A 137,809-nucleotide genomic window follows, 5' to 3' on the forward strand; every position below is an offset into this window, starting at 1 on the left:
AAGCCAAACTTGCAGCTCCGTTGTAACAGAGCGGAGATCCTGGTGATGGAGCGTTGCTTTGCTGCAGGCTGAGAAGTCTTTGTGTCACCACACAGCAAAATTCCACACGTGATGATGGCACGGAGCCCTCGCCAAGCTGCTGCGGCCATCAGCCCGGCTCAGACAGTGACATCACCCGGTGACAAAACCCTGCACGCCCGGGATGAACTCTGAGCTGTGCACGGTGCAGCTGCTCACCGAGTTTAAATAAATAACTGCAAAAACTACGGCCCTGTTTGCTTTTATCCCAGAATAATTTCTTCAGCTTCGGCACGTGGCAGCTGAACAGCTTTGCATTCATCTGCGCTGCCGTGCTAATTTCCACGCTGCCAAACGCTGACGTCCCAGCTACAGACTACAACAAATTGTTCAAAAATCATTTTGTCCTCTTAAAAGAATTGCTTCCCTTTGTGCGTGCTTGCTGTGCTAAGCAGTCAGCGCGTATGCACAGTTACGTTTCATTAAGAATTTTGCAAGTCTGGTTTTGAACTGAATATGCCTTGCAGCATCATTCTGAGCTGAAGGACAGCTCTTGGCTTCCAGCCTTAGTGTAAGCCCAGGGAGCTGCTCTGATCCTCGCCTTCCCCAGGCACGTGTGGCCTTCCTTCGGCCCAAGGGACGTGCAAATGCTGAGATGGTTTTCTCTCCATTCAGAAAGCAAAGTCTGTTGAGGCTGTGCCCCCACTGGGTGTCCCAGAGCTGAACAGACTGTTAACCTTTCAAAGAACATGGATAGTTTTTGATAAGTGTGTTACTTTCTCCCTCACTAGCAGCACTGTGTTAGATCCTAAAAGCCAGCTATGGTTTGCAGTCTGTTCAGGTTACTGTAAGCTTGTAGGCTTTTAGCAAAGCAGTCTGATGAAATTCTTGTCCAAAGGCAGGAGCACTTCCAGCCACACCACACTCTCCTGCTTCTGAACAACACCACTTCTTTTCTCACTCTTCTTTCCTCAGGATGAATCTCCACATGGACGGCTGGGATCTCCATCCCAAGCCCATCTGCTGAGCGTGCAGCTCACTGCCAGGTAGCGGTGTCACTCAGCCCCTGCATCACGAATTCCTGACGCACTGAATGTCCTGAACCAGCAGCAAAGCACAGAGCTCCACACTCAGCAGCACTTGTGATGTTACCGGTAACCTCGAGCTGTGTGAGCACCTGCAAACCTGTCTGTAATGCTGAGGCAGGAGCACCGCAGGAAGCGCACCCTCGTTGAGGCGAAGCTCAGTGACCTCTGATCCTCTTCGGAAGGGTGATGGAAGCTCAAGCAGAGGGATACAGAGCGGCAGAGAGGGGACAGGAGTTAGGGTTTCCATGGAGGACTGCAACACTGCCGTCACCACGTGGATGGATGCCATCCACCCCAGACCCACGGGCTCATAAGCTGTGTAGCCCAGCTCTGAGAGAGGGGGCCGAAACAGCGCTCACGTGGGGACAGAGAAGGCAAGAAACGGTGGAAAAGTCGGACAGGACCATCCGAGAGAGCGGCTTCGGGGCGCGGAGAGAAGGGCGACCCGCGGGGCGAGGCTCCCGGCCGTGCCCCGGCATCCTCCCGCTCAGCTCCGCGGGATTTAGCCCCCGGCTGGGCCGCCTCAGAGCGGGCAAAGCGGGGCGGGCGCGGCAAGATGGACGCCGGGCCGCCCTGCCCCGGCCCCCGCCCCCGCCCCCGCCCCCGCCCCGAGCCCCCTCCTCCCCTCCTTCCCACAGGCGGGCGGCGGGACTACGAGTCCCAGCGCGCCGCGGGCCGGGAGGGCGGAGCGGGCTTTGTGCGGGCCGCGCGGCGGCATGCGGGGGAGCCGGAGCCGGAGCCGGAGCCGGAGCCGGAGCGAGCCCGCCCCGGGGGGAGGGCGAGGGCGGCGAGCCATGACGGGCGGCGGCGCGGCGTGCTAGAGGGCGAGCGCGGGGCGCGCAGCAGCGCGGAGGGGCCGCCGCCGCCGCCATGGGGAACGCGGGGAGCGTGGACTCGCAGCAGACGGAGTTCAGGGCGCACAGCGTGCCCCTCAAGCTGCCCATGCCCGAGCCCGGGGAGCTGGAGGAGCGCTTCGCCGTCGTCCTGGTGAGTGCCGGCCCCATTGTGTGAGGGGCGGGCGGCCCGGCGGCCTCCGCGGCGGCGCGAGGGGGCTGCGGGGCGGCGTGGAAGCGGATGGAAACGGGGCGAAGTTGCGGGCGGGGCCGCCCCGGGACGCGCCGCGGCCGCAGGTGGGCTCGGGTCGGCGGGGCGGAGCGGGCGGCGGCAGCGGGGCTTTGTCTGCCCGGAGCCGCTCCGCCGGGGGGGGCGGGCACCTGCGGGCGGATCGGGGGCTCCGGCTCCCGCCGCCTTCACCTGCGGAGCACAAAGGGCCGGGCGGGCGGACGGGCGCTCCCGGAGCGCGCGTAGTGCAGCGCGGAACTGCTCGGTGCAACTCTCGGCTCGGAGCCACGCGAGGCGCGGAAGCGGGGCTGCCGCGAGCTCGGCTCCCCGAGTGGGGCACGTTCGGGATTATTGGTGGTTAGACCCAATTAGATTATCGCGTCTAAGAAAAGAATAAGCCTATTCAGCCGGGAACCCCCGCTGGGGAGCCAAATGGCGAGCGAGATGTTATGATTATTAGTGTGCTGGAAAAAGCCTGATCTCATCCTGCTTTGTCGGGGTTATGGTGCTGGGTGGGTTGGAGGCTCGGGTCGTCCTGCGGACCAAAAGGAGCTGGCTTGGTCCGTGCGCGCAGAGAAAAGCGGCGGTTTTGACTTGGGACTGAGTGTCTGGCTTGGTTAAATGAGGAGACGTCATCTGGGGAAGGTTTATGGAAGAGCAGACGCCGAGGCTGTGATTAGTTGGTTTTCTCTGCAGCTCAGAGAGCTGTGCTGCCGGATGAGCCCCGGCACTGGGCAGTCTACGGGAAAGCAGGGATTAATGAGAAAGGAATGGCAGTTGGGGGCAAACCATAAATGAGTACGTTCTGTAGCAAGGGAGCTGAGTGAGGAGGCAGGGAGGCTGAAGTTTGCAGGACTAAAGCTCACCTCTTGGCACTGCGTTGGGGAGTCAGTCTGGCACAGCCGTGCCTCGCACATCCCAGAGGTCCCGAAGGGCTTTGCTGACAGCAGTGATTTTCTTCCTGCTAATGGCGCTCCCAAGACCGTTCTCCATGCTGACAGACGTGCAGTGATGGCTCAGCAGCTGCATGCTCCATTTGTGTATAAACAGTGGGGCCATGCGGGAGAGGTCCTTCCCATGCTGCCTTACTGAAGCACTGTGAACTTCCATTCTTTCCTTCTGCGTGGTGAACCGTAGCCCTCAGAACCACACACACACCACGGAGAGCACAGGATAGCCTCGTGTGTACTGTAAGTGCAGTGACTTTGGCCGTTATCTTACATGTTTCCTGTGGAGCATGCTGCCCTGACCTTGTGCAGGGGCTCTGTGGTCTGTGCAGCCTGCAGTGCCTGGACACGGTGCATATGTGCATGAGCTGGTGTTCACCAAGCTGTTAACAGCGATGAGTTTGTCCACTTGCTTGCACGGTCACCTTGCTGCCTCCTTGTTGGCCTCACGCCTTGGGGTCTGAGGTGCACACGGTGATGGAGAAGTGCTCCATGTTGTTGCTTTTTCAGTGAAGATCCCAAATCTATTGGTGCTGATGTGTTCCTTCACCTGTAACAGTGCCGTTGGCGTTCCTGAGGATGGGCTGTGTGTGTGCAGCATGCAGGTGAAGGACGTGGGTGTCAGCTCCGGCTGCTTCCTGCTGTCCATTCCTTGGCACCTTCCCTCTTCATCTGTGTTGGATTTTTTCTGTCTTTCTGCTATGGATACCTGGGCAAGTGTGCATAAATCAGTAATCGTAGTAACCAGCCCTGGTGTATTGAATAGGAAGCCATTGTGTGGTGTGTGTGTGTAGACTTCATGGCACCTGATGTGGCGAGGGGAGAGCTCAGGGGTGCGGGCGCAAGCAGCTCTGCAGCAGGGTGGTCTCTCTGAGCTGGTAACGGGTTCACATGTTTGCAAATGACACACGGTTCAGAGGAAGCAGCCAGGACAGAGTTGGCAGGGTGAATTGTCGCCTAATGAGCTGTGATTGACATAATTTGACTGCTGGATTACATATCTGCACTGAAGTTAACAGGAAATATCCTCTTACCCCCACCAAGCGGTGCTGCGTCCTACAAAGGAGGATTCTGTGCCCGGTGCTGCAGGATGGAGTGATGTGTGTGCAGGGCTGCTCTCCTCCCAGCTCAGGGGGATGCTCCTGCCTGCAGGGCAGCGTGTTGGCCGTGCTGGCTCAGCTTCCTTGTGCAGGAAAGTGGGTCTGAGCATCACTGTCCAAACCATGCAAGAGTTTCGTAGTGTCTATTTCTAAAGAATTTGAAAGCTCGGTGTGAAAAGTCGGTAACGTTTCCCAGCTGTTCTCCGTTCTTTTCCCTAATCCTCGATCAGCTGTATTATGCATTGTTTTACAATGTGGACAGTTTAGCATCTATGGACCGTTAAGGAGCGTGACATTGTTGCTGGAGATGTCTGCGAGGTGTTGGTGGCATCGGTGGGGCCCTGGGTTCAGTGCTGCAGGACTGTGGGTGGGTCAGTTACCTACTCCTGTCAGGCAGAGTTTGTGCTGGGTGTATGGGGATCAGAAGGCAGTGGTATGGTGCTGGATGAGCCTTAGGATCAGCAGGCTCCTGACACTGAGGTATTGGGAGGACCTGTTGTGTTTTCTTGCTCAGGGGCTCCGATCCTCAGGACTTCATTTGAATCATTTGAGCAGTGACACGCTTCTTTTTTTTTTTTTGGAAGAAGCAAGCTAATAAATCCCATTGCTTAAAAGCAGATATTTCTGATGGGTTACGTGCACGGGGTGAACTGTCACTTCGTGGTAAACAATCTGCCAGGCTGGTGCGTGGCTGAATGACATCTCCAAGTCTTTCTGCCCAGATATGCAGTGGAGTATTTTCACAGAGCTGCACATCCATGTTTGTTTGAGTGGCTGAAACACAAGGGCAGTCAGTGGGTACTGAACTACCCGCAGGAGAGTCACACTGCTAAAACTTCAGTGCCTGGAAACCTGGAAGACTTAAAAAATGGATAAACTGCCACTCTTGATATGTATGTTCTTCAGCGTACTGTGCTTGCACATAAAATAATCGCCTTAATTTGTCGGGCCCGCTGTGATGGAGGTATGAACTCATTCTGTCAGACTGCATGTGTCACTTCCCTGTGACCGTGGTGTGCTGGGGGGGTCCTGGGGGGTGTCTGGGGGGCTGGGCACGGAAACCTGGGTGGGTGAGGCGGCTCTGACTGTGGGGTTTCACTGTTGCAGCGAACGTGTAGGGGATGTGGCCCTGAAGGACGTGGGCAGTGGGCACAGTGGGGTGCTTGGGGTTGGACGTGGGGTTCTCAGAGGGCTCTTCCATCCTTAACAGTGCCATGGTTTCCCTCACACTGCTTGTTCCTCTGAAGAGGAAATCCAGTGCCGGTTCTTAACGCTTCTCCCAGTGCATTCTCAATCAGGAGCTGTCAGGATTGCTCCTTCCCACTCCATAACAGAAAAGTGAAAACGAATCTGTCCTACCTTTCATTTTCAGACACGGGAAAGCCCCTGTGAGTTTGCAGTTTTGCTTTCCCTGGGTGCCCTGGCCGTGCTCTGGGAGCAGGGCTGGCCACGTCCCGTGGGGCAGAGCGGTGTCCTCGGCTTGGCTTCTCCTCAAGCTGCTTTTAAATCCATTTGTGAAGGGCTGCTCCTGAGTACCATCCCTAAACAACCGAAACTGCACATTTTGAACCATTTACCGAGTGGGAAGTCCCATGTGCTGCTCGTCCCTGCCTTCATGTGGAGCTGGCTCCCTGGGCTGGGTTCTGCTAGGCTGCGAGTGCCCCCAAGCACGTGCAGGAGCTGCACCCTGACCTTGCACGAAGCGCCGACTGAAGAGCTCTCCACAGCACAATGAAATCAATTACGCAAAACATGCTAATTCAGCAACACTCTCCAGCACCAGTTTATTTTTCAGCATCTGGGCTGTCTCACGCGTTTGAATGAAGCGCATTATGATCAGGATCAAAATGCTTTCTGATGCGGGAGACCGTGAGCAAGAGCAGTGGTTGTGGTTGCTGGTTCCCTCCGGGCTGTGCTCCCAGAAGCTGTGTGGTGCTGCAGTGCTGCTGCTGCCTTCTGCCTCGTCCCTGGAAGCACTCCTGGCCTCCCGGCAGGCATCTTGGTGGGATGGGTGCGTGGAGATGGAGAGTTCAGCACTGCTGAACTGCAGCCAGCGATGTGGGGCCGCGTTTCAGGCAAAACTGAGTTGAGTTATTGTTTGTTTTCTTCTTTGTTTGTTTGGAAGGGTCCATCTGGGAATTTGGTATGGGAAATAAGTGACACCAACTCGCTTAATTTAATTGATAGTTGTGGCAGGAAAAAAGTCTGGCACAAGCCTTGAGCACTCCAGAGATCCTGCATCCCTGGTGCTGGAGGCCTCAGCCTGCTAGCCAGGTAAAGCCAACTTCAGCCGGTGTTGCTTGGAAAATCCTGGTTTCCACGTATCATACCCTCCCAGTTTCCATTCTGAAGGGTCAGCATGGTGAAATGAGAAGGGTTTTGGCTCTTGGGCTTCATGCGATGGCATCAGGTGCTGCTGAAGGACTGGGCTCCTGGTCACATTGCATGCCCCTGACAGATGTTCAGCCCCAGCCTCGTGCTGCTGCATGGGGCTGTGGGGTGTGCTGACCTGCGCTAACTGGGGTGAGACATGATGCCCTAAAGCTGTGTCATGGGAGACTTAGGGTGGGTATGAGGAACAGTTCCTTCTCCAAAGAGCAGCTGTGCACTGTCACAGCTGCCCAGGGAGTGGAGGGGCACCGTCCCTGGGGGTGTCCCAGTGCCACAGGGATGCAGCACTGCAGGATGTGGGCAGTGGGCACAGTGGGGTGCTTGGGGTTGGATGTGGGGTTCTCAGGGGGCTCTTCCACCCTTAATGGTTCTGTGGTTTCCCTTGCGCTGCTTGTCCTGAGCTCATTCTCTTTCTAGTTTAAATAACTAGATGCACAGCATAATGTGTGGATGTGTTTGAAAATGCAAGCATTAACTGGTCTCAGATGCTGTATCTTCCTAAAATAGTCTTTTTGCCTTTCTCAAGTGTTTCATTGCATAGAGACTCGGATAATGTATCTCAGTTCTGTGAACTTGCCCGTGTTGTGTTGTAACTACCATACTGTAGAAATTAGCGACATGTTGGTTTTCAATCTACCATGGGATCCCTTGTAACAAAACAAGTGCTTGTCTTCTGTTACTGTGCATCTTTAAACATATATTTGGGGAGGATATTCACAAAGCAGCACAATAGTCATATTGTGTTGGAAATGAATGGTCTTCAGATGAGCGCTGTGCGAGGCGTGGACCTCCAGGGCTGTGCCTTGCAGCTCTTGAGAGTGCCTCTGTGTGCTGGGACGTGAGCTGGGAGCGTGCCCGGCCATGCTGGGGACAGGGGGACACCTCTGCATGAGCAGGGCTGGCTGGGGTAGGATGGGGTTCGTCTGGTAGCACCAGCAGCATGCAGTCCTGTAGGGACGTGGCTTAGTGGTGTGGGGACAGCAGGTTGGTGGCTGAACTTGATGACTGTAGTGTTTTTTTCCAACTTAGGGAGTCCATCACGGGATAGAATGTATGACACGGTGCTGTTCTGCACATGGGTGCACTGTCAGCACCCTGCACTTCTGTCTGCAAGCATGCAGAGTCAGGCAGGAGAGGTGCAGAGCGTGCCAGGAGTGCAGCTTGTCCCCCTGCACAGGTAGAAGCAAGGGTCAGGTAGGGCAGTGAGAGGAGCCCTTGGTGCTCCTGTTAGCTGGGGAGAAACAAGTGCTGGTTTCGCTTCTGCAGTGCCTTCCTGCTTTTCTTGGAAGTGAGCACAGGAGGATCTGTGGCAGAGGTGATGAGGGTCAGCACAGCCTGTTCTGCATCCTGGAGAAAGTGAGAAGGAGCCTCAGGCCACAAGATGCTCCCAGACAGAGGTTGCAGAGGCCTCCAGGAGGCAAAGAAGCCTCAGTCTTTATTAGGGTGCATTTGAGTCTTGTGGGAGATATCTTAAAATACAGAAATTAGTGGTGTTTTCTTCTTTTTTTTTAATATACACTTTATCTGGCCAGAAGTTGCTTTACTATAAAAGGACTTGGGGAGAATATAGACTGTACATCTGTTACTTGTTTGCCTCCCAAATGACTGCACGGTTGAGGCCAAAAGCAAAGAATAGAGGGTTGCACAAACTGGCAGAGTTTCTGGAGTCTTTCAGAAGCCAGTAATTGAAATGAGGAAGCAGAACGTTTGCTGCAGACTCTCTGTTTGCTCACCCATCTGCACAGTACCAAGGGTAATGATTGGGGAAATTTAGTGGGGCTGGCACGAGGCAGTTCTCCAACAAACCTTCCCAACAGCTCGCTGTGTTTGGGTGTGCTTCAGAGGGCTCTGCCCATCGCTGGGAGCCTCACATGTAGAGGATCAAATAAATTAACTATCACAAATATTTAACTTAAAGCATGGCTGAGCAGGAGCTTTGATGTGCTGTGTGAGACCCTCTGCGTGGCTGCAGATGCTTTAAATGGCTGGTGTGTTTTCCTTCTCTCAGATGTAGAATCGTAGATTGGCTTGGGTTGGAAGGCACCTTAAAGATCATCTAAGATAATAATAAGGCTAATGCTGTGCGTGCAAGTGGTGCCAAGGGGTTCCCATGTCCATGGGCTGCTGTGATGCCCAGCCCCAGAATGGAACGTGTGCTGGGGGCAGGATCCACCTGGAGCTGCATCAGCCTTCTTGGGAGAGGTTGGCCCTGAACAGGTGGTGCCCACGCAGTTGTATTTCTGAGGGTTGTGGGGTTGGCCAATGTTCCACCCCTATAAGGAGCATTGCCTTGGGGATTCATCATAGAATGGCTGGATTGGAGGAGAACAGACTGCAAAGGTCATAGAACTACAGAATGGTTGGGTTGGAAGGGACCATGAAGATCATAGACCCACGGAATGGTTGGGTTGGAAGGGATCACAGAAATCATAGAGCTACAGAATGGTTGGGTTGGTAGGGACCTCAGAGATCATTCATTGCCCTCACATAAGGTGTTGCTTGATGGTTATGCTAACAGCACTCAAGGTAAAGTGAGTCAAAGTTGCTTTGTGCTTATTAAAAAGATGTGCTGTGGATTGAAGATGAGTTTGGTGCTGACACGAATCCTTTCATGATACAGATAGCTCAGGAATTGTTGCTGATGGAGCTCTCTGAAAATTTGGCTCCTTGAAATAGCCCAGGAGCTGTCACATCTCCTCGTGCTCCTCTCCCACTGCGTGGTGAAGTGGCAGTGTGCCTGTGAAATCACTGTTGTGCTCCATTTCAGAGCTCCAAATGCAATTGCCTGTTTTCCTCTTGACGACTAAATGAATATCTAAGTGTGGTAAATGTGCAATATTCTTTCTGGTAAATAAAACAAGAGCTTCTGCCCTTGACAGCATTTTTCACCTGTGGATCTCTTGCATTCCTCTCCCTGCTGCAGTAGAATGACCAGAAGTGAGTTATGGTTGCTACCTTTCAGAAAGGACCTTTGAATTGCTGTGACCACCCCTGAAAAATGGAGCAGCAGAAGGAGTGTCCCAGCTTGCTGTAACCAGTGGGGAAGGAAAATGGCCATGCTGGCAGCCCCCCCAGGACATGTGTTTGACACATTGGGAAGCCTGCTGTGCCTCCAGCTAGCGTGGTGATGTGGGGCTTGGCAGCTGGCATTTGGCTCTTTGAAGTCACCTTTGCAGATCCATATGAGCTTTTCCTTTCAAGTCTTTCATTTGTCTCGCTCCATTACACAGAAGTTGAAGAGCAGCGTTTGAGTTTATTTTCTGGCATTTTAAGGCATCTTTTCTCTTTGATGTATTTAAAAATCTCATTTTGTCATCTCCTTTGGTCTTGTTTGCTTTTCACCTTCTGTTCCTGTTCTTTGTTTTCTGTTGTACTCCGGAGGTGAGATGTTGTTTTTTGTCCCTCTGTGTGTATGCATGTGTGCTGAACCACGTTTTTCTGGTGACCTCAGGCATATGTTGTATTTCTTGGACCCGTGAGCCCAAATGAAGCTGGGAGAGGCTCCACTGAACAGGACAGGGCTGTCTGGTGCTGTGGCTTCTCTTTGGGAAGCAAAGGCAGCTCCAGAGCTGTGCTGGGTCCCTTTGGGGAAGGGGTGATGGAGCGCAAAGTGAAAACAACCCTGATGTGCTTGGGCAGAGATCAGTGAAGTGCTGCACCACGCTGCCGTTGGGTGCTCCAGCTCTGAGCACCACGGAAAGTCCCGGCGTGGATTTACTTCGCTTCCAGAAGTGGTCAGTTTCAGAATTACGTGCTGGGAAAGTTCCCCTCCCCAGGGCTGCGTGCTGGCGCCTCGCAAGGAGCCGTCTCGAGGCTGTGCTGAGCCGCACGGAAGCGCTCGCTGTTTATTGCAGCAGGAGCTCTTCTCACACACGTTGGTGCAGAACAGGGAGTCCGTGCTGAGCTGTAAAGCAGCGTAGCCAAAACACTGATGGAGGCCTTGAACGTGGCTGTGCTCGTCCTGCTGAGAGTGTGGTGCGGGCACGCCTACAGAAGCTGCTCAGCTCTCACAGATCCCTGCATTTGTCTCTTCAGTTTTCTCAGTCTCTTGGTAGCAGTTTTGGGTTTGATGCGTTGCCTTTCCTTGCAGAAGTGGGGTGGGACCTGCCCAGCATCGCGTATCTGCAGCACTGAGGGCTTTGGGCAGTGCTCAGCACGGGGCAGCTCGGAGGCTGATGGCTTTCCCTGGCCAGGCTCCGTCCTTGGATGTGTCTGTGCAGGTCTGTGAGCAGCTGGCAGTGCCGTTTGGTTCTCTGCAGGCACTGTGTTTGCGTGGCTCTCGCTGCCACAGGACCATAGGGTGGTTTGGGTTGGGAGGGCCTTTTTAAGGCCATCTGGTGCAGTACACCTGCAGCTCATTCAGGCGCTCTGACCCTGGGTGTCTCCAGCATTGGAGCACCACCACTTCCCTGGGCAACCTGTTCAGTGCCTCACAATCCTTACTGTAAAGAACTTTCTTCCTTAAATCCAGTCTAAATATCCCCTCCTTTAGTTTGGAGCCATTTCTCCTTGTCTTGTCACGGCAGACCCTGCTGAAGAGTCTCCCCATCCTTCTTACAGTCCCTTTAGGTGCTGAAGGGCCGCTCTCAGGTCTCCTGGGAGCTTTCTCTTCTCCAGGTGGCACAGCCCCAGCTCAGCTTGTGTTTGTAGGGACTCTTCTGTCCATTGGATCATTGTGGTGGTGCATCCCAGGGTACAGCTGGCTTTCTGCATGGCCCTGCAACTGCCAGCTCAGCACGGGGACTTCCAGAAGAGACCTTGTGAGCTTTGTGTCTGCTTGTGCTCCAGGAGCTGTGCCACGTGGCATCCTGTGGGCACCGAGCAGTGCTTTCTGGCAGCCCTTGGCTCTCGGAGCAGGCATTATTCAGCAGTTGCAGGCATTACTTACTGCCTGGGTGGGTCCTCTGAGTGCATTTTAGTACTACTATGAGTGCTAGCTTAAACACAGGCTAGCCCTCGAGGTGCTGAGCCTAGTTTGTGGATCCTTGCACTGCTGTGGTCTCGTGTGGCAGGGAGGAGCCGTGCTGCAGGCTGGCATACCTCGTGTGCCTGTTGGAGAAGTGAAGGGCACTGCAGGCACAGCTCTGCCATGGGCAGGGCACTGCTGGCTCGGCTGTCCACACCGTCTGCCCCCGGTTATCTTGCAGGCATTTCTGACTTTGTGGGAGGGAATGCGGCTGGGAAAGCATCAACATGCTGTGAGCGAGCACTGCTTGGAGTTCTTGTGCTAGTGGGAGGCTGAACTGTGGTGTTTGTGTCTGGTGGATGGAGCTGGTGGGACACTGGGGGCAGGGCCTGCGTGCTGCACTGCCCAGCAGTGTTAGTGCAGCATCATTCTGATGGGCAAAGCTGGGTGCTGGGAATTCCTCAGCTCAGTGAGCAGTATCCTTGCTGGTGTGTTACCTCCTCAGCACACTGAGCCATGTGTGCTGTGCCACCAGGGCCCTGCAGACCCCACTCAGTGGGCACGGGGCTGTCCCTGCTCCCGCTGCTCGCCCTGCCCGGGCTCCTTGCTGCCGTCATTCTGTCCTTTGTGGCACGGCTGTGTTGCTGGGATGGCACTCAGCGCTCACCAGAACATCAGTGTACAGGTGCCTTGGTGCACTAAGCAGGGGTTTTCTGTTTTGTGCTTTAATTCCTCGGAGGCTGTGTGTGCCAGCACTCCATGTGTAAACGAGATCAGCTGAAACGAGCATTATTCCCGTGCTCTGGTGGCTTTTGTTGTTTAAAATGTGTGGCTTGCTTATAACATCTGGCAGTTATTGCCTTGAATTGGAATGCTGCTGATGTTTCTGAAAGATGCTTTTCATTACGTTCACGGGGCCTGGTTTCAGTGACATTAAAGGCTCTCCCACTCTGAGAGCGATACAAAGGCATCTGGGGGGGTACAAGAATTGGGCTTCGAGTTGATTTAGAGCTGAGCTGTCTGTTGTGCTTGGGGCTAGGCCTGAACTTGAGAGAAATTTTGTGCCTAGGTTGGCCGGGGCGGTCGTGTCTGTAGGGACGAACCCGATCTGTTATCCTGGTTAATGCTTCAGAATACACTAGAGCTCACTACTTTCTATGTAAATGGTGTATAAAAGAGTGAACTTCCAGGAGCTGAACTTACACCCAACCATCTTCCTCACAGGTGACAAGCTGCTGCATGGAGCAGCTGCAGGCAGACAGCCCCCCACGCCCCAGCAGGACGGACAGGATGTTAATTAGCACTGTTAGCCCAGCGAGGATGACTTTCATTCATTGCAAATAGCAATCTAATTGAAAATGTAGAAGCATATCCAACTCCTGGCTGTTTGTGCTATCATCTCCTTAGAGTGTGTATTGATTTCTGAACGCAGCATGTTCTGTGTGAACGGCTGTGAGATGAGAAGATTGTTGATACTAGGAAAAAACATGGCTGTACTAATAAAGCTGAGGGTAGGCATCCCTGGATGGCATTTTACAGTTGGATTCTCTATTTCTATCTTTTTGTTACATGCTCAAGCCGGGTAGCTCCATGTTGCATCTCCAGGTGGTGAGAAACTCCCTTCACCTGGTGAGCTTTCATCCTGCTCTGCCTGAGCGTGGAGGCCCCATGTTTCCTTTCTGGACAGCAAAGAGCAAGCAAACCCACAGCACAGGTTCTCCCTTTTTCTTTCCATGGAAGTAATGTCACTACAAACCAGGCAGAAGCAGTACTGACTCAACCTTCTGCTTTAAAGCTGACATGGAGAGTCAGAGATTTTATGCAAAGCTATGAACATGTTTTCAGCTTGATGCCTGTGGGCTTTTAACACACAGCGAGGTTTCTGGTGGCAGGAATGTCAGTGTCACAGCTTCCAGCCGTGACATCATGGTGAGGTCCACCTGCTGCCGTGCTTGGCTGGTGCTGAATTGGTTGTAGGTGTGAGTATGACCCCCATCATTTTGTATCTGAGCTTTGCCTTTCCTTGGTGCTGTTACACAGCTGAGCATTTTGAGCAGCCGCATTTCAGATGTGGGATCCTGAAACGCTGTTCCGAGTGTCAAGTGATTGTTATTAATTTATGTGTCGAGAAGCCAATAAAACCTCAAATGAGATTTAATCAACTGTTGCTGGTATTTCTGCATAAGATGAATTGAATAATAGGAAAAGCACGGCTTAGTTCACGTATTCCCTTTCTTCTTACTACCCTGAAGATGAGTTAGAAGGGTCGAGTGTAATAGAAACAACACTTGGATGGGAGCAGCATATGCTAATTGGCAGCTAATGGCTTAGCAGCTTTAAAACAAAGACCAAAAGCAGGCAGTGTCACATTCCCTTAGGTCGTGTTTCATAATCGCTTTGGGGAGAAGTCCTAATGAGAAAGGAAGTGCTGTCCCGTTGTGCTGAGCAGCAGAGGCTGTGAGCAGGCGGGCACTGCCCCGGCAGCATCACTTCTCAGCACAGCTCAGGAGGTGCCACTAAATGGGACATGTCCCTCTGTAACGTTGGTGCTTCAGGGAGAGTTTCTACACAAAACTACGCAGTGGTGCATCGTTTGTTCTTCCTCCTAAGCTGCTTCTCAGGATACACTAAGAGTCTGTTAAAGCAAAATCAATTACTTCCAAGCAGTAAATACCTTGTGAATACATTGAACTCCTATGAATTATTAAATGCCCATCGTGTTCCTCACTTGCAGCAACAGCTTTATCGGCTCGTTTTCACCTTTGAGAAGACGGGGAAGAGATTTGCTGTTGTCTGTTCCCTTTGTTGAATTTCTCAGCGCGGCATCACTTCTGCATTCATAGAAGTGGTCAGTGCATGGCTTTGGGTCCAAGCTCGCTGCACTGGTGTGCTGCAGCAGGGCTGGCAATGTGCTCAGGGTGGGACAGAGCGTTCTGAGCTGTCTGATTCTTCCCACTGCCAGGAGCTGGGGCTGCCCATCACTCCCCCTCTGCCAAGAGCCCTGGTTGGGAACCAACCTAAACACGTTACAGCGTAAAGAAGCATGCCTCTGCCTTGCAGATGTTTGGAGTGAATCGTGCTGCTTGTCTTTCTTTCTCAGCTGGGGTTAACTCCTGGACTATGGAAAATGAGAACGGTCTTTTTATTGCTTTGGAGGCTGCGTTGTTGAGCGGGTGCCACGGATGCTTGGTGATGAATACTGGAGCACCAAACAGCTGTCTTTGAGAGCGATACAATTGTGAGGCAATATGCAGTTTACTCGTCCAGCGCCAGGATGTGATCGAATCACGAACAGATAAACAGAGCTTTGTATCTTCCCCATGTTTTCTGAGTGAGGCCTTCTCTTCCCATGATTTCCCAAGGGTCAGAACTTAAAGGAGCGAGCAGTAGTTCACCAGGCTGTGCAGCACAGCCAGCAGTGCTCATCCCTGCCACGTGCCTTGTGACGGATCTTTGTGTGTTTCTTTGAAGGCAGCAGCAATAATAACCTTGCTGGCCGTTAATTTCAGAGGTGGTTTGGGCTGTGCTTTGGCTCTGTCAGCCTCTCTGATGCTGGCTTCTAACAGCACCTGGCCTTTCAGGTAGAGCACTTCAGTGGCAGAGGAATAAAGCACATGCCATTCATTTTAACTTCCCCAGTTTTTAAACTTTCTCAGCAACGTATCCAAGTCCAGGCTTATCTGTGTCAGATGGTCCTGTCCTCATCACCATCCTCGCTGATGGCTTTTGGCAGTCTCTGGCTGGGCTCAGCTGTATGGCATGGGTGGCACAGCTTCCTCAGAGCAGTCATTAGGGAACATGGAAACAAGTGGTTAAGGGCAGCTCAAGGCAAATTGATGCCTGAAGGTGGATGCAGTGAAAAGAGAAGGCGTTATTTCACGTGCTACCCACGTTTTCAGCAGTAAAAGTTATCTGATTTGGCCCAGAAGTTGCCCAGTGATGGAGCTCATGCAGTGGAGCGCTGCAAAAGAGGATTCACTGCAAGGTTCTTACTATTGGGCATGGGAAACATTCATCAGGAAAATGGGATGTTCTCCTGAAGTAAATTAGTGTAATTGCTGTTCAGATTTTCTGAGCAAAGAGGGAATAACCAAAGTAATTTCACTGAAGTAGAGTGCAGCGTGGAGAAACGTGTTTTCGTGCTAGGCAGCGAACGGTTACTGCGAGGGGACCCTATCTGCAAGAGTCCCTGCAGCGTGGTGCTCCTTTTACTGTGCCATTACACTCTGGGACAACACTTCAGCCTAATTAGGCCTCGATTCTCAGCCTGCCATCTGTTCACTGGGCCCTGCTCTGCCTGCCCTGCTTGGCTCTGGGCTGCCTTGTCAACTGAGACAAACTGGGCTGCCCACCCGGACCTGTGAGGAGCTTGCACTGCAGGAGTGGTTTGGGGTGGACTTAATAAATGAGTCTATCTGGACAAGAAAAGACCCAGAAGACACACATGACAGCAAGTTAACAAACAGCTCGAGAAGACAATGGCCCTTTGCTCAGCCTCAGACTGCACGTCTCTCTGGCTCCGTTTCTTTTTGTGAAATGCCAAGGTTCTTTTCTCTCCTTCTCCCCCCCATTTGAACTCCTTTTCTGTCCCAAATCTTCATCTGACTCTCCCAAGCCTGGGCTTTTACCATGCCTACTGCAGTGCAGTTAGCAGGCCGTACATGCACTGGTGATTAGTCCAGCTGATTGGTTTTCCCCAAGCACAGTGGGAAATGTCTTTGCTGTTATTGCTTAACAAAGTGGTGAGCAAGCAGGGAAGGTTTTGCCTTGCTGGTCCACGCTCGTGGCAGCCCTCTGAGCCTGTACTGCTGAGTGGGCAGCCCCAGGTTACTGCAGCTTCAGCAGGAGACCTGCCTGCATCTCAGAAGTGGTCCTGTCCAGCAGCAGCGTTAGCTCCTGTGGATGCCTGCAACCTTCTGGCCTCAGGAACTCGAGATGCGTTTAATAATTATGTGATTTTTTTTGCCCTTTGCTGTTTGGATGCTGTACCAAAGAAGCTTCATGGCTGAGTTGTGCTGGGAGTGCTTGCCTGACTTCATCCTTACTTCCAGGATGTAGCATGGCAAACTCACACGACTTGAATGGTCATAGCATAGCGATTCTTTTTTTTTTCTATCAGATTTCCTTTTCTTTCCTAATTGCTGCAGAGAGGAGAGGACAGACAAACTGAGTAGCAGGAGCACTGCAGGTCATTAGCTGCACAGGCAGTAATAGCTGGCTTTGCTTTTTCTCTTAAAACGCAGCAGAGAGGATATAGAGATCTGACAAGCAGACAAAACCCTGAACAGAGCTTTTCTGACTGGATTAGAAGAGATGTGTGTATGTTGTGTTTGTTTTACAGAATCCTTGTTCATTTGGGGGAAACACAGGAGCACAGCACGAAGCGACGTCCTGAGCACGGAGCAGGGCACGTCGCAGTGCCGTGGCCGCGTGCTGCTGCTGCTCTTCACCCACATTCCTCAAAGGGAAGCTGCCTTCCTGGTGGCCCTGCTGCTGGGCAGCAACCTGGCCTTACCTTGGGGCCAGCTTTGTAATCACCAGTCATCTCTGTGGGCGAAGGCCCACGGGTCCTGGTTCAAGGAAAGGGAAGGGTCGTGTTGCAACAGCAGGGTGTAAGCAGGGCTCCTCGGCATCGCCAGGGAATGAGTTACTTCCTGGTTTCCAGCTCGGTTTGTGGTCTGTAGGTAATAAAGACCCTTATCCCAAATGAGTTGTCTCCTAAAGTAATTAGTCACTTTAGACTGGTGGTGACTTTGCAGTTTGGCAATGCTCAGGAGGTCAGGGTGGAGCTGAGGTGTTGGCCGCTGCCGTTAAGCACACGTGAGCCTGCTCACTGATCCTTGCTCTGGGAATGTTTCTGTGAGGACGTCAGTGATACTTCGATCGCTTTTACTGCGTTGTATTTGTAACACATCATGTAATGCCATGCAGGTGATTCGTGCACACTGATTTTTGTGGTTTTTCCTTTTTTTTCTGCTGTCTTAGTAGTGGTTTGAGGTGAGACTCTTACCCCAAGCTGCTGTGGTGTGCTCAGCCGCTCTTTAGGAAATGACAGATTGTGGCAGAATGAGTGAACTCTTTTTCCTTCATAGCATCACTCCATACCTTAACTGTAGTACAATGTAAGCAGTGTCTTAGGGATACGTATGAGAGGTTTCTATTTTCTGACTGTTGCATTACATTTATACACATAGGTTTTGTGATGTGTTTTCTGGAAGGATGGAAGTTCTGTCCCTCTGGTGGCACCTCCCGAGTAATCAGTTTCATCCTTCATGTTTCCTGTGTTTTCCTCTTTAGCAGAATGCAGCCTCCTTAGAAGAGCTCAGTTCACATTTAATTCACGTTCGGCTCTGTATGTATTTGTGGTCGGATTCTGTTTTCAGTTAACTTATGGACAGCTTCATTGACGTCAGGAGATGCTGGGCGCGCGGAGCAGCGCGGCTCTCCGTGGCTGTACGCGTTTATTGCTTTCTTTTGGCTCACAGAGAGAGATCTCTGGTGTCTGTCATTACAAAGAACAGATGCCCCTCATTTCAGACCCAAATTTATTCCTAACCCACACAGATCTGGTCAGTGTTCCTGCCCTGTTACTGCTGCACGCCGCACAAACGCATGTGGAGTGGGAGGCCGTGAAGCCAAGCATACGAACGGTGATAGATGTTGAAGTTTTGCAGTCTCCCAGCATTAACAGTTTCTCCCTCTGCTCTTTCCACATTCTTAATTTGGCATCGTGACAGCTGGGGGAAGGCTGAGGCCGCGTTGCTGCATGTGTGGGTGCTGGCCTGCTCGCACCGTGCCCGCTGGGTGGCTGTAGGAGCATGGGTTGGCTTCTGCTCCCTGGCTGCAGCTGGATTTGTACATGTGAATGGAGCAGGAATCGCACCTTTCAGCTTGGATGCTTTCCTGCATCTTTGATGTCTTATTTGTGAAGCAGAGTGAGCTGTAAGTGCTGCCCTGGCGCCCCGTGGGCGCTGCATGCTGTCAGACAGCATTGGGCCCTGCTCGTGGTGCTGGGAGGTGGGGGTGAGGCCAGCTTAGGGCAGGTGGGTGCCCACTGGGTGGACCAGCTGGTGGGGCAGGGCCACAGAGCTCATGCCAGGCAGGCTCTGGCTCCTTCCCCTCTCCTCTGTGTTGCAGGGGTGATTTATAGATGCCGATACAAAAGCTCCCTGTTGAAGGCTCATTGAGTTTAATGAAGTCAGTTTGCTGTACTTGGAAATGAAATAAAAACCCCAGCAAGTCAGTAACCTTGAAATAAAGGAAGAGGGTGATTAAAATGCTTTATCCTGAAATGTCTGGGATTCTGAGCTGTTCACTGTTAGGCTTGCTGGTTAAATAGGGTCCTGACTAAAAATTAAGGAGATTGTATTAAAAGGAAATAAATTTATGCTGATACCAGAAGAGGAACATCTCCTGTGACTCACGTCTCCAGAACCACACCGCAGATTTATCCCTGCTTCCAAGCCAGATCACATGTCTGAACATATACTTTTTGCATTTTTGTGCTGGGATAACTGTAAATACCTGCCTCTGTTCACAGAAAGGTGTTTCACAGGAGCTTCTTCCTTCTGTGAAATTACAGCTCAGCACTGGACTTGCTGAAACACATTCTTGCCCTCAAAGCCGCTGCTTTTTCCCTCTGTTGTGGCCCTCCTCCCAGGATGGGTGGCATTGCTCCCTGTGCACCTGAGTGCTGTGGGGACTGGAGGGACAGCAAGGCTTGGGCAGGGGGCTGCTGCTCAGCCCCGGCCTTGTGCCTCTGATCCTGAGATCAGTGCAGCACACACCTTGTCTTGGTGCCCAGAGCCATGGATGGGAGCCCTGGGCAGCCTGAGCTGGTGGGGGCCAAGCACCCTACAGAAGGAGTGGGGCTGGGGACTGTAAGGTCCCTTCCAACCCAACCATTCTGTGCTTCTGTCATCTTTGAGCTCCCTTCCAAGCCATTCTGTAAAAGTAAAAGTTGCTTAGCTTTCCCTGCTTCACCTCATACTCATAAAATGTTGCCCATCCATGTCTCAATGAAAACATGTGGGGATCTGAGGGTGAGAAGCAGAATGTGAGTGCAGTCTTACTGCTGCAGTGTCACACCTGGGCTCGTGTTGGCCTCTCGGTGAGCTGGGGCTGCTGCTGCCTTAATTTAAACTGTGGTAAGACACATCCGAGCTGGGGCTGTTGGTGAGTAGAGACAGAGTTGCTTGGGTTTGACTGAAGGATGAGCTTCTTGCAAAGAAGTGATGTAAGAAAATACAGCGTAACACGTGAAGAAGTGTAAATGGCCTCAAGTTGGAGTGAGCTAAGAACAGCTTTGTGAGTTCTTTTGTTTCCCCGAATGATTCTGTGCTGCTGAGTTTTGGGGTATTTTTAGATTCAAAGAGCTCTGCTGTGTTGCTGAGGGGATGAGGTTCTCAGGCTTTGATGTGGCTGCGGAGCAGGCTCTGGTGTTTCACTCCGAGGTGTTTGGCTTTCTAGGAGTGAGGTTGAAGGAGGGATGCGAGCCTGGTTTTGTTCTGCTCCTTAACGGGAGGGGTGACGTCCAGTTGGTGATGGGCCGACAGCTGGACTTGTGATCTCAGAGGTCTTTCTCAGCCTTAATGATCCTGTGATCATTCATTAATTAGCTGCGTGCCAGGGAAGCTCTGCTACCCATGCAGCTCCCACATGCCAGCAGTGCCAGCACTTCCAGCCCTGCTGCAGGGCTGTGTGCGGCCACAGCACCTCAGCCCCTCATGCCTGCAATGGCAGGAACGCGCCTGGATCTCCTCCTGGTTGCAGAGGTGATGCAGTGTGTGGCTCTGACGAAAACTCTTCTATTTTCTTACTCCCACGTGCGTGTTTACTTCCTTGCCGTACCTCTCGGAGTTGAAAGTGCTCTTTCATTATAAAAAATCCCCCGGCAAATGGGCGCTTTTGTTGTGGTCGGTGTGGGGATGGAGCAGCAGAGCTGCGCTTCCAGGGCTGCACTTCCAGGCAGGGCTGCGCGTGCACAGGGGAGGTATCTAGGGAGATACCTGTCATGGGAGCAGCCAGACCTCACCAGCATCCTGCGCAGTGCATGCCCGGAGGTGCTTGAAAGCTTGCAGTGCAATCATTGTAGTGAGGACTGTGCCGGTGGGTAGCTCCACATACGGTCCTGAGTTGGGTCCAGGGTCGCAGTGAGCCCCGTGTCCCTGTGCCAGTGCTGTTAGGGGGTGTGGGGCTGTGCATCCCAGGGCCTGAGCCCTGTGGCTGCTGGCCTCACGGTGCTGCTCGTGGCCTTTGGGGCAGGTGATGTTGATGCTCCAGGAGCTGTGGCTGCCGGCTTACCCTGCTGTAACCATCAGGAGAGCTTGATTGCAAACGAGCCAGCAAAGGCGTTTCCCTGGGAGCACTGATAATGTATCGGGGTAAACAACTTGAGAACACTACAGAGGCAGAAATGTTTTTCCTCCCATGTCTGCTGGTGTTGTTGCAGTAGCTCTTTTCCAGAAACGTGGGAGCAGCAGCTGCCTCAGCCTCTCCATACATCCTTCTGCTTCACCAGGAAGGCAACCTCTGCCTTCCTTTACAGCTGTGCCACCTCCCTGCTCGTATCCTCATGGCTCCAGGCTGTTCGTGGTCATCGTGTCACTGGGTCAGCAGCACATCTACATCTGTCCCCAGCACCGTGCTGTGCAGCCCTGGTGTTGTTCTGGACACGCCGTGTGGCACTGTGCCATGGCTCCCAGGCTGGCTCTCACTCTCCTGGCTGAGCACCAGCAGCTCCGTGGAGGATGTATATATAAATCTATAAGCTGGTGATGCAGGCAGGGCAACTTGGGCATCCTCAAGATCAGGGCAGGGGAGAAAGCTATATGAGCACTCATGGGGCTCTTCCTCAGGGCTGGAAGCTGCGCTGAGCATCGATGCATGTGCCCTTCAGTGTGCTGGGACAGCCTGCACAGAAAATGGGAGCGAGCCACCTTTGTTCTGCTGCCTCCCATGCCCTCTCAGGTTTGTTTGTAGAGAGAGAGGGCTCTGAGATGTCTGCCTATGAAGTGCTCGGCCCTCGAGGGTATAACAGAAGAACCAAGGGCGTTTGTGGGAGCTGTGTGCCTCTCCTCCCCGCTTGTAAATTGCTGGCGATGCACTTTCTGCTGGGTTTTAAGCCTTTGGGATAAAACGGGAAACAATCAGAGGTCAAGTGAAAAGAAATAGTTTTGCTGAAGAAGTGAAGAATGAGGCTGGGATGTAGGTCAGATGCACACAGCACAGGACTCGAAGGGCTGTTTTCTACAGCTAAATTGTACTTGGAGACTTTTTGAAGTGCACATCTGGTGAGCAGATTGAAGGTACAAGCCTTCAGTGTTTGCATAGTAGTTTCTTTGCTTGCTTTCTAAAAATATGACCTGGAGACCTCCCTTGAGTGAAAAAGTTCACAGCCTTGCTAGGCTCCTCTCCCCTGCACATTGCTTAAGTGACTGCAGGGCTCCAGAAACGCGGCCGTGTGCGGGTTGCCAACCACCTGCTGCTCAGCTTTGCTTAGAATCAGAGGACCACAGAGCCATTAAGGCTGGAGAAGGCCCCCAGGATCCCCACCCCACCGTGCCCACTGCCCACGTCCCTCAGTGTCACATCCCCACGGCTCTGGGACACCCCAGGGATGGTGACCCCCACTCCTTTGGCCGCTATGCCAGTGCCCAACCGCTCTTTAGAGAAGAAATTGTTCCTGACATCCAACCTGAGGTGCAGACAAGGATGGTGTGAGCGAGCAGGAACTGTTTTTAGTCCCTTTGAACCCCAAGCCAGGGCCTTCATCTGCAGGAGTGGGAGAGGAGTCACTGCTTGGGCAGCAAGGAGCAGAGCACGGTGTTGCGCTCAGAGTTTGGTGGCTGTGCTGGTGCCATCCTCTCCGTGGTGCAACCTGGATTAATGGGAGCATCCTCAGGGACTGGGGGTTGGGTTGGATGGCCCTGCAGTACTGCCCAGTGAGGCAGGGGAATTCTGATGGAGTTCAGGAGCAGCGATAAGGGGGGGTGCCAGGAGTGTGCTTGGTTGTTCCTGCTGCTCTGCATCATGGGTCTGGCTGGAGGTGCTCCAGGCTGCGTCAGGCAGTCAGTTCCAGCCTTCTTCTCTCTGACATAAATCTGGAAGAGCTCTGTTAAGGCAGCGGAGCTGCAGAGAAATATTTATAGACAGGAAGGGAATCTGGTCTCCCCCCACCCTTTGGCAGAGTAACTATCAGTTTCCTTAAGATACGCGCTTGGCAGCAGTGAAATGTACTTCATCCCATTGAGTGCATTTCTCCTTAGCATTCATCAGATGTAAAATGTCATGGATTTGTCATGTAACTTAATTTCTTCCATTTGGATGTATGCTAGGAATGAAGTCAGCCGAAGGGATTACAAAAGGAGCATTGATGTTGCGGTCCTTCAGCGCATCTGAAGGATCTGATTTAAATGAAAGCATCTCACTGCTTTATGGGGCACTCGGAAGCTGTCGTGATCCTCTAAGGGGTCAGTAATCCATAGCTGTAGGTTCATGGCCTGCTCTGCCTTCGTGTCTAGGCCTGAACAGGCTGAGACTTGGTGATGTTCACTTGCCACTTGCAACATTTAGGGAGAAGCCCTGTGCTGTTTCCTCACCTTTAAGAGGGTTATCGCTCACCTTGAAGCAACAGAATACAACAGAGCTGAGGTAATGGGAAGAGGTAGAACAGTGAAAACAGCATTTTCTGCTGCTTTTAGAAGGGATGCTGTTGTGATTGTGCATAGAAGCGTCCTTGGTGAGGTGCGTGGTGAGGATGCTCCAAGTGCTCAGTCAGTGCAGTGAGGAACAAGCAGCGTCTCAGAGAGGAGCTGAGAACCAGAGCCCCATGCAGCCTATCTTTGAGGACAGAGGCCAGGCTGCCAGGCCCCTCTGTCCCTTCTCAGGGTGTTTTTCCCTCTATGGCTGCTCTTGGGAAGAGATTTTTACCTGTGCCAGAAGGTGTAGGGATTTTGTGCTTGGGATGGCAGAGAAGCCCTACTACCTCTGTTCTGATCACGCAGTGGTCATGGGGTAGCTGAGCCCCGTGGATGTAATTAGGTGTTCAAGCTGTGGGATACACTCATGGGCTTTCTTCCTGGAGATTGTGTGTTGTTTGAGTAGTGCCACTGTGCGTATCCCTGAAAGTTGGCCTTGCACAATCCTTTCCAGGAAGGGAAATGTAGCCCAGCTTGCCTCCCAGAGCCCAGCGGAGGAGTTTAATATCTTAAATTCCCTTTAATTAAAGGTGAGGAAACTGAGATGTGGAGATTAAGGACCAGTTTTCTTAGGGAGTGCAGCGGCTGCTTAGCATTGGATTTTCCAAAGAGCTCAGCTCCCATTGAAGTGGTGAAGGAGCACGCAGGTCTCAGAGCATCCATCCATCACACTGGGCACTGAGCTGGTGGGAAATGGCCCCAGGGCAAAGCAAGGGCCTTCCTGTCCCTATGTGCTTGGCTATGGGATGGTCACATCCCAGCTGGGCCTGTGTAGTGTACGTACAGACAGGAACTTGGGCTGCTTTAATTGTGCGTGGGGGAGGCAGCCATGGAGTGTCCTTCTCCGCACTGACCACAGCCTTGGAGGTGTGGGTTTATGTCTTAGAGCCGTGGAATCGTTAGGGCTGGAAAAGACCTCTGAGGTGACCAGGTCTGAGTGTCAACTAAAGCAAAGTACATAGCTGTAAGGGAAACACCATCTACAAAAGGAGACTTAAAAATTAGAGAAGGCACCATAATCTAATTTGGAGCTGTTGTTGAATTAATACTGGAATATTTTTTCCCTGAAAGCATTGAATTTTATGAAAAATAAAAGGGCATGAAGAGATCTGTCGAGCACTATGGCACAGTATCGCTGTTATTAAAAATACTCAATATAAAGACTATAAAGCAACACAAGACATCTCAAAAGCAATTCTTCTCCGTGGTTTGTTCTGCGTGGACACCCCGGTGTGGCACAACTCCCCGAGGAAGGAAGGACGAGTGCAGTGATATTTGAGGAAAAAAGAGGTGTAGTAAGTGAGGGAAAGGGTATTTCCGTGTCAAGGTGCTTGGGGTTGTGGCGGGTAGGCATGGCAGGCTGTTCCAGACATCATCCCTGTGCTGGGAGCTCCATGTGCCTTGGGGCTGTGTGACAGCTCCTGGCTGCTGCCAGCAGGATCCGCTCCCCCTTCCTGCTCCCTTCCTTTTGGTGCAGCTTTATGTGGACCCCTGACAGCCTCCGCTTTCCTCCCTTGATGTGGCTCCATTCAGATGGGTCCCAGAAGCTCCAGCAAAGAGTGATGTGGCTTTATGCTGTTAAAAGGCACACACAGACACCCATGGAAGTTGCTGATTCCCCTCACTGGGCCTTTCTACAATCAGAGTGCAATCTCGGATGCGTGTGCAGCTCATCCTCATCCTTCCTGCAGCAGAGTGGCTCCTGCTTCTGAGATCACTGGGACTGTCCTCAATTCCAGCAAACCCTCTCTTCTCGGGTGGTCGTGCAGCGCTCTGGGCTCGGAGGATAGACAAGGTGAACTGGAACAAGGAGCTGCTGTGTTCCAGCATAGCTCTCACCCTCCATTGTCAGAACAAGGTGCAGCTGTGCAAAGCTGCATTGCCAACCCCAACTGGTTTACAACCAAGAAGTGAAAGTACACAGTGCCGTACAGTAATGGTTTTGGGGTTTTCCTGGGAAATGCTCTGACTGGAGCTAAGAGAGGAAGGTGTCTGGGCAGTCGTGTTTCTCTGGGCTGTTTCCAGCCAGCCTGAAGCTCCTGAATCTGACTGGCTTGAAGGCGAGGGAAGAGCCCACCATTACTCTTTGCTGCTTTGCCTCTCCTTTTTCTTTCTTTTTTAACAAGACCTATTTTTTTCCCTGCTCTGTGTGCATACCTTCTGTCTCAGACCAGAAACCTTCGTTACAATTGCACAAACGATGCAGCCTGCGGCCCAGCCCTGCATGCAGCTACCAGGGCAGAATTCTGCTCTGTTGCTGGAAGCCACATCCCTCGTGCATTCCTGAAGGAGCCCTTCAGTTTTAGACTGGTGGGAGAGACCAGCCAACGTACGGCCGACTAGGTTGAGGTAAGGCCGCATTGTTTGCCAGATGTTTCCAATCAGTGGATTTTTTTGGCCGCCTCCAGGAACTGAGTCGTCTGATTTCACTGTTGGGCGCAGGAAACAGAGCTGCCTGCACCTCGGCCCGGGCTGTGCTGCATCTGCTGCACTCCCAGCTGGCACCCACCAGCCCTACAGCACTCCTCGCAGAGATTACCTTTAACATTTCCATTTTCCTGCCCTGTATTCCCCCAGGGCTGTGCCCTGGAGCAGGGAGTGCTGATGTGCAGCTCACTGCTGCTGCAGATGCCGGTGCATGCAAGGCACAGCCAGTCCTGCGAGAGGTATGGGCTGCTCCACAGCTGCACTGTCACGTAAGGAAGTCTTCCACAGAGGGGAGGGAGCAAGGAGAAGGGAAACCAATAAATCACAAGTTGATAGAAAGTTATGGCAAATCTGCAGCAAGATCAGGAAGGAAGGCCTTCATTGTGTATTTCTTTCCTTTCTGAAAGTCACGTGTACCAACCTCTTGTTTTAAACAGGTGCACAACCAGCACAAGCCAAGCATGAACGAGTAACAGAACCCCATTCTCCCGTAGAATCTTGTCATTGTTAAGGTTGGAAAAGACCAGGATCCCCTCACCCACCCCCTCCGTGTCCACTGCCCACGTCCCTCAGTGCCACATCCCCACGACTCTGGGGCACCCCCAGAGACAGTGACCCTCACTCCCTGTGCAGCTGTGCCGGTGCCTGGCTGCTCTTTGGAGATGGAATTGTTCTTCATACCCACGCTGACCATTCCCTGGTGCACCTTACAGCCGTGACCTCTCATCTTTTTGCTGTCACCTGGGAGCAGAGTCTGGCCCCCACCTCACTCCATCCTCCTCTCAGGAGTTGTAGGGAGCGATGAGTTCTGCCCTGAGCTCCTCTGCACCGAACTGTATGATCCCATCTCCCTCAGCTGCTCCCATAAGACTTCCAAATAATTCCTTTGTCCTCTGTTGCAGGCGGCTGGGGCCTCTCGGGGCATGGATGGCCCTTCTGAAGAGGGCTGTGTGTGCAGATGGGGACAAGATCTGTGCTGGTGAACAGCGAGGCTGCAGAGTACGTTGTGTTTGCTCTTTGCAGTGGGTGTGCTGGCAGAGCGAGGGGGTCAGAAGCGTCACTGCAACTGAGCTTGTGCTCTAATTATTTATGCAACAGGAATTAAGGACAGGGCCTAGCTGTGGGAAGGCGATGCAGAGGGATATGCCTTTCTTGGGTGGTTTCAGGCACTGTAAGTGCATCCTGTTTTCAGTCTGCGACGCAGGGCTGTCCGGGATGTCCTGCTGAATTCCTGTAATCTCGAAGCATACGCTCCAGAGGAGGTCCAGGATGATGCAGGTCCTGGGCAGGGCACTGCTGAGGAAGCATCCGTAAAGTACTATGGGATGCACGCTGGCTTTGCTAACCCTGACCCATTTATCAAGAGCTGTGACCCAAGAACAGGGGACACGCAGCAGGCACGAACAATTCCAGGTGGCTGCACCTTTGTGTGCCAGCTCCCGACTTTGCTGTGCTCAGTTGGTGCTCTGGGCAGGCAGGCAGAGCTGGGGATGGCTTTCCCTGGCCCCGGCTGTGGCTGCACCGCTCCCTACACCCACACTGTCTGCTCGCAGAGCGTGTTAAAGCTTGACATCACCGCTCAGCCCCGTTCTGGTTTCGCAATAATAAAAAGCAGAGTCTGGAGAGAGGGCTGCCAGTTTTAATAAGCGGGGAACACACCCAGCCAAGTTTACTTTATTGTTCTTGGGATACGAGAAAAAAAAAATTGTTTGTACAATAGCATTTTGGAGGGTTTGGCCGATTCCAGCCTTTCCTGCCTCCTCCTTTGTTTTCCGGATACATCAGCAGATGTCCATGGAAGTGCTAAATCTGCACCCTGCCTGACCTCTGCTATTGAGGAAGGTAAATCAGTTCTGGCAGGAGGCTGCCCAGAATATCTGTATTGCCTCTGTAAACAAGTCTAATTAAAGAAGAGTCTTAACGAGGGTTTTTTTTTTTCCCCTCCCTGCTAATGTTTTAATCGGTAGCCTATATCAGCACAGTGCCTTGGTGAATTTTGGTGCTTCCTTGGGAGGTGACAGCCCCATCCTGAGGCAGTGTCTGTAGGATCTGGTCACGGACCTGGGCAGCTCCCAGTGCTCAGAGCTGGCGTCGTACCTCACGTGTCCTGCAGTAACCAATTCACTGCACTAATTAATTCTGCAGAAGGTGAGGGTAGGAAGCCGTGCTTATCTGCAGCACTGGCAGTGGAAGCTCTTGGCTCGAGCTGTTTGCAAGATAGCTCTTGCTCTCATGACATGCAGTAAAATTATTATATTGATTAAAAAAATAAATAAATCAAACCGCGACTTCGACGTATTAGCAAAATAAACACCGACAGAAATATCAGGCTTTGTACTTTGGCTTAAAACAACTCAGACAGGAAGCTCATACCAACGCCCATTTCAGCAGGAGTCGTGTGCCAGGAAATCAATATGAGGCATTTCCAAATGAGAGCCACGCTCTGTGCAGGCAGGGAGCCACGGCAGCACGGTGCTGTGCGGGGCTGCAGCGGGCACGGGGCCGGGAGGGAGTGAGCAGGGCAGAGATGGTTCTCTGGGGGAAGCCAGGGCAACTTCTGACATGGAGGCAGAAGGTGGTGGAGGTGAAGTGTTGGTGTGATGCGGTGGCTGGAAATGAGCTGGGTGCTTCTGTGGGCTCGTGGGCTGCTTTTAGGGGATGGGGGTAAATGCACCTGCAGGCATCTGGTTTGGGATTCTCGTGCCCTTAAGGGCAGTTCAGGTGGAGGAGGCCCTTCACTGTGCTGCACACTTCCTCGACACCTGTCCCTGGGCCACTTTCCTCTGACCTTGTAGGATGATGCTGAGCTATTAGGAGCGATTTCTTCTCTCAAAGAGCAGTCGGGCACTGGCACAGCTGCCCAGGGAATGGGGTGTCACTGTCCCAGAGCTGTGGGGATGCAGCAGTGGGGGACGTGGGCAGTGTTGGGGCTGCGCCATCACCCTGCTGTCACCTGCCTGTGCTGTGACATAGCTCTGCATCAGTGCCCGCTGGCTTTGTGGGTAGGAGTTTGTCTGACCAATTGGTTCTTTAAGGCCCTGGCCGATGTGCTTCCATCAGGAAATCAGAAGAGCAATGTGCTGAAAGGCTGTGCTGTTTTTAAAGTCCTTGCTTTGGGTTGTGGGATGGGTTGGGTGGCTGCCACATGTGTACGAGCATTGAGGGCAGAAGTTCAGCATGGGTTGGACTTCCGTAAGAACAAAACTAAGCTGAGCATGGGGAAGGATGTCTCCCTTAGGACTGTGTGGAAACCAGGTGGCAACTAGTTCTGCAATCTGCTTGGTAACATCAGCACAAGTTTCTTCGGGCACTGGGAAAAATCAGGATCCTACTGCATCCTAATCCATGCATGCCCTGCAGAGCTATGCTCTGAGCACTGTGCCTATGGCGTAGCATGGGGTGGGAGGGAGCGTAGTGCTGGGCAGTGAAGCTTTAAGTACACCCAAAGAGGGAAATGGGTAACTCTGTGCTTAATTAAACTCACTGAAACAGACTTCAAGGGGTTCTGAAGGCTGCCGTGCAGCCTTAGAACAAAGCACCTGCAGCTTCACATGGTGCCTGTGAAACTCCAGGATGTGCACGGAGTTTTATTAGTGGCTTCCCTGCTCTGTGTTAGATGTTTTGGTGGATATCACAAGGTCCTAATTGGTAAAACATGTTCTGTTTAAGCAGCCCTCTGCCCTCATGCTTGGCTGGCCATCCAGACACTGTTTGTCAGGGAACATAGGAGGTGCAGGAAGGCTGACATCTCTGAGCAGCTACGCCCTGATGGTGCTGGAGCAGGGTTTGTTGGGCGTAGCTGCAGGAAGATGTGGCCCACTGCCCATGGGGTCCTGCAATGGGCTGAGAGCTCCCTTGGGCCTCTGGTGGGTGGGCTGGAGGGGTGCTGGGACAGTGGATGCCAGCATCTGCCTCCAAACATCAAACCCCCCTCTGCTTCCACTTGGCTGGGGCACCAAGCATCTCCTGGTACCCCTGTGACCACTGGGCTGGGCACTGAGCATCTCCTGGTACCCACTGTGACTGCCCAGCTGAGCACTGGGCATCTCCTGGTATCCCTGTGACTTCCCAGCTGGGTACTGAGCATCTCCTGGCCACTCCCTGTGACAGCTATGATGTTAGGTTTATATTTGTGGCTGCTGGGTGGGGTGTTCCCAGCCCACTTAGCACACAGTGATTTGGGATGGTCCATGGGACATGCCTGGGTCCATGGCTGCTGCAGCCCGGAGCGACGCCGTGCCAGGTTTGGCTCCATGTGCTGGCTGCTTTACGGATGAGCTCTGTCTCTGGGAGGGCTGGAAGCGAATTTGGTTTATTCTTTCTCCTTTCTGAGCAATTGAGTGATGTTCAGTTTTGGGTGGTTCTGTTTTTCTTCTGACAAATGCTTTTGGAAGAGGATGGCCGCAGCAGTGGATTGCACAAGAGGTGCTGGCCGTCAGCAGCGGGGACGTGGGGGCTGATACCTCCCAGCCAAGGGGAGAGGCCCGGCATGTACTGCTGTGCACTGCTGAGCTGATCCCAGTGTTGATGGTAGAACCACAGAATGGTTGGGTTGGAAGGGATATCACAGCCCCCAGCCCCGCTGTGAGCTGGCTGCTCCCACAGTCCTTGTCCTCAGACACCTCCAGGGATGAGTAGCCACAGTTCTGGGCAGCAGTGCCAGGGCCACGCTACCTTTGGGTAAAAAATATCCTCCTAACATCTCCCCTCTTTTAGTTCAAACCTGTTCCCCTTCGTCCTGTGACTGTCAGCCCGCTCGCTGCGTGATGCTCTGCTGCTCTCGTAGAGGACATCACTGCAGAAGTGATGGCACGGAGAGCACAGAAGGGTTTCCTGAAGGGGAGCACGTTGCTGAGGAGCCCCTGCTATTGCTCCCAGCCATTTGCTGCAGGCTGTTGGCCATCAGCTGTCAGAGCCTGGTGCCTTGGGAGTAAACGTGTGTGCCTGGAAGGAGCATTAATTACCGCTTTTTGAGCTGCGTGGTTCGGGAATTGATCATCTTTCCTAGTCCTGCAGTGCTGGGAAGGATCTGGTTGCTTTGTGTTTTTCTTGGCACGGTGTTAGGATGGGCATTAGCCAGCCGGGTCTGCACTGGCTTCTGCAGAGGGGAATTAAGATGGATGTGGTGCCCTGGGAGTTTCACACCAGCCTTACAATGCTCTCGTTCTGTCTCATTTTGAACTAACAGCGCGTCGTTTGGGCTGGTATGAGCTGTGTAGCCGAGGAGCAAAGGTGCCCATTTTAATGGTACCAGTTGCAGTCAATGGGGAATCCTGGCTGTGAAATAATAATGCTTACCTCTGAAGGCACCTCTCTTTTCCAGCCACCCGACTGATGAGTACTGGCTGGCCTTGCCCCAGGGTGTTCAGTGCTAGCTGGAATTTTCCCTCGGGGGGAAGGCATGGGGAAGATGCCACTGGTTTTTGCAGAGATGGAAAGACTTTAAGGAAAGAGGTCTTGATGTTGTTCCTTTCAGCATTCTCCAGGACGGCCTCCAGTCTCCTCGCCCTTAGGGTGCTGTCCCTGTACTGGGTGTCGAAGCCTGAGCTGGGAGCCCAGCCCTGCTGGGCCGGGAGGGGCCTTCTGGCATGCAGGAGAGGAGCACAGTGATCTCATCTCCCACTCCTGAAGTGGCCTGTGGACTGAATTACCCGCTCCATAGAAGGGCCCTGAGGATTAAGCCCTGCCTCTGTGTGTGCCACTCCCTGTGCAGGGCTGGGGCAGAGCCAAGGGATGGATGGAGCAGAGCCAAGGGATGGATGGGGAAGAGCCAGGGGATGGATGGGGCACAGCCCTGAGGATGGATGGGGAAGAGCTCTGAGGATGGATGGGGCAGAACCAGGAGATAGATGGGGCAGAGCCAGGGGATGGATGGGACAGCTCTCTGTGCTCAGCCCTGTTGGCCCTCTGGAAACCCACAGGGTAGGATGAAGGTGAGCTGAGGAGCAGAGCGTCTCCCAGCATCTCTGGTGCTTCAAACCTTCAGAACAGAACTTCACGCTGCTTCCAAGGAAGGAAAAATCTTCTGGATGTTTCTGTTGTTATCAGGCTCGGTAAAGATTTATACAGTAATGTTGTGAAAGCTCCCAACTCCAGTTCGGAGATGCAGTCGAACTTCCCCAGCTTTTATGTGACTTCGAGCCTGAGGTTTTGAGCTGAATCCCCTGATCTCTGACCAGAGGTGAAGTGCAGGTTTGGACCATCCCTCGACACCCCATCCTCAGCACCGGTGCTGCATGTCATACCTGTTTATTCCAAGGAAGTACAGCAGGAGCTGCTGCTGTTTGTGCAGAAGATGCTGGCTGCGGAGGGCTGCCTTGCCACCTCTGTGCTTCGTTCTGACCAGGACTCAACTGTGTAGGTTGGGTAAATCTTAGAAAAGTAAATCTTAGAAAGCTTTCACCCAGTCTGTCTGTGCCTTTTTGAGCAGGGTGTGAGGGTGCTGTGGTGTGGTGCCATGCAGCACTGTCAGCACCTTTAGTCCAACCCAGTATTCCCCTTTGGTGTGAAACAGCACCTGTGGGACTGCTGCTGCACCTTGTCCTGCTTCTGCTTTCAGAGCCTGATGGCATTCAGGCTGAGCATATATCAGGAGGGGCTTCTCTAAGAGCAGTTGGCAGCACGGGGGCAGTGCAGGGAGGATCCTGCCTTTAGTGACTGCAGAGACCTGGCTAGTAGTGTCTCTGACCTCTGTGGATGGGGGCACTGAGATGTGGGCATGCAGTGGTGCGTGGGTGCGGGGAGGGGTATTTTCCCCCTTGCCATCTCCAGGAGTGGATGCAGGCTGCTTGCTGCTGGAGTACAGCTCTGGCTCTGGGATCTCCCTGCTGGGGTGCAGGGGCTGCAACCACCCTCACAGTACAGAAGTGTCCTTTTTTCTTCCCTTTTTTATCCCTTTTTGTACTGGATTCTCCTCCACCTCTTGGAGTCTGGGCCCCGTCCTGTGCAAGCCTGCACTCCTCCCCACACACAGCAAAAGGCTTTGCAGATTCGAGCAGCAATTTGCATGTGCTGCTTGCTCGTACTAATACTTCCTGGTGAGTTGTTGCTTTAAGGAGGAAAAAATAGATGTAACTAGATCCCCTGAATCCCTCTAATAAATACCAGATGTGCTTCCATGAGAAATTCAGGTTTCCTGCTCAGCGGCCGGTCCCTCCTTTTGCTCTGTGGTCCCAGGCAGGATTCATCCTGCTCGCAGCTCAGTGATGCTGCCCGAGAGCCTCGGCTCATCCTCATGCAGTGCCATGCCTGGTGTCTGTGTGAGTGTTTAACCCAGTTCCCATCCAGCGTGGGAAGCTGCGGGGAGTCAGGGCTCAAGTGCACGGTGGCCCAAAGGGCTCTGGCTCTGGCTGCATGCAACTTGGACATTAAAAGGACAGAATGTCACTCGTGCTTGGCGATGCCTTTTCGTGTAGGTGCCTCTTGGTGTGTGCAGCAGGCTGTGTGTGTGGGAAATAAACGTGCCTCCAGGTGAGTGCGTGATGCAGCATGCAACAGGGGCTAAAACGTGCTCATTAGCTGAAGAGAGCCCCTTGGTAAATCCTGTTCTTGGGCATCCCTGTGCCCGCAGCCTGTGACTCCAGGCTCATCTGAGACACCTCTGCTAATGGTGCTGGCGTTAATGGGGGTTAATCAAAAGAGCATTACTGCTTAATTTGGGGCTCTTAATGAACGGCAGAGCCTTTGGAGAGGAATTAGGTAGCTTAGCCTTCTTTTCTTCTTCTTTTGTTGATATTTACAGTGTCAAGGTCGTAACAGGAGGACTAGAGCAGCGGCAGGGGAGGGGTGAGCTGTTTGCTGTTGGCCTGAGACAGTGCTTCCTAGGAAAGCCAATCTCATTCCTCCCGTATGTCCTGTCTGGATCTGATGGTGCAGGCACTAAACAAAGCCATCCAGCATCTCTCCAGTCACAGTGGGTAACCTGCCTTCCAGCACCGGCTCCACAAGTGCCCCGTGTGCCCTGGTCGGTGCAGCCAGCCCTGCTCTGCCCCATACCTGTGGGGGTTGCTCCAGGCAGAGGTGCTGCTGGCAGGCTCTTGCACATTTATGGATGCTCCAATTCAAGTTTATCAACATACATCAAAGGGATTTTTGATGAAAGACAAGGTTCTTCTGTTTACTGAGCTGTGAAAATCACGAGGCGGATATCTTGGTGAAAGATCTCTGAGATGAGAAGATTAAATTAGAAGTGTATTTGTGGATAAACAAAGGCCATTGTAGTATGTGTGTTATCATCAGGTGAGAAAACCTGCGGGAACCAGGAATAAAGACGACCCTGGAAGTGTGACTGGAGCCAGAGAGAAATTACTCCTCAGACCCAGTGTGAACCTCCCCTGGTGCAACCTGGGGCCATCACCTCTCGTCTCATCGCTACACCCACTGGAGTGGGTGTGCCACGACCTACCCTGTGTACAGCACAGTGCCTTCCCAGGGAGAGCTCCCTACTGAGCACACAACACACGCTTAACTACTCGTGCATGGCATGTGCAGCTTCAGTGACTCTGGTGTGTGCTGGAAACGTCAGCGTGCTGATCATAAGCAGAAGCCCAGGAAGTGTGGTTAGGGCTTTATTTGGAAAAAGCAACCTGGTAGAAGCTTTTATGGAGAAGCTTTTATGGGTCTGACATTGAACTTTAGGGCTGGTTTTGGGATGGCCGCAGTAAAAGTGTTTAAAGAATAACCAAACCTGTGCAGTCGCTCAGTTGCTGCATGTCTCCCAAGGGGGTTTTGTCCCATGTTTCAAAGCTTGGAAGAGTTTCTGAATTGCTGTGAGGATTTTGGTGCCTGGCTCCAACTCTCTGCGTCCAGATTTTGGGAGGAAAACCAAACAGAGTGCTGCTGGGCCAAGGGATGTGGCTGTACACACAGGGATGCACAGCAGGGAGACTGATAGTGCTGCCCGTGCTGAGAAGAGCATCCTGGGGCTGCAGGGGTGATGCTCATGTGGGATAAGTGGGGAAGGTTCACACTTGGGAAATCTCCATTTCCTTGGCCCAAAGCTGGGGACAGTGCAGTGCCTTCAGTCACCAGCTGAGCTCTGTTTGCTATGGGAGCTATTCATGTAGCAGTAAAGCATAGAGCTGTGGAATCATTCAGATTGGAGAAGCCCTCTCAGATCCCCAGTCCAACCCCCACCCACCCCACCGTGCCCACTGCCCACATCCCTCAGTGCCACATCCCCATGGCTCTGGGACACCCCTGGGGACAGTGACCCCCACTCCCTGTGCAGCTGTGCTGGTGCCTGACCACTCTTTGAGGAGGAAATATTTCCTGATATCCAACCCCAAAGCTCAAAACAGTGTTTGAGACATGTGTAGTACACGGAGACAACTCATGATGGTGAGTGAGCTGGGAGGCAGATGGGGAGGACAGTGGGAGCTTTTCAGTGAAGGTTACCTGGCTGTGGTCGTGGGGGAGGACAGCCTGTGGCTATCAGGAAGGTAATGGGCTTTGTTCACGGTGCTGTCTTTTTGCAGTCAATTATATTTCCCAAATTAGGACAAAATAATGCGAGTGAAAATGAGTCCAACCCCCTCCCAAGCAGCTCCCCAGCCAGGGTTGCACAGATAGGTGTCCAGGTGGGTCTCATCCACCAGCACCCTCAGCTCCCTCTCCTCAGAGCTCCTCTCCAGCAGCTCATCCCCAACCTGTACCTGTGCATGCAGTTATTCCTCCCTAGGTGGAGCAGGAGATGGAGCAGCCTGACTGCGTGAGGAGGTTCTGGTTATGGCTGGAAAGTCACACGTCTGTGGTTTGCTTTGGCTGTACGCCTCTCCTGTTGGGCGCAGTGGTGCTGGCAGTAGTTAGACCTGTAAATATTTTCAGTATAAACCGGAGTTTATAGCACGCCTGTAAAAATTCACATGGGTTTGGAGCCTGGCATATGGGAGCCTTCTCTTGTGTTTACATTTTTCAGCGTAACAAACTTTCAGATAAATTGCTCTCACAGTTCGTCAAGTACTTGAATGCAGAAAAGAGGAGGTAAATAGTTTGCAGTGTTTAAGAGGTGCTCATCACTTCTGGTTGTTTTGCTGTTCGTAGAGCTTTGTTTGCTTAGTCTAAAGCACCAAGCACACCTCGTGGAGTTGCTGATCCTCCTGAGCTCTGGCTTTCTGACGCTGAGATCTTGTGTACAAACGGAGTTATTTAAGTGCCAGAACACATGCCTTGGCCCAGCACACACAGTGGTTTGTTGGTGAGCATCTCCTGTAGCTGATGGGCACAGGTCACAGGCCCTGGGAGCCCTGGGGTGGGTCCTGCACCTGAAGGAGCAGCCCAGGTAGTCCCAGATGGGTCACTTGTGTGCTTTAAACTGTGGCAGCTAATCAGGCTGTTTTTTGATGATGTTAATTAACTGATGAGCCCAGCTCACAGCTCCCCATGCTTTGTTCTGGAGTCTGGCAGCTTTCACACGTGTTGGTGATCGGATTCTGTCCTGGGCTTTGTGTCACCTATGTGTCGTGCTGCTGCGTGTGTCCTGCTGTCACTGCTGCACCCCTCCTGCTTTCTGCGTGGGGTTGTGGTGACCTGGCTGCAGTGGTGGGTTTTGTGTGGAGCAAACGGTGAAGTGGGAAATGAATTGACCCTAGTTAGGTCCTCGCATGTGTTATTATGTAAATAAGTGAAAATCCAGAGCAGTGACACGGATCCCTGCTGGGGCTGGCCTGGCTCTGGCCTTGGTTAGGAAAGGCACCCCAGGTGCTTTTTGCTCGAGCAGATAAGCAGGAGCAGCCCTGGCCACTGCTGCTCACCCTGTGCATTTGTGTTGGGAAGACACTTCAGCTGCCTTCAAAATTCCAGTTAGGGGAAATTTCTTTAACTGCTCTTTTATATTACTGTGGTGATAAAAGTTGACCTCGCAGCTTGGCTTGGGCAGGAGCTTTGTTGGTGGCGAGGTCGGAGGTGATGCACGACAGTTATCCTCTGCAGACCTCCTCTCATCCTTAGCACCGTGGCACGGAGCAGTGCTCCAGCACTGTGGGGCATGGGGAGCATCACTCTCACTTCATCATGCTGCCTGGGTCAGCGTGGTTAATTCCTGCCCTGCACTGAGTGGTGTCGGGGCAGGGATGTGGGGCTGGGGCAGCGTGTATGGGATGGGGAGTGGTGCAGGTGCCAGCACAGAGGGGCTGCCTCAGTCCTCTCATCTGCTCCTGTGAGCCCAGTGGTCTGTTACACAGCACAGGGGTGCTTGGGAGATGAGATTTACACCTCTGGATAGAATGTGGCCTTTGAGCCGGCTGTTCTTTACAGCTGCTTTTGTGCTGAGATTGTGCAGTCCTCACGCACAGATGGCTTTTGACAGTCACTGATAGGTGCTGCTGTCCGTGATGATAATTTCTCCTTTTCAGCAGAGTAGTTGATAGGCAGCTGTTCAGTTCCACAGCTGGGTCTGCAGCGTGTGCTCCGGGGCTTTGTAGTGAGCAACGTCAGGCAGGACAGGAATCCTCTGGTTAGAGTAAAGCTTTTCTTTTCAGTGGAATCTTCATAGAGCTGATAAAAAACAATACACTGTAAGAGGAAAAGCCCGTCAGTAATTGGGAGCAGACTGTGATTGTCACACTGCTCAGCCTTCACCTTCTGTTTCGCACTGCTGTGTGCTGGCAGGGGATCAGGAAGGTGTAAACCTGCATACAGAAGGAGGTGGGTTGCTGCGGACAGTGTGTTCATCATTTCATGGCAGTGATAGAAGTAAAATAAATGTTCAACACATCTCCTCTGTGCACCTCCCAGCACATCCCAGTATACCGTGCCCAGCAGCTGGGTGCATGCTGCTGCATCCTGGCTTCTGAGATTGCTCCCAGCTCCTGGCAGATCTGAGCATAGGCTGGAGCTGGAATGTGCTTTCCCAGGCATTTCACTAAAAGCTCTTCAAATTTTGGATGATGTGGTGTGCCTTATCAGTGGTGAGTGCATTTGAATGAATGAGTAAAGTGGTGAGGCAGTAATCTGCCGGGATGGGTGAGTCAGCTGTGAGCTGGGCTCTGGAGCTTTTGCAGCGTGAAACAGTTTCTCAGTGTCGAATTAATGAGGTTTCAGCTTTTCCAAAAGCTGAAAAGTATTAGTCTGGGTCTGAATTTCTGAATGGTATAAACAGCCCTGTGGTGAGAGCAGCCGTCGCTGGCCACCAGGACGTTCGAGATGCTTCTCAGATGGAATTTCAGCAGCGAATGTCAGCAGGACCCTGCTTGGCTCACACCTCTGCTTCTGCCCCAGGGCTGCAGCTGCAGCTTCCAGTGCTTGCTGGGAGCACTGGGAAGGAGCTGGGCTCCCCAGAATGCACACAGGCTGTCTGTATGGGATCCCCATGTGTGCATCGTGAAACACATCCTGACCCTGCTCTTGTTCGTGCAGTGCTGATGCTGGTGGGAGTCTCAGTGGAGTGGTTTGAGATTCACATCTTGAAGAGCTCTCAGGATAATGTGTAATCAATATGCATGTGTTACTGCTGATAAAGCAAAGAAGCGATCTGCAGAGCAGCACAGCAGCTTCAATTGGGACCACGGAGGAGGGAGAAATGAACATCAGGTGCAGATATTTGGGGCCAGTGAGAAGTCCTGGGATGCACACAGGTGTGTAAATGAGAGTTGTGCACCGAGTGCCAGCCCTGCACGCCGATGTCTGCAGGATCAGATGCCTTGCTGGGAGCGTCTGGGTGCTGTGTGCAGGGCTTTTAGATCAAAGAATGGCTTAATAAGGAAAAAAAAAAAAGGTGGAATGAGGATCAGAACAATAAGTAGGTTTAATTTTAGCCTTGCATGGATTCCTCATAAAGTCAGCACACCCAGAATTGCCTCACTGGCCTCTAGCTTTCCTAAATAAACACACCACAGCGGGGCTGGAAAGTGAAGCCACGCAGAGTTACAGAAAGCTGTATTTTAATATTACACAGGAAAGCTAAGGGCTCCTTTACTAGCTGGATCCTGGAGTTAAATTGTAATGCTGGACCAAAGTATACAGGGCTGCCTCAGTGGGCAGGTGCTGAAGTTAGCAGCAGAGCTTCACCGACCCGCAGGGCTGCAAGGATGCCTGCTCTTTCTCAGCTGTACAGGTTGGGAGGTATGGATTTGACTTACGGCCCAATTTTGGATTTACACTGTGAGAACTCAGTGGACATTAAGAAAGCTTGAAATAGTTCAGACAGTGCCATAAAACAGTCAGTAACACAGAAAAAATGAAGGTTGCAGCTCATCGTCGTGGAGGCAGTGGAGATAAAGTTGGGAGAGCTGGAGGTGGAAGGCCACAGCCAGGGCAGTTCCCAGGTGCTGTGCTCAATGTCTGCGGGCAGTTCTGCTGCTGAGCTGGAGGGTGACCCCGAGCTGGGATGTTCCAGGTGAGGGTGGGGGGGCTTGAAGTCAAGGCTTTGATGGCGGTGGGTTAATCCACATCTAATAAGAGCAGGGATATTGCTTTAAGCCCCGCGTTGTTCTGTCAGTACTACGGTGAAGCCAAAAACGTACAAAGGTTTGCTTTCCTCTCTCTTGTGGTTGTGCAGATTGGAAATGATCCCACTCAGAGGAAAGGCAGGAGAAAGTGAGCTGGGAATTAAGCTGTGATGCCACGTCTCAGAGAGGAGCTGGTGTTAACCTGCACCATGGAGCCACTGGAGCTACACTTAAGGTTTCCTAGTGTTGAGGGTTATTTAGCAGGACTGAGGTTCAATTCTGCTGCTGCAGCTGTGGGAAGCTACCTGGATCTGTGCCTGCCCCAGGCTGCTGCTGGAAGTGCAGGGGATGCATTGCTTGCTCTGATAGATGGCAGCTCTCCCTCTGCTGCCCCTGTCCTGCTGTCCCCCAGGGTACTTGTTGAACACAAGGATGTGCTCTCTGCAATGGATGGCCATGTCCTCGGGCTTCTGGGCACGGCTGCGAGTGGGAAATGGTTTCCTGTGCTCGGAGGCTGGTGGAAAACCCTCGTGCTTTGGGATGGATGTGCTCTAATTGGCTTACTAACACACGCGGGGCCTTTGCTGGGAGCGGATGGATTAGGAGGAGCCTGTCCTGTTTGATGCTGGCACTTTAATGTCACGATTCATAAATAAAAAGGATTTAGACTTCAAGATCATAAGATTAGCAAGAAAGAGCAACAGCCTAATGCCATTAATTAGGAGCACTTATGCTTTTAAGTCACTCAAGATGCTGCCACATTTGTTTTCCTGAACAGAAAGCCTGTAAACTGTCATTACAATGAGGAATAAGTTAGAAGAAGACGAGTTCTGTCCACGCGTGGCAGCTGGAAGCACTCGGGGGACAGCAGCCGTGTGTGGGGTTGGGGTGGGCTGGGGGTACAGTGCTGCTCTGTGGCTCAGGGATGCTGCTGGGGGGACAAATTGGCTGGAGCTGGGCTTTGTCCAGTAGGTTGAATATGTATATTTCCTTGATGCGCTGCTAGTTTTATTTTTAACTCTTAGGCAATTCAATATTTTGTGGGCCTGCTAGTATTTCCCCCTGGTTTTCCATCTGCTACTGTGATTAAATGAAGTTGTAGCTTTATAGTGCCAGTCCAGAGCAAACGAAATGGAAACCTTACCTATATTACTTGGCACGTGGACAGTAGACATGAATAACTTAGGAATTTGCGGGGAAAAAGAGAAGTTATGTGTGCTTGGAGCCAGAATGCAGTCGGGAACTGGCCCCTGCAGACAGGATTGAGCTGTGGCTGCCGAGCAGAATGCCAAAGGCTTCTGAGCCAGAGCTGCGTGGAGGGGGAGGGCGGGAGGAGAAGTGGCAGTCCTGGGACTGCAGGTAGCCACGAAGTGCCACTGTGTGTGATGCCCCCAACCAGAGGAGCTGGAAGTGGTCAGGATACGCCTGAGAGTTGCTTCACTGGGTTCCAGGGAGCAGGAAATACAGATCCTGAATATGTGTGGCTAATTGTGACCAGAGCCAAAGCTGTGCAAGGAGCAGGGTCGAGCCAAGGCAGTGGAGCAGCCCACTGTGCCATAGCTGCTGGTGCAAGAGGTGCGGAGCAGAGGATGCTTAAGGCTGGAGAAGACCTCTGATATTCCCACTCCCACCATGCCCACTGCCCACATTCCTCAGGGCCACATCCCCATGGCACACCCCCAGGGATGGTGGCCCCCCACTCTATGGGCAGCTGAGACAGTGCTTGACCACTCTTTGGAGAAGGAATTCTTCCTCACATCCACCCTGACCCTCCCCTGATGCAGTGTGAGGCCATCACCTCTTCTATCACTGTTACCAGGGAGCAGAGATGACCCACACCTTGCTCCAACCTCCTTTCAAGGAGCTGGAGAGAGCAACAGGGTTCTGCAGAGCTCTCCAGGGCAGCTCCTGGTCCCAGCACCAGCTTGGGTCTGTGAGCTGATGAGGTGGGAAAGGATCACAGTGTGACAGGGCGTGCATTGCAGGTACACATTGCTTCCCCTGCAGCTTAGGCTTGGTGGGGCTCTGAAATATGTTTGCATCGTCACAGGTAAGGAATGACACTTGAAAAAGCCTCCGGAAAAATACCAAGGAGTGCGTTGAAATGATAAGCAGAATTGATAAGGTGTATGGTGAGAGACTGAGAGGGGAAGCAAGGGCAGATAGCATCACAGCCTGTAAATACTAGTGACATGACAGTGCAGATGAGCAAAGAGAAGAGTATTTCTTATCTGATAGAAAGCAGGCTTCAGGAAGAGCAACAGCAGAGTGGTGGAAAGGCTCTGTGGGAGCAGGCAGCACTCGTCCATTGGTGGAGGGGGATGAGGTCTGGTGGGAGGGCAGGTGCCTTCGTCCCAGAGTGAGGAGTGTGGGATACAGCTGGAGAGATGCTTTGTGCTCTGGCATGTGGCCTTCCTGCTGATAGGAGGCTCTGGAGACATGGTGCTTGCAGAGCTCACCCTGTGCTGTGCAGACAGCTTGGGGGAGCTGCCCAGGGGTGGGCACCACGGCTGAGCTGCACTGTGTCATGATGGACAGCAGTGCTCCCAGCTCCAGCATCACCATTAGCCAAATAGAGCTGCATGCGGTGACGTTTGAAAACCTGAACTGCTTTTGAACAGCATCCTGCTGTTAAAATAGAACAAAATGGCATTCCAGGACCCTGCCTGGGAAAAGCAGCCTTGTGCAGTGCCTCCTGTCGGCGTGCTCAGGGCTGGAAGGCTCCCACTGCATCCCAGTGCATCCCACTGCACGAAGGGCAGTGCTGGCACTTCTGGGGCCAAATGCAATGCTGAGAGGGAATGTTCCTGAGCAATGCTGTCAATGGGAATTCACATTGAACAGTGAGGCTGACTGCGGCCCTGCTGCCTCTTTTCCCCCACATCTTCCATCTCCCAAACCTGAGCCTGCTTCCTGATGCTCCTTTTTCTCTCCTCACAGAATGCCATGAACTTGCCTCCCGACAAAGCCCGGCTGCTGCGGCAGTACGACAACGAGAAGAAGTGGGAGCTCATCTGTGACCAGGTGAGGTGGTCAGGGGCTGTTGGTACACACCTCGTTACGAGCACACGCAGGGTTTGGCAGTGCAGGACCCTAGAAGGGCACCGTGCAGGAGAAGAGCATTTAGGTGGTTTCTGACACCCCAGTCTTTGGCCTCGTGCTCTGTTATTGGTAATGCACTCATGGAATCTGTGTGCAGTGGATGAGTACTCTGTAATTAAGCTGTGTGATGTCAATGAGTGATTTTGATCTGGTTGGGTGGTGGCTTTCCCCATCCTGAGCCACTGCCCCACATGGCTGTAGCTGTCACCTTCAGTGAAAGACAAATGGCGATGCAGCCTGAACTCTCCTTCACCTCCAGAGCCCAAGCAGCAGCCTGGGATTAAGCAGCACCATATGCTGAGGCATCCCTCGTGCACAGCTCTGTGTGTAGCAATTAACAGGTTGGTCTGCTGTGACAAGTGGGCAGAAACTGCATTCTTTAGAGGGAGTGAAGCATGTGAGGGGTGGGGGTGTGCGTCTGTGAGCCAGCAGCAGAATCTGCCTTAAACTTCTGAGTGATAGCTGATGAAAATGATTGATCCAGGACTCGAAGAGTGGGATGCTGCCTTGAGATGGGAGAACTGGTACCAGGATGGCAGTTTGTCAGAAAGCACAGTCGTGCTGCGAGGTTAGGAGTGTCACAATAAATAGGTTTGTGGGACACTTCCTTCATGCCATTACAGTGGCAGAGCCTGCGATGAAATCCAATTGTCAAATCCACCCTTCCCAGGGTCCCACTGTCCCAGGGGATGTGCTTAGGGCTGCAGATCTGCAATCTGCTGCAGCTGCCCCGTGTCCCTGCTGGGTGCTTGCCAGCCACTGAGGATTGGAGCAGCGTGGAGCAGGTGTCTGTAACAGCACTACAGCACAGCATATGGTGTGTGAAATATTTATATCTGTCCATGTAATTACGGTACGTGGCTGCAAACACTTCTAGAAATAGATTCTTCCTTTGTCCTTGTAAATCATCCACACTTTGCTGTGACTTCCCTGTAAGCTTGCTGCCCGCCTCTCTGGATCAGTGAACAAGAAGTACATCTAAGGAGGAGCAGAAGAATGAAACCAAGTCTGGAGGATGTGATGTGAGCAGCTGGCTTCCAGGCAGGGAGAGGAGATGATGTGCCCTGCTCTATGAGCCTAGCTGCTCCCATGGAGTTTGGTGGCCCCGCCAGCACTTTGGTCCAGCTGTGTGCATTGAAGTGTTGGGGGGCATGGATGTTGAGGGGAGAGGTTGAGAGCATCTTAGGAAGTTCTTCATTGCCCTCTAATGGCAAGCTGTGGCAGGGTGGAGATCTTGTCCTGTCCCTTGGAGGTACTGGAGGTGCGTGGAGAGAAACTAATGAAGATCTCCAAGTATGGATGAGGCATGATGGCACCTGAACTTCCTGCCCTGAGCTGCTGCTGGAGCCCTCTCCCTGCCATGCTGGGACTCCAGAGGAAGGAAGGGGCTGTTTGGCAGGCTGGTGGCCGGCGTGGAGTCACGGGGATAGTGGTGACTTCTCCTGAACTTGTGGTGCCCAAGGCATCCAGGCTGAAGGTCAGGCTGTGGGTGACTCTGAGCCCAGAAATGCTCTGTCTTGAGGTTTTGCCATCAGAAACAAACAGTGCTCCAAATAACCCTTGGAAGAAACCGCAGAGGGACCCTGAGACATGTGTTCATTGACACTGAGCTGAAATGAGCTTTAGCTGTGGTTGCTGGAGCATGTTTTTAGGAGGAGAGAAACGTTTGTGGCTGAGCCCTCCATCCTGCCAGAAGCTGCACAGTGACAGAGCGATTTGCACCAGCTTGTGCTGCCCAGCCTGGCCCAGGCATGCTTTTACACCTTTCCAAAGGGCAAATGGCACGCAGCTTTCCCAGCAGTGCCAAATTGACCCACTGAATGTTTACCTGCCCTCTGTGAGCCCTGAGCGTGGAACGAGCAGGGCTAACAATAGTAACAGATGTCACTAACACAGAAAGTGTCCTGAATGTTTTTGGAAGCAGAACATCTCTGGAAAAGCCACAATTTCCTGGTTTCAGGATAAATACATTTCCCAGATTGAGGTGAACAAGGGATGTATTGAGTTCTTAGGATTGCGTGGAAGTGGAAATGCAGGAATCCAGCAGTTCCTCCTCACTGCTGAAGTGAAGCCCCCCAGCTGTCCTTTCCATACCCACCAGAAGTGCTGAGGAAGCAGAGGAAAGGGACCGGCATCCCCCTGCATGGGGCCTGGTGATGGCTATGGGCTTCAGTCCTCCAGCCCAAATAATTCCGCTATGAGATAGTGAGCAGTGTTTATTTAATGACCTTGCTGTAGAGATTACTACACAGTAAGTACATAATTATGGCTGGTTTTAAGAAAACAAACAAACAGAAGTGTGTGCTGTCTGTGTCACAGACTGCTGGGCTTGCTTGCTGGGTCTCTTCAAGTGGTTCGTGCTGAAGACTTCAGTTATTAACCCGGTGGCTGGGAAAGCTGGTGCCACTTAGCAGATGATGCCCCGCTCCTGAATGAGAGAAGTGACTCTGAAAGAGTGTGAATTTTCCTGAGGTTTAAAGAGTGTGAAGGGGCTGAACCCTGAGGGCACAGCTCTGTGGATCCTGAGCTGTTCTGGAGATAGAAAGGCAGTGCTGAGTTCCAGGACTTGCAGCTTGGCCTATCCACCAGTGAAGGTGCATGGGAAGCAGTGCTGTTATAATGCAGGGCAGAAACGTCTGCTTTCTGTCTTAAGGAGCCATGCCCCGGGGCTCCTGGACCCTGGGATGGATTTGTGAGTCAGTTTTTTCTCTCTGAATGTGATAAATGGCTTTTTTTTACAGTGAGTAGCAAGATAATAACAGGAACAAATTTGGTGTTCAGACAGTGCGCTCTGGTGCTGGCAGCAGCATGCTCCTTGGTAGGAAACAACGTCCAGATAATACAGGCAGAATTGAATCCTGACCTCGTATGTGGGGGTTTCAAGTATCAGTTACAGAGCACAAAGCTGCAGCACCAGGAGGAAATTGTTATGAGGCCTTTCCTCAAGGGAAAGGGCAGAACAGTTTATAATTCTTCCAGAATGCAAATAGTATCAGAAGCTTTGGTAATGCTCTTACCAGGTCTGGACACAGCGTGCTCCTTGCAGACTAACTCGTGTTTCACTGCAGCTCCACAGAGCTGGGGAGATGAGGGAGAGCAGTGGGTGGTGTGCACTTGAAGGGCAGGGAGATGGGACTGGGCTCTGTTTGGTGATGCCTTTCCATCCAGCATGGGCAAGCATTCGTTCCTCCAGCACTTCTCTTGCCCTCCATGCTCCTGCTGAACAGAGGCTTTGCAGTCCCAGGTGTGTTTGTTTGTGTCTGTAACTGGAATTCAAAACTGTAATCTAATATGTAAGCCATATTTTTATGCATCCAATGTGAATATCAAATGTCAGACAATCAAGATACATGTAAATACCGTTTATTTGCATGATTATGGTATATGTGTAGATTATATGTGAGTACAGGGTATGTACATATATATTTATAGTGTGTCTGCTGTTTAAATATGTACATGTATGCATGCACTTCATACATATCATGAGTAAATACTGAAAAAGTTATAAGATGGTTGATGTTTATTCTTATATCCTTTTCAGGAAAGGTTCCAAGTGAAGAATCCCCCGCACACGTACATCCAGAAGCTGAAGGGCTATCTGGACCCAGCTGTCACCAGGAAGGTGAGGAGCATCCTGTTTCCCCCTGGCTGTCCCTTGTTCCTGCACGAGGAGCTCCTGGGGTCCTGATTCCTTCCTGCCTTTGTGTGCAGGGCCCCCATGGTGCCCTCAGAAAAGTCCTGGAGTTGTAACAAAATGCTGAGGCAGAGGGAGGTTGGAAAGACACTGTGGCTTTTGTGGCTTAGAAAGCAGAGCAGATGTTGCAAAGAAGAGGGCCATCTGACAACATGAAGCTAATTGTTTTAAGATCTTTAGCTCCAACGAACAGTCTGACAAATTGTCACTGAGCTGTGCTCCAGGTCTGGCTTCCCATGTGGGCAGTGCTGGTGGCAGATAAATCCCGTGTCAGTGGCACTGCTCTCACCCTGTGGTGAGGATGCTGCAGCTCTGTGTCTTGTTCTGTGGGCATGCACATGAAAGGACTGCACGCAGAGCTCACCTGCAGCTGCCACAGCCATCAGAGAGCTCCATCTGTACCTCTGTGTAACGTATCTCCAGAGCTGGCTGCTTCTGACACTTTTGCACCACTCCTCTGGGCTTACTAATAGACTCCAGGGTTTCAGAAGAGCATAAATTCACATGCAGTTCAGAGGACCATCACTGAACCTTTGGTATTCGCTCCCGTGTCAGCTCATATCCTGTGCTGTGTTACAACAGCCCAAAGAGAAAGCAGTAGGGCAAGCAGTTCCTGCCGTGGGCAGGCTCTGTGTGCTGCCCCGACAATCACTGCTCTGTGTGGCTGTGCAATTAGCTGAGCTGGGTGCCCTGTGGTAAGATGTGCATCCTGGCACGCCGCTGGGGCCAGGGCTGGCTGGAAGGGCAGCAGTGCACCCTGCTCTGCAGGCACAGGAGGTGGGCACCCTGCCCCCGCTGCCCGCACCCTCCTTGTGCCTGTCCTGGGAGCTGTGCTAATGTCTTCCGACAGTGCTCCTCTTGTTGCAGGCTGCCACAAGGAGCAGGAAACCATTTAGGAGGAAACCTTGAAATGTGCCCGCAGCTGGTTATGTGGGGTTTGTTTTGTTTTGGTTTTTAATCAGAACAGGGGGCTTTGTGTTTTTCTCCTGCAGGGTTTTTGAAATTCGTTTAGTGTTTGGCTTTGCTCTGTGGTGAGTCCCTGAGCACACATTGAAGCCTTTCTTATCCTAATGCTGCTCTGAGAGTCCCATGACAAATGAAAAAACTGAAGGAGCCTAAAAATAACTGCATTGAGTGTCTCCCTTTTGTTGTGTTGTTCCGTACCAGCAGCAGCCTTTCCTCAGCTGGGGCCACGAGTCGGAAAGGTTTCTGAGAGAAGCTGTGGGCACACTCTGGCTGTGGTGGGGAGGGCTCAGGTTACCCCGTTATTGCTGTCTTATTGCTGTCGTTGGGGCTGGGTCAGTGCTCTTGCTGATAACTCCCAGCATGGCCAAGAGAAGGTCGCTCCTGGCACTGCCGTTATGTGCACGCTTGGGGTGGTCTTCGGGACCCTGACGACTTGCCAGGAAAGCAGTGGCTTTCCATCTGAGCTGAGGTTGGAAGCAGAAAACTTGAAGTGTGGAGATAGAGATGTTAGAAGAAATGGCAATTTGGCAGCTTCTAGGGGACAGTAAGGAGCTGAGGCACTTAACTGCTCTGTTGTGGCTGCAGAATGCATGGCATTGAGCTGCCTGTTTCTGCTGTGCCTTCCTACCTCGGCTCCTATCTGTGTCTCCTCCTACGTTGCTATTTTACCCTTAATGCCAGAGATGTCAGGTTTTACTGCCTGTGGTTGCGTTGTATCAGCTCTCTGCAAGAGGAGGCATTGGGTTTTTGTACTCTGAGCTTATTACCTGAGGTGCAGAGAAACCTGAGGTCTGATCTCAACCATCTGTTTCAGAGTGAAAATGAACAGTGCCCCATGTCCACCAGGGCCTCACAGCGGCACACTCATTTTGGGCTGCCCATGGTTTTCTAAGCCCAGTAAGCCACTAAACCCAGTAGGCCAAAGCCCTCGTGAAAGGAGCTGCTGGTAACCTTCATAAGCTATCAAGGCAAGGCAGGTCCTGGCCCTTCACCATTCCCACCTCAGTCCATCTACTCCTGAAGACAATTCAGGGCATGGTCTGTGGAGCATCACTGTGTCCTGAGAGCTGATAAAACTGCCAGCCTTTCCCAGCACATCGCATCTGTGTGAGCACTAATGATGGCCAGGTCGGTTTGTAAACGCTGCAGTTCCAAGGTGATGCCCATCATCCGTCCGCTTCAATTCTTGCTCACTTCTGCTATTCACATGAAAGGGAATTCAGCAGAACAACTGTTCTGGGTTAATGTATATGGACGGGTCAGGGTAAGTCAGAGAAAGGCCCTGTCATCATGGGGCTTGTTTTGGTACGCTCCCGAGTGCAGGGAGCACAAAGCAGGAAGAAGAACACAGGTATTCCCCAGCTGGGAGAAGAGCAGGACTGCCGTGCACTGAGTCAGCCCTGCTGCAACCCTTCAGAGATTAGGGAGCCCACTTGGCTTGGGATGAGGCATTTAAATGTGTTTAGAGGTCCTCTGCCTCCCCAGTGCCTGCTGTGAACCTAGGGCTCCTTCTGCATCGCTGCTCCCACGTGGAGGTGACACCGAGCATCTTTGTGCTGTGTTGCTGCCCAGCATTTCACTGCTGCCATTTGGAGGCCTCCTTCCAGCTTCTGACTTTGCAGATGCTATTTTGTGTGCACGAATTATTACAGTGTGCAGATGGGAGCTGTGTGTGTTTTGTTAGTTTGCTAATGATCCAGAAATTGTGGCATTTTTTTTTGGGTATAGGTGCAGAGCTGCAGCAACAAGATTAGAGCACAGGGCTGAGAGCGAAGTCCAGGCACTGCAGTTCTCAGTGGATATTGAAACAAAGCTTGTACTGTAAAGAAATGTGTATTTTTTCTGCAGGGTTTCCATTTTCTTAATCCTGGAAACTCAAAAGTGTGCACAGGACCAGAAGTTATTTCTCTGAATTTGTTTTTGTTGACTGCCTGGCTATTGTTGTTGCATTCCTGAGGATTTAGAGGGTTCTCGGCTTACCCCAATGTTTTATTTGTTCAATCTGTGCCGTATGAGATGCTGATATTTTTAACAGCGTCGTGGGAGTCTTAAGAGCTATTTTTGCCTCCTTGCTCTGTTACAGAAATTCAGGAGACGAGTCCAAGAGTCTACTCAAGTACTCCGAGAACTGGAAATTTCTTTGCGGACAAACCACATTGGGTAAGAATGACGCCCTGTGCTCTCGTTGGGTTTACATCTGCTAGTGGATGTCCTCCAGAGAGATCTCTCTGCATGCTGAGCAGAGAGAGCACGCGTTAGTCGGTGGGCCCTGGGATGGGATAGCTGCTCGGGGGGGGGAATTCAGCCCTGATCCTTTTGTGCTGGGGTTAATGCACATCTCTGTTAGGCCATGAAAAGATTGCAGCCAACTTCTGCTCACCCTTGGTAACTCAGAGCAGGAGAGTGAGAGTAACTGGGTCTAGAATAGTAATAGCATTGCAGCTATATGTAATATACATGTACACATACATATAAAACGTGCTGGTTTATGGCTTTGAAACAATGCAGTTTGTGAAGCCTGGCCATAAGTAATGCTGCCAGTATTTTGCTTTCCCAAAGCAGAAAATTCTTCTCAAATAGCAGAAGTGAAAGAATCACGGGGTCGCCAGACTTTATCGAGAGGTCATCTCAGTAGCATTTCTCCTGGCTGGTTGCATCCAGGCTCAGGGTCTCACCACAAGAAGCCTCAGTGTGTCAGCTGTATGGTTTATTTGATTTCTGTGCTGTGATCCCAGTGTGTTCCCAGCCAACTTACACCCATTTTACAGGATGCTGCCCTCACCGCAAGGCACGAGGGCATTTGTGGCACCCCGGGTTGGCTTCTGCTTTGCTTCCCTCCTTCTCCAGCACAGTGGGTTCCTCACCAGAGATGTGCAGATCCCAAGTGAGACAATGTGAGGCTTTGTGGTGGCTCCCTGGCATGCAGGAGGAGCCCACGTGGTGCACCAGCTCAGTGACGGGGACTGGCAAGAGCAACATTTATTCATCTTGCTCACCTGGCTGGAGGATATGTTGCAAAACATGTGTTAAAGAGCTGCCAGGTTGTTTATTTTAGCACATAAAAAGCCAAAGATTGGAAGCCTGAAGACTGGAAGTAACAAGCCCATATTGTGTTGGGCTGCAGGAGCCAACCCAGCTACAGCTTAGTCCCCCCAGGCTCCCTTCCTGCTGCTGGGGCTCACAGCTCCTGCACAGCCTGGGTTTGCCCTCAGGTGGGTGGGATTTCAAACCTACCTTGACATGTTCACGTTTCTGAAAGCTTTGGAAAGGAATCTTTTTTTTTTCCTGAATTTCAGATTCATTTGTATAGTTGGCACACTTAAATTTACAGCCATAGGTCACAACTTTTTAAAAAGAGAAGGCAAAATTAGTGTTAAAATCTGACCCTGTCTGCCACTGCTCCTCCGTGGCTGTCTTTGCTGCAATGGACGTGTCTCCACTTTCCCTGAGAAGAATTGCAGTAATTGCACCACCCCAGTGAAGTGCTCTGATGTGTCCTGATTTTTCTAACAGGTGGGTCAGGGAGTTCTTGAATGAAGAAAACAAAGGCCTGGATGTACTGGTGGAGTACTTGTCATTTGCACAGTATGCAGTCACGTAAGTAAGGCTTGCCCCTGCTGGGGTTTTAAGGTCCCTTCCAAACCAAGCCATCCCATGGTTCTGTGAGCTTTAAGCTCCTTCCAGCCCAATCACTCTATGGTCTGTGGTCTTTAAGGTCCCATCCAACACAAGCCATTCCATGGTTCTGTGATGATATTTAAGGTCATTTAAGTTCAACGTGGATCTTAGCTTTGGAGCCACATCCCCACCCCAACCACTTCCCACTTTGCCATTCTGACACCCAGCCAGCTAGCAGTTGGATTTAGTTGTTTAGGTAATAGATGATTAAATATACTCTGCTAAAACAAATCAGGAGAAAATCTGTTTTTGTTAGTCATTAGATCACATGGTTTGAAGTAGATGCTTACATGAGGAGCGTGTGCAACCTGGGCTGGGGAGCTGCTTTGGCAGGGGGTTGGACTCAGTGATCTCTAGAGGTCCCTTCCAACCCCTACAATCCTGTGATCTGTTCTTTGTGTGCGCACACATTTTCCTTTCAATGAGTTGGAGCAACATATATTATTAAAAAATAGTATAAAAATAAGTGATGAATAAAAGATACTGTTGTAATTGGGAACTTGAGCAGAGTGGTGGTTAATTTATAAAACGATGCCACCACACAGAAATGAGATTTTTGGTGGAGCTGCAGTAAAATTATGGGGAAAATTATATGTTTTAAAATGTCTCTAACACTGGAAAATACTGCACAGCAAGAAGATGTGTTCCTAACATTATACGAACGTGCACAAGTTAGCCTGCTGGGTTTTTTCCCTCTCTAACACGGTAAACATGAGTAATAACCCCAAGAACTGGAAAGGGAATGAGCAGTTGTTCCTTGCAATAGCAGTACAGTGGGCACTGAGTCAGAAACCAGGGACAGTGTGCAGTGATGATGGTAATGCATCGCGTATGCTGGGATGCTGGCAGGGGCCGACGGGCTGCTGTGAGTGCTCCCTTACACAGCAGGGGAGGAAACTGCTTTGAAGACGTATCCATTTATCAGAATAGAATGGAGACAACTCAGAGCATTCTTCCTCTCTCCTTCAAGGCAAGGCTGTTCAGCTGCAGAGTTTATTTGACTCTGAAGTACAGTAACGCATGGCTGTTTGGTCCTTCTGAGCTGTGCTTAGCTTCCCCCTTTGGCTGAATTTGCTGCAGTGTGGATTTGAAGCTCGCTCTGAACTGCAGCTGGAAGGAAATCAGTCGGCATCGCTTTCTTCCTTTCTTTTCATCATCTTTTGGGACCTGCAAAATCCGCAGATGTTGAACAGGAAGGAAAACGCTATGTGCATCTTTGCTGTCTAACCCAGCTCCAAACGTTTCCACTTCCTTTAGGTTTGACTTTGAAAGCTTGGAGAACAACGTGGAAAACTCGATGGACAAGTCCAAGCCCTGGAGCCGGTCGATCGAGGACCTGCACAGGGGCAGCAATTTGCCCTCTCCAGTTGGCAGCAGTGCGTCGCGCTCCGGCAGGCACTCCACGCTGCGGTAAGGCACCGAGTGCCCCATGTCCATGGGGCTTTCCAGTGAGGCTGGCTCTCATCTTCCCTCTTTGCACAGTGGAGGTTTGGCGTATGTAGCGAACGTGTCATTGCAGTGATGGTTTTGAAGTGGAGAGAAGTGCTAGCACAGGGCAGCGCTGCAGCTATTGGGGAAGTTAGATGAGTGGTGCTGCCTCTGTTTCCAGCGGCCTCATGGTTTAAGGATGCACATTCGTTTCCATCAGGTCTGATGTGTCTTGCCCAGAGGAAGCACTTACTGCTCTCCAGTGAGTATGTCAGGCTTTCCATGGGCCCAGCCAGGCTGGAGCTGTGACCTGCTGCCTCATTCAATGAGAGCTCATCCAACAGCATATCCATTCCATTCTGCACTGAATGGGGTTTATTTGTTAAAGGTCTTTTCCATCCTTCAAGCCTTCTGCTAACTCCAGCACCACCTCACGCCTCACTTTGAAGCCTCCCTTTCTGAATATTTGTGGAGTGGACGGCAGTCAGCTCTGTTACAGAACTTCATGTCCTTACAATCCTTCACTCCTACAAACCAGACTAACTAGCATCTGTAGCAGCACAGTTTGTTGGAGGCAGTGCTCAGAGTGCTGGATGGCACTGTCTCTGTGCATGTTCTGACTGTTTTGGCTTTTGTAGAGCTTTGTTCCATGGTGCTGTGTGCACAAAGGAGTCCTGCAGAGATGGAAGCACTGAGTGGATTTTTGCTGCCTTCCAGCCCAAGCTCGGCTTTGGTTTGTCAGTGCTAACATGGGCTGCTGCCCATAGCTGAATGGTGGTGGGTGTGGTATCTGGGAGGTATCAAAAGCATCAGGGAGAAAGCAGAGAGGACAAGGCAGGCACACAGTGCTGGCAAAAGGGTGTGGGCTGTGGAGTGCAGTAGAATCAGTTGAGCTGGGTTTTTGTAATGGTGCGAAGGTGATTTCAGTGTTGGTGTGCTTTGATTTTTACCTCCTTCAAGAGATAAGGCCTTATGTTTGCAGGAGGATGCCTGATGCCATGCTCTGTCTTTGGGAGGCATGTCAGTGATTAGTTGTGCCAGAAACATGTGTCAGCTGTATGTTACGTGTCTCTTACATTTTTTCTCTTCATTCCCTTCCACCCTTTTTTCACATCCCCCTCTTACCCTTTTTTATTTTCCATTTCCACACCCCCTTCCTCACATCCTCTTTTTCTCTCTCTCTTCCCTTTTTTCTTTCCCTCTTCTACCTCCCTCCCTGACCCCCCCTTCTGCTATCCCTGGTCCTCCTGCCATCACGTGCCATCAGCATGGTCTCTCTGCCCGAGCAGCTTCAGCTCAAACACCACCAGAGCTGCTTTTCTTCCGGCTGCCTGTGGAGCGGCTTCGCTTGGCGCTCTGCTGATGGGGCCTCGAGCCAGAAAACCTTGTAAGTGCCAGGGTGAGGTGACACCACATGGGGCTGCCCTGTGTGTGGGGCCCTGTGCTGCTCCCGTGCCGTATAACCCCATACTTGCACTGTGTGGGAGCAGCCCTGAGTGCTGCAGAGCCTCAGCCTGCACGCTGCGTGCTTATTGCATTATAGCTTCCCACTGTAGTCTGCTTCCGTAGAGTGGGCTTAGCTAGAAGGAAATAACGTGTGTTTTACTTCGAAACGAGGTATTAGTTTGCTTGCAGCCTTGCAAAAAGTCTTAGTTTTATACCCGAGACACCTAGCCTTAATCGTTAACGTTTTAAATAGAGCTGTTGCTGGAGTGCTGCCTCACCCCTTGACATGGTGTGGGCAGGGGCAGATAGCCAGGCCACAGTGCCCCTCTGCAAAACGCAGGGTGTGCTGTGCCTTGTGCCAGGTGCCCTGTGCCAGGTGCCTTGTGCCAGGTGCCATGCAGCACAGCCCTCCTGGAGCCCTCTCACCCATCCCATTGCAGGGCTGGCTCTCTGTTTTCAGTCTGTACCTTTTCTTGACTTCCCGGAGCTCTCGTTAGCAGTGCTAGACCTTGCCATTTCCCTGCTCCGTGTTTCCTTGGCAACTGAGATATATTTTTTTTAAGAAGAGGCACAGGGATTTGGGAGGCAAACACCAAAATGAGGGCAGGAGGAGGAAAAGGGGGATGAATCTTTGGGGATTTTGTTGCTGCTTTTTGGGAAGGAAAGGAGCGGTACTTTGACATGAGAGTCAGACTTTCCTTTTGGATTAATATTCATTCAGACTTAGTAATGTCCCAGCCCATTAGAAATTCCCTTTCTTCTGAGTCAGATATTTCAGTTCTTATGTGGATTCAATTCAGAAACTTCGTTGTTTTTTTTTTAATCCAAAAATAGGCTTTGAGCTTTGAGCCTACTCAAAAATTGGACTCCCCTTTGGCACTGCCGCACGTTTGCATTTGGATGCTGCCATTAACGCTGTGCAGCTGCATCCCTGTGTCAGGCTGTGTGCAGTGCTGCTGGCACTGCAGCTGGGGAGGGAGGGGGAGAGCAAAGCAGGCTGTCTCAATTGCTTTTCTGGCTTTTTCAAGGCAGCAGAGTTCTCTGCAGCTTTCCTGATTCTGACTTTCCAGGATTCTGACGGATGAGACAAAGATTGGAGGCTCAGGGTCGTTCGTTCCCTTCACTTCTGTAGCTCATCCCCTGCGTGGAGGTCCCCTCGGAGCTGCTGAAGGTGGCAGCAGCTTGGTTTGAGCTGTGTGCACGCTGACCGTGCTGGGAAGGGCTTCACTTGGAGCATCCCCATTTGTGTAGGTGTTTTAGTGAGCTGTATGTGGGCCTGCAGTGTCCACGTGAGCTGTTCTGCGCTCTCACATGTTGCATTTCAGTACAGCTGATGAACTAGCTCTTCCAGAGCAGCCCTGGGCGAGGAGGAGGACCTTGCACTGTGTTTCAGCTCACCTCCAGCCTCTCCTGGCAGTGTTGCTCCTGCGTGGCCGCAGTGTCCCTCTCGGGAGCTCTGGGTCCCAGCACAGCCCGGCCCTGTCCCACTGCCCAGCCTGGCACCACGAGCTGTGACATGGCCTCATGCAGTTGGGTTTCTGCTGCTGCTGTTTTCAGAAGTAGAGTTTTCTAGTTCTCCCTTAAAGGAGGAGCAGAGAAAACAAAAGTGGAGCCATCTGAATTGAATTACCAGAATAAACACGCTCTCGGTGACGCATCTCTGACCTGCAGCAGGCAGGAAATCAGAAGCAGCAGCTCGCCCAGATGCTTGATGTTCACTAGCAAGAAGTGGAATAAAGGCAGGAACAGATCATCCACGCCGTGCAAAGGGAGTGGTGGGACTACTGCTGGCTGTCCTGACCGGGGAGGGAGCAGGCACGGGGTGTTGCAGTTAGCATTTTCTGTCTGCACTGGAATGTTTTCTCAGCTCTCAATTGCAGATTGCATGGGAGCAGGAGGGTGGCTTTGGTGGGCACTGGACTGGAAAGGCCATGATGCAGCTTTGTGCTCAGTTCTCGTGGCTGGGGGAGCTCCCCACTTGTTAGATGTGTGAAAGCACTCTTAAACTGGGGGAGTTGGAGCAGCAGAGTTGGAGGGAGCATCTTTCTTCTTGATATAGATCTCATTGCTCTGCTGATTAAAATTTAAACAAAAGGAACGTATGCAGCCCTTAAGCCACTATAGCACACAGCTCTGTACGACTGCAAAGAGCTTTCTGTCTTTTTATTGAGGCACTTTGCATATTTATTGAGATGCCTGTGGAAGTGGTGTGATGTGCTCACATGTTGTGCAGCTGTGCTGACACCCAACACTTACAGGCATGTCAGGAGACTGTCACCTGAACGGTGTTCCTCCGAGTACAGGTGTAGGTAAACCTTCCTTAGCTCTACTCCTCGTGGCGTGGGTTGAAGGGCACATCTCATCCATCTGGAGGGGATTGCACTGGAGGATCTGCAGTCCCTTCCAAGCCCTGTGATTCTGTGATATGGTGAAACGGTGCTTGAGGTTTTCCTGTGTCGGTCCTGGAGTGTGTTGTGGCTTTGGGGACGGGCAGAAGGCAGGGCCCATAGCAGCACCCTGTGTGCCCCTCCTGCAGCACACAGCTGGGGCTCCTTTACTGTCCCTGATCCCACAAGGAGCAGGGGCACAAAGCATCCGAGCACCCCGGTGATTGGGATGAGAAGATGAGAGGTAACAGCCTCAAGTTGCAATGGGAGAGGTTTGGGTTGGGTATTAGGAAACATTCCTTCTCCAAAGAGCAGTCAGGTGCTGGCACAGCTGCCCAGGGAGTGGGGGTCACCATCCCTGAGCCACGGGGATGTGGCACTGAGGGACATGGGCAGTGGTGGTTGGGGATCTGAGAGGGCTTTTCCAACCTTAACAATCCTGTTATGGGAAATGCTGCAGGCAGCTTGGTGCCTTCCCTGACACAGGAGGGAGTGAGCAGTGGGGTAAAGCCAGCGCCTGTGGGGGTTGTTCACCAAGTCCCAAGGTACTCAGATCTTCCCTGTACTGATCCCCTGTTCCCAGCTCTGCCTCCCCCGTGCCTTTGCTGGGCTCCTTGGGACTCACTGGGGCTCAGGCAAAATTGGGTCAAATTTCCCACAAACCCAAATCATTCTGGAGCGCCGTGAGCTGATTTATGCATTCATATCTATGGGAAACTCAAAAAAGCTGTTTGAATTCTGCTTTGAATTTTGGGGTTTCTTTCATGTCAGGGCTGCTGGGGATTGAAAGCAAAGCATGGGCACAGCTCTGTGCAGGCTGGGCTGGTTCTGCGCCGAGCCAAAGCTGCCTGTGCTTCCCCTCTCCTGCCCTGTTACTTCTTATTCCTGTATTTATTATTAACCTTGACTATTATTAATAGGAATGACGTTAATCATTGATTTTAAGGCTGCACTTCTTTTCTAAGCAAAATGAGTGGCATGAATGAAGCAAGTAAGCGCACAGCAGCGTTGGCAGTAAGTGGATTGCTTCTCTCCTGCTACATTCTTCCATCCCCAGCAGTTCAGGTTTCATTCTCCCAACCTAAGGGTGATTATCTGTCAGCCCATCCTGTGTTCATAGCTCCCAATGGCTTTTTCCTTGGTGAATCAGCCCAAGTGCTTTGGTGGTGCTCTGTGGAGCTGTACAGTGAGCAGGTTTGCTTTCATCCCATATCACCTGGGGATTGCATCTGATGCCACATGGTTCCCACCTTAACAAGCTGTAAGGACAGCTCGCTCCCCAGGCAGAGAAACCCAAATCAGAGCTCGGCTTGTCCTGCTTTGGAACATGTTTGCAGCTGTGCTTTGGGTCACTGCTGGGTACCAGCATCGCTTCATTTACACCGAAGTTGGGGCGGTGCTCACAGCGAGGGATACTGTAATCCCTACATTTTTTCCCATATCCAACACAAGAGATGCCTTCCTTTTTGAAAGGGCAGAGGTGATGACCTCATGTTGTGCCAGGGGAGGGTCAGGTTGGGTAGTAGGAAATACTTCTCCAAAGAGCAATAAGACACAGGCACAGCTGCACAGGAAGGGGGTGTCACTATCCCTGAAGGCGTTCCAGAGCTGTGGGGATGTGGCACTGAGGGATGTGGGCAGTGGGCATGGACTGGGAGCTGGGTTTGGCCTTGGGGGTCCTAGACAGCTATTCCAGCCTTAGTGGTTCTAAGATTGCCATGGATTTTGCCCCGGCTGCAGAATAGCACTGATGGGGTGAAGCTGCAGTTGTCTGAAGTAGCCTTGGCTTTACCAGTATTTACTATACCAGTCAAGTTTCATCTGCAAATTTCTTTTGCATAACAAGTGCTAGAATTTGCAAAGCTCTCAGCTGCACATGCGTCCCGCTGCTTTCCTTTCTGCCTGCCTTTCAGCAGAATTTTATGCTTGCTTCCTCGGCTTTCAGTTCAGAGTGTGACAATTTGCTGTGTGTCAGTGCCTTGCCCCTGTGCTGGGCTGCAGCTGGGAACACGCAGGACCAGCCCCAGGCTCTGTCACTTCGTTCTCACCTCTCTCTTACATAGGTGTAAGTTAGGATTAAAAATTTGCTGCTTACTCAATGCTGGCTGTAGGAATATGCATGTATTTCATATGGCAGCCCGTCTCCTTGTCTCCAGTTTCCTGTGCCCAGCTCACGGAGCTATCCTTAAAGAAAGTAAGCAGCATCTTGGGAAGGAGCTGCAATGTGGGCTTCATTTACTGTGATGATAGCAGCTGATTGAAAGATTTCCCTTTGGGTTTATTCCGTGTACTTATTGAACTGAATTCAAAGTTGATTTAGTAGCTAGGGGTTACAATTAGAATAATTAATGCCTCTGTTTGGGCACAGTTCCTAAAGGCTGGGTTTCCTCAGTTTAGAGAGCTTTCAGGAAGATGAGCTGCAGAACAGAACAGAGGCAGAATTCACCAGGCAACCAGAAATTAATACATTTGCTGATGCCTACAAACAGTTCCACTAAAAGCCTGTGCAGTTGCCTGTACAGGTTAATGTGCACCAGCAGAGCATGGCTGGAAGCACAGAGCCCATCTCTGCTGGGGTGCTCTGCCCTTCCCTGATGTCTGCTGCTGCAGCACTGAGAAACGTGTGCATTTAACCCAGTGCTGAAATATTCCTATTCCTTTCTCTCTGCTGCCTGTGAATAGCTGTGTGACTGATGGAAGCTGTTTCTGTTTGCAGGTACAATACCTTGCCAAGCCGAAGAACTCTAAAAAATTCCAGACTAGTGAGTAAGAAAGACGACGTTCACGTCTGCATCATGTGTTTACGTGCCATCATGAACTACCAGGTACTGCCCTTCTCGCTCTTCCAGCCCACAGCACCATTTTGTTGTTGGGGGGGAAGGTTGGCTGCACATTGTTTGGATGAAACTGATGTGAAGGATGTGATTCTTATTGTCAGACAGCATAGCTGGGAGCTGCCTGGCACGGCCCGTGTGCACGCGTGAGGACACAGATAAGAGCACTTGCATGCTCCTGTTTGCAGTGCGGGGCTCTGTTGGCACTAACTTGTTGGACATGCATCTGCACAATTGCTCTCAGAATTTAGCATTAACATGGAGGAAATAGGAGAGGTTTTGAAGTGTTCTTGGTAGACACTGATGGGAAAGACAAGATTTCACTTTGCTGTGTGTTGATTGTGAGGCTGTTGTGATATCTGCAAATCAAAGAGTAAACTACACCAAACGAATCATATTTCCATGAGTTTCTTCTCTACCTGGAGGCATGCTGTGGTCACATGGCATGCCCGGGTAGCTTCTGAGGCATCAGATTTTTTGCTAAACCAGTAACAACTAACAGTTAGGTGCTTCAAGGAATGCCTGGCATGAGTTGTGTGGTCTTACAGGAGGCTTCTGGCACTGCTGCACAGCTCTGACAGAGCTCCCTACCTCTGATGGGAAGGCAGTAAGTGCAGTTGAGGTAATAACCCATGCTGTGTTTTCCAAAGCAGATCCTTTCTTTGGTCTTGGAAGCAGACCCAGCAGGACTCGTGCAGTAGCTGCATGCAGCAGTTGCTCCATAGCAGTGTGTGTGTTGTAGAAGTGGCTTTGTCAGCTGAGCTGCACATCCCTGTTAGAGAAGAAACGGCACACTTGGCTGCCAGTGTTAATAGTGTTGGAGAAGGATGGGCAGAGGGGCTGGCAGTGGTGTGGGGTCAGCCCTGGGCGTGGTGGTGACAGAGGAGCTGCTGGGCATGGTGTGAGATGGGAATGTGCTGAGTGGCTTGGTGATCCCAACATCCAGATCCGGTCAGACACGCGTAATTTGTTGGGATTTAAAACTAACCATTTCAGTTTCAGAGCAGAAATGGTATTTTCCTCTTCTCTTTTCAGTATGGATTCAATATGGTCATGTCGCACCCGCATGCCGTTAACGAAATTGCACTAAGCCTGAACAACAAGAATCCCAGGTAGGCTGTGCTTGCTGTTAGAGGGTTTGAGAAGTAGGTAAGTAAAGAGTAGAGGGATTGTCACGGATACGTTTATGCACAGAGCTGTAATGAACATCAGTCTTTGCTCTGACTCAGATTCAGCTTGTGTTACAGTGCAGTTAGACGGGCGATTGCCATTTGGTTCATTTGGTCTCAGGAGCTGCTGACTCTGCAGCTCTGCCTTTGCTGCCTGAGTTCAGCTGCTGCTGCAGTGCAGAGGACACCCTGCTGTTCAGGAGCAGCTTTGCATGGGATTTTCTTGAAGAAACTAAATTTTCTTCAGTAAATGTTATTGAATTCAGGTTTGAGTTCCTCTAAGAGGGCATTTTATGCTTGTTCTGCCTCTGTACAGATGTCTCTTCAACCACAGCAGCAGTCCTGTAATCACACTGTGGAACTAATTGCCGCAAGGTTACGTCCCCTCTCCCCCTTGCACACACTTGTGAGCTGACACCTACATCCAGCCAGACCCAGAGCTTCAGATAAACCCATACCTGATGGTGCCAGAGCTGAGTACTGGTGTTTGCCAGGGAAGGGAAAAGCAGGGATGAGACAAAACTAAACTGCATAGAGAGAGCTCCCTTGCCTAGGCTGCCAGCTTGCCTTGCAGTGCACTGCTTGAAACCTTGGCCTGATGGAAGCGGGTCCTTCCTTCCTCTCTTCTGTTCAGGCTTAAGTCAGCAGGGCATGAACAGGAAGGATGCAGGAAGTTTGTTGTGGTGTCCTGTGCCTGGAAATCAGGTGATGAAGAGACAGCTTAGCGATGACTGATGCCAGCACAGCAGTGTCCTGTCCCATCCTGCCCCATCACAGATGCGGCAGGGGAGTGAGTGCTGCACCCGGTGCTGAGACCTGGGCATCCTCCTGGTGTCTCCATAGCTCACAGCCCTTCAGAGGATGTTGCCAATGGGCCATAGGGAGAGCTCCTCGAGCCTGTCTGAAAGAGCTTGGGTTTTCTTCTTGTGGCAGGACAAAAAAATCGATGAGTAAGAATTGAAAGTGATCCGTGTAAAATATCCCGGGGAAGTGAACATTTTATCTGGTTTCCAAAGATAACCTTGACACTTTGAAAGCCAAAAGGTATTTCTTTTTCTGCAACGTCTGGTTTAATGCTCAAGCATGAGACTAATTTCATGTGTGTCTGCATGATTTCAGTATCTGCTCCCAGCTCATCTGGCCATAAGATCCCGTTGGTGCTTTTGCCTTACATGGACCATGTAAGGAAGAACTGGGGATTATTTCTGTCAGAGCTTTATACCGAGTGTGTTGCATGCTTTTCTTCCAGTAATCAGTTGTACTCTCCCCTCCCTAACATGCTGTGTTAGCCTCCAGTCAGTGCCCAGATCTCAGATACTGGAGGGAGAGGTGTGTTAAGGCACTCCGTGTTCACTTCAGCGAACCATGTCTTGCATTTTTTGTGGCTGTGAATAACACAACTTGTCACAGAGGGTAATTGAGATGTGCATCAGGGCAGTACGGATGGAACTAAGTGTCTTCAGAGGGGCTGAGGTGTGGGCTGCTCCTAGCAGCAGTGGGTTTGTGCAGGAGAGCTCCTGCAGCACCGGCTGCCAGGCTGATGCATACACCACTGGTTTGCTTGGGTTTCCTCGAGTACAATTTGTGATGTAAATTTGTGCATCTTTTGGCAAGTATTAAAATGGGGGAGAGTTGCATGATCCTGGGAGGCTCGAGCTAGCCTGGATCAGACGCTGCTCAGCATTCTGTGTCCTGCAGGTTTGCTTGTCTCAAGAGGCTGAACCACTGGATGCAAACTGCTTCTCCCAGTGCCTGCACAGCACTCTGCAAACAGGCAGAAGGTGTTCCTCACCCTCTTGTCACTGACTGCTGTGGGTTGCTTTCTTTTACAGGACAAAGGCCCTCGTCCTAGAGCTCCTGGCTGCTGTTTGTCTTGTCAGAGGAGGACATGAAATCATTCTGTCTGCGTTTGATAACTTCAAGGAGGTGCGTATCCTGCTCTGTCAGAATTTCATGTGCATGTCTGTAGTTCTCCTAGCTCTTGCCTAGAGCTCTCACATTCAGCTGCATTTCTTAGACTAAAGGTCTTCCATAAGCTGCAGATTTTCCGTGTGTGGACAGCAGTGGTGCCTGTACCATCATGCTGTGTGCTGTTGTGTGCTGTAATCCCAGCAGGGTGAATCCCATCTACAAATTGCTCCCTTTACCTTTGGCCACTTGAGCTGTGTCCCTGAAGGGGAAAATTAATGGAGATTTGAAGAGCTTTACTGCAGGTCTAGCTTCGAATGCTGTTGTATGTTCTTAGGTGAAATAACTGGAACTGCTGTGTAGATCCACTGTGTTCAGGGCCGTGTACACCAGCCTTTGAGATGCAAAATTCTCAATTTGGATATCAGTAATAAGTTTTATTTGTAAGGAAATTAAAAAATCAAGTTTCTGCACCCCTGACTGCTGAAATTAACATCAGTTTGCTCAACTGGTGCAAAACTGTCCTTTTGTCTGCATACATCCAGGTATACCACACGTTTGCCTACGGTGGTTAATGGCACCTGAGAAGGTTGTGTTCAGAATTACTGGTGTGGGAATGGAGCCCAAGAAAGCTGTGGTTCTAGTTGTTGTGAATATTGGGTATATGTGTGGATTTATTATCAAAGGGAAAATAAATCTAGTCTTACCAGCTCAAAAATGGTTCAACTTGATGAGTCCAGGCTGGACTGTGTGTGAACATGCAGCAGCTATTTCCTTATTGCTGCTGCTGCCGTAGGTGGGTTGGTGCAGATGATCAACAAGCCAAGTTGTTTCTGTTTTTTGCTTTTTTTTTTATGTTTTGTGAATTGTTTCTGGTGGAGGGATACCAGTCTCTGTTTTACACGCACTGTGTTTGCCTGGCACACATCCCTGCTGTAGCTGTGGTGCTGGGGGCATTGCCAGCACACAGAGCTGGAGCAAGGGGTCAGGGTGCAGGGCTGGAGCTTGGAGGTTTAGTTTGGTCCTCCTTCCAGTTATTCCGTGGCAGTCTTGGGCAGAAATGCTTAGGTAGCCCACTCAGGTTGTCTTCCAGTACTGCTTTGTCTTTTCCAGCCTCTGCGATTCTGTAGCTGGAATATTAAGGAGCTCTGAGTTACCAGCATGTGAAACATCCATGGTTACGCTTTCAGCAGGATACTGAACTCACAGCAGCCTAAGCTGGAGGTTGTGTTTGCTGGTTCCCATAGGCCTGTGTTACAGCATACCTTGCTTCCTTCATTGCAGCCAGCGTGCGCATACAGGACACACTGGGGTTGTCAGACAGGATCTCTGCCACCCTATCTCCTGGCCATGAAAGAACTTCAAAGGAAGCCCAACTCTTCTCTGATGCTCAACCTGCATTAAAGTCAAGAGGAAAACAGGATATTTCGGACCAAATTCAACTCTCATTTGCATCAGGCTGAACATCAAATGTTTCATTAGGCTTTGAGCTTTGCTGTGATGTAAATGAGAACAGAGTTTGGTTCTCAGGGCTTGACTGAGCTGGAAAACCACAGCTGATCTGAGTCTCGTTGAGGACTCGTTTTGAAAATGGCTTTCCCTTTGAAAATGATTTGACGGGCCGGGTTTGTTCTGTCTGGAGTCAGGATGTTCACATGGGTGGTTTTTCTCGAGGTGTCTCTTGAAAGTTATTCACTCCCCTGAACTGAAATCATCCTCAGTTCTGGTGTGCAGGCTGCGTGCCCTCGCGGGGACTCAGCTCTGTGCACTGCTCAGCACTCTCCTTCCAGTCCATAACTGGGATGATGTTGGAAGGGTCCCTTCTGGACGTGGAAGCACGCGGATGTCTTGGAGCCACCAGGAATGTGTGACAGCCTGGGAGCTCGAGGGGGTATTCAGTGCAGAAGATCTCAATGGGGAAAAATGCACAACTGTTGTAAGTAACGGGACATGGGGATCCGGGTGGGAGAGCGTAGTTTGGGGCAGAGGAGGAGGTGGGGGCTGAGTGATGCTTCGCTGAATTCTGCTGCTTTTTCAGGGGATGGTGGGGAGTTCTGTGTTGCACATAACCCACACTGAGGGCCGGGGTCATTCCTGTGCCCTGCTGTGTCTGTGAGCTCCTGGCCCCGTGCCGGTGCTGCCCACAGCCCCTCCTCCCGGCGCTGAAGCAGGACACTGTCTGCATGGCTGTGTCTGCCCGAGCTATTCAGCCCTGCCACCACCCCTGCATTTACCCACTTGCAACTGGGCTTCCTTAGCAATATTCCTGGGTCTTTTGTGCTTGTTTCCATGGATTTGTGAGAACTGGCCACACGATTTTAACTGAGTTGCCTGGGATTTGTGTCAGAGGATGAGCAAATGCACTTTAGCAGGATGCCTTGGGGAAAATGAGGAGAGTTAGCCTCAGGATGGCTTTGCAGGAGCTGTGGGACGCAGAGCAGATGCTGAGAGCATGAGCCCCATTTAAATTAAAGTGGAGTGAGTGCACTGTTGGAAAACAAGATATATTTTCCTGGTTCTTGTTCAGAGGAGTTAACTCATTTTAGTAGTGTGAATGCACGTGCAGTCATACAGAGAATTGGGCTGCTGTCTCTTACTGCTGGCAATAACATCTTTGCTTTGCTGGTACATTTTTACCTGCTGCCCTGCCAGAGAGGTGTGGGGGCTGTGTGACTGTGGGAATTGCGTGCTGCTGTGTCACACACAGCTGTCTGATCTGGGATGCAGAGAAGGCATCATCCTGCAGCTGTCCAGCTATGTGTTATTTCCCTGACGTTTTGCCATCATCAAAATGCCTTTCTTTCCACTGCTGCCATCCCGAGGAAGGATGCAGTCTTGTTGATGAGGTTGTACAACTTGAGAATGTCGTTTAATCTTCGGTGACACGGAGCAGATTCTGCTGAAGCAGTTCTCTGTCTAGAACAGATTGCAGGGGAAATGTGTGGCTGCAGTTGGTGCTTGCTGGAAGATGAAGGTTTCACTGAGCTGAGAATCACAGAACTGTAGGGTCATTAGGGCTGGAAAAGACCTCTGAGATCATCAAGTCCAGGTCACCCCATTGCCACCGTGCCCTCTAAGCGCTGTCCTTAGGAGAAAGAACAGGAGAGCATCCCACTTGCAGTTCAGTAGGTGCAGGTGCACATCTCCCATTCAGACAGCACTTCCACGTTCAGCCTCCGTCCAGGGGGTGTGAAGTGACTGTGAGAATGTGTGGCACTTCATGCAGGGATCCAAGAGAGCTTCTCCAGCCTTTCTGACTCTGTGATCTACATACATCCATGTGTATGTCAGTGGATATGTATGCACACCTGTGACTGTTGGGTTAGCTTTAAGGACCTTGTGCTTACAGAGGCATGAAAACTGCTAGGAGCATCCAGAAATAGGACTAGCAAAAAAGTTCTCATTCAATAGAACTGACATTCTCAGCCTCAGCGAGCCTTAAAAGCTGTTTTCCTACTTACTGTGGCCTTCCTTCCAATTTTTTTCCCAGCATTTCTAATTAGCTGTCTTATTTATGTGCTTTATTATTCTTGTACTAAAGGCCCAGTAGCCAATAAATGAATAACTTCAGTAAATGTGCAGATACAATGACAGAAATCCCAATCCAGCAGCTCTGATGTGATTGTAGAGTAGAAGTGGTTGCAAAGAAACTGTTGTTTTCTTTTTGTTGCTTGCAAATGAAGCATTTCTGAGAGCAGACCAGAGCTGTCTCCCACTCCTCTATTTCTCCCTTTGCAGTGGGCATAATTGCAGCTCTAGGATGGATCTGACCCCAGGGAGGCAGAGCAGTGTGATGTGCTGTGAGTTGGACAGGGGCCCGAGCAGACCTGGCTCCCTGCAGGAAGCACTGCCTGCTTTGGCTTAATCCATGAAAGCATCTCAGCTGCTACTGATATAAGCATTTACCAAAATAATTGTGTTTGGCGAGGTGAGGGTACGCTTGTGCGCTTCTCCTTATGGGAAATAATTTTAGTCCATCAAATCAGAGTGGAATTGTTTCTGCTGAGATGAATCGTGTTTCTTGTGAGACCCCTCGTCTTGCTGCGAGACAAGAGGAAATGCCAAAAAGACACTTGGAATTCAGATAATCCAGAGAGCTTTAGGGAAGCTCATCCTTTGGTGGTTGCCCAACATCTGGACTCTGCCGTGTGCTCTGTGGAGAGGAGTCAGCATCGTTCCCTGGGGAGCAGGGGATATGGACAGGGCCGGCCCGGGATGCCCTCTCATTTAACATCACTTTGATTGATTTGTGCAGTACCTGACAGGTGGGAAGAGCTCATGCTGTCTGCTTACTGTGCTGACTCCGTGGCAGATGGCTGTGGGTCTGTGTGCAGTGAGCTGAGCAGCAAGGCATGGCACAGGTTTCCTCCTTGGTCGTCACTCCGGCCAAGCGTGACCACATTGCTCAGCCCTAACTTTTCACAATACCTAATTCAGAGTCACATTTCTCTATTAGAATAATGACTGACAGCAGTGAAAGCAGCACTTCTGAATTATGCTTGCAGGCCATTGTAATAGCTCAGTGTGAGAAGAAACAGTTTGCAATGTAAATGTAAATACTTTTGTTGTCTTTTCCTCTGCAGCAGTATTTTGAGAGTGCCTTAACCCTGCTGGTAGAGGAGTAAAAGGTATTTTAACCTAGTAAGCATTGAACAACTGTTTACTTAACCAGCAGCTTACAAGAAAATTGCTTTGTTGTTCTTCAGCACGCTGCAGAAACGTCAGCAGCATCAGTCCAAGTGCCCTGTGAGCACTGCCTGCCTGCACAGGGGCTGCTGCCCACAGAGGGCTGTTGTGGGGCAGAGAAAGCTGGCATTGTGCTGCTGGGACAAAGCAGTGCAGGCAGGAGGAAAGGTTTACAAAGGGTCCAGGAATTTTGGGGTTGCATATCCATCAGGCTGTTCATAGCACCGTGTCCAGCGTGGGCTGCGTGCTGCGTGTGTTTGCTGTGAGATGGTGTTGCTCTGAGATGGGGAAGGAGAAGGGTGCAGCTTGAAATGACCCTGGGCAGCACGTGGGTACGTGGTTGGTTCTGTGACAGAAAATGTACCACTAAACCTCTGCTAAAGGTTACGTGTTTTAAGTGCAGTCCTTCAGAGGGTTGTTTTCCCTGGCTCGAGGGGGTGCTGCAGAGGTCCCTTCAAACCTCCACGGCTCTGGGATTCTCTGCTGTGTTCTCCAGCGAAGCAGTGGTGCTTTGTGCTGGTAGGGAACGGTCGGGGACAGGAGGATGGGGTGCTCCCATCAGCCTGGGCTTTCACTTTCTGACACCACGCAGGAAAGCAGGGCTGTTTGCAGGACAGCCCCACTGCCTTTTGGAGCTTTTCAGTGATGGGGCCGTGTGAGTGGGAGCACCGTGGGGAGCTGACGTGCTGAACTTTGCACTTGGGTGGTCTTGGGCTGAACCATGCGACCTGAAAGCATTGCCCGGTGGATACGGGTATAATTGCCACCACGTTTTTCATAACGGATCCCTTTTGCTTCCACATAGGATCGCATTGTAGCTCTGTAATGGATCTGAGCGGGCCATACCTCAGTGCTCAGAGCCCTTCCCAGGACAGGACCCTTCGTGGGTGGTTTCCCATAAAGCCACATTGTTCTTCCAGAATGACGTGGGCTTGAGATGCGACCTAAAAGGATTTTTTTGCAACCTAAGTGGAGACAGAGGTTTTTTATAGCTGTGGTAGCCTGTTTAATCTTTCTTCTTACATAGAGTAATGCTAATAAAAGAAAGATCAGTCTTTCTTGGTCCCAGCCATACTTCCAATGCAAATGACAGACCTTGGAAATGTATTCAAATAGAAATGGCAACATATGGTTTTGCGTGGTGGGATTTGATTTCAGCATTCCTCTTGGATTTGGGCCAACCTTCAGGCTGGAGGCTTACATCTACGGTTTCACTCTCTTTAATCTTCCAGGATAAATTATATCATTTCACGAAAGTCAGCTCGCTGTCTCCCGAAGCACACATGCTCCCAGCTCTGACTCATCCGATGATGGTGTGAGATAGCTGCGAGCAGAAAGGAGCAGGTTGCTGCTGTTTCTCCTGCTGCTGCCAGCTGTCCCCAGGCAGGGCTGCTGGAGCCCAGTGGCAGCGAGCTGCTGGGCTTGGGGTGCCTCGACATGCTCCCTCCTTGAATTCATGGGCACTGATGCAGGGGTGAGTGCAGCTGAGCAGCCTATGGGGTGACTCAGGGAGAGGCTTCTCCACAGTTGGGTCAGGCCCAGGGTATGCCTCCAGAGTCAGACTACGCTGGTGGGAGCTGATGTCAGGTACTGACCACGTGTAGCTGAATAATAACCCAGTTATGAAAACTTTGCATGGGAATGACAGAGGATACATAATATTCACTCAAAATGTACTTCATTCAGCCATAACAGGCAGCAGAACTCATAGAGGGAGATCACCCAGCACTGCATGAGGTGCTTTGCAGATGTAAGGATCAGCTCCGTTCAGTTTCCTTTGAAGTCTGTACAGGAACTCCTCCTGAGCTCAGGTTCCTTGCCTCTGTGGAGATGTGCACTGCAAAACAGAGTTAAAGAGAGGAAGCTAATGGGGAGATGGTAATAAGAATGCATATTTTGTAAAGAGCTTGCTATTTGGGAATGAGTGGAAACCTGAATCGGGGATTTGGTTGTGTTGTGGGAGGTGTATGGTTGGGCTAGATGGTCTTGTAGTGTATCTATGAATCCAACCCAGTGTATCTATGAATCTATGAATCTAGGTGCTTTGAAATTCCTAGTTCCAGGGAGTTCGGCTTCTAATGAAGTACCCATGGCTGCCACCAGTCCTTACTCGGCTCTCATTGGGTTATTTCACAGGAGTACTGCCCCATGAGCTGCTCTGGGTAAGAAAGGAAGAGCCCTCCTGGGCTCATGGAGGAGTTTGCCCTTCGCACGAAAGGAGGGCAGCAGTGCCCTCTCCCCCTCCCTTTGGCTTTTCATCTTATTTAGTGCTTTGTAATTTTGCAGTGAACGACTCCAGATCACTCAACTGCTGAGAAAACTAGGGCCGAGCCAGAGAGGCTTTGGGGAAGTAATAAGATTTAAGCAACGTACAGAGGCCTGCTTTATCTCAGATCTGATTTCTCCCTCAAGTCGGATGTGTTTCCTGCCACCAGGCCTGTGTTACAGCTCTGTACTTCTGACCAGCTGATCGTTACGCTGATGTACTTCACTCCTCATTGAGCCTGTGATAACTTTCCTTTTTTCCTCCCTGTAATCTGCTCTTCTTCCTAATTACATTTTATGACAGCAGAGAACCAGTTCTGAACCATGGGGAGGCCGAGGCTTCCTGTGGCATATCCTACTGGAACTGCTGTGTATGTTTGTGCCAGCAGTGCTATGACATCCTTGGAGGGAAGAAAGGTGGGAAGAGTTAGGGCCTAATTTCAGTACAGGTGTCATGCTGTGGTGCCTCAGCTGGATTCCTCAACAGGAATATTTTTCATAGAGGAAACCTGTCCAGAGACGTATTGAGCGAGCACGGGGGCTGCTCTTAAAATGTTCTTACTGCTCTCTCTTGCAAGCTGTAGTTTAACAAACACGTTGGGATTCTCTTGTAGGTGTGCGGAGAGAAACAGCGCTTTGAGAAACTGATGGAGCACTTCCGAAACGAGGACAACAACATCGACTTCATGGTGAGCCCTCCTTATCAGTGTAGCAGCAGTATCAAGAAGCATATACTCTGTACGTATGCCAACATCCTCAAAATCGCAGACAGGGAAGTGTGGGAGAGACCCGTTGCAGCTGTCTGTCCTTATCTGGGGATAAATATAGCAGTACTTCTCACCACTTTGGTTCCTCATTGTGCGTGCGCATGATTATTCACCACTTCCACTTCCCTGAAGCACAGCAGAAAACAGCAAGAGAGGAAGATCTTACTGGCACCCACAGATGCCAGTGCCAAGTTGCACGTTGCAAACATGTGAAAGGCAGAGGGGTCAGCACAGTGAGGATGAGCTAGCTGGTTACATATTCAGTACCAGAAACACTTTGATGTCCGTTTCTCTAAGTGTGTGGCAAGTGAGTGGTCATGCTGATTAGAGCTTCCATTTTTAATTACAGAACAGATACAGTTCAGGTATAGTCAGTGCTGTCTTCCTCACACTGCTCATGGTCAGTGCCTTGATTATATCACTATCCCACATTAGGAGGTGAGAGAAGAGCAGGGCTCCCCTCCTGGTCATATTCACTCTATTCGCACCACTCTGTCCCTGTTAGATGTGCACGACACCTTATACTGTTCAGGTTCAGGACTTTGTGTTAAAGGCATCTTTCTGCCAGCAGTTAGGCATTAAACCAGCTGCTATGGTGCCTCCTTGGGCTGTGAAGATATGGGTGCCTGTGACTTGCAGCCCCAGCGGGCAGGGACAGGCCTGCAGCCACGAGTGGATGGCAGAATAAAAAGAGCAAGATAGGATGATCTTTTTCTCATAGTCAAAAAAAAAAGCGTTGCAGGGTTCCCTGCAATTTTACTAAAGTTAGCAAGCTGCTGTCAGTAACTCCGTGACATGTTACAGTTGGTTTTGCTCCTTATCATTGCAGTCCCAGTGAGGACATGTTGCCAGTCGCGGTGTTCGTTAAGTGTTCTCAGATGTGCATTCAGTTAGTCTGTAATTTAGCAGAAAGATTTATCTGTCCCCAGTGCTTGACTCAGTCGTGTCTCCCACGAGGACAGGGCAGGTATTTGGGAGCAGGAGAGCGGCACAGCTTAGTGCAGGCCAGAAACAGGGCAGCAGCCTGCAGCTCGCCACCATGCTGTGAGCAGCAGTGATTGCACACTGTTACTAAGAATGTCCCTCATCGTTCCTCACCTTGAGTTAAGATGAGATGATGCACTCCACATGGTGTTGCAGGCAGTACCCGAGGAGCATGCCTGGGGGCAAGGAGCCGTGCTGGGGCTCCTGCCCATCTCTCCACCACCGTGCTGTGCTGCAGGCCTGCACCGCTCACCAGCAGTGCACTAAGGCAGAAATCATTCCTTTCTGCAGGATGGAATCAAGCAGGTCCCGGAGCCAAGTCTCCAGGATGTAATGTGAAAGCTGGAGTAATTCAAGTAGTTGCAAGGGCTGAACACAAACAGAGCTATTCCTGCAGGAGCTGGCTTTCGGGCTGCCCTAGATGGAGAAGACGAGAGCTGTCTGGGAAGTGGGAGCTGAAAGGGGCTGCAGTTAATTGCATTGATCTGATGGGAGGAAAGAGAAACAAAAAGGCAGAAGTATTTTAGGGAAGGTTCCTGTTGTTGACATTGACATACTTCATTTTAAAAGCAACTTTCTTAGATTAATTTTCCTTGACTTGATAAATTCCTTAGTTGTGTATGTAAGGATCTGAGAAAGGAAATGAGAGTTTGGCCCCAGTGCTGCAAGAGCCAAAGCAAGTATAACACGAGCACTTTTGAAATACGGGAACTTGGCAGTGGCTGATGTGACAGGACAGCAGTGCTCAGCTGGCCAAGGCCAGCTCCAGCACCAGGAGGAACCAGAGCTCTCCAGGGAAACTGGAAAGAGTCTTCTGCTGTGCACACACTCAAAAGCTAACGGTGTGAGCAGGAGTGTTTGTATAAGAAGCAGCTATATGCTGAGGAATAAGACATCACAGAGCTTGTTGTGTCCATACGGTCCCTGATGGACCCAGGCTAGCACAGTCTGGGAGGAGCACTGTGGAGCATCCCAGCCAAACCTACTTTCAAAGGCTGCCATGCAACACATGCCTCCCCACAAATTCATTTTCTGGGAAGAATTATCTCAGTAACTGTTGAGAAAGTGGTGTTACTTCTGTCTCAGCATCTGCAGGGGTTGGGTTCTGCCCTGCTGGGACCCACCAGGGACGAGGGAAACTTCCCATCTTGCAGATTGGAGGTGGTCACCTGAGAGCTGAAGGAGTGCTGGGGATGTGCAGAGAGGGATTTGGCTGTGCCTGACATTCCCCAGTGGGGCAAACCTTGGTGGGGTTTCAGGCACGATTCCTGCCCTTCTGCAGGTACAGCCCTGCTGTCTGTGGGCTCTGGCACTGCTCTGGGATGCAAACCACAGTTTTTATAATACATTTTCTACAAATAACAAAGCATCTTTCATGAAGTCCTTGCAAACCCGAATGCAATGCTGATGGGATAGAAAGCTGCAGAATAACAAATGGCAATTTTCCTTGACAGCAGCTGTAGCAAAATGCAGTCAATGGCAGTGCTGGCTCACCCAGGGCTCTGAGAGCCTGCTCCTGTGCTTGGGACTGGGAGCTTTTGGAGAGGTCCAAAGGATGGGCCATGAAGATGATCAGAGCTGGAGCTCCAGCTCTGAAGACAAGCTGAAGGAGCTGGGCTTGTTTGGCTTGGAAAAGAGGAGGCTGCAGAGAGACCTCATTGCAGCCTTTCAGTATTTGAAGGGAGTTCATAAACCTGAGGGAAATCGACTCTTTATACGGGTAGATAGTCAATAGGACAAGGGGAAATGGTTTCAAACAGAAAGAAGGGAGATTTAGGTTGGATATCTCGGGGTGTTTTACTGTTAGCATGGTGAGGGGCTGGCACAGGATGCCCTGAGAGGTTGTGGGTGCCCCGTTCCTGGAGGTGTTTTAGGCCAGCTTGTGTGTGGCCATGGGCAATCTGATGTCGATCTTGATTTAGCAGCTGGCAGCCCTGCCTGGAGCAGGGGGGTTGGATCTTGATGCTCCTTGGGGTCCCTTCCAGCCCAAGCCATCCTGTGATTTCTGACTCAGGGCTGTGGTATGCTGATGTGTGCTGGCTCCTCTTGCAGGTGGCTTGCATGCAGTTCATCAACATCGTTGTGCACTCGGTGGAGGACATGAACTTCCGGGTCCACCTGCAGTATGAATTTACAAAGCTGGGCCTGGATGAGTATTTGGACGTGAGTATGACCAGGTTCCTGCACGTGGCTGGCACTGATTGTGTGTGAACTGCCTGATAACAAAGGGAGGTGAGCTGCAGTGGTGGGGAAGGGCTCTCCTTCGGCCCATGTGCAAAAATCTGTCCTCAGAGCACTTTCTCCTGCTGGCTGAGTGCTCTCTGCAATAACAAAGATAGAGCACTGCTTAGTTTTGTTTGAAAGTTCTGGATGTTTGGTCTTCGGAAATGAATGCTTTTCGTGTATGATCTCAGCTAGTGTTGAAAGGCAGCGTGTTCCTGAGTGATGGAGGTGGCCAAGCTCCTGCTGCTCTCCCTCCCTTTTCCACTGCGTGCACTTCTGGTGCTTCAAGCTGCTGCCAGTGCTGAGTGACACCCTTTTGTTTTTGGCTATACAGAAACTGAAACACACAGAGAGTGACAAACTGCAGGTGCAAATTCAGGCGTACCTGGATAACGTTTTTGACGTGGGAGCATTACTGGAGGACGCTGAAACCAAGAATGCAGCCTTGGAAAGAGTTGAAGAACTGGAAGAAAACATTTCCCACGTTAGTACAAAGCTGAAGTCACCTTTCCCTTTGGAGCGGTGTCTGCTCTGCTTGTGTGCTGTGGTATTGCCCTTTTCTTTTGGGAGGTGGATGTACAGCTGTAGCTAGAATCTCTAGGGTGAGGAGTGTTAAAGGAAGCCTGTGGCTGCTGTGCTTTCTTTATGGGAGATGATCAGATATTTGGCCAACAAAGGAATTGCAGAAGTCTCGTGCAGGTAACATTCCTGGGTGTATTCCTTGCTGTATTTTGAACCTCATATGGTGCATATTTGTGTTATTGGGTGCACCACTTGCTTCAAAGACTTGTTTGTGAGGTATTTATTGACCTGATGAGAAAATGTCTTCTTCTGCCTTTTAATTACTTTCCCGTTTCACTCAGTCCCCAGGTTGCTGTAAAGGACTAGAGTGGCCTTGTTCATGTGGGGCTCACTGTGCAATGTGTGTGTGTCAGGGGGACAGTTTGGTCAGGGCTGTGCAGTGCAGGAACATTGTGGCTTTCAAACCCCAGGTTTTTGGGCCTGAAAACATGAATATGAATTTATAAACCACAGGGAAAACAAAAAAACAAAAAAAAATGTGCAGCCTCTCTTTCATTCATTACTAATTAAATTAGCACTGTTGTGAGAGGAGATATTTATAGGAGCTACCACTTCAGCACCTATTGACTTTGCAGCATTGTAATATTCTGTGTTTTAGATCAAATTTCAGTGTCTTTTTTCAAATAAATCCATTTTAAGTTCTTTATTATAGAGAAGGGTCTCTTAACTGAACCAGGGTCATGAGTGCGGCCCAGCCAGGTGCTAGTCATACCTGAAGAGTGATGCTCATCATGACAGCAGCCTTCAGTTGGGCACGTAGTACCACCTGCCTCCACACACGAGCCCCTTTTCTTTCTGAAGACTTCAGAATTTGGTGGAATATCAATAGTTTCCCACATTGCAAGTGGGAACAAGCAAGTGTTGACAACTTTTTGTTGGAGAAAGATATCATTACTTACGTCATCTGTTTCTCTATCACATGATAGTTATCTGAAAAACTCCAAGATACGGAAAATGAAGCCATGGCAAAGATTGTGGAACTGGAAAAACAGCTTATGCAGAGAAACAAAGAACTGGACGTGATTCGGGTAAGCGTGATGGGAAAACTCTGGCTGGATGCCACGTTTCAGGGGAGGGATCTGGTGTGCATTTTGTGTCTGGGAGGTAATGGCTGTTCTAATGGGCTGAGCGATTTCTGTTAGCTTTTCTAGGACAGATTTTGAGTCAAATTACTTGTCTGTGCTCTCAAAGATGGGCATTTAACTCTCGGAATGTGCCTGCAAATCAGCGTGCTAGATGTGTACATCGTATTGCTCAGGTCTGTGGTGTTTCTGGTTGAGTTTTGCACGTGTAGTTGGCTTTGGAGGGGAGTTTGAGGTGGAACTGGAGTCTTCCAGACTTAGGTTGCAAAGTATCTAGCCCAACCTGTTTTCTGTGTACAATCCAGACAGTATTTCTTGGTATGCTGTTATAATAACAAGAATTATTAATACAGTATTAAGTAACCTCACTCTAAATGTTGTCCCAAAGCATGACCGGTTTCTAGAGCTCCTTCTGAAGGTCTGTCTTGGCTACTTGCAGATACAATCTCCCCTCCAGATCAGAAGCTCTGTTCCTGCTTCCCTCTATGTGTCAACTTCTGCTCATAGGCAGAGCAACCATCAAGGCATCTGATTCTCTGTGTTAGAGGAGAAATCAAGATAGCATACCTGTTCTATGTCTAAGATTAACACAAGAAATTGAGACTTTATAAAAATAAAAGATAAAAAAGAAAAGCAGTCAGAAATTCTGTGTTGGTGTTGGTACCTGGTGAGATTTCTCCCAGGGCTCAGCACAGCACGCAGCCTTAATGCTGGCGTGGGAAAAACATAAAACAAGTTCTTCCTTACCCGTGAAGATGTATGGTTTGCATGAAAATGCCTGGTTAGATAATGCCTGGCACGGTGCACAGTCTGGTGTCAGGCTGCCTTGTGTTTCTGGTGCTGGTATTCTGTTTTGTGAATACAAATGCAAATCACCCGTTTCTGTGGCACTTGCAGGAAATCTACAAGGATGCAAATAGCCAGGTTCACACCTTGAGGAAAATGGTGAAGGAAAAAGAGGAGGCCATCCAGCGACAGTCAACACTGGAGAAAAAGATTCACGAACTGGAGAAGCAGGGGACCATTAAGATCCAGAAGAAAGGCGATGGTGACATCTCCATCCTTCCCGTTGCTCTGGCCTCTGGGATGGTGCCCGCGGGGGCAGAGGCCGCAGCTGGCACGTGTGTCACACCAGCTGCTGGAGCTGCATCTTCTGTGCCACTGCCACCACCCCCACCACCATTACCGGCCTCAGCAGCAGCATCTGAGGCAGGTAAGGAGCATCCTGTCCCCAGAACGCAGGCTGGCTGTGGTCTGCAGCTGCTTTGTTATCTGGGGTCAGTCACAGTGGCCTTAATTAGGAGTTGGAAAGTACTGACTTCCTTTGTGAGGGGAGTTTGTACGCTGAGGGTTGGGTCGGTGGTTGGGTAGAAAGGTGCAGTGGGGGACAGGGAGGGTGGTGGGCCCCGCTGGGAGTTGTTCTGCATCCACTTGTGCCACGTTGCTTCCTGTTCTCCGCAGTGCCCCTTCTCTCCTCTCCTTTCCACAGTGCAAAATGGCCCCGTGACAGTGCCAGCACCACCTCCACCACCACCACCGCCTCCACCACCGCCCCCAGCGCCGCCGCTGCCCGGTCCCACCTTGGACACAGCTCCTACTGTCCCTCTGCCCCCACCACCCCCTCCATCAGCACCCCCCCTGCCCGGCACCGCCTCTCCCACCGTGGTCTTCAACTCAGGGCTTGCAGGTAAAGCACCTGTGTGTCCACGAGGGCACATTGACTAAGGAGGCAGGATGCAGAGGTGGGAATTCTTTACTCCGAGTCCCCTAGCTAATGCTCTTCGTCTCTAACTGGGATTATACTTAGAGGGGTTTGTGAAAGGAAAGACCATTTATCAATTAAACAGATCTGGTTTGATGTGCAGGAGATAGCTTCTTCAGTGAAACTGAAGCTGCTGCCAAAAATATTTTTCTAACGTGATCATCTTTGGCATCAAGTGAACAAAAAGGCAGAACTTCATGGTTTTGATTTCTTCTCAGCACTCGATGAAGAAAAATCTGTGCAGAAGAATGGCAAACTTTTTGTAATGTTTTGGAAGGAAGGAAAATGTCCTGACTGTCTTTAATCATGTTTTTATGTACTCTCTATCCTATGCCAAGCATCCCATGCAGCAAATGGCTGTTAATTGGTATCACACTCCTCCCCCTCCAGGAAATCTCGAGAGCACATTATGATTCCAGAAAGAGAGATTGAGGAGCTCTTACTTACAGCTTTTTTCTTTTTTCTTTGGAAAGCTGATGAAGTATTCTGACCTTAAAAGCTTCTGAAAGTGAAAAGCGTCAGGAAGAGGAGCCAGAGGGTCCCAGGGTACATTAAAATAGAAATAATAATAATAAAAAAAAAAAGAACAAAAGATGAGACGTGGTTGAGGTTACAGGTTAACCTCTCCCCGATGGGTTTTGCAGAGCAGCACAGTGGTCCTGCAGCTCGTGGAGCTCCGTGCCACCATGGCTGGGGCAGCACAGCAGAAAGCTGGCAGGCAGCTGTGCCCTTCCACCCCGCTGTGCTGTGGTTTGCTGTGCTGATGGGTTGGGAAGGACCCATGGAGGGGATGGCATCACCGTATCCGTGGTCTGAGCTGCGTTCTGCCTTGCTGCTTTTTCATCCCGAAGCTGCTGGCTTGGTTTTTGTCACGTCCTTTACCACGTGCTGCGGGGAGAAGTTTTCTCAGAGCAGTTTAAAATGCCCCTCTGGTTTCTGCTGCCAGCTTTGCGCCTGGACTGAGATGCTGGGGCAGCATGTCAGAGTGCAGAGTGTTTAAAACCTGACTGAGTATCCAGGCAGTCACCCAGATATGCATGCAGGGCTGGTGGCAGGGGGTGTGCGATGCGGCCGTGGCAGCAGTGGGACGTGTCTGCAGGCAGCGTGGGCATTTTGTAGTGGGTCAGAACTGAAAGGGAAACTGAAAGCGCCTTTTCCTGATAAACCAGTTACATAGCAAGTGGTGTTTCTCAGGACAGGACTCTGCTGGGCTGGGGGGAAATGGGTGCAGTGATAAGTGCTGCTGTTGTGACCGTGGCTAACATGTTTTTCTCCGTTCTTTCTGCTTCCTGGTAAGACGGGCCGATCAAGCTCTTCTGTAGGTTGCTTTCCGCTAAGTATTTAACTGCCTTCTCCCCTTTCCCTCTGTCTGCTTTGCTGTGCTCTGTGTGTGCCCGTGATTGTGTGTCCAGGAGGTGGTGGGAGGGCGGGTGCAGAGGGGATGCTGGACACAAGGCCTTGTGCTAGCTTTGGTTTGCTGCCAGCCAGCAGGATTTGGCCTCCCCCAGGCCCCTGCAAAGCACTTCAGCACGTAATTAAGATGTGGCTTCTTTTGGGCTGTCCTCCAGCCCTGTCCTGCTGCCCTGCCCTGAGCAGTGCAGTTCTCCAGTACATCACCTTGCCAGCTGACAGCATGTCTCGGTTAGGGAGGAAGGTTTTGAAGGCATTTTGTTCAGCTTCAGTGGGATCTGGCCCACGAGGCAGTTAGCTTCCTTTCCTGTCCTGAAATAACCCGGGAGCAGTTACTAATCTATTCTAATGTATGCATGAGATGAAGATGTGTTTTTCATGGGCGCTTTAGCTTGGAAAAAAAAAGTCTTCTTATTTTATTTTAGGAATTATTCAGGATGAAACACAGTCATTGTACAAAGAGTAAAACCATTTGGTTTACATGAGTGGAAGTCGATCGTGTGTTCATGTCTTCCACTTGGATAAATGTATTCCTCAAAGTACTCAGACTTTCAAGTTGAATGCTGTGTACATTCCCTGTTACTCAAGCTTATTGGTTTCGAGCAAATTCTCTTGCCAGGAATTGGTTCTTTGCAGCATTCCTGCAAAAGGAGCATGACTTGGGTGTGTACATGGACACACAGCTCGACTGTTGCTTCAGAAGTGGTAGGACAAAGTGAGAGAGGTGTTTCCAGCATTCACCAGCTTCTGGTGCACAACAGGAGGCTGTGTCCCAAAACAGGTGGTCTGTCCTGGCAAAACCATACAGAGTTGTTACCAGAAAGTCAAGTAGTTATTTGCTCAAGTGCTTTGCAAGCTGGGAAAGCATCTTCTGTTTCCCGTCTGGAAAGAAACAGTGTCTGTACTAAAATTGTGGGGGGAAACATTGATCTATCTCTGTAATGAAGATCCTGAATTTGCAGCAACTAACAGCTGTGTGTTTTCGTCAGCATACAAAGAGCTGAGTGCTGAATTACCAAAAATGTTCACGTGCCCTCCAGATCTGTTAGGAATAGGAATGGAGTTGTTTTCTTTGCTCCGATGTTACTTTTTGTACTGTGCTCACTGATTAATGAGAGCAATTTCTGAAGCTTCTCTATGTAGGTTACTGAAACACTAATTCTGCATGACCTGAAAAGATGAAACCCATTATTTCAACCGTGTGAAAGCTCATGTGTGCTGCTGCCCCCTGTTTTGGCTTTAAAAGACGGCCCTGACCCCTCTGAAGGAGCACTGCCCCCTTGCAGCAGTGAAACCTTGGGAAAAGAGCTTTCTCCTTCTTGTCACATACTCTGGGTTCATTGTGTGATGCATCTACTGCCAGTGACACATCCTCCCGATCTCCTCAGCGATAGAGACATGTTTTCCTTTGGCAGCTCTAGGTGTTGCTAAAGGCTGAGGCCACCATGCCTTCATCGATGAGGATGATGCTGCTGGCTGTGCTGCTCTTAGCAGCTGGGTTTGGGCTGCACGTGCTCGAGCAGCCCTGCACTGTGCGTGGCCACGCACCAGCTCCCACCGAGGTGGGCTCTGCAGCCAGCAGGACAGGGTTAAATTTGGCTGCTCCATCCATTTTCTTTAGCGTTTAAAAATAGCACGGGCTTTTAAAGCAGCCCAGACAAGATGGGGCAATAAAAGTGATAACACATTTCCTTCTGTGTAGTTTTCACAGCCTCTGGCGTTCAGTCCCACCCTGCAGACGCTGGCCCTGAGGCAGCTGGAGGGCTGGATAAAAGCCTCTGTGCACTGCCTGCCTGTCAAGGCAGCAGGATCTTTTCAGGCTTCTCAGGGCAATCTTTTAGCTATGGCCAGTTCTTCGTCCAGTGCTGGAATGCCAACCCTAGAGGCCGTGGTCTGGGCACATGGGGTGTTCTTCAGCTCTTGGGGAGTTTAGCATTTCCTTTCCTCTGCTGTCTTTAGCTGTGAAAATCAAGAAGCCGATCAAGACCAAGTTCCGCATGCCAGTGTTCAACTGGGTCGCCCTCAAACCCAACCAGATCAACGGGACGGTCTTCAACGAGATAGACGACGAAAGGATCCTGGAGGTACAAGCTGCTTTCTGTTCCTCGTTCTGCCCACGACTCAAATCACTGTTGGCCTTTGCAGAGAGAGGCTGTGGCCGAGAGCTGGGGGTTAAGCTGGTGTGTGGCAGTGTAGCAGGGAAAGCAGCCCAGAGTCGGGCTGAGCACTCAGGTGCGGCGTGGTCCCTGTGCCACGACGTGGATATGTGTGTCTGGATGAAGTCTGAGCACTAACATGAACATCTGCCTGAACTTCTGAGCATGCCTAGGGCTGTTGGGGCTGGAGGCCACGTTTCCTGATTACTGACTCAGGAGCACGTGTCTGCTACACTGTGCAACCCCAGCCTGAAGTTCTCTGCTGCAGCCGCAGCAGTCACAGGGTCTTACTGCAGTTCTGGTAAGTGCTGGGCAGTGCAGGATTTAATACTTGCCACGGCAGGGATAAATCACTTTCTTTCCTTTTTAGGATTTGAATGTGGATGAATTTGAAGAGATATTCAAAACAAAAGCCCAAGGTCCGGCCATTGATCTTACATCAAGCAAACAAAAAATTACTCAGAAAGGGTCGAACAAAGTCACGTTACTGGATGCAAACAGGGCCAAAAATCTTGCCATCACTTTAAGGAAAGCTGGAAAGACGGCGGATGAAATATGCAAAGCTATTCACGTGTAAGTAACACACATGTCAGCAAAGAAATCATATTGGAGATTTACTGTGGTTTTTGGTAAGGGGAATGGCTTTGAATTGGCAGTTGATGTAAATGTTTTTGCATCTGGAAAAAATCCCTAAGAAAGGATGGAACCAATCTGAATTCCCACAAATCGGATTCCCTTGTACTACAGTATGTTAACTTGCAGCTTTGTGTCGCTCTATCACTGTATGGGCTTAACAAATTAACACGTATTTCATTAAAGAAGTTAATTCATGTTCATCCACACCATGCCACTGCATCCCGAATTTCTCAATCAGTGTACACAGTACTTTTTGTTCTAATGAACACTCCAAACGCAGAGCATCAGGAAGGGGCAGCCCTTGCTCCACAAAGCACAGATTCAGTCCAAGTGCACTGGAAGCATTTTGCGTGCAGTGAGCTTTATGTAATGACCCCATCCAGTGCCAAACCCAAACGTGATGCAAGTGTGTCCAAACGTGACTACAGCATGGGATTCTGCCATGCCCCATCCTGTGGGGTACAGATCCAGCCCTCCAGCTTTACCTGCTCTCCTTTGGAAACAGGAGCAAGATGCCAAGCAGCATTGTGCTGTCTGTGCACACTAAGCGTGTTAACATCTTTATGTGCAGACAGCTTCATGGGTGGGATTGTGCCCACAGCTCTGGGACACCCCCAGGGATGGTGTCCCCCACTCCCTGTGCAGCTGTGCCTGACCACTCTTTGGAGAAGGACTTGCTCCTAACATCCAACCTTAGCCTCCCCTGGCACAACGTGAGGCCATCACCTCTCGTCCTGTCTCGTAGGTTTGACCTGAAAACACTGCCTGTGGATTTTGTGGAGTGCCTCATGAGGTTCCTGCCCACCGAGAACGAGGTGAAGGTGCTGCGGCTCTACGAGAGGGAGAGGAAACCCATTGAGAACCTGTCCGACGAGGACCGGTTCATGATGCAGTTCAGCAAGATCGAGAGGCTGATGCAGAAGATGACCATTATGGCATTCATAGGCAACTTTGCTGAAAGCATCCAGATGCTGACCCCGGTGAGTGGGAGACAGCCCTGGCACTGGTGGTATGGCAGCTCGCACCCCGGGCTGCTCCACGTCGTCCCATTTCTTTATCCTCTAGAAATTTAATACCAGTTGAAATGAAAATCCAAATGTTAGTACCAAAAGAGAAAATGACTGCCAGCGCCGGTCTGAGGGCTCTTTGAAGCGTGTCCCATGCATCTTTCACAGTCAGGAGGACTGAAATGTAAATACTGTTTTCCTCAACCACATCCGAGTGTTCGAACTCTGCAGTGCAAATTAATTGTTTGCAATCCTGACGTGCCAGGGCAGGGTAGCACTCACACTAGGACGCACTGTATGGATTGAAAACAAGTTTGTTTTTTTACTTCTAAGAATGGAAGCGTGTTGAATTTGACTTTACTTATGGGTTTGTTGTGCATTAACCAGAATTCTCCCTGTGTTTACTTGCAGCAACTTCACGCAATAATAGCTGCATCTGTCTCAATAAAGTCCTCCCAGAAGCTTAAGAAAATACTGGAGGTACATCTTATTTTGATTGTGTTCAACCACTCACCAGTGCATCCCTTTATGTGTACTGAAAGTGCACATGAATGCTTCCCTACAAACGCCCCGAGGTTTCTGACCCGTCGTGCATTTGCCCTGACCATTGCTCTGCTCTGTTTTGCTCTGGCAGATCATCTTGGCTCTCGGTAACTACATGAACAGCAGTAAGCGAGGAGCAGTGTATGGATTTAAGCTACAGAGTCTAGATCTGGTGAGTAAACCAGAGGTGACAAGGGGACATGAGCTGAAATGCATGGAGAGTGGCTGCTCGGGGCTCATTGGTGCTCCACACGTGGTAAAGGCAGAGGCAGCTGAGCGTGGTGCTCAGGGACCACACTTCCCTGTGCTTGGTACGCAATGACCCTTACCATCTTTTTGGCAGCCCCTCAGGACAAGGCCTCAAATCCTCAGACCACAGTGGAAAACCACCCACGAAACACATCTGTGGGCACTTACAGAGATCTCTGTCGGATGGACAAACATTCAGGAAAAGCAAACACCCCTTTGGTCACTGTTTGGTGTCCGCTGCACCTTAACCCAGCAATCTCGTTGCTTTTTTTTCTCTTCCAGCTCTTGGAAACAAAGTCAACAGACAGAAAACAAACCCTGTTGCACTACATTTCTAACGTTGTCAAGGAGAAGTACCAGCACGTATCCCTCTTTTACAATGAACTTCATTACGTGGAGAAGGCTGCTGCAGGTACTGTAACCACAGTGGTGTCCTTAACGTGCCTGAGTGCTTTCCCACACAGGCCATCCTAAGAACAAAACCAGGTGGTTTCGGTGATGCCTAGCAGTCTGATAGCAGAGCCAGTCTAGGGAAAGGCCCTTGGTGGCAGCAGGTTGCCTGGCCTAGCACACACACCCAGGATTGGGGCCACCACTGTCACAGCAGTGACCTCCCACATCGGTGAGCAGCAGTGGCAGCCACTGCTGTGGTTGGGGGCACTTTGTAGTGGGGAGCTGCTCATGCTGGGGGTTGAGCACTTGCACAGCAGGAGCAATTCAGCAGGTTTGTTTTATCTCCTATAGTGTCTCTAGAAAACGTCCTCTTGGATGTGAAGGAGCTCCAGAGAGGTCTGGATCTGACGAAGCGCGAGTACACCATGCATGACCACAACACGATGCTGAAGGAGTTCATTCAGAACAATGAAGGAAAGCTGAAGAAACTGCAGGATGATGCCAAAATTGCCCAGGTATTTCTTAATTCTTGGGGTCTGAATGACTCGGAGAAGCAGAGCACGCTCTGCACGTGCACGGGGTGTTTTCTGCTGGTGCTGAGTCAGTCTGCAGCGGGGTTTGAGTGAAGAGGCACAGAGCCTCCATGGTTCTCCTCTGTTCTGAATGTCTAAAATGTGCATTACTCGTGGAGCAAGGAATTGTTAGTCTGTCATGGTGTATAAAAAGTTTCTCCCGTGATGTTACCCACTCATTTTTCCTCCTTGGTGCTGAGGCCAGCCTTAGCTTATTTGCTTGTGGTGGTGTTTTCCTAGCAATTTTTCTTCTAGCTGCAGATATGTCTTAGCTCTGTGAGCTTGGTGATATCCCTACAGGTGTCTTCTTGACAAGCCCTCTGATTCAAACCCTCCTGCTCCCATCCACGTGCTGGGTGTGGACGTGCTGGTGCCAGCCAAGACTTTCCCACTCAGATGAAATGTTGATCCCTTACTTAGAGCTCAGCAGTAACGACTGCTGAGCATATCTTGAAGCCTGTGCCTTTTGTAGGATGCCTTCGATGATGCTGTGAAGTATTTTGGGGAGAATCCAAAGACGACACCCCCCTCAGTTTTTTTCCCAGTGTTTGTCCGATTTGTGAAGGCCTATAAGGTAAGCAGAGCATCCTCTTCTGTCATTCTCAGTGTGGTTTGCCATCTATTGTCTCAGGGTTCCCAACAGCACAGCTTGTAGCTCCCTCTAGCTTCAGTGAACCATGAGCACAGCAGCACCAGCCCAGGGCTGCACAAATAGTTGTTCTGGGATTATTTTCAGGGCCGAAAGGCAACACAGCTGTCTGAAATGCCTGAGGAGTCCTCAGAAACTGCATGTCTGTGAGATTAAAGTTCTCACCTTCAACCCTGACTGCATCCTGGGGGCTGGGGCTGGGGTGCTTGGTGTCTCCCAGCCCACTTGGTTCAGACTTTGTTTAGCTAAATTGCTGCACCCTCAGTTTGCCTCCTTGGGAAGTCCCATGATAGCAAATGCTAGTGTCCTTCAGTTGTAATATTCAGATTCCCTGTAGCAATTTGAAGCTGTAACTTGTTGGGTCTCTTTGTGTGTGTGTGTGTGTGATAAATAGCAAGCAGAAGAAGAGAACGAGTTGAGAAAAAAGCAGGAACAGGCCTTAATGGAAAAACTGATGGAACAGGAGGCGATGATGGAGCAGCAGGACCAAAAGGTACGGAGCAGATGGGTCCTGCAGGTGGGATGTGTTCATCTGTTTTTCCTGAGAGCCCAGAACCTGCAGCTCTGTATGGAGCTTGAGTTGCCCAGGCTTAGAGTTGTCCAGAAATGTGCTTTCTGGAAGTTCTGTCCCTTTGAGGGGAAAGCTGAAATAGTCAAAAGAACCAAAGCGTGAAGTAATTCTACTTTGAAAATTGCAAAACTCAGAAAGCTAAACGGGCAAGAAGTCACCTAGGCTGTGTTAATGTTGGCCACACTTTTTTCCTACTTTGGCTTTTTACGTGTCTAAAATCCCATCTGTATTCATTGTGCAGAGCCCCTCATTGCTTGCAGGGGCATTTTTTCCCCTGAGCGAATGCTTGAGCTGTGCTGGAGGTTTTCCATAGCTACAGTGGTCGCTGTAGCTGCTTTGTGCAGCTCTCATGCTTAACAGGTGCCCTTAATCCCAGCTGGGTGTTTTCTGATGGAAAGCCTGTTCTCCTCTGCTTAGTGCTGCGTGGAGGAGGAGACTTGCAGTCTGTGTGCTAAGTGAGGAGAAGGCTTAGAACTGAATTGCAAACCTAAGAAAGAGAAAACAGGTTGGCAGCCAGGTTACCTTGTAACTCCAGCCATCCCCCCCAGGACCTGAGCTCACCACACCCTCGTGTTTTCCTGGCCTTGCAAAGCTGGGCAGAAAGGTGGCAGTTCCTGGTGCTGATGGGCTCACGTGGTATTTCAGACAGAATTGGAGGAAAGGTCCTTACAAATCCCTACAAATCCTCTCTGCTTTGCTTTCAGTCTCCCTCGCACAAAACAAAGAGACAGCAGCAGGAGCTGATTGCAGAGCTCAGGAGGAGGCAGGTCAAGGACAACAGGCATGTGTACGAGGGGAAGGACGGTGCTATTGAAGATATCATAACAGGTAAAGCTGTTTTGTTCTGTAATCTCAGAGGCCCTTTCTCCAAGGTTAAAGATGTGTGTCCACCTGCTAGCTATCCTAAGTGCATTACTGCTGCTTGGAGCACAGCTTAGGAAATGGTTTACACGATGTGAATCAATGCTAGACAGTTTTGCTGAGGGTATGGAACAAAGCCCAGTAAGCTTTGGTGTGCTCACTGCTGGTGCTGCCCGGGTTTGTCACAAGCACAGACCTCAGGCACGTGCTGTTTCTTACCTCTTCCCTTCCAGCATGCTGGGACACGCTTTGTTCTCTGATCTCTAGGGTAGGCAGCTCAGATCTCTGCAGATATTCCAGTGGGGACATGCATGCCATGCAGATCTTTCCCAGAAATCTTTTATTTTCCCATAACTGCAATGAATGACAGATGTTTAACATTATTAAGAGCCTGCACTTCCATTACAACGGACTAGCAGTAATTGCAGCACGTTATTGCACACTTACAGGAAATCCTTTAGTCAGACCTCAGTGATTGGGGGCCCTGAGCAGCTTCTGGTTCCACTGCTTCTCAGTTTGGCAGAAATCTGCCCTGATCAGCCCCGTAGGGCTGCAGGGAGGGGTGCAGACCCCAGTGTCAGCACTGGGGAAGCCAGGATGTTGTGTGCAGCCCTTTGCTGCCAGAACTGTCTTCTGAGCGGTGCTGTGCTCAGCACTCAGGTCCTTCTGCTCTGTGCCACCGCTCTGCTTGCAGTGCTTGGATTTTAGTGCACGTCCTTCACCTGTGGTGTGGAAGGAGCAAGGCTCTAATGCTGTGATAGCCTCACAGCAGTTGATTTCTATTGCACGGAAAGTCAGCAGAGTGGGCTTTGGGCAGGATTGCCTTGGCTGCTCCTCCCAAATGTTTCTGCTTCTTCCCTCTGGGAGGAGCAGAGCTGCTTTACCTCTCAGCGAGGCAGGCTGGTGAGTTTTTGCCCAGCTACGTGAGAGAGTTGAGGTGCTCTTGGTGAAGCTTTCACAACTCTCTTCTAACGTGTGATTACTAGATTCCCAGGATGATATTGTCCACGTAAGAGGCAGACTTGCTGTAATATCTGATCGCTTCTGCTTCTGCAACTCCTTTGGACTCTGATGTAGCTGGTAAAGCAGCTCTCCTGCTCCGTGGGAGAAACAGATGGTGTGAACGATGGCAGGCTGCGTGCAGGCGTGCCAGGCTCAGCCAACCTGCCCGTCCCCTGCCGTGCCCAGCCCTTCCAGCTCTGGGGTACGCAGTCACAGTGAGGCACAGAATGTCAGGTTGAGCTGAGGTCACTTGGATGCAGAGTCATAGTCTTTCCCTTTAGCAGCAGTCCTTCAGAGCCGTACTCACTGTGAGAAGCAGCTGCTCAGTGACTCGGGACTGCCTGGTTACCAGATCCTGCTGCGCTGCAGCGTCCCGAGTTGGTGGGGACGTGCAGAGCAGATCCTGGTTGTCCTTAACCACGCGCTAACCGTGTACTAATGCCATCGATCTGTGCTCCTCACTGCTCTGTTTGTTTGGCTGTTATTCCCATGCAGTGCTGAAGACTGTGCCCTTTACAGCTCGAACCGCCAAGCGGGGCTCTCGGTTTTTCTGCGAACCTGTTCTCACTGAGGAATTCCATTACTAAACTATTCCTCTTTCACACCTGATGCTCTTAGACAAAAAAAAAGGTTGCTGTAGATTTTTGACCCTTCTCCATTTGTACGGACCTCAGCCAGGATCGTGTGAATGTTGAGTGTGTAGCAGTGTCCGGCGTCCGCCTCGAGTCGTATCGATGTCACCTCTGTCGCATGCGTTGTGTTTCATCCCATCCAATGTGTGTTGGATGCTTTTGGCCGTGCTCACGTTTCAAAGGCATTGCTCACCCTCGTGGCACATGCCATAGAACAGCACGGGGTGGAGCTCACGGTCGATTCGGTGCAGCTCTGTGGGGTGAATGGGGCTCAGGCCAAACACACCGTGATGCTTCACCTGGCTTTTCTATGTCATCTCTGCTGGCTGCAGATCTTTCTCTGTATGCACACGTACCTGAGTAGTCTGCACGTGGTAACTGAGCTGTAAGCCAGGGGGAACTCTGTCTGCATGGCTTCGGTGGGGCGTTCTTGGGCTTTGCTTTCTGGCTTGGAGGGGTTCTCTGTGGTAACGTGTCCCCTCTGCGAGGAGCATCGTTTCAGCTTTCTAACCCCTGCCTGCATGTTTGCATGTCAGACACGGAACGGAGTAATTCTTCTCTCATTCGTTCACATCCACATTTAACTTTTTCAGTTCCATGCCAACTTTTATCAGATTAAAATGGGCTACGTTAATGGGGCACAAACCAATTCTCCTGGAGCCCGTGGGCTTCGTAACACCACGGGGTGAGACCCAGGGAGGGTGGGAGGCAGTGGGGCCGTGCTGTGCCAGCCCACAGCTGTGGGCACGGGGCTGAGCTTGGCCTGGAACTGAGCCACGTCCATCCCGTGGTGTGAGGTGTAAGGAGGGAGTGCGTAACCCTGCATGTCTCTTAACACTGTTGTCTTGAATTAAGGACGGATGGCTTAAGAAGACAACAGTGTTCACTTTGCAATATGTATTTTTATGAATGCTCCTAATAAAATTGCAAACTGTCTTCAGCTCAACTTTTATTTGCTCTTTCGAGTTAATTGCTGTATTATCTTCCTGGAGCCAATCTTCAAAGCAGCTTGGAATTTGGTTAGCGAGAGGGAAGGGTGGCCCTCGTGTCCTTTCCTCTCCTCCTCTAACCTCTCGTGGCCTTGGCCTCCCCCCTCCTCTCGCTCTGCTGGCTAACACGCCTGCCATTTTTGAACGCTGAGTTGACTTGCTCTCCATTTTCCATCCCATTTTTTACTTAACCATCATTTTTTTTTTTTCTGTTTAGCCCTAAAGAAGAATAATATCACTAAATTTCCAAATGTTCACTCGAGGGTAAGGATTTCTTCTAGCACACCGGTGGTGGAGGATACACAGAGCTGGCAAGCATCACTTTTTACTTAGCTTCCTCCTCTCTCTGTATGCCCAAAGCCTGGCAGTAGCTGTGGCTGAGCGTAGTGCTGGTGAGGGCCTGAGGGCAGCGGATGTTCAGCCCATTGCTTCCCACCTCTGTGTGGCAGGGGCTCGCTGAGCTGCTGGCTGGTCACCACCTTCCTGCTCTCTTGGTTTTGGCCCTTTCTCTTCCAAGCTGAGCCTGAGGTAGGCAGCCTTGCCCAGGGTTGTTTCAGCTTGTAGATCCCCGGCTGTAGCACCCAGCTCCTGCTGCCCCATCCTCTGTGGGTGTGTAGTGCTATGGCCATGGAGCGGGTGCCAGTGATGGACAGCAGATACAGGGAGCACAGGGCAGCACGGGCAGCTTCTGCTGCACTGAGGGCTGAGGAGTTGGGGAGTGGGGCTTAGAGTGAGCTGTAAGACATCCAGGGAGCCCACGGGGGGGGGTTCCCCAGCGAAACGCCCATTATTTTTATCAGGAAAAAGAAAAAAATCCTACCTAAATTCCGTGTAAGGTGCACCAAGCATGCTGCGTAGCTCATCTCCATAGCACAAGAAGCCAAGCAGTCACCTGTCCTCACCACGCTGTTAACACGGGCTTTGTTAAACTCCCACCGCCGCCTTTCTCCATCGTCGGCTCCATCGCATGCTCAGTGCTGCCCTCCTGTCCCCCCAGCAGCCCCAGCTGCAGCCGGGCCCTGCAGCCCTCTCGTGGCAGCCGTGGCTGTGGGCTCGCAGGCCGGGTGCAGGGGAATGCCTTCTTTTTGTCAGGGCACCTTCTGGTAGTTGGCCGGGTGGCCGGGGCACGTGGATGCATGCCTGTTTAATGAGCATTTATCCCATCGTGTCCTGTGTTGGCAGTCAGTGAGCTGCATCCTGCATCAGAAAACTCACTGAGCACGGGGCGGTGAGGCCCTGGCAGCGCTGCCCGGAGCCGTGTGGGTGCCCCATCCCCGTGGGGTGGAACTGATCCATAACGTCCCTTCCCACCCTGTTCCCCAGTTCCGTGTCTCTCACCCTTTGGATTTAGAGGCTACACAAACAATGTTATGGGCAGCACAGCTCCGTTAGCATCCCCAGCACCCGGAGCGCACGCCAGCACTACCGCTGCTCGGTGCATCTCCTGCGGGCCCATCAGCCCCACGCTCGCTGTTGTCGTGGGGCCGATCCCCCCCCTCCCGTTGCTACCCAAGCTGCTTTGACTGGCATCCAGCAGCCCCCTCCCCCTTCCCTCCTGCCGTGCGTGCTGACCGGCACCGCTTTCCTCCCCGCAGATCTTCGAAACCAGCCGTACCGCCGGGCCGACGCGCTGAGGAGGAGCGTGCGGCGCCGCTTCGACGACCAGGCCCTGCGCTCCGCCAACGGCACCGAGGTCACCATGTGAGCCGAGGCCCACTGCGGTGCCCTGCCCCTCACCCACTGCTGTGGGAACACTACGATGACCCCCAAAGGGCTCCGACGCCTTCAAGTGCATAGGAACGTCAGCGATGGGCTCTGCGCTCAGCTAACAAGTGCCTCAAATGGAAGTACCTGCTCAAATTAATCGAAGCAATAGGACTCGATTTGATTGGGTATCTTTTGACACCAATACGTTATTCAGTACTTTTTAACCAAAAAAAGAAAAAAAAAAGTAAAGTATACGTTGTTCTTGGGTGTTTAGTTCGGTTTGATTATATGGAAACTTAGCGACCGACCTCCTGTTGGCCAGGCCTGGATCCCAGCGGTTGGGAAGAGGTGGATGCGCTCTGCCAGCGGGCACTCCTGTCCTGGGCCGAGGGCTGACCCTGGCTTCAGCTGCACTTACTGGCTTTTACGTGACATGAAGGGCTTTCCGTACGTGGTAGGGAAACACCAACGAGAAGAGCTCCGGACCTTTTTCCGCCGTACGGACCCCTCGTGCCGTAGCTGGACGTGGTACCGAGGTCCCGCGGTGACAGGAACTGTGGGCACTGAACCCTCTCTCGGCTGTGAGGTTCTGGCTTTGGTGGTGCAGCACGGGGCTGAGGGGTAACGGAGCACGGCGCGGGAATGGCAGCGTACCGCCCGTCCTTCAGCAAGAGGCAGCTTCCCAGTAACAGCGTATTTATTAATTAGCACTAAGGTATTAACATCTCAGTAATCAGTATTAGGGTTCCGAGGACCATTGCAGCTCAGCAGCACCGAGGATGGCCCCGTGCTGTGCCAGTGCCCCGACACAAGCACGGTCCCATCAGCGCCGTGATCCCACGGCTCCCTCTGACAATCCAACTGCAGGGAAGCCCTGCAGCCAGCAGCTCTCACCCTGCGGGGTCTGCTGGCACAGTGTGAGGGCTTCCAAAGGGGCGCAGAGGAGCAGTGGGGCCGCGACCGTATCGGTGCTTCCCGCGCCCGCTGTGCCCGCAGCCCCCGCCCGCTGATGGCCGCACCACGATGTCAATTGTAAAATTTACTGTATAGTATTTAACCACTGAGTTTCTTTCCTTTTTACGTTGTGCTCACGTGAACCACTGGTGAAGGTCCCGTTTTCCTTGGATAATGTGTAGTTATATATGATAATCTGTTTTTAAATGTACAGATATTTTGCTACGAAGATCGGTGCCGTCTTTTTTTTTTTTTTAATTATTATTGTTTTTACACTTCTCTCACTGCCCCTTCAGCCTCCGGGAAATACTGTAAATATTGGTTAAAAAAACAAACAAAAAACAAAGCGTCCTCAGCCCGTGCTGTGCTATACAATCCGAACGTTACCTTAACTTATAGTTTTTGTTTTTATATTTAACTGAACGGACACTCCGGGGCTCAGTCACCTCATTGCCCTCTGCTCCCCCATTGACACAGTGGTTCCTTATCAGCTGCCACAGCACCGCGTGCCCGTGTGCCAGAGAGAGCGTGGAGGGCATACGTAGAGCACGTGGAGAACACAGAGAGCGTGGAGAACAGCACGGAGGACGTCATGGAGAAGATGCTGCTGCCTCCCTGCCCCACTGCTGGGGAAGCATTGCTTTGGTCTGTCGTTGTCAGAGGGCCCAGAGCTCTGCCCGCCTCATTCCTACACTCAGAGGTGTTTGTTTTAAGACAAAGACGATGGTTCAGTGGCAGTGGAGCACTGTTCTCTGGGGTATTTTTCTAGTGGTAGCTCTGCTGCTTAGCAATATTAGAAGTGTTTTATAAGGGCAGTTCATGTTACTTTCCTGGTCTGTTCCTGGCATAAGAGCGAATAAACTATTTACACTACTACCCTGTAATCTACCCTTTCCTGCTTTTTAAAGTGACTTTTACAGCGTTTTCTTCCCCCGCCGTGGGGCTGTGCAGCACAGCTTTCAGGACCAAAGCTTCGAGAGCATCGCCGTGCTTGAGCTGCAATTCAGATGTAATTGTCGGGAGGGTTTAACAAAATAAATACAGCAGAACCTGGGGGTGAACCACGTGCAGCCGTGTCTGCCTCTGCCCATCCGTATTCCAGTCCATCCTTCCACCTGTCTGCCTCTCCTGCCCATCCCCCAGTCGGCCTTTGGCTCAGTTTTTCTCTGTTCTTCCATTCCTGCCCATCTTCTCATCCACCTCTGCCCATCCTTGTGGCTCCTGTCTGTCTCTCCACCTGTCCCTTCACATTTCTGTCCATCCATCTGCTCAGCCCTCTCACTGTCCCTCTGTCTTCCATCTCTCCATCCATTGGATGGCAGAAAGAACAGAACAGACAGAAAGACAGAAAGACCAGAAAGAGGGACAGATGGAAGAACAGAGGGGGAGGGACGTGACAAGAAGAGATGAACAGGGACAGATGAAGGACAGCCAGAAACCGAAGCAAAACCCCAACGCTTCATCACAGCCTTTGAGTTAACTTCAGCTTCCCCCACATCCCACATTCAGGCACGTGATGATGAAGTGGGGAAAAAAACCCCACAACCCAAACAGCAGAGCCCCAGGAGCACTTTTATTTGATGTGAAGATGAAGGGAAACCTTTTAAGAGCACTGACCGAGCAACGCAGAACTGAAAGCAAAAGCTGAGGGTGGACGTGGAGTTTTTTCCTGGGAGCAGATGTTGCTTAAATCCAAAAATCGTTGGGATGGGAGAAGTTTATGGCCCTAGAGCAGAAATAAACACCAGCAGACAGTAGAAGACGAGGTTTAATAACTGATAAAAATGTACAAAAATATTCCCATCAAAGGTAGCAGAGGGTGCAGCGCAGCAGAGCCGCCCCAACTCCCTGCAGGAACTGCAGCTGTGGTGGTACATTCTCAGCGGGTTCATAAGGCAACATGTCCAAACTAACACACAGCTTGAATTCTCAACTTTGAGAGCATGAAGAGGAGCGCAGAGAGAGAGCACGTGCAGCTGTTGCAGCCTGGCTTTGCGAATACAGAAGTGCCCACGCCACAGAGGAGGGCTGAGCACAGCCCCGTGTGCCACAGCTGTGCTGACTGTAAGAGCTCACTGGGAAGCTCTCAGCTGCCTTCTGTTTCACATCAGTGCATGGAAGGGGCCGGGAGCACGGCTCAGGGGGGAGCAGTCCCGAGAGCTGACAGTTCTTTGCAGTACAGATCAAGAAATGGATTCGTTGCACCCATATTCAAAAAGTAACAAGAGATCCGTGAAACAAATGAAGCCACAAGAAACTAGATTAAGTATCTTCCTAAAAACGAAGCTCTCCCCACCCACACGGCCGGGGAGAACAGTTACTGCCCTCCCAGGAAGGAGTGCAGCCACGAGATGCTCGATGCTCTGCTCTGCCTGCAGGGGAGGGGCAGCAGGAGTGGAGCAGGGTGTGCACGGGGCCATGGGAGAACGTGGATGTACTGCTGCAAGAAAATTCCAACCCACCGTCGTTTCACCGAGGGAACTGGGGATTATCAGAACCCACATCCTGAATCAGACATCGCTTTCTTTTATTATGCCACAATGTAAACATATTTGGTATAAATAACGTTCTCATTGATCTTCATCCAGTTGTTCCAAAAGAGTCCTCCTCTGCTTTTCCAGCTCCCCTTCGCTCAGCTCGCTGCCCGACGTGTCCCAGTTGCCCTGTGGAGAGAGGAGTGGTGAGAGGCTCCGAGTGGGGGCCCTCTGCTCCCTGCACCCACCACCCCCAGCCCAGTGCACTGCTTCCTGCAGATGGATGAGCACTATGATTTCCAGCAGGAATTGAGCACAGTGCTCCCGATGTCAGCTGATGCTTGGAGGCAGCGAGCTGCTCACGGAGCACCCCAGGCACTGCAGCAGGAAGGGCAGCAAGTGCTGCTGAGCTCCTCCTGTGCCTGAGCTCACAACCACAGCCCAGCTCCTGCTCTGGGCTCACTCCCAGCACGCACCACGACAGCAGCCATCTCCTGAAGGTGAATGGCACAGGGAAGGACACCACCACCATCAGCACAGCGTAGCTGAGCCAAGCAGGGCACAGTGAAACCCGAAGACGCTAATGCTGTTCCACTCCCATCCTTCTCCACTCGAACACATCTTTGAGACGCTGCTCTAACCCCTCCAAAAGGAGCTGTGCACAAAACCATCACAGCAAAGAGCGAGCCCGAGCTCACAGCAACACCTCCACATGACTTCCCAGCTCAAGAAGTGCAAGAGTTAAACGTTTTCTTCCAGTATGAGAATAGCACCAGCCCAGCACCACTACAGCAGTGACCAGAGCGCTCCCATTAAGAACAGAAGAGCCACACAGTCACAGTCACCTCGGTGTTTAACCAGCTGTCCTGCTCAGCTCCTCTGAGATCCATCTGGCAGATTGGATGGGAAAAAGAAAGGCAGTTCAATCACAAACAGCACTCTGTCACAGTACGGGCTGTGCTTCAGTACCATCTCTAAAACAGAGCCTCACTCACACCTCACACCAACCAGCAGCAATGTTGGGCCAAATAAATCCATTAACAAATACCACGTGAGGGCACGGCCTTTCAGCTCTGCTTGAACACGTGGCTCTTCTTTATACACACAACATAAACACAGCTTTAACACCTCAAGTAAACTACGAGCCTATAAAGCTCTCATGCTACAGCATCCCACTGATAAAGCCCAAAGGCATCACATAAAAAGGAAAGAAGAAAGCTTACAGAATCTTTTCCAGGTCGTTTTTTAGTCGGAGATTTATGTTTTGATTCAGATCTTTGTCTAGCTCTATCCTTCTCACTTTCTCTTTCTTTTTTGTCTTTTTCTCGTTCAATATCAGATTCTGGTGAATCCTTTGTAATAAAGGGAAAATATTAAATAATATTATTAAACGTATTAGGAATTATAGTTTATAGAACACTGACACCTCAGAGAAGTCCGATTTCATTTTATTATAGGCCACATCAAAAAGGAACTGCTGATAGTGACCACTAGTTCAACACATCTGAGTAACCAGGGCAGAAGTGAGCAATGCAGAAATGTGACTGAAGTGATTTCATAGGGAGGGAGTCCAAAAATGTTCACCATTTTTGGGGCATGCTGGACCCATGCACTGAACCCCTTCTGTACACAAGTGCCACTCCCTGCCTAAGATCTGCCAAGGGTGAGGTGTGGTCACTGTTGGCCAGCGTGGCTGCTCTGCCACATCTGAACACTCCTGGAGTCGTGCTGCTCTCAGGGCTCACTCAGGTGCTGTGGCTGTTTTGGTTCTGTGTTTCATCCCAGTTAAGCTCACGTGACCCTGTCTGTGTCACAGTCCTTCAGCACCATGTCACTCAATGCCTAACACTGGTATCTCCTCTTTGTGACTGCTGGGTGCACAGCTAGCTGCTCAGAAGTGACAGAAGCAACAGAACAGAGCAGCTTTGAGATGTTCTGCAGGAACCTGAGTTCAGAGACACTAATTTCTTCCTTTACCTGATACCAAAATACCCTTTGGCCTCAAGTGATGTACACAGAGGATGAAAGCACCCTTCCTGCTCTTTAGGCTCAACTGACACTACAACACATTTGATGCCAGAGCTGCTAACTCAACCCTGCTACTCAGGCAAGTGAAAGGAATGATGCTCATGTGAGGTGAAAGGAGAAGATGGCTGGGGTTCTGTCCAGCACTCCACAACAAGTCAACAGCAAGAGGTGTCACGGGGACAAGCAGCAAACAGCAGGCTACTGCAGCTCTTCATGTCTGCTTCAACAGTTGCACTTTAAACCCCCACATTTTAACCACGTGTTACTGTTCTAAATGGTTTAATGTTAGGGTATACATAAGTGTCTGATCTAGAGAAGTGCTTGCTATAAAGGCAGCTGCTAATTGCAGTGTCTAACACGCAGGATGACTGGGAGTGAGCACGAGGTGTCAAGCTGAGCCTTAAGCCATCTCAAAAGAAGAGAGCTGTACTTACAGACTTATGCCGTCTTTTCTTGCTCTTTTTCTTGTGTTTTTTTGACTTCTTGTAACTTCTCTCTGCAAGTAGATTGAGGGGAAAAAATCAATATAGTTATAACTACCCAGCAACAAGCCAGTAACAGTCATTTTAAAGCAAAGAAACGAAAGTCTCATACCAGATTCTGCACTGGAAGAACGCTCAGAAGCAGATCTAGATTCTGAACGTTGCCTCTTCTTCTTTGAATGGCTGTCATCATCCTCAGACTCTGAGCCCTTGAGATACAAAACACGTGGTCAGCAAGAGGCCAGCAGTGCCCCAACAGGACAGGAGCAGATGTGAAGATGTCATGGATCCTCTTACCGAGCGGGAGCGAGAGCGCTTCCTGTGGTGCTTCTTGGATTTCTTAGAATGTTTCTTGTTCTTTGAGTGGTGATGCTGACACTCGTGCTGGAGTACAACACAAAGAAACAGTTAGTCTAATGACACCTCCTCACCCTCCAGGCACCTACAGCTAGCAGCAATTAACAGCATTACTAACAGGGCAGCAGTGAGGGGAACGAACAAGAATTCTGTCTACAAAAAGATCTTTCTGAACACGAGTGACCTGTGAGCTCTGCAAATTAACTCCAATCGTGGTCCATCCAAAAGTTAAGGGTGAAACTACACCATAACCCTTCTGCACGTCACCAATAAACTGTTGGCAGGAAAAAACAAACAAAATCTGAACTCCCTACAGCTCTGAAATACATCAGGAAATTCTGATGTATACTTCTGAGAACCTTCACAGTGCAGATGAGAACAACATCTGAGGATCAAATAATTCCAGCATGCTTCTGCAGTGCCTAACTTCCAAGATCAGGTTTTAATACCCAGACTTTTTGCTAATGCAGAATCTGTATAACGTAAGAAGCAATCAACTAAGGCTTCTTCCACATACTCTCTCATCAGGTAAAAATACAGTAAGAATTACCTCTAGCACATGCATGAAATCTTTAAATATTCTTTTTCTTTCTGACTCCAGAGTGATGTCTTCAAATGCTGGTTCCTTCACAAATCTATCTCTGATCTGTAAGAGAAGCAGCAATGAAATGCTAAGTTTAAGGAAGACATTGCTCCACCAGTTGGGGAAGCCGTGGTGCTGTGAGAAGGCTCAGATGGTTTTTCAGCAGCTTCATTAACCAGCAGGGTCCTTAATACAAATGGATACATGTGCATGCATTGGTTTGTTTTCCTGCTTGGTAAAAGCATGCTGTCTTACATGAAGTAGGCTTTGAGAAAAAAAAGGTTTTAATCTCACTACAACACAGACTTTTAACTATGCAGAGGGCTTTAATCTCCTCTTAAACCATTTACTTAAACCAAATGGAGGTACTGATAGAATTAAATCTTTCAACTCAAGTTCTGATGTCTCCTGAAGAGGTGGCTCATTCCTATGGGTCTGCGCTGTATGAATAGAAACCACGAGCACACAGAATCCAGGCTCAGTTATTAGCACGTATCAACCTGCTCAGTACACTGGAATGGCTCTCATAATGAAGCAGCAGTACATACATCTTCCCAGACAGCATCCAGCTCGATGGGAGGGGTAGCTTGTTTCAGCATGCTCTTGAAGGCAGACTCTTTCCGCTTCATTTTGCGAGCTTCTTCTTTCTCCCTCTCTCTTTCACGGGCTTCTGCCTTTTCCAGCAGCTGTTATCGAATTGGAGTTGTGAGATCATTTGAAGCACACCAAAACAGAAGACTGACAGTTCAGTTTCATGCAATTTCTGGACAGCCCAACAACAGTTCTGAGCTCTCTACTGATCCCTGCCCACTACTTCAAGGCGCACAGCAGCGTTTCTCAAACAGAATTAGAACAGTGAATACCTGATGCTTGTCAGAAGAGAAACACAAAAAACACTCCTCTGCAAGAAGAATTATAAATAACTATGAAAGCATCACTTAATTGCTAGCAAGGAACTTCAGTTTTCTCAAGACCAAACATGTTTTGAGTTAAAAAATATATATATCTTTCTTCAATCTTTGTTTTGGGGACTCTTAATTAGGATAAGCAGCTCTTCTTAAATATTATGACAGTAGCTGTAACAGTACAGGGAACATGACTGCTAGTTCTTGGTTTACAGAGATTTCATTCTGTATTCCTGTGTATTGATACTTACACTATTGAAAGCCAGCTTGATATTTCCTGCATCTAAAGTGGTAGCTCTCTTTGTTGAACTGATGACTGTAACAAAGTCTTCAAAAGAAGTGTTCACTTCAACCACAAACCCTTTATCCTGTAAATGAACAAACAAATAAGCCTCTTTACTCGTCAAGGGGGTAAGTCAGAAATTGTCACAGTACTGTGCAGGATTTCCTGCTGTGTCCATGACATACCTTCCAAAAGAAAGGCAAATGTGTCATTACAAGAAAAACAGCAGAATGGGGCACTTCCCCCTCTCACCTTTAAGATATCTTTTATGATCTTCTTCTCATCATGGTAACGTGCTTTTAAGTCTTCAACGTAGAACTTGAAGAGATCAAGTGCTGTCGATCCTGATGAAGAAACTAGATAAGTCAAAAGCTAGCTCTAATAAAAGAGCTGCCTTCTTCAATTATTTTTCATTTTAAAACAACGTGCACACAACCCTGCTTCACACTGCCCAAATCTGAGAGCTTTACACCTTACTTTTTACAGGGTTGGAGTATTCTTACCAGGTTGCCCGAGCATATTAGTGAATCTGATGTCAGAGCTTATGGTTGGGTACAACTCCATCCAAGAGGACATTGAGTGTAACTGTCCGTGCTCGTGCAGTTCATCTAAAAATATCTGTAAAACACAATTGGAAATCCTTTGTCAGTTATCATCATTCATAAGTTCATAAGTTCATAAGGTTGGAAAGGACCTATAAGATCATCTAGTCCAACCATCCTCCTATCACTATCTCTACCCAACTACTAAATTAATTCCACTCTGCTGAGACTGGAACTCCAGCTCACTGAAATCCCAACTGTGTTAAAACGTGATTTAAGAATGATTTCAAACAGTCATTTCTTCCTGACTTCCCCCACGTTTTACCACATGCCAGATGCACTTTACACTCCACTTCCTCTCACTTTGCCCTGCTCTTGCAGCCCTCCACTGCAGACAGAGCACTAAAATGCTGACATCTGATTTATTATACTCATTAGCTCATCCCTACGAAATAAGAAAACACAATATGTAATCATATGTCCAAGACAGAAAAACTAAGTCCACCAACCTGAAAGGATTCTCTGTTTTTCCGCTGCCGCCTTCTTTCTCTAAGTAAACTTTTCTGCTTTTCCTCTTCCTCCTCTTTTTCCAACGCCCTGATGTGCTCCTCAAAGCAGATCAATGCATCCTCCTTATCCATATCTGACAACAGGTAACAGCAGCATAAGTGTTCAATAGTGCTACTCACTGACTCTATCATTGAGATTACATCAGTAATGCTCTCTGAAGCTGACAGCTCCCTAGGAAGGCAAAAAAAGACACCGGATCTCTATTCCTGCTGCTCACTGGCTGTCACAGCTGCTCCTGACTGTGGAAGGAGGAATCCTCACTGCTAAAACAAATCCACTCCTTCATCCAGCATAAATCTAGAGACTTTTTACATACTCTGCAGTTCCTCATCTTCAGCAAACGTAGGGTTGTCCATCAGATACTGCTGTGCCTCCGACCACGTAGTGCAGTAAGTGACATTAGCCATGTTATCCAGTATGTTCTTCAGAGCTTCCCAGTTCCTCTTACGTAACTGTTTGGCTTGTTCCTGAGGAGAAAAGGCAACAATGCAACAAAGCTCTTAACCTGGTTCTCAAATGCCTTTCCTACAAATTCCTCCCCTTCTCACTGCATTTTAACTGTCCCTGAGCCATGCACAGAACTGCACTGCTTGCAAGACTTCTTTACTGAGCGGTACTGACTCAAACACTTGTAAGTCAAAAACCAGCTCTGAAAGAAATTACCTTCTCCTTCTTAGAGAGAAAAAACAAGACATCTTCATAAATTTCAAGACGATCACGCTCAGATATCGCATTCCAGACTTCCATCTCCCCAAACATTTGCTCAGCTTTTCTGTACAACACGAAAAAAAAGCATACAATGATTTATCAGTGAGTACTGATTTAATACACCCCCCACTGGCTGGGATCACGTCAATCAACTGCTCCATAAGCAGCAGCTCTTCTGTGTAACATCTCCCCGACTTCCCTGACAGACAACCTGGGTGACAGCATTCCCCCTCTGATAAGCAAACAGAAAAACAGCTGACTTTTAAATCCATTCTTTCAAAATGACAATATCTGTCCTCCTGTCAATATTTTAGTTACAGGCTTTTCGAGGCTGAGCACATACCAAGGTAACTGCTGCCAGGAACAGGCTGGAAAGATTTAAGGACAATCCCAGAGTCAAGTTCTTAAGGCCAAACTTGATTTAAGAATGGTCTTACTTGTATCGTGTGGTGGATGTCATCTTCTCATGGTTTTCAAGAAAACGTTGGAAGGATTCTTTTGCTTCTTTGTATTTTGATCTTGCTTCTTCTTTTTCTTCTTTTTCTGTTTGAACTTTGTAAGCATTAAAGGCTTGCTTTTTTTCACTCAACTTTGCCAAAGCACTTCATAGCAAAAAGAAAACACGAATTACAGGAAAGGTAATTACAGTTAAAAATCAAAACTGAAGACCCAAAGCACGAAACAGATTTGAACAACCCAAATCTTTGAGTCAAAATTAAATACAGACTCAACAACCAGTCCCAGTCCTGCTGCTCCCTCGGGGTTGCTTCCAGATTGTATTCACCCATTTCACACTGCAACATTATTTTTACAGTGGATGTAAACCACTTTTCTGTGAATGTTTACGGCAGGCACCCATTTCAAAATAACACAGAAAGTATTCACCTCCATCATAATCAAAAGTGTGTTTTTTATTCCTAAGCAAAGCACATCAGCTGCCCAGAATACCACTGACAACTGCCACATCCTTCCACATCAAGCATTAATGCTAGGGCTTGCACTTCACAGAAGAAACAGAGCTCACTGACAATGGCCTATGCTCAGAAATGCAAATTATCTATTAAATTGCTCAAAAATGGACACCAGTACAGCTCAGCCCTCGTTTATGGAGACACATTATGACAAAAGAATCGAGCTCAGTACCTGTATCTAGGATCATTAATGATCATTTTCATGGCTTGCTCCCAAGAAGCATTGGATGGTACTCTCTGTCAAGACATTACACCATTACTGATCACATTTAGCATCAACATCCAACAACAAGAGAGAAATACACTTCTGGGGTTCAGAATATATTCTCTGTTACAAAACTTGGTTTATTAACAGTCAACTTGGAAAAGGAGCAAGATACTTTGGGATTACTGCTGTTCAGTACATTATTCTGGAAATGTATCTCACTAAAGAATAAAAAGCCAAACAGATCTCATATACTCTGTAGGAAAACTAGAGCCAATCTCATTTTATGTCCATTTAACCTCCATCTTTTTCAGTTCTAGAACTAAGATAAAAAAATTTAAGGCTTAGGTGGTCAGTCAGCACTTTTATTAGAAACATACCTGACCAAAAAAGCCCTCAATCAAAAATAAGGGCAACCATAGAACAAATATTTAAGCACTGTTTTAAAATAGACTTCATGGCAAAAGAAATTATCTTTAAAACAGAGTAGCTTAAGGGAATGCTGCAGACCATCTTCCTACATGGATCTCTAACCTGTCTCTGAAGCACCCAGTGAAGGTGCCTATCAAATTCCTCACTGCTCCAGCCCCAATTCTGAAGAAACACCACATGGGTTAGTTTCCATTACAATGGTTAGTTTCCATTACAATGTGAGCACCGTGTAAAAGGTGGAAAAGGAAAAAAAAACTGAGCTCTGATGAAAATCATACACCTTACTCCTCACTCAAAATGTTCCTGATAAAGGCTTCAGCCATCGATTCTGGTTTCACAGCATTTTTCCTTTCTCACATTTCTTGTCTAGTATGCAAATCCTCTTCCCTAAGTGTGAACAGCTCTTAATGACAACAACCATCTTGAGCAACTCCTGGTAAATGCAGCTGTGGGAGCTATAAAGCAGTAAGAAAGCTGACTGCAATACCTTTTCTTTTAAGAGCTCTTTAAATGCCTGTTTTGCTTCTTCTTTTGTATTCCACGTGTAGGTTTTTTTAACTGGCTGTGCATCATCGGTCTCCTTCTTTGAAGAAGCACTATAAAGAAAAACAAACAGTTTTAGTATTTAAGTGTTTTTTTTCCTAAGTTAGAACCACTGAAGAGCCATACAGGGCAAACGTACAATGTTGCCCCAGAGAACTCTTCCTACTATGGAAAGTTTATGAAGTGTCTGAACCACAAATTGCTCTCTAGGAGCTTTAGGTGAAGGCTGATAAGAGAAAGGCATTAATTCTTCCTAAAAATAGGTTTTATATCCCATCCTCTTATTCATCCTTCTCTGCTGCCAGTGAGATTGATGCTGATGTTTCACTAACTAGTTGTCAGAGCAGCCCAGCCAGCTAGAATTGAGGGTGAACCAAACCTAAAGAGAAAGAAACTGCAGAAAACCCAAATCCCGCAGAACTTGACTTACTCTGCTGAACCCTCCTGCTTGGAGTCATCTGCTGCGTTAGCTGCACTTTCTGCACTCTGTTCCTGTGCAGCAGGTGCTGAAGTTGTTTGCTGTCCCTGATCCTCAGCTGTGGCTGCAGCAGTGCTCTCATTTTCCACCACAGCAGAGGCAGCAGTGGTTTCTGCTTCAGAGGCTGCAGCTGCTGCAGTGCTGGCAGCACCAGCTGTGGCAGCCTCAGCAGTGGCTGTGGCAGCTGTGTTTGCTGCATCTGCTGTAGCAGATGCTGTTGAAGCAGATTCTTCAGTCTTGATGCTGTAGGTATCAAAAAAATGGGAACAATCACATTCAAGCCCAGGAGGATGTATCAGCTTAGGGAAGCCCGTAGCTTAAGGAAGTTAGTGAAGGTTAGAAGCTGTTACAGTGTACCTCAGAGGAACACAACCTTAGCTCCAAAACAAACAGGTTCAGCAAAGCATTTCCTATCAATGGAGAACAGGCATTTCAGTTAAAAGAAAAGCTAGAACATTTAATTAAGAGTTTTTATGTATTAAGCCACTATTGCGATTGAAAATCTGCAAGGGCCGTGATGTTTTAAGATTCAAAGACAGATTCTGCTCTTAGAGAAAGAGCAGACAGCCCAATACAAAACACAACAGTGGAGCAAAAGTGAAAACGCACCTGTTTTCTTCAGCTTTGATCATTGCTAGAAGAGACAGGGAAAAAAACAAACAGTGAAAACACAGCTTCAGAAAAAGACATTTTCATGTATTGCAACCAGTTACCGTAAGCACAACTGAGCTCTAAATATTTTTCTTCCTATTGCCCTTTAGGAACTGGAAAAAAGTACCATCTAAAACAAAATGTAGGAAATCCCATTAAATAAGGACTAGGGTACACAAATTATTTCTCCATTCAGAATAATTATTTCAGAGTAGCTTAAAGAACAGACAAGCGAGGCTCACTGAAACAGATCTTCCCTTCTCTTTCATTTTAACAGTCACTGATGCTCATTCTTTGCAGACCTTTATATACTCATTTCATACTCAGATGATTTTGTAGGTTTTTTGGGTCGAGATCTTATTCCCCTCACGATAGCAAACAAACTGCTAAAAGTGAAGAACAAGAGCATGTTATGTTTGGAAAATCAGGAAAAAGGAACGTTTTCCTTAGAACAGGGAAGAGCAATACAAGTGTCCTAATTGCATTTGCAGCTGCACAAAATAATCCCCAAAAATAGAAGGGAATAACTACTTAAGCAAAGCCTTACATGCTATTTTGGCTTTCAGTAGACAGACTGTTCTCATTATAAAGCATGTCACTGTTTCTCAGATTCTTCCAAGAAACCAAAACACAGTGTAAGTAATTGTTACTCAGTTATGAGCTACACAGTACTACAGAAATCTAGCACCTCCTATCCTGTCTGCCCAAGTGAATGTGGATTGTTGCAGCGGCCCTTTACTTCTTGCCTTCCCTCAGCAACCTGAGCACAAGTCCTACTAAAAGTTCCTATAGGTTTCCAAAGGACTGATTGCTAAGTAAGGGAAAATGGGTCTGCGACAGGTCTCAAATGAAGAAAGAGTTGAAGCACTGCCTAACGTAACGCCAGAACATACACGGAGCCCTGAAAAAGCCACAGCTCGTTACATACAAGTTCAGTTCCCACTTAGGGACACGAGGGGGAGCTGCTGCTGCTGCCACGTGAACAGGGAAAATTAAAGGATATTAAGGAAAAAGGGCTGGTGAGGTAGAAAACATGCAAACAAGTGCTCCATAGACATCTCAGGCTACATCATACTGCACTTGGCTAATGTCTAACAGATTTGTAACTCCTAATGCTTTGATAACAAAATTTTGCCATAGCACAGCTTGCAATCCTCTGCCATCCCCTCTGCTCATCTTTGTTACAGACATTACCTTCCAGATCTTCGAGCTCTTTGGGTTTTGCCCAGCGTGACTCCTTTGTTTGGGAATTATAGTAGTATGGCTTTCCAGAATCAGATTTGTACTCTTTCCAGGGACACTTAGACAACAATTGCTAATGGACAAAAAACCAAAGACATAAAATCAAACTTACAGTAGGATTTCAAAGCAAGCCTCTAATACTACCAAGCCAAGTGATGTTTTAAGGACTGACAAACACAAGGGATTATGCCCACTGTGTTCACTGATACTCTCTAGTGACACAATCATCACTTCTCTCAGTGCCATCCTTTCAATAAAGGATACTGACCTTAGAATTGAGGAAGAATGCTTAGAATTTTGTTTATTTTGCAGCTTCAAGTTGCAGCAAGATAAGGAACGTGGTAAAATTAGAGAAGTAGCAAAAACATTTCTTGGTGTTGGCACAGCTGTCCCATGTGGCAGCCATGCTATAAATTCACGCCTTCACACAAACTCACACACCTATCTCTGTTTCAGTTTTTACCTCAGCAGGTGTTTTAAGATCATCTGGCTTCTCCCACGTGGACTGCTTTGTTTCAGTGTTGTAGTAATAGGTCCTCCCATCAGGTGATTTGTGTTCTGTCCACGTGGATTTCTAGGGAAATTAAACAGAACATTAACGATGAACAGTAAATGCTGACCACGATGCTATCGAAAGCCACTAAAATACTCAGTCTAAATGGAAAGCAAATCAACCTGTTTGGAGTGCTCCTCGCTGCCAGAACTGTTGGTTGTGGCTGTTTGCTGAGCTGCACAGACCACGGGATGTGTAGTCTGAGGGTGAAACAAAACAGAGCTCTGAAAAGACATTCTGGTTACTATTGGTTTTTCATTTCAATGTGCATACTAAATATACTAAATAATTCAGTAGTGAGAGAAAGGCAGCAAACAAGATGTAGACAAATATAAGTAGTGCCTACAGTAAATGCCTTGGTTTTCTCATTTGCAAAGCACACCTGTGTAAAGGAACAGCATAATAACTGCAGACAGATCTCTACCGTGTGCATTAGAATTGCCAAAGCAAAACATTCATCAGCATGGAAGACATAAAAAGTGACCCAAGCATAAGAAAAAATAAAATCTGCTTATAAACTGCTCACTGATTCAGAGAGGAGAATTAAGGATTAATAAAAAAAAAAGGAACAACTCTCACTCTTCATCAGTCTCTTGCAAGGACTTTAATCTGAGAAGTGACAGCTTTAAAGCAGCGTGAGTACCTAGGCTATAATTCACACACTGTTCAGGTAGGTCAAAAATACCTAAAAAAAAATTCACAAGGAACTGCCATACCTACTTGAAAAACCAGAAACAAATCATTTCACAGTTAAACCATTTATGTAAATACAGCAGAAAACACACCTGCTTTAGCTCAAGCTCAATCCCTTTAAATGAAAATGCTCATGTCACAAAAACAATCATGACAACCACACATACTTGACAGAGCAGAAGCACTGGGAGCTATTAACTTGAATATTAATTTCAGATTGATAATCTAATGCAATCTGAAGTCAGAGTAGCAAGCATCGTACAAAGATGAATAAAGAAGACAAATTTTACATCTGTGAAGCAATGTCTGCACAACACCACGCTCCTCTTAGAGACATCCAGAACTTTGGTGCTCACTTACCTGAGTTCCAGGAGGTGTTACACCTGATTTAAAAAAGAAATGAAAAGTTGGGTTGCTTTAATTCTTCATATCAAAATGCAAGGAAACTTAAAACTTTAAGAGTTTGTATAGGAAACAATGAAGATAAATGATGTTTTATGGAAAAATGTTCATGTTTCTTTCAATACTTCACCTAACTTTGGTAAAATGCTTTGAAGAGGTGACAGAGAACTTCTACTTACCAACTTGTGCATCCATGCTGTTCACTCCTGGCTGCAGAAACAAAGGACAGATTCGTGAGTACTGGCTACAACTGTTACTTCATCAGTAAATACAGAACTTATCCCTCCCAGCAGCAAAATGCTCTGCAGTTCAGAAGGAAGCTGTCTGCCATAATTACGTGGCATAAGCCTTGAGAAAAGCATTCGTCTCTGAATAAAGTACTGTTGAATTTGTTGTGCTCATAAAGCTGCTTGCACGTGAAGTTCTTGCAGACATTGCTTCTGAACTTCTTTCAAATTAAGGAATTAGCTTAACAGAACTCAAAGAGAGTTTGCATGATTTCTTTTTCTATAGGAAAAAAAACAAGACCTTGCAGGTTTATCCCTCACCGTGCTCTGGTTTCCAGCTCCATGCCACAAACTTTAGTAACAAAAAACTCCTCAAATAACATTTGTTAATATAAAAATTGTTAAAAGGAGGAAAGAAATCATATCAGACCAATTTGTGGAGCTTGATGGCCCTGCAGCCAAGACATTCAGTGAATGTAAATCTCACAATATATTATGCTAGTAAGAAAAAGTTTTAGCCTTTTTGCTTCAGAAAGATTTCATCAGTAGTATCTACTAATTGCCCCCTCTCCATTTCAGGAAACCTAGTTTTGACAAAAGAGCTACTTAAATCTTCGCTGCAATTTGCAATATATTTTCCATAATCTAGTTGAAGAAAACAAGACAAACACATGCTAAACCAAAACAACAGACATAAAAGCATGTTAACATAGGGAAAAGTGAAATTAAACTCACCGGAACCGTAGGCTGCATGGCAGCTTGGGACATGTGGGACATCATCATCCCGGGCATTACTGACTGCATCATTCCAGGCATCTATAATAAAACAGTATTTCAATAAACTTCATAATATTTAAGACTTTAAATACGTAAGTTAAGCTTGCAGAACTCTGATTCCAACAAAATTTACATTAGGAATAACACATCTCCCACACTCCAAAGCCACACATGAATAATAGTGAAGACAACTACTGTAACTACGGAAGAGAACAATAAGCAATATGATGTGTAATCCACTAGATAAGCTGTTACTGAAATCCTAAGTTGAAAAAGGAAAAATAAAGGTTTGTAAAAATCTTTTCAGACCTCCAAGGCCACGTGGAATTAAACATAGGACAGGTAAATTCAGAGTCTGAGATAAGTTCTGCTCACAAGTTTCTGCTGCCTTCAGTTTGTCTGTTTCCTCTTACCTCTGCAAGAAGTAGAAAGAAACATTTCACAGGGGCACTAGAAGAATGATTTTCTCCAAAGAACTTCAGTATGAAGAGACCTATTACACTTAAACATCAAAATCTAGAACATTTATGAGTTTTCTTGGTTGTTTTTTTTTTTTTAACATCTGAAGAACCTCAATATGGACATACAACATGAAACCATACACAATGTGAACTTGGCAATGGGGATGTATACCATTCACAGAAAACAAAAGTTTGAGTCCAGACTTCTATCTGAGCTTGCTTGGTGCTTTGATGAGACAAAAAAAAACCACAGAACATCTGCCCAGATTAGCTAGTCTTTGCTCAAACATTCTTGCTTATAGTCTCAAAAGAATGGCTATACAGAAGTTATGCACTGAAGTGACACACACTGAAAAGATGGAACAATTGTACTGGAAGTTTATTTTGCACGCTCACCATTACTTTTTGCTGATTTGGCTTCTAAGAACTACTAAGACATTAAAAGAAAATGACAGAAGGAACAAAATATAGCTCCCTTCCTATATGACTTTTTGCCACTGATCCCAGATAGAATCTAGAAGTCAACATTGTTCAGTTATGCCCCTTTACCCTTACTGTTCCTGGCAGGCTGGCCAAGTGATTCCACCCCCCTGTATCTTCAGGGAGCATCAGGGTACCACTCTCCTCATCTTGCATCTTATGCAGAGAGAGGGATATGGAGTAGGGCTGGAGTTGGCCCCTCCTATTCCCCCACCATCCTGTAGAAGCAGGAGAAGAAAGCACTTTTTTCAACTAAGAGGGCTCTGAGATTGCTGAAGCTTCTTAAAAGCCCAAGCCCAGGTCCTGCAGAAAGCCTAAACACTGCTCAGGTTCTGTGTGACACTAGCCCAACAAAGGAAAGAAAGAAAAAAAAGGCCTTTCTCTGCATGATGCTGACAGGAGGTCATACTACTGCTGCAACTGCCTGTGCAAACAGTCACTTGCCCTACAGCAGATCTCTTCATTAAGGAGAAAAACAAGCTACAGGAATGTTCCATTCTGCAAACTTCTACAAATAACCCTCTGATGGATGCTGGAAAAAAGAAGTTATCATCCAAGGAAACAAGCCAACATGAGCTGACATTTCCACACTTCTGGTGTGAGAGTGTCACTGTCCTGGCCCATCCGCAAAGCTACAGAATAACTGACCCTCCTCTCTGCCATTAACAGAAATTGTTGAGTTCTCCATCTGTATTGCTCACTGAAATCTTGTAGACTGAAATACTCAAACGAGTAAGAACAGTGGCATAAAACTAAAATAACCATACCTGTTAAGCAGAGGAATAGAAGAGAACTGCTGTTCAAGTTTAAGAAAAACACACAACCACACTATTAGCAACCACACTAATGGTCAGGTCTTCCTTATCTTTTACTACTGCATTATTTTTGCCACTCTAACAGGCTGCAAATCCATGCTGAAGATTCCTCTCAGGTTTTTACACGTGAGCAAAAAATAAAATAAAAATTAAAAAAGCCCCATCCACAGGCTCTATCCAAGGTACTGCAAAGGAAAACAAGAAAGGAGTTGCCAGCATGACCCTGCGGGCTCTTCCAAAGCATTAATCACTCACGTCACACTCTTGTGAGCCTAATCTCCTCTATCCCTCTCAATAACCCTCAGTTTCTCCTAAGGCAAGCCACTATGACAAGCAGCACTACTGAAGCATTTCTCATATCTAGAAGGAGAGCTGCTTCCTTTACAGGTTTGAAAATTAATCAGAAAGCACAAAGGGTTTTTCTTTATTTAAAATGAAGGTTTAAATGTGCAAAAAGCACAGCTATGATTCTGGCTACTCTACCTGTCAGCCTAGCTTCACTGGTGTTGATCTGAATGGCCAAGTTTGAAAAATAAACTGCATATTATGCTAGCAACAACAGTATATTACAATTCACTCTCTTGGATTCAAGAGGAAACTCTGCAGAAACTCAAGTCTTAGTTAAATTCTTCCCTGTACTTCCCTAAACTTTTATGGACATAATAGCCAAGAATTCAAGAAACAAGAAGCTCTTATTTCAGCACCTGAGAAGAACCAAAGCATTCTGATTCCAGTATGTATTAAGATGACATTTTTACTTCTTCAAAATCTAAAAAGATTTTTAATAAAAAGCCTATTGCTAAAATAAAGACTAATACCTACATCTATTTACAACTACAGCTCTAAACAAAGTGCATCAGTTACCTGGTACAATGAGAAGAGTTCCTGCATGGATAGGAACAGTGGCTTAGAACACCCTGCATTATTAACCTCATCATTTGCAAGCAACTGTATGCCACTCACCTACACACTGGGATGACCTGACATCATTATGGGAAGAAAGAAGAAAAAAAACAGTACTGATGGCTCACCTGCCCCATTGGTGGTCCTCCCATTGGGGGCATCATCTGAGGCATCATGCCATGTGGAACTGGGGGCATATTTGGTGGCCTCTGGCCCATAGGGTGCATTCCCATGGGTGGGTAATGCGGCATCCCTGGGTGTCCCATCTGAAAGACAGCAGCAAACAAAAAGTGAGCATGAAGCCAACATCTCCCACATCCCTCAAAAAGCACTTTATAAGAAAGAGATGCCCAACACTGAGCTGAAAATTATTTACTTGATTTTGGCTTTTAGCTCAATACCTCCTAGAAGCAAGCAAGGTAATGACAGTGAGCATTCAGTCTACTACATCCCCTAGCCAGTGTTTACCAGAACTAGCAAGTGCATTTCATATTTCAAAATCAACAAGTAAATAAAAAAGGTAATGTTTGGTAACCTTTTATCTTATGACTTGTCACAGAAAAACACACTGAACTTAAAACTTCTGCATGTACTTTCACACAGCTCTGATCAGTGCAAGTAACTCTGGGGGATGAGCAAAATCTTCTTGTGACTGAGACCAAAATATAGCAAACATGTACAACATCTTATTTTCCTTAAAACATGGGGCCTGTTGCTTTGCCAGCACTTGGTATCACAGAATCACAGAACTGTTGGGGTTGGAAGGGACCTCCAGAGATCAAGGAGTCCAACCCCCTGCCCAAGCAGCTCCCAGCCCAGGGTGCACAGCTCGGTGTCCAGGTGGGTCCTGAACGTCTGCAGAGAAGGAGATGATCCACCCCCTCCGTGTGCAGCTCCAGTGCTCCGTCACTGCACTGGGAAGAAGTTCCCACACACATCGGTGCAGAACTTCCCACGCTTCAGTTTGTGGCCATTTCCCCTCATCCTATCACCACACACTACAGAGAAGAGTCCGGCCTCGCCCCTTTGCCTCCCGCTCCTTAGATATTGATAGATGTGGATCAGATCCCCTCTGAGTCTTCTTTTCCCCACGCTGAACAGCCCCAGGTCCCTCAGCCTCTCTTCATAAGGGAGCTGTTCCACGCCCTGTATCATCTTTGCAGCCCTCCGCTGGGCTCTTTCCAGCAGATCCCTGTCTGTTTTGTAGGAGAGCCCAGAACTGGACAAAGTATTCCAGGTGAGGCCTCACCAGGGCAGAGTAGAGGGGGAGGATCACTTCCCTGACCATATAGCAATGAGGAAATGTTCTGTACATTTCCAAACCCAACTCAACGTGCCCACCTCCCTCAGTGCCACATCCCCACGGTTCTGGGACATCACCGGGGACGGTGACCCCACTCCTTGCATAGCTGTGCCGGTGCATCAACCAACACTTCTTTATTTTAGCGGAGAAGGAGACACGATGCTGGGAGGGAGCGGGGGACACCGGCAGTCAGCCCTAGCATGTCCGACCCCCCCCAGGGCAGCGCCCTGCCCCCTCCCCGTGACGGCAGTGCCCTCCCAGGCTCAGCCCGACCCCGGCAAGACGCAGAGCGTCCGCTTCCCGCCCAGCAGCGGAACCGGGCCGTGACCATCCCCGCGCGGCCCGCACTCACCATGAGAGAGCTGCGGTCCACGGCGCCGGGCCGCATGGAGGGGCTGAGCAGGCTGCCCCCGCCGCACCTGCCAAGAAGGCGCCCTCTGAGTGGCTGCCGCGACGAGGGGCCGAAGGGCATCAGCGGCTCGGGCTCCCCGCGGGGCGGGAGCAGCGGGGCCAGCAGGCTGACTGGCTTGCCGGCCGGCCAATCGGGGCGGCCCGCCAGCCGGGTGCCCTTCGGTGATTGGTCGGCGGCCGAAGCGACGGGACGGACGGCGTCCCCCGGCGTCAGCTGCATAAGGGGAGGGGGCTTCGGCAGGGAGAACGGCAGCGGCTGCGGGGAGGCCGTGGCCGCCGCCGCCGCCGAGTCCCCTCCAGACATCCTGGCCGCCGGGCCCGCCGCCGGGAGCCGCTTTCCGCCTGCTGTGGCGGCCGCCGGACGGGGACGGCGAGGAGCGGGCGGATCGAGAAAGATAAGGGAGGCCCCGCAACGGAGCCGAGGAGAAAAGGCGGCAGAGAGCGGCGGCGGAGAGCGCCGGGCCGGGCCGGGCCGGGCCGCGGAGCTGGCGCGGACGGAAGCTGCGGCGGGGGCCGAGCGCGAGGCACGCTGGGAAAGCGCTCACGTGGGCTGCGGGCGGGCGGCACCAAGAGCGCCGCGGGAGTGGGGGTGTGGTGAAGCGCTCCTTCCGCCTGTCCCTCCTTTCCCGCCTCGGCGGAACGGGAGGACGCGGCCGGCTCTCCCTCCGCGCTGCGGCAGATGGTGCGTGCCGGTGCTCGGGCCCGGCCTCGCCACGCATCCCCCTCCAACGGCGCCGCGTTGGTACGCGCCGGGCTGCGGTAGCGCGGCAAGGCGGGCGCGGCCCCCGGCGGCCCCGCGCAGTGGTAGGCGCCTATCTGCGGCCCCGCGCGCCCATAGTGCCTATAACTTATTGTGCCGGTGAGCTCAGCGGAGCTGTGCCTGTAGACGTGGCCCTCTGGATGTACTGTCACAAATCAGAGTGTTTAGCTTCTAAATGTGGAAGCGTTTTTGCAGGAGTCCTGAGTTCCCTCTTGTCACCAAAATCCAGGAGTGAAACTTGACCTGGATGGTGGATCAGAAAGCAGATGTTACTTCATGGCAGTGCTCTGGGCATGAGGGATCGCTCAGCAGCTGTAAGCACGCAGATTTGGTACGTGAATATCCATAGGGTTTCCACAAATAACCCACCTGTTCCTAGAATGGCTATACATATTAAAATCTAGCACTACATGTACGCTGTACGGTGCTCTTGCATTGCATCCCATTGTGGTGCCTGTATTATCGGCCTTACAGTGCACCCCCCTCAAGGCTGGTGGAATGTTTGAGGCTCTCCTTTTAGGCTCCAGATGTCCTGCTTATCTAGGAGAGTCTGTCTTCCCTAGACAAAATACCAGTTTGCTGAAGAGTTTGAATGAATTGCTGAAAGCTCTGAACTTATTGCCAGGTATTAAGATGAGGACTTATAGGGCTTCTGCAAGATGAGATCCCACAAAGATGACAAGCTATCATTTGTGTGGCTCTGCAACAGGACTGTCCTACTGCAGTAGTATTCTTTTAATGGAACCTGAAATCTGTTGATAGAAACTGTTTCTAGCTGTGCCACTGGTTTTCATCAAAGCCAAATGTATCTGTAAGGTTGATTCATTATCTCTTAATAAAGAACAGCACACATATGGAAGCTTAATTTGTTTGGTGAAATACACAGATGATTTTAAAACCCTATCAGCAAAATGTACCATCTCCAGGCTGAACCAATGCCTGGTTTCACTGGGCCCAGGTGACAACATCTGATAAAGAGGTCTCATGTAAATAAACTATCAGATTCCCAACCAGCTCTCCAGTGAGAGCTGACGATATGCAAAGAGAGCAGCAGAGTGTACCTCCATCACATTTCTGTAGGTAAGCATTATCCTGATGTTTTTAGCTGTTTTGTGTGGTGTGTTATGAACAAGTTATAAAGACAAAGCACTTTTCAGGTTGTTGTTTGAAAGGTGGACACAAAGGTGTTACACAGATGGTACTTGAACCACATACCTTGGCTTTTAACCTTCACTGTCTTTTTGTCTGAGTCGTAGTTATCATTTTACAAAGATGTACGTTGAATCTGCTCAAACTGATGTTAACTTCTGTACTGTCACCAAGGAGGAAATGTAAAAGCATGGATAGTAACACAGGAAGATTGAGTTGTTGATTTGTAACGGTGATTTTGCTTCAGTATGCATTTCTGCCATGTGGAGGTTCTCTAAGTTTAATCCCTGACTGATAACATGAGGCAGTTTGTGGACAGGATATTAAACCTTGATTTCTATCACACCAAACAATTGCTGTATCTTCACTTCTTAAAACTAATATCCTTTCCTATCTGCTTGACATGTCTTACTTTATTATTTAAGACTTGATAATTACATTTGAATTTGACTCATGCGAAGGAGCCATCCCCACCTGTGAAGCCTGGGGTTCTGATGGAGAAGTTGCTGATCCTCCTCACCTGTGTCATCTGAGCGGTTTAGAGGTGAATAATACCAGAAAAACATTGGAAGTTTGGCTTCATAATTACAGAAGGTGTGGTCAGGGCAGCTATCTAGATGCAAACATGGATAACGAATGCTGATGTGCATGGGCTCTGCTGGGGGCTGAGGAATCAATGACTGTCCTTGGTTGGTTTTCTAACACTTATGGAAACATAAAGAACTGCCACCTCAAAAACTTCACAAGAGAGGCAGATGCAGATGACTTTTGCAAACAATATCCTGGAGGCAGCAGAGGTAGGAGCTCTAGAAACGAAGAATTTGTTTAATTCCTTGTTTAAAAATCTCTTGCAAAGTTGAGTGGTTTGTTTGGCTGCCCCTCTGCAGCTGACAGTGTTCTTCCCAATCCCACACCAAGCTGCTTCTGTCGCTGCAGGATGGAGCTGCTGAGCTGCTTCTGGAATAGCTTCTCAGTCACCATTTCACAACATTCATACATTGAAATTAGAGTACTAAATTCACATCCTGGTGACTCCAACAGAGTCCTTCTTAAGTGTCCTAATACATAAAAAGACCTTGCCTTCATTTTTTTTTTTTAATCTCCCATGGTGCAGTAAAGTTCATAAATCTTACCTTTGCTTTCTAGTGTCAGTGGTGTTGCTGAAGCATCCTGCTCATTCTGAAGCTACTTTTTGTCCAAGGCCCTCTTGCAGCGCTGCTCTTCCAGGTCTGAGAGCAAATGTGCTGACTTCACTTAGTGCTGCCCAGCAGAGACTTTCCTGGGTTACCATCTTCAGCCTTGATGATCTTGTAGGTCCTTTCCAACCTTATGAACCTATGAACTCTCTGTGGGTAAGAAGCTTGCTACTGCTGTGGCAGCAGTTCCTGATTTCTCTACTGTACCTTCCCAAAGAAGGACATTGGGAAGATGTCTTCTCTTGTGCACCCCTCTCACCCCCAGCATTGCATGCTTTCACCTTTGCAAGCCGTGATCCTTCTTTCCTACCTGCTTTCTTCTCCCAGCAGCTCCCCTCCCTGCCTCTGGTGGGAGTGTTTAAACACACAAGGTGCTCTAAGGAGTGAGAAGAGGATTTTGCATTTGGCTTTGAGAGAGTTGAATGTGGGATAGCACCTGGTAAGCAGAGCTGCAAAAGGAATCTTAAAGGTTGTTAGCTCCAAGTGCAAGTTTCACTATTTACAGCCTGATTTTTTTTACTAGGCTCATTTGTACAACGACATGTAGGCAAAGTGCTTTTTCTTTTCTTAGTTCTTCTTTTTTCACCCTTTCCTGGGACCTTTTGCATTTGTTTTGATGTTCGTACATACTTCTTTCATCATACCTTCCTCTCTGGTCTCTGTGTGAAGCAAGCTATGGCTTGCCCTTGTTCCTCGGCCAGCCCTGGCCAGTAGGGTGAGGCCTTGCCCACGGAATGGGCTCCAGGCTGCCCAGCTGAGGGCAGCCTTAGTGCTGCTTGCAGCTAAGTCTTGGGATTCAGATCATAAAGCAGGAGCGGTTGTTAAAGGGGAAAAGGAAAACAAAAAAGCAACAACTTCAAAGATTTATTTTTTTCAGTTTCAGAGGGGAAAAAAAATCCGTCCTGCTCTATGTGCAGTGGTAAAGATGATTTTGGTTGCTGTCGTGTTGAGCAATGAGCAAATGGGCCTGAAAAACAAGGTTGCCTTAGCAACTACAGCCTTGGTTTCTGGATAGATTAGAGCTATTGGTTTCTGATAGATAGAGTTCAAGAAATCTCTCTGGGCACTGGAGAAAAAAAGAGGCAAAATGGCTTTGTGTGTGAAGGCAGCTGGGTTGTTCTGCTGCAGTCTGGCTGCTGCATGGCACGGGCAGCACAGCTTGTTTTTCTGCTGGAGCTCCAGCACTTATTCACAGGTTGAATTGATTTGGTTCATTAAAAATACAGTTTGAATTTGATGTTGTGACAGTGTTAATTTTTCGTCTTTTTTTCTTGCAAGGAGCCCCAATATACTTTCTGGTTAGATGTGTTCAGCACATAACCCTAATGGCTTTGTCAAGCAAGCACTGTAGGGAACTTTTTCCTTGTTACAGGGGAATTTTTTGCAGCTTATTTCCCCCTCTGAGCAGCAGTCTCTGCTTTACACTCCTCAGTCTATGACAAATAAGTTGAAGTTTTCCAGCTGTGTATTTTGCATTATAAATGATGAGGTTCTGTTACAGGCTGGCTGCTGTGCCATCGTGGCACTTTGTCACGATCATATTCTCTTCCACTTGCTCCATCAGCTGTTGTGTCAGGAGTCAGACTGAGAGCAGCCTGTGCTCAAACAGTAGAAAGCAAGTAATGGGAGCGTGGCAAGCCTTTACTCTCCTGGAAAGGTCTTAAAGTTGAGAATGAATTACTCAGTGTTCACTCCAAGGTGAAGAACTGGTGTGTGTGCAGACCGTGTGTTTCTGCCTGTTGTGCTTTCAGCTCTGCTGAAAAGGAAAGTCCTTAGGAAAGCTCATTCTGGCGACCAGTTACTGATTTTGATCAGGTTAATAAGGGATTTCAAGCTAAATATTGGTGTGTCCTACACTATTGTTTTCACGTGCTTGTTCTGTTTCATAGGAATCATGCCATCAAACACAGATCAGTAATGCTTGTTGCTTGATCCAACTGCTGTATAGCTGATGAATTCATGGATTTAAGGCAAATAATCCGTATTTCATTACTAGCAAGTGCTAGAAATAAAAATTACTCTGCACTATTGCTTGAAAAAACAAATCCTGAAGTCATAAGAGGGGATTAAAGTTGGAAAAAAAATCTCTCAAGAGAAAAACGAAGCGAGTAATGACATCTGCTTCGTAGCATCCAGCCCCTCAGCTGGCAGTTAGGGACCTCTGGGCTCCTTGCACACAGGGAATAAAAGGTGAGATGAGTGAGGAGTGGGGGAGCAGCAAGCAGACCAGGTTACCTGAAATCCTGATTTTCTCTATGTGAAAGCTTTGAAAACTGCCTGAAATGCGTTTTAAAGTACACTGATGAAGCTAAAGATAGGATAGGGATAAAGCTTAAGGAGCTATAGAGCTACATCTAATTCACAAGCAACGTTAGCAGTAGGAAGAGCAGTCTTACTATGCCTGGATGTCTTCCCTGCCTCTTCCACTTCAGAGCTCCCATCAATGAGAGCTTGGATAGTTGTTGGGAGGAAAAACAGTGAAAGGCTTTTAAGTTAATGCCAAGTGTAGTGCAAAAGTCAGGCAAGACCCTGAAGGAGTTTTGGGATCAGCTGTGGATGTGCAGGTCGCTCAGTGCCTCCGTGCAGCCTGTCCTGCAGGAAGGTGGGTGAGTTCTTGGGTAACCTTCCTGAAAGCTGCATTCTCCTTCATTTGTAAATGCACCAAGGTATGTGTTATATTTCGCTTCTGGAGTTCATTTCTCAGGGAAATGTGTTAATGCATTGAGAAGGAGATGCATTTTTTGGTCACCTAGTTGTCCCTTCAGTATTTACTGCTTCCTGGCAGTATAGGCTTGAGCAATCCATGTATATTGAGCTTCACTGGGGGAAACTTGTTGGGCTTCTGGTGAAACTTCCCTCTTTCCGATAGCCATTTTGACCTCACACAGCTGGACATGGGATGAGGGCTACTGCTGTACGATGGCATTAGGGAAAGTGGAGCTTTGGTCTAATAGGTCACAGAAAGTAGGTTCTACCACTCATAATGCTGCTGCCTAAAAACAAGCTGTCTTATTTTTGTTTTATTTCCTTCCCAGGATGGTGTTCGACCGTGACAGTGAACAAAGTCATTGGTTGCAGAGACTTGTACACAAATTCCTGTGGCTCTATCAGAGATGTAAGGTTGGAGCATCAGTTTTATAGTGTTTGGAAGCAAGTTCAAAGGTATCAGATACAAATGCCCCAGTATGGCACAAGGACAAGGCAAGGTGTTGGGGCTGGAGCTGTTTCATTGCTGGTGCACAGAAATGTGGCAATGAACTTTTTCCCTATTGCTTTAGAGCATGAAAACAGCTGTTTTGGATCAGAGCAAAGTGGGCAGCAGCTGTGGCAGTGATCTGCCTGTGATTAGTGGGCTCAGGCACTCCTGGAGTCGCAGATGGATTTTTTGCTCTTAAGGGCACTGTGCTTTTAGGGTTCCCACTTTTACATTGATGCGTTTCTTAGAGTGCAAAAAGTTTTCCTAGCTGCAGAGCTTCACCGAGTCACACTGCAAAGAGCTCTTGGTTTCAGTGTCCATGCAAAGACATTGCAAAGTCTGCTTGTGTCCTGATGGGCACAAACAGCGTTGATTGCACATTAAAGCCATTGTCACCATCACAACCTGAGGGGAGAGCAGAATGCCAGCACGCTGCAGGACCCTGAAGATAATATCTTATAAATAAACATCTCAAATTTATCTGAAGCCGCAGTGTGTGATGTATGGAGCATTGGATTCTGACCATGTTACACAAAGATTGCTGCTAATGGCTTTTGGCAGCGCAGTCACTAAGTCAGAAAGCTGAGATGATTGCGGATTGTCTGCTCCATACAGATCACCCAGCTGCCTGGAAGACAGTGGAGGCAGTGCTTAATTGATGTTTGTTCTTGTCAATGTGCTGATCAGGTTTTGATGCAAGGTTCTCTTCTTTTGTGCTTTTTTCATCAAATTTTATGTTAACTTCGTATTCTATGCTAAACAGTAGTGCCAGTGGAACCATAAGCATCTGCCTCCGAGGAGTTTAAATTTAGGATGTGTTGCAGAAATCTGAAAATGTTTTTCTGTTTGGGTAAAAATGTTTTCTGTGTTTTTCCCCTTCAGCTGCTGCTCTGGATGCCATAAAACAACGATCTGAGGGGTTTGCTCTGAAAGCATCTCTCTGTGCCCTGGGCCAGTGACCCTGCTGCTGTGCCACTAAATCATGGCAAGCTGGAGGAATCCCCCTTGATTTCTGAGCTCCTAATCCTGCAAAGCCTGTAAATGATGGCTGGCTTAGCTTTGTTTCTGATAAAACGAGGCTTATGAGATGATGACATTTGCTGCCTGTTTCTCCTCCATTCTGTTCCATGTCACCACCCAAGAGATCTCTGGAGCCCATCAGTGCAAGGCTGCACACTTAGTGGTACGACACTCTCTGCCGGAGACCCAGGAAGGAGCTGGGTGAATGTGTGTGAGTGAGTTTAGCTGTGTTAGCATCCTGATTCCCTTCTGCAGAATATGCTTCCTGTGTTCTGCAGTGTCTGATGCGGGTGCTGGGTCAGCCTGGTGATGTTTGCTTCCTGGAGAGCACGCATGGAACCTGCTGATGGAGCTTGTTGCTAGCGACCCTGCTGTTCCTTAAGCCAAGCTCCTTTTGCAGGAGCTTCCTCATTTCACAATAACACTCATCCATTCCACTAACCCGTGCGCTTTTTGCTTTTCTTTCTTGGACTGTAATAGTGTAACACATAATAAAGGACAAGCACAAAGGATTGGTCTAAAAGGGAACCGGGCAATCCTGCATGAGAGGGTAAACTGTTGTGATAGCAAAAGATTGTGCTGGATTTTTGCTTTGATAAGTCCCCAGGGCATGGAGCATGGCTGTGAGGAGTGCGAGCAAGCTGGGGAGGTGTGTGTGCATTGTGGGGAGGGGGCACTGCCTTCCTCCTGTGGTGGTCCCACAGCACAGTGTTGCAGTCGCTGTCCCACCTGCCAGCTGTGCTGTGCAGTGTGTCTGCCAGAGGACTTAAAAGATGTGAATAAAATCATCCACCATCACAGAGGTGATGATTTTGTGACTGGCAGCTCAAATTAGAAGGTATAAAGGTATGTTTTTATTGCTACACTCACAGTCTGGGAAAGCTTGCACTGTGTTTTTATGCTTTTGTCCAGAGCAGTCAGGCATGTTCTGTCCTGTTCTTTCCCAGCTGTAGAGGTTACAGGTGGGATAACAATCTGCTGCTCCTGGTTCAGGGCTCTTAACTCTCACTTATTTTAAGTAGTCGATGTAAAAATACATTTTACAGCCTGCTTCATTTATTTTATAAGGTGTTTCTATAGAAATACGTGTTGAAGCTCAGACGTGGCTAGCCAGCAAATGATGCACTGTGAGCAGTAGCACTTTGTAGTGTCCTTTTCTGCCTCCTTGTCTTAAAAAGTCCTTTTCTGCCTCCTTGTCTTCAAATGCACTGCAGAACACTCAGACTTCTTACAGCATGGCCCGGGGGATGCTATATGGTCTGTAGCTGCCTTTGGTAACATGGATCCATGCCTTACACTGAGCCTTACACTTTGACTTCTGAGCAGAGTAAGCTTTTCTCTGTAGCTTGGAGGTGTCTCCCAAACCCCATCTTCTGAAGTTGCAGGGCTGGGGAAATGTGCACTGAGACCATGGAGCTGAAAGAGCAGTGGAGTAACACCATCATGCTCACAGGGTGCTGTATCTTCTTTCTTTCTCTCTCCTTTATTCTGTAGCTCAGCTATGGATGGAAACGTGGTCCTTCAGCCGTAACTATTCCATGCCATCTCCTCCTCTTGGCCAAGTTTGAAATGGCTTCAGTGTTTGCAGATGATTCACTGTTTCTGCATTACGAAGTGTGTGAAATTGTTGCCTGTCCTTGGCCAAGCATGCCTAACATTTGCTGGGGATTTTCATAGTTTATTTTTAGCTTTTCCCAATAATTCACAGATTTGGATTAAATTTCACTCTATGGAGCAATTTAAAGCAGTTGGTGTATGCTAAACGTCTGTCACTGAAAACCATGACCTACAAAAACTCTGCTATAATATCCTGAGCAGTGACTTATTCACATCCACACGACTACTGGAAGTGCAGCATGGCTTGGGAGACCTGGACCAAGCTTTCCTCAGTCTGCAGACTGAGGAAATTAGGCATCCTAGTCAAGCATTTCTCAAAATAGGCTTTTACCTATTGAGTGCTCCTAAATTTTTAGGTCTTTAAAGTGTAACTTGTTACTTGTTTAGATTTGTCCTGCCTGTGAGGATGGAGCTCTTGGTGGGAGTGTGCATCAGTGCTGAGCAGCTCCATCCAGCCCTGCTGCTCTCTTCCTGCTGTAGTACTGCTTGCACACAGGGTGTCCCAGTTTCAAAAATCCCCACTAGATGATTTCCTTCTACATTTGCAAAGTGATTTTGCCTCTTCTGCCATCCAAGTGCTTGTTTTCCATCTGAGTTCTGCTTGTGCTTCTACTCATGTTGTCCAAATATCATCGAGATGGACCGAGAAAGGCAGGCAGTGATGAATACACCTCGGTGGCATCCATGGCAACAGTTTTCCCATTGCAATTACTTTGACTTGGGAGACAATAAGACTGTTTACCATGCTTGGGGAGGTTAACAAGGAATAACCACCACCTTTTTGATAATGCTTCACGTTTGCTGGATTAACATTCATGCTTTATCTATTGGAATGCATTATCTCCCAGATTTGTATTTTTTTACTGGGATGCTCCTCTTTTGCATTTGATGGCATCTGCCTGGGGTCATTTCCCCAGCATAGTTTTGTAAGTTGTATACCCCTGTGCACTTTGTGTGCCTAAGAGATAAGGCATTGCTCTATTTCAAGAAGCGTAAGCTGCATAGGAAAACATATTAAGCCCATAGCTTAATGCAAGGATGATATTCTTTTAAACATGGCATGTTATGTTTATGTATGATGTATATCTTTTTAAATAGAGCACATCATACAGTCTGCAGTGCCACGACCTGCCTAAAAGCCACCCTGCTGTTCCAGTATCTCACAGCACAGTGAAGAGATGATTTCTGGGGCAAGCAGATCCCTTGGGGCTCCCGGTGATTGGGACACCCCTGTGCTAACTCAGTAGCCAAGGGCCCAACCTGTGCATGGCCAGGCAGCTCCACCCTGCACTGAGTCAGAAGTAGTTGTATGGACTGGGATCCGTCCTTCAGATGAGGGCTCCTGGGAGTTGCCATGCCTCGGGCTGATTTACAGATCTTTGTTCCTCTTGTGCTGCAGTAAATCAGCTTTCTTTTGTTCCAGCAATTGAGATTGCAGGCTATAAAACCGGTATTGGCATTTGTGAAGAACTCAGGAACCTGAGCAACTTTCTTCTCGATCTTAATGGAATTGATTCCAGACTTGGAGCGGTCATAAAGGGAGGGAAAGGAGCAGCCTCTGTTAATGCAGTGCTGTTAATTTCATTAAGCCTTAAAATAAATATCACAGAAGCTCCCTGTTTCATTTGGCAGTGAGCTATTTGTACCAGACAACTAAGGCTGCAGCCCTTGCAAACTGTGAGGCTTGATTAAAAGACTCCATGCCATCAAAATGATGGGAATGGATGCTCCCAGGGTTGCTGAGTCCTACCGAGAGCAATCAGAGTGGCGAGTTGTGGTTCCCAATTAGCTGCAGGGTTAACTTCTGCTGAAAACAAGGCACCCCAGAAGGCCTGAGCTGGGTCTGATGAGGCTTTGGTTAATGAAACCTGAGCTCTGGCACTGCTACTACACCTAACTGGGGTGTCTGTGTCTAACAGGGGAACACCTCAGTGACACCTCACTTGCTTTGCTATGTGGGAGTGTAGCCCTATGAATTGTATGCTGGCTGCTTGTGGCCAGAGATGCACAGCTCCATGCCTTCAGAACTGGTGGTACCTATAGCAGTGGTTACCTCAAGCCCCACCACTGGCTGTGCTGGAAGGCCACTCATAAGAGAGGTTGCCTACAAAAGTCATTTATTCATTCACTTCCCATACACAGCAACACAAAGTAACATGGTGAGAAGCAGAGTTCCTCACTCATTCCTTGTCACTGTAAGCACCAGGAGGAAACAGTGGAGGTTTATTGTTGAGAGAGTTTGTAATCAGGCTTGGCTGCAGTCCTTGGCACAAGGAAAGCTATGCCTGAGTCTTTAAATTTTATCTCCATTATAAAGGCCCTAAAAATTCAATTCTTTTTATAAAATTTGCTGTTTATCTTAATGGAATTCTACCAGTAAAATCTGAACAAGGAGTTGAAATGCCACAAGTAGAACAGCACCTGTATATTTGGCTGATAAATTTCAGTGATGAGTGAGAGACGACTATCCCTCAGAAAGGGCTTCATCTTCAAATTAAAGCCTATGCTGCTAAGAGAGAGTTTGCTCACAGTCAAATCCGGGTTTTATTTGAAGATTATCCGCGGAATAAAACAGATTCTCGATCTCTGTGTTTAACAGTTCACGCAGGGAGTGGCTGTGTTAGCTGAGAAACAGTGCCATGGTGGTGTGCGTTCAGGTTTGGTATGAGGGTCAGTTCCTCCTCCAAAGAGCAGTCAGGCACCGGCACGGCTGCACAGGGAGTGGGGGGTCCCCATCCCTGGGGGTGTCCCAGAGCCGTGGATGTGGCACTGAGGAAAGTGGGCAGTGGGCACAATGGGGTGGGTGGGACTGGGATCCTGGAGGTCTTTTCCAGCCCTAACGGTTGTACGAATATTGGGTACAGTTCATCATCAGTAACCTGAATTAGATTTCAGCATCAGCAGTTCCCACCACAAGTCCAGAACACTGTCAGGGAGGGCCGGGTGCACTCCTGTCACCCACTGCTCCTGCAGGAACGTCTGGGGATAGAAAATGCTGTGTCTGGATAGCCTGCGTGTGGGAGAGCCCTAATGCTCCAATAAATAGCACTGATACAACCCGTTTGTGTATCTCTGGCTCTTCTGCCCTGAGCTTAAATCCTTCACTTGTGCATGTGCTGCTGGAAGAAGACCCAGAGAGAACTCTGGCTAGGGTTGCTGGGTTGGCTTGCTGGCTAACTTACCAGCAGTTCATTTTAGGCACAGGGTTTGTAAATTAATAAACTCCCAGCTTTGTAGCAAATGATTGAGTATACATGAATATGGACTTATATGGGAGTGTAACACATGCATGGTATAAATAAATGTTACTGTATATCTGATATACGTTATGGCTGCATTAATACGATCGTTTGGGTTAGGTTCTTCTCTCAGATGTGAGAATTCAGATGTCTCTGCGTGCAGTCCTGGGCTGACAAAGCCACTCCTGGTAGCTTCGTGCAGCTCCTGCATGTGCCAGAGACACAGCAGCATTCAGTTGGAGCTCAAGGCCACTGTGTGGGAGGTGTTGTATCATGGCCTGAACCACTGATGGATCACCTGAGTGTGGTGGGTCACACTGAGTCAACCACAGGAGCACAGGTGAAGGCAATGCACTGTGTGAGCAGAAGGAGTGGAGTCTGGCTCCACCTCTCCCAGATCCCATTTAAGGGCTGACCACCATTGGGGAAGGGTTTCTTTCTGGAGATTGCTCCTTTTGAGTTTTTTTACTGTGAGGAACTCAGGTGAGCATTTCATTTATTTCCAATTATCTCCTTCCATTGTGATAATCCTTCTGGTTGTACAATCTATAAGACACCATCCTGACTACAGTGCTATTTTGGAACTGTTCGTTCTGTTAACAATTCAGCCATGTTCAAACAAAGGGAGTAAAAGGATTTGCTGGACACAGCACACTGAAATCCCATAACAATATCCCCAATCCTGAAAAGCAGGCTTACTGTGTGGATCAGATTGGGACTGCTAGCTTTCCATCCACAGCCTTTTGCGTTGCTGGGTTTTAATGAGCTGTTTGGTTGTGCTTTCATTCTGTCTTCTTTCTCACCCGGCTGGAAAGCTCTGAGCATATCAACATCACCACAAAGAAGCTATTATTTTCAATTAGCTGCTAAAGGAATTGGGTTGGTCGTAGCCTTGCAGTTCAGCCTGCCTGCATTTCTAGAGGGCTTTGGGCTATCAAATACCGATTACTGGCTTTGATCAAAGCCCAGACTGGTTCCTAATGAATTATTGAGCTCTTAAAGAAGCTACACACCATCTCCAGTGTGCCATGTGCCGCTCTGACAGCTCCTGGTGAGCACAAGCCCCTTGTTGGCTTCAGATTTTACCTCCTGAAATGGTCTGGGTGGCTGAAGCCTTCAGTGCCTTGCAGTGATGTGTCTTAAAGCTAAGCAAGGGGGTGGCCTTGACAAAAGCTGCTCAAGGAGAATGTGAAATGTAAGCCAAAGCTTAACAAGAAGGCATGGCACAGCTTACATCTTTGGTACGCTGATGTGATTTTTTTTTTCTTTCTTGCATCTCTCATACTGAATTGAAAGAATAAAATCTGGACAGCTGCCTTGGCATCTAGTAGAGATGTGAATGCTCAAAAACCCGTTTGGATAATGTATCACTGCTTTCCTGGCCAGTGTCCTTAATACCAACTTCCCCACTCTCAAAGCAGATTGGCGTGACTCCTTCGAAGTGTTATGTAGGCAGACCAAGCCCGTTGGGGCAGCATCCTGGCAGGGATTCAGCTGGTCTTTCCTGCTGCCCTGCTGAGCTCTGTAACATCTTGCTACAGCCACTTCTACTCCTCCATCTGTGCAACAGAGCACAAGCAAGGGCTGGGCTTACGGCTGCACCACGGGTGCTCTGTTGCAGGCAGACTGCTTGCTAGTCCTGCTGCAACATTTCCCAGGTTTGACTGCCTTTTACCACCAAGGTTTCCTTCTGGAGGTTATATTTTACCGTGGCTAGGTGAATTATCTTTGCTTTGTTTCTACATTTTCTCGTTAATATAATTATGCATTAATAATGAGTGTTCTTCAACTCTGTATAAGCAGTAGCATCTTTACAGTCCCTTGGTTCTGGTCAGCTGTTACCACCAAATTATCCACACCTTCTTCTTGTGAATATCTCCATGTAGAAATAAATCTGATGAAGTAAACAACTCAGCTATAAAATAATCAAGGAGTAAATATTAAAATAGAAATAAATCCAGGATCCAAACCCATCTCTGTATCTGGAGCTGACCAGCACTTGCTGTGTGAGTGCTGCAGTTGTGTAAGTAAGCAGAGCACTGGGGGGTTGGTGTGACCCATCCCAAGGTCATGGGGCTGTGCCCCAGAAAGACAGCCTGGTTTTTATATGCGCTTTGGCAAGCATAGCCCTCAAGACTACTGGAACAAATATGGGCATGCACTTAGTGTCAATAATTTATTTGTTCACTAGTGTACCCAGATTTGTTCCCAGATCCTATTTAAAGGGATACTCAATGAAGTGACAGCCTTTCTCATTGTGAGCATCTGTCAGTGTATTGTGGCTTCAGCTCTTCAGCACTCTGTCTTTGGACAAGCAAAAGCACTGCAGTTAATCTGAACAGAGGTTTACTCCATGCTGACTGCATGACTGCCTTGTCACTTACATCATATAGCTCATGTGCCAGAGTTAGATCTGTGTGGGCACACACTGGAAGGAATACAGCCCAAAAGATACCATAGAACCACAGGGCCATAATGGTTGGAAAGGACCCCTCAAATCTCCAAGCCCAACCCCACCCAGGTCTCCTCTGGACCCCGGGAGCAGCCAGCTGCTTCCACAGCACTGCCAGCTATCCTGGAGGGAGGGATGCAGGCCAGCAGCCAGCAGGAACAGAGACGGGTAGTCAGAAAGGGATAAAGAGAGAAAGGCTGCTCTTCCTAATGAGCGCAATAAAGCAATAAAAGTGCAATTATGCAGTAAAACTATTGTCATTTTGGGTTTGGGAGATAATGCACCAGGCAGTAACACTCATTTTAGCCCATGTTTTCAGGCTGTTTTACCCTCTGACATTGTAATTATGCGCTACTATCTCATTCCTGCATCTCTTCAGTTTTATGGGTACTGAAGCATTGCATCAGGGTGCTGTCAGACCCAGAAACTCTGTAACAGCAGAGGAGTCTCCTCCAGCATTCTGCTGTTCCTGCAGTGGTGTAGCGATAGTAACCTCCTGCCCTTTCCTTCAGCGCCATCCTTCAGTCTGGAATTGACTGGGGTCTCGTTCATTGGGAACACAGGGATTTAGTCACTGCTTTTCTAAAGGTTAATATTAATCTGTAATGAACGGTGCAGATTAAACACTGGTGACATTCTGTTTTCACATCTCATATGGATAAAATATTTATGCTTTAACGGAGATCGATTTAGAAAGCAGGTGCAGCTTTGATGTTTACATCTTTTAATCAGCAACCTTAATTAACAAGTTGTTTGCTAATGATTAATCACCTGCACAAATACCATGCAGGTTTGTAAATTTTGTAGTCCCAGGCATCTCAGATACTGATTTTTCTTTCACTTTTAAGATGGAAAATACCATAGGATGATGATGCCCATGTTGTTCTGGATGCCTGAAAGGAAGGCAGGACCTGGTGCTTCCTGTGCCCTGGGCAGCAAACCAGCCCCACTCTGTGTGTCAGCATCTGTCTCAGGGCAGTAACAGCCATCACCCACCTGGTAATTACTGCAACGCTTTCAGCAGAACACTCCCCAGATGCAGCTGGGCAGGGAGGAGGTGGGCTGAGCACTGTTTGCATCTGTGGGTAGCAGCTCTGCACAAGGAGTCAGGATGTGGGGCAGGAGGGTCTGCTGGGTGTGGGGCCTGCACCTGCATCAGGCTTTCCAAGTCAGCGTTGCAAAGGGTATGGGCTTGTTTTGTTAGCTTGTTTGTGGGAACTGTTGATATTTCTATCACGTAGTAAGAATGGAAGTGATGGTTTGTAATTAACTCTTGTTTGTCTGTTGACTGGCTCACTGAGGATTTAGAGATTGTGTCTGGTTCTGGGGGTTTCTTTAGTGCTCAGTGCTGTTGTGCTTCTGTTGCGCAGAGCTCAGCCTTTCTAGGCTGTGCTGGTGACTTGGAAGCTGTCAGGAGCAGCAGATCCAGGGGAGGTTTGTTCCAGGAGCGAGGGTTCACTGCCAGGGAGAGCTGTGCTCATCTGCGGGTGGTGGGAGCTGGGGTGCAGCAGTGGGGCTTCCCTCCTTCACTACCCACCCTGGCAATCTTCCACTTTCTGGTAATAGGCAAATGTTGAAAGCTCTCTCTTCTGGTGGTGTCCTTAAGCTTTAATTCAGTGCTTTGTGCTTTCCAGTACTTTCTGTCTTTGTTTATTCATGTCAAGGCTGTGACAGTGATGGAGTTTGAGTGTCCTCCTGTTTAGCTCTTGTGTACACATGTGCCAGCTAAGGAAGAAGGAGTTGCTCCTAGTTATTTTAACTGTTTGATGACCAATGTGTATCTTGGCAAACTACGTGCCATCTGGATTCCTGGACTCACGTTAAAACAAGAATGCTTGTGTCCCTGAGCTGTGGATTAGTGTAGTGAAGATGTTGTCTACCTAAGGAGCACCTGAAACTCTCCTGTGCTTTATCACACAGCTCTGAGCTGAAGAAAAGCAGCTTGCACAGGTGCTGATTTGCTGTGCTGCGTGCAGCAGCAGGGATTGCAAGTCACCTGAAACTCAGTGCTGTTGCAGATACCTTTTCCCTTCGTGCCACAGCAAGGAACATCTTTGGGAATGAATGCTCCCTGCTGAGACCTGTGCCAGGCCAGGCCCTTTTATTAGCCTACAACTTCCAGATAGGAGGTAAATAACTTCATAAAATGAAGCAGTTGGGAGTTGGGTGCTTGGCTGAGCTCCAAATGGAGCCCTCTTCCTAGAAGGTCTAGGCTTGAAGCCATGCTTCCCCTTCTGCTTTCCCTTCCCCCTCTGTCTGCTGTAAGCCCCTGTTGGGAAGGACAAGCTGACTTCTGGAAGAAGTGAGCTAATCCCAGTGCTGCAGGTGGTGCCACCCACCTCCATTGGCTGCAGGGTGCACCCATAGCTCGGGCTGCAGAGAGGGGATTGCTTTGGGGTGTTTCCTTAGCTGGGTCTGAGCAGTCCCCAGCAGCTCTGTGGCTGAGGCACCAGGTGCACAAAGGGGGATGAAAGCCTCCATGCATGCTGCAGCTTCCAGCCATCACGAGCAGTGTCGTTCCACGTGGTGCATAAGGATTTGGTTTGTTTTAAGGGGTCATGTGTGAGTATGAATTTACCAGAGAGGCAGCAAAGCTGCACACAGCGTTAGCAATGTGCTCGTGTGTTTCCATGTACTGTGATATCTTTTTCCCTCCTCATTTGCAGGGGTTTAAAGATTGATGTGTAGTAATTAAATGCAGCTTATAATGGGACTATTTTTGTGCGTCTAAATCTTCAATGAAAGCGTATTTAGAGATGCTATTTCATCCAAGCAGACCATCCCTCACCTTGGTCCAAGACCTTGCTGCTCCTCCTCCTTTTAACAGTTGATGACTGCTGAAAAATAGCATTGTGCAGTTGAGAATTTGATCTGTCCAGCAGTGCTATTGTGCTCTTTGTATCTGCTGTCATTTCTGTGGAAATAAATGCGGGGGAGGGGGGGGTGTTTGGACTTGATGACCTCTAGAGGTCCCTTCCAACCCCTACAATTCTGTGATTCTGTAAGGTAAGAGGCACTACTTTTGGAGTGACCCATGTATATGTGGCCCAGGGCAAGTCCTCTCTGCTCAGTGCAGGCTTGGGGTTGGATGCCCACGTGTTAAAGGTCTTGTAAGACTGTCTGTGGGTAGTGGCCTTTAAGTGATCACAGTAGCCCCGAGGAAAGGAGAGAAGAGGAACAATATTTGCTATGTTCCAAGTGAATTCACAGTTGTTTATGTGAACTGCATCACCTACCCAGTTCTCTTTGTACTCATGCTGGCTGGGTTGGGCCCAAAGAAAAGCTTTGGGAATGCCTTGCTTCCAGCTGAGCTGCAGGGCAGTGGGCTTTGCTTTCAGCCTGCTGGGTGCTGGGGTTGCTGAGCCATGAGTGCTATGGCTCTGCACGATGCCTGATTCCTGCCTGGAGAAGCGTGGCAGCAGGAATGCTGACTGCTGCATTGAGATGGCTATTTAGGCAGTGCTAATGAAGATGTTAAAAGACTCTGATGTTCCAGATGGGACTCTGAGTGTTTGGGCAGAGGGAGGTGGTGAGCAACTGGGAACACCAGGTGTGTGCCAATAAGAGGGTGTTAGAGATTGCTTTTCCTGTTTACCCAGCTCTTGCCTCACTTTGCTGTCACCCTCTGCTTCCTGGACCCTAAGACTCAATTGACCGTCATAGCATCAGCAGTCTGTCAGTGATCTGCCCTTATTTCTCAGGATAAATGGGCTTCCAGGGATGATCAGAGGATCCTGCCTCTTTTAGGGTTTGGTTCATGGTAGTGAAGCAGTTTGTGGTTTCTCTGTTGAGATCTGATGCCAGTTCCAGGACTGCCTTCCTCTGCAGGGCACTGCAGTGGCCAGGGCTGTCATGGGGAGCACAGTGAGTATGGGTGTGCTCCTCCCTGAATTCTGTCCTGGAAACAGAGGGCAGCTGCCATCTCTGTGCACCATGGAGCATGATGAGCAGGGCTATCTTGTTGGCAGAATCATTGTTACAGAGAATGGGCTTCTGAACCTGTGTAAGGCTAATGTGTGCTGGGGGGGGGGAATCGTTAGATTTCTTCTGTAAGTTGGATATGTAGTTTTGAGGAACTATTCTGAGATGCGGATACCGTTAGCAGCTGCTGTAATAATTCTTCTTGGGTTATAAAGGAAGTGACAGGCTCTCTGGGGTTTGTTTTGGTTGGAGTCCAAAAGAGAAGAAAATAGGGCTTCAGGCATCAGATTCATCACTGGGGCTGGAAATGAAGGGAAGCCAGTGCAGCCCTGAAGCTCTTCTCCACCTGTGTACGGCAGGAGAAGGTCTTGCAACCCCAGAAACAGAGAATGCAGCTCCGTGACTGCAGTGGGTCATGGGCCAGAGGTGCACCCTTGCTTAATGTGTCTGTACTGTATGACTACTTAAGTACAGAGACAGTAGATCCCTCATTTTAGAATGAAGTGGAGGGAGAGTGGTTGCAGCCTCCAAATGGTCACGTAGCTGCTAGCTCCTGTGCTGGATTAATACAGTTTTGTAGCTGGCCATCACTGAAGCAAGGCACGTACGTCTCAAACCTGAAGAAAAAAACCTCCCTGGAACAGCCCAACTGGAGGAAACAGAGGTTAATGTATTGCACAGCAGGTAGCAATGGTAAAAAGGCAGAAAATAGCTGAATGGCTTCTTCCCCTGTTCCCCAGGGAAAGGATGATTCACAAAGTGATTAGAGATAGATGCTCTGAGCCTTAGCAGTGTCAATGACTGAGGGGACAGAGCTTAATCCACCTGCTTGGTCTACGTGGGCAGCAAGCGTGCCTTATTTTTAAAGTTTAATGAGCACATGTAAGTCACACCAGGTTTCCAGGAAGGCCTAAATCACAAGAATGTTCCCAGAAGCTTTGTTTCCTGCGTGAAGCCCTCTGCTCAAAGTCAAAGGGAGAGCAGATCCACACCTGCTGGTTGGCACTGTCGGTGCCATGGTGGGAGAGAAGCTGAGGGTGGATTATTCCTCCATCATCAGGGATGTCATGTAATGAGCTTCTCGAGGGACTGCTTTGCTCTGCCTGGCTTTCCTGAACTCAGCTCAGCTCTTGGATGTGTCCCTTCTGTCTGGGTGTAGGTGAGGATGATGAGGTTGCTTTTCTGACAAAGAACTGGAATGGAGCGCGAGTGCTGCGGAGTACTCATCCTTGTGTAAATGCATGTACTAACTCCACAACATAATTTGAGTCCCATGGAGCAACAACTTTAGCCAAGAAGTGGTGTAACTCTGCATGGGATTTCTTCTGGGTTCCTCTGAAGCCTTGGCTACGAAGGGCTGTAAGGAAGGTGTCCCTAGAGGAAAGGAGTGGCTGCTCTGTGCTCACACAACTACCAACATCTGTGTTGTGCGGCCAGCAGCTGTGGATGAGTTGGTTTGAACTGAACTACTCACTGTGCACAAATTGACCGTGCAAACAGCTTTCTGTGCACCACATGTGGCCTTCTCCATCAACATCCTGGGAAGAAGTGGTGGTTTTTGATTCACTTATGTTCCAGGAGCAGGCAGCGTGCTTGTGTCTTCTCAGGAATCCATTTGGCACTTCTTGCGAGCAATAAAATCAGATGTGAATCAAAGGACAAGGTAAGTGAGGACAAGAACAGCCTGTTGTTCTGAAGAGAGAGCCAGGGGAAAATATCCTGCCTGAAGTGGGCTTCTGTTGGAGCTCGTCCAGTTGACACGAGCAATGCAAAGCTGCTTTCAGTGGAGGCTCTGGGAGAGAGGAACAAGTGCTGGGTGGAAACACGTCTGTCTGCAGAGCTCCCTGGCCCTGTAGCCATATAGGCCAGCACAGAAAGCCCCTCCACCCTTGGAAATGAACAGAAATAGGGCTCCTGACATCAGCCTGCTTTGGCATAGTGTATACATTACGGCAGTCATGGCACATTGCATCCTTTGTGCAGCTCGAGAAGGCTTTGCTTAGTCCTAAGGCTGAATGCATTGGTTTGAATCTCTTCAGCTTTATATTTGATCACCTCTAATAAGAGTAAGTTTTGCAAGTTAATCAAATTCTTGAGCAGCTTTTTTTGTTTCCCCCAGGAGCGAAGTTTATAATCTCGTACATCCCCTGAAGATGCAGAGCCTTAAAATGTACGCGAGCCCAAGGTGGAATTTATTTTATGACCAAACAAGAGATACTTGCAGCTGAAAAATAAATACCAGGAATAAGTCATGCATTTTTCATCTCGAGTGGAGTGCGGAGAGGCGAGCAGTCTAAATATTTAAAGTGAGCCCTCTGGAAGCTGGCAGAGTACGGGCTGTGGTGCAGGTTGGTGCCCTGCTTGCTCCACTCACCTGCAGGCAGGCATCCTCAGGGATGCAGCTTCTCCTGCCCATGTACTGGAAAGCCTGGTGGTTTTCACTTCTACTCAAACCAGACCTTCTCTCTGATTAAGATTGCTTGCTGGCCATTGGGGCTGAGGATAGCCCACGTCCTCTGAGCCTCTGAAAAACCATATTGTCATTATCACATGCTATCCCCCTCTTCTGCAAAGAGCTCGCTGTTCTGCAGATTTTTCCTCGTCTCACAGAACTGTAGGGATTGGGAGGCTCCAGTCCAGCCCCAGGACTAGACATGGCCAGAGGTAATGTGCCTATCTGCAGTGGGAGCGCTTCTGCCGTTAGCTGTTCCCAGATGGTGGCCAATGGTGATGGCTTTTAAAAGAAAAAAGGAAATCAAATGTTGTTTCCACCAGAAGGTGGCTCAATTAGCTCTTCCTGCTGGGGATTATTAGACCTGAGGCTGTGCTGTTAAGAGGAATTGCTTCTTAGCATCAATGCTAAATGGATTAGGACTTTGCTGGCAACAGAGGGGAACTTATCGGGACATGACAGGCAAAGGCAGAGCACTCAGACTTTAAAAATAAATACACAAACATCAAATGGAGTTCACCTTTGGAACACTGTAATATTTCACTGAGGAATAAATTTAAATGAGAATGTCCAAATATGTATTTGATTTTAAAAAGAATTTCAATTTCTACATTTTCTCTAAGAATGGCAATGTGGGCATCTCACTTCTATCCAAGAAGCACGAGGCTGGAGTTCTCACCCTGGTGCTTACATGCCATTTTAAGCTCTTAAACTGCTCACATCTTCAAATTCGCACGTACATATATATATATTTACTTGAATATTCGTGTTTTTAAAACAACAATATGTGATTACTTTTTTTTTTTTAGCCTGTGTTCTACCAATAAACCCTTCTGCAATGCAGAGATGGATGTGTTTCTATTGTTTTAAGAGATGTCTGGCATTGCTTGGATGCAGAGTGCAACCAGAAGAGCAGCCTTGTTTCATGAGCACCTCTCCAAGTCCCCATCAGCTTCCTGGCATCAGTAGTGTGGCTGCCCTACACTTTATCTTTTGACCCTTTTGCTTCAGAAGAGGTGTGGCCATCAGCTGGAATCTGTGCCTTGCCCTGTATAGAAGCATTCCAGTGGAGCAAAACAGACACCTTAAAATGATGACTGACCTAATGCTTTGCTGTGTCCTCCTAGGCCCTCTAGGAATTGGCTGGTACTTCTCCAAATCGTGGCTCAGCAGCAGAAGGGATGACTTGCTGCTTGTTCCTGGCTTGCTCCACACAGTGAGGTGGGATGCTCAGTGGCTGTGCCTGGCACTTGTGGACACATTTCTTTGGGGACTGCTCCCGGGCAATTAAAACATGTTGCGTCATCTCTACAGATGAATGTGGATTTGTGCTTATTTTCCAGGCTTGGGCAGTGTGAGAACTCAATAATCAGGTGAGAGCAGTGCACTTGTGCTGTTGGGGATGGGTTGGCTCAGTGCGGTCAGGAGAAGCTCGGGGTGCAGAGCTGCTGGGAGCTGGTCATGGGAAGAGCTGCTCCCAGAAAACAGCATCCTGTGCTGAGCGTGGGGTCTGCTATCTGAGGAGTGACATGGGGCAGGACACAGCAGCCAGAAATGAGAGGGAGAATCGCAGCCACTGAGCAGTGGTAGTAATGGAAAGTGCAATTAAGGCAGGGGTGTCAGCTTCCTCTATATTTGCAGCACAGACTCAATTAGAGGTGTGCTTGTGAGTAATGGTTGTGGCTCTGCAAGCTGCGTGCATCTGATGAGTGGAAGATGCCAGAGGAGAGCTTCAGACTGAGCTGCCATTCCTTGCAGTGCTTTGAGCACATCTGTCCTAATTTCTGTGGCTTGTTTTGGGACAGGGTTATGCCTAATGCATTGTGCTGATGATATGGCTACAGATTGGGCTTGCAATGTTGCAGCATCAGCGGGTGCCACCAGTAAATGCTCACTCAGGGCTGCTGCTGTGGAGGTTTAACTGTGGGCACTCTTAATGAGAAAGAGTGGGAATGTCATGGTCCTTGTAAATCAGCTGCAGGCTGACTATGTGCTTTAAAGACTGGAAAATGCCTGGAAGTGGAGGACAGCATCGTGTGGTTTATAGTTCTGCTTCAGCCAGGATCCAAATGCCTTACTCGGTCACGGTTTGCTCAGAAATGTGAGGGGCTGTGTGAGGTTTTTCATGGTGTGTCCTGGGCTGGTTGTGATCATTCAGCTGTCCCTGATAAGGCAAGTAGAGGCAGACAGTGTGGGCTGAGCCAAGCAGCCAGATAAATCCCTGCTTCCAGTACTAACTGAGCAGGAAAGCAAGATGTTTTCCATAAAATGTCCATAAGACATAGATGAACAAGGTGTTTGTTCTCTCCAAAGGGAGCAATAACTCCAAACAGCATGTGGTGCAGCCTGGATTTGCTCTCTCCAAAGTCTCGTAATAACAGCGGTGTTAGAGGGATTTAAGGGAGACGATGCTCCCCATGGCTTGCATCAGATTTGTTTTGTGCAGGGGAGAAGTGGATTTATTAAGTGTGCTTCATTACTGTGATCAACGCTTCCATTTACTTTTCAGGAATGAGCTAATGCTTACAGATTGCTTGTTTAATAGAAGATAATGAACACAAGTGTGAGATGTGAAAGCTGCCCAGGATGGCCTTGGCTGCCCCTTGAGTGCCTCTTCTGTAATGATGGAACCATGAGCTGAGGAACTTGAGTCTCTACTGGAAATCTGGGAAATATGGGATCAGCTCTCTTGCAAGGGAATAAAGGCACTTAGTTGGGTAACTTATGGGGAATCATTAAAAAAATAGAGATTTCAGCATTTGGCTTGAAGCTTTCCTTGCATAGGGATGGCAAATACCAATGACACTTTTTTTCCCTCTGCTGATTACTCTCTGTCTGTGAAATGTGCTGAGTTCTGTTGCCACGGCCCTGCTGAGCTGGGCTGAGGTCTGTGGGCTGCAGAGGGAACAGGTTCTGCAGTATGTAATCAGCTAGAGGAGCTCTGCTTGGATCCAGAGAGCAAAATTCCTTCCTTCTGTATTTCAGGGGCACCTCACCGAGCAGATCAGATGACGTAGTGGCAGATACTCATGTCAAAGCAATGTTCTGCTGTTGTAGGTTGGCTTTTGTAATAGGAAATAAGAGCAGGATTGTATTATTAGAGGTGAGAAGATAACAACCACGGAACTACAGAATTCTCATTTCCCCAGAGTCTGATAAATGCTTCTCAGGGGACACCTGGGGCTCTTTGGGCTGCTAAGGTGATCTCAACATTGAGTTGCTTTTCAGCTTGTTTTATTTTTCCACATCCTCTTTGGCTACCATTCTGTTGGTCTTATAGGAGTAATGGCATATTGGAGATGGAAACGATGAGTGGGATTTGTGAGGCTGAGCCCATTTGTTGCAGGACCAGGGCTCCTTACTTCTGTAGATTTTGCTGCCTGTTGGCTGATGGAGGTGATGGCTATTTGCTCTTATTTCTCTATTTGGTAACAAGCCTGTTGTCTGTTACTGTGATCCTTTTGCCTGTTTCCTTTAAATGCTTTATCTTTTGCAAAGCTTTCTTGCCCCTGATGCATTGCACTTACAGATGGAATCTAAAATTCTAACACCTTCAATTTAGTCACATACATTGATGCCATCTAGTAACTTCTGGTGAATAAAATCATAAAAATGAGCAGTGATGGAAAGGAAGAAGAAGCCATTTCTATGCTAGTCTCGATTTAATTGAAAATTCCTTTCAAGCAATCCAGAACAATATTTGCTTTCCAAAGAGAAACTTTTATAGTCCATCAAATGATCTGGGTATGAGTTGACAAGGCCAAGAAACAAGCTCTTACGTGTCAGGATCTTTGGTTGCTGTGTGACTCACCTTGCTGCAGATGAAAATGCTTTGATGGACAACTTGTCAAGTAGGAATTTTATTATAGGAGACCTATGAATGCATTGCTATGTGGTCTCGGAAATGAAAATGTGAGGAAAATCATAATTTCCAGATGCTCTGAGTAAAGTAGGGTGTAGTGGTTTATGGACTTTCATTTCCTTAAGTAAAATGTCTGTTTGGCTGAAATAAGAGCTGTAATTCATAAAACAGATGCTTTGGGATATGCAACCATCAAACAACACAATAGTATCCCTGGTGTTACGTGGAGATTGCTGTCCTTGATGCTGAAACTTAAGGTAAGTGGGGCAAAATGTGTAACGAGTGGGAAGGAAACTTATGGGCATGGATTTGGATGCCCTACGTGGCACATGGCTCCCACCAGCTGCTCATTTATCTCATGGCATCCCTGCAGCCTCTCCGTGGTACCCTACTGATGGTAACCATCAACTACTCCCTTCTGTGCTGCAGGGCTGCTCTGATTTGGTGCCCTCTCAGCGCCTTCCTTGCTGCTCCTCCTGACTTGTGATGGCAGGGAGCTGTGCTCAGGGCTGACCCCGTGAGCCCGGTGGTGTTTCAGCACTCTGTGTTGGACCTGCAGCTGGTTGGGATTCTGCTTCCCCATCACTATCCTGCCGGTGGGCAGCTTTCCTTGTAAGCAAGGCGATGGAGCGCGCTGCTGCTGGCTCTGCGCTGCACCTTAACGGCTGCGCTGTTTGGGGTCGTAGCACACCGCCCATTAATGAAATTCCCCCTCGAAAAGGGACCCAAAGTCATTAACCAGCCCCATCGATTGTGTCAGGACGCCGATCGATGGCTTCTGCCAGCTGTACTCAGATCAGTGCTGCACAGCAGCTCAGCTCAGCACAAGCCTCTCATGTGCGGCGTGGGTCTGACCGGGGTCCCAGCAGGTGTTTCCCTGGTGTTCCTTCACAGCTCTGTTTTTATTCTCCTTTGTATTTAGCGTTTGTTTTGTGGGAGTGAATTGCAACGGACTGCAGCTTGGCTGGTGCTCAGAGTGCTGCCTATTGACATCCCCGCAGGTGGCAAAACACAGCAGAGGGGTTAGCAGAGCGCCGGGGGAAAGGAAGGAAAAAGAGCAGGTGAACAGTGCTGTGGCTGTGAGGACCTGGCCTTTCCCCATCTGGATAATGAGTAACTCTGCTGCTCTGTGGGGGTACAGAGCTTGGCTCAGGTTTTATGTGGCTCTTCTGTTACAGATGGGGCTTGCTGATGTGGTAATTGTGGAAATTACAGGCTTTCTGCGTTCTGCTTTGGCTTGGTATGTGGTGTGGTGCCTCAGCCAGCTCTGAGCATCACAGCTGGGAGTGGGAGCTTGAACCCAGCTCAGCCACCAGGAGCTCCCTGTGATCCCATCCACTCCTTTTGTCACAGCTGTAAATCAGCTGCAGCCTTCGCTTGGGCTGGATGCTGCCCAAATCCCACTCCAATCCCAAATCCTCTTCCTCTGCCGCCTTCCAGCACAATCTGGGTGTAGCAGTGATCTGTGGTGTGGGGTGAGCTCCACCGTCCTCATGCTGGGACATGAGCTGGGCATTGCTGGGGCTGGCTTCATCTGATCAGCTAATGTTCAGCTGGTCCTTGCTGGCTAATTGGGCAATAATGATCAAAACCTCTCAAGCAACATCATCTTACTCTCCTTTTCTATTTCTAATCCTGGGGTTTTCATTTGCAGATACCCGGGGACGTTAAGAGCAGGGGGGAAGTAGTGAGGAAGGAGAGCAGGCTCTCTGAAGCCCAGTGGAAAGAAATTTCAAGGCATCAGGAATTTATCTGACATTCTTTAATAGCTCAAATTACTTGAGGATCTGAAGAAGCACTCAACAGGGGATGAAGGAATAACGGTGATTTATGTGTGATTGATGAGGAGGGAGCAGGACCTGACCCGGTATGCCTTTCAGCAGCATCTCCTATTCTGCAAATAGCAGGATAAAATATTCCTGTCAGAGTCCTTGCCAAACAACAAGTTTTCCTGTGTCGAAGTGTCCTTGTTGGAAAGGACTCCAAGGAAACTTCCCGTGCTTTTCTGCAATTTGCTTTTCTCCTTCTTATGTGAATGCTAATGGAACAGGCTGGAAAAAAAGAGAGAAAAAGCAAGGCCAGTGTGCACCCAGTCTGCAGCGGGTTGGATGATGCTGGAGGGGAAGGTGTGGTGACAATGGGGTGGGGT

The 137,809-nt window shown here is 49.1% G+C and overlaps 2 protein-coding genes across 13 annotated transcripts; one reads left to right on the forward strand and one right to left on the reverse strand.

Moving 5' to 3' along the window:
- The first annotated feature begins 1,810 nt into the window (after positions 1-1,810).
- FMNL2 (formin like 2) lies at positions 1,811-89,590 on the forward strand. Of its 5 annotated transcripts, none has more exons than XM_065750840.1 (27): positions 1,812-2,093; positions 41,964-42,047; positions 45,667-45,747; positions 48,869-48,945; positions 50,299-50,382; positions 51,721-51,873; positions 58,441-58,549; positions 59,594-59,670; positions 61,560-61,653; positions 69,201-69,275; positions 72,390-72,500; positions 72,895-73,044; positions 74,069-74,170; positions 75,122-75,437; positions 75,714-75,911; positions 79,356-79,480; positions 79,923-80,125; positions 80,934-81,168; positions 81,607-81,675; positions 81,830-81,910; positions 82,270-82,399; positions 82,732-82,895; positions 83,425-83,526; positions 83,996-84,094; positions 84,877-85,000; positions 87,874-87,920; positions 89,252-89,590. In XM_065750840.1, exons 1-27 carry the CDS (start codon positions 1,977-1,979, stop codon positions 89,288-89,290), a joined length of 3,246 nt encoding a protein of 1,081 aa, XP_065606912.1. In that variant the 5' UTR covers positions 1,812-1,976; the 3' UTR covers positions 89,291-89,590. The 5 variants fall into 5 exon arrangements, with proteins under 5 accessions (XP_065606913.1, XP_065606912.1, XP_065606911.1 ...); XM_065750839.1 differs by having other exon boundaries at positions 87,874-87,967; positions 89,252-89,340; XM_065750841.1 differs by lacking the exons at positions 87,874-87,920; positions 89,252-89,590 and adding an exon at positions 86,531-86,794 and having other exon boundaries at positions 1,811-2,093.
- A 3,248-nt stretch (positions 89,591-92,838) lies between these two features.
- On the reverse strand, positions 92,839-111,137 carry PRPF40A (pre-mRNA processing factor 40 homolog A). Of its 8 annotated transcripts, none has more exons than XM_065750842.1 (27): positions 110,738-111,131; positions 109,211-109,348; positions 106,382-106,462; positions 105,599-105,629; positions 105,378-105,400; positions 104,447-104,548; positions 104,235-104,345; positions 103,724-103,844; positions 102,488-102,512; positions 101,831-102,121; positions 101,345-101,453; positions 100,393-100,457; positions 99,687-99,851; positions 99,205-99,313; positions 98,858-99,008; positions 98,481-98,614; positions 97,933-98,047; positions 97,682-97,785; positions 97,398-97,514; positions 96,790-96,927; positions 96,209-96,304; positions 95,599-95,685; positions 95,414-95,510; positions 95,254-95,315; positions 94,015-94,143; positions 93,637-93,681; positions 92,839-92,980 (listed from the first exon to the last, which is right to left on the reverse strand). In XM_065750842.1, the coding sequence occupies exons 1-27, from the start codon at positions 111,098-111,100 to the stop codon at positions 92,888-92,890; spliced, it is 3,102 nt and encodes a 1,033-aa protein (XP_065606914.1). In that variant the 5' UTR covers positions 111,101-111,131; the 3' UTR covers positions 92,839-92,887. The 8 variants fall into 8 exon arrangements, with proteins under 8 accessions (XP_065606914.1, XP_065606915.1, XP_065606919.1 ...); XM_065750843.1 differs by having other exon boundaries at positions 104,447-104,524; positions 110,738-111,130; XM_065750847.1 differs by lacking the exon at positions 94,015-94,143 and having other exon boundaries at positions 110,738-111,137.
- Positions 111,138-137,809: the final 26,672 nt, after the last annotated feature.

Source organism: Cyrtonyx montezumae, unplaced genomic scaffold (assembly GCF_038088225.1).
Source record: "Cyrtonyx montezumae isolate F1298 unplaced genomic scaffold, pur_monq_1.0 scaffold_7, whole genome shotgun sequence".
In the NCBI taxonomy this organism is placed as follows: Eukaryota; Metazoa; Chordata; class Aves; order Galliformes; family Odontophoridae; genus Cyrtonyx; species Cyrtonyx montezumae.

Bases quoted from the DNA above. Each gene is read 5' to 3' on its own strand.
- FMNL2 (XM_065750837.1), top strand. From the start codon at position 1,977: ATGGGGAACGCGGGGAGCGTGGACTCGCAGCAGACGGAGTTCAGGGCG. The intron at 50,383-51,720 runs GTAAGTAAGGCT...CACTTCCTTTAG, and splicing joins TTTGCACAGTATGCAGTCAC to GTTTGACTTTGAAAGCTTGG. The intron at 83,527-83,995 runs GTAAGCAGAGCA...TGTGATAAATAG, and splicing joins GATTTGTGAAGGCCTATAAG to CAAGCAGAAGAAGAGAACGA.
- PRPF40A (XM_065750842.1), bottom strand. From the start codon at position 111,100: ATGTCTGGAGGGGACTCGGCGGCGGCGGCGGCCACGGCCTCCCCGCAG. The intron at 109,349-110,737 runs GTGAGTGCGGGC...GCTGTCTTTCAG, and splicing joins TGGACCGCAGCTCTCTCATG to ATGGGACACCCAGGGATGCC. The intron at 106,463-109,210 runs GTGAGCCATCAG...GTTTTATTATAG, and splicing joins GAGGACCACCAATGGGGCAG to ATGCCTGGAATGATGCAGTC.